Here is a 135,486-nt window from a genome sequence, read left to right as displayed (position 1 = left end):
GGCAGAAGAGGGTTGGGAGCTGAGGCCACTAGGATGATCTGCTGGTACAGTATGTCCCACGCATGGGGGTAGGGGACTGGGCTCTACCCAGGGTCACAGTGGGGTGGGAAGGAGCTGACCAGGTCTCTGAGGAGGGGCCTTGACCTTAGAAGCTGCAACCTGGGAGCACCTGAAGGGAATGGGCATCAAGGAGAAGCTGGGGGTAATTATCGGCTGGTGGCCCAGTGTGTGGTAGCTTCTAGGAAGGTGTGACTCCCTGTGAAGGGTCTCAGCCCTGCTCCTTGCTGGCACTCAGACTTGAAATCAAGTGACCTGTCTGTCCCCTTGGGGCTCTCCTTCCTTTGCCGGGGAATGGTAACATGGCAGGTGCTCAGGAAGCTTTCCTTCTGCCAGGTGTGGCCTGGACTCTGCTCTGGAGGCTTTTGTGTGTCAGTTCACTGGATTTCCACTTCCACCTTAAGGAAGCACTGTTACTATTCCCACTTTTCAGGGGAGGGAACGAACTGAGACAGAGATGTTAAGTCACTTGCCCGAGGTCACCCAGCTGGTAAGCAGAGGAGCTGGGTTTCACACCCAGGCAATCTGGGCTGCCGAGACTGGGCTTCTGTCTGCCACCCTAGAGCACTCAGGTGACAGCACCCAGTGGGAGTTTGACAAGCGGGAGCTGAGGCCCTGGACTTCCTGAGCTCAGGTCCTGGTTCTGCCACTCATGGTAGCTGTGTGTCTTTGTGCAAAGGACTCCCAACCTCCAGCCTCAGCCTGCTCATCTAGAAATGGGCTTGATGCCGCGCCGAGCTGGCATGTGTTTCGTGATTGTTGTGAGGTTGGCTGGAGTCAGGAAATGTCCCGCTGCCCAGTCTGCTACCTGAGCACCTGCACCCAGCCAGGGACGGATGAGAGCATCCTGTGCCCTTGGGGACACAGGACCAACAAGTTGCGAGGGGGCCCCAGGACTCACGCAGGCAGGGGTGGGGGTGCCGGGGCGTGGCAGGCCTCCAGGGCCAGTCTCGGTGGGATGGGCGGCAGCTCTCGCACCCTGGGCCGGTGGTGTGGTGGCGGCAGCGGCAGCGTGGAGGCCGGGCACGGGCAGCACAGCGGGCCGCATGGCCATGGCACTGGCAGCGGCCTCTCACGCCAGCTGCTGCCAGCCCTGCTCGGCCTCCAAACTCCACACGGAGGTGGCTGGCCACCACCCTGGCCTTAGGGCCTGGTGGGGAGCGAAAGATGACCCTCTCAGGACCCCCCAAAGCCCCAGGCCAGGCAGGTCTGCGCCACAGAGGCCTCCAGGGACCCCCTGCAGCCCAGGCCGCAGACAGAACTAGGGCTGGGGGTCCTGGGGTGCAGAAGCGCAGGCTGACAGACGTCAGGAGGAAGGGGCCATCCAAGTCCAGGGTCAGACTGCCATTGCAGGTGGCCCCAGGGCCAGGACTAGTCCCTGGGGAAAGGGTACAGGACTGGGGGCAGGAGGCTGCTATGCCACCTGCCAGCTGGGTCACTGGTGGAAGGCAGAAGCGAGGGCGTCCCCCTGGATCATAGCATGGGTCCGAGGTTGCCCGGCTTAGGAGGAACAAGAGGGCAAAGGTCACAGGCATGATCCCAGTAGAGCCAGCACCTAGGAGGAGAGGTGGCTGGGTGGGACCTCAGCCATCAGCCTCCACCCTGCTCCCCAAGGTGCCCTGGGGAACCCCAGCATTCCACCCCAGCCCTACCCAAATCCCCTCCCCAACTGCTTTGAAGCGAGGAAAATAGTTCCATCTGGGGAGAGTCACTGTTTACATAACCCAGAGGGGAAAGAACGCAAGCAAAATCGAGAATTTTGCCTGAACTAATCCGTAGCTTAACACCCCAGAGTTATCCGTCAGTGTCGAAAGAGCAGGGCCTCTGGGGAGTGGGTGAGGGGTGGACCAGCAGAGGCCACAGATGCGGAAACCCAGAGAGGGACTAAGGAGAGACACAGGGGAACAGGGCTGGGGAAAGCAGAGAGAGAGAGAGAGAGAGACACGAGGACTCAGAGACAAAGAAACAGAGAAAAGACAGAAGCAGAGACAGAGGTGGGTGGAGAGACCTACGGGAAGGTCCAGACGCAGGAGGCAGAGATAGGACAGGGCTGGGCACCCAGAGTTCACAGGAAAGTGGGAGATCCTGGGGGCCAAAGGGGCAAGCAGGTGACACTCTGGGACAGCCATGGACAGCAGACAGCCCACAGGCCTGGGGTGGGGGTGGGCAGAGCTGGAGGTGCCCCACCCCCCTGCAGGGGATCAGAAGCAGCAGGGGTGGGGGGATCTGAAGCCGGCTGAGGCCCCAGCCCACAGGGATCAGAGGGAGGCCCTTTCCCATGTGGGGCCCTAACCTTGTTCTCCACACCCTGGGCACGGAGGGGATTATCACCAAACACAGGCCTCCCTGCCACCCACCCCCAGCTCCTTAACCCTTTCTCAGCCACCCCAGTGCAAAGCCATAGAAGAGCGAAGGGCAGGCTGGTGGCCTAGGGGTGGGTGGCAGCCAGGATCTCTCTGGGGCTGAAGCTTGGGACTGCAGAATCCTGTGGGGCTGGGAAGGCAGATGCTTGAGTTCCCTGGAGTACCTGGAGTGGGATTCTGAGGTTAGATTTCTGGTACTTTCTGATCATCTCATCCCACCAGCCACTCTAGGCCTCAGCGGGGCCCAGGAATCAGAGTCCCCACATTCTCCACCCGTCCTCAGGTCCCTGGAGCAGATGGGGGAGCAGATGTTGGGGGTGGTGGGTAATGAGGGAGCAGAGACAAGCAGGAGGGTGGGAGAGGAGGGTGCCAGATGCCAGATCCCCCTTAGGGAGCAGAAATCCAGACAGACCCCAGGGCAAGGCAGGAGCTGGGAAGGACTCAGCCCTCAACTGGCCCTTCCCTTCTCTCGCAAACACCAGCGCCCGGGGAGCAGCCCACTCGGAGTAGGGATCTTTCTTGGGTTCCTGCCTGGCTCTGAATCCACACCCAAGCTGGCACCCGGGCTGGGGTCTCTGGGGCACCCTTGGTGGGAAGCTGCGTAGTCCACACTGCTGTTGCCATGCGGACCTGCCTCCCCTGCCCCGGACTACCGACACTGTCCCCATTGAGCCTGGTGCCATTTTGCTCTTGTGGCAGTTCACTGGGCCCCTGGGCCCCAGCCTTGTTAAGGAACCCTCACCCCCTTCTCACCCCGTGTGAGAACATCCCCTTTGCTGGGTGGTTCAGGGAGTCCTGCCTTCTGGCCCTTAGCACCTGGGGAACCAGGGTGTGGGTACCCTGGTGCTCCTGGGACACAGAAACCAGCCCCTGCCCGCGTGGTGCCTGCTATCACATCCCCACATTTACCCCTCGGGGCCTGTAGCCCACCCCCACCCTTCAGGAGCAGGTAGGTCCAATGGGATCCCAGAAGACCAGCAGTTGCCTGGCTTGGGTAGTGGGGTCTATGAGGACCCAGGCTTCCCTCCCTTGGTGTGCACCCCATCCCAGCCTCAAGCCCTGTAGTCAGCCAAACCTGCAACAAGAAGAGCGTCCTGTAGTCGGTCCCCACTGCGCTGCCTTTGCAGGAGCTCGGCTGGCCGCGGTGGGCTCTCAGGAAGGAGTGACGAGTAGCTGTGCTCAGGCCAGGCTCGTGGGGGTTCTGGGCGGGAGCTTTGAGCAGAGCCCGCAGAATCCTACACCACCGCTCCCACCCCCGCCGCCCTAGTCCCCTCGCCAACCACAGCCACACTCTCCCCACAGGGACCCCTGCCAGCCACACCACCGGAGACCATGTGGGACCAGAGAACCGCTGCCCCTGGTGGGCCCACAGCTGGGCGGCCCCAGGCAGGTGGGTGGAGGAGCCTCCAGGCAGGTAGGATGGGTGGCTGGGGTCCTGGGTCCACTCCCACTTGCCCCAGCCTACCAACTCCCCAGGGCGTGGCTCAGCTGTGTGGTGCCACGGCTGCAATTTGGGAGGGCTGACCTATGGGCTGTTCATGCTGAGGTGGGGCATTGGCCATGGGGAGTTCTGCTGACCCCAGCCACCCCCTCCTCATCCTCGCAGGAACCTGGTGTCGGCTGTGGGCTAACAAAGCGTTGAGGTCAGTTGCTTTCAAGTCCTAAAAATCTGTTCTTGGAAGGATCAGGTCAGCTGCAGGGAAACTCAGAGAACTCAATGCCTGGGGTGGGAGGGCGGGGAGAGCAGTGGAGAAGCAGAGCACCTCAGGCCTGTGGGTTCTGGGGCCTGGGAGAAAGTGGGGAGCACCGGGGGCAGGGCTCAAAGGCACCCCAGCAACAGGGGGCCTTGATCCCCAGCCGCTTTTGTTTTTAGATTCTTGTGCAAATGTTGAATCACCCATGTGAATGGTGGTGACTAGAAAAATAAAGTTTTCTAGCTTCCCTCTGGGGAAAGCAGAGGCCTCCAGTCCCAGGATGGTGCTCAGCATTGGCTGCTCCTTGGCCTTGAGGACCCTGGCATTTGTTGTGGCTCAGCGGGGCTGTGCCTGACAGGGATCAGGGTACTCCCTGCACCATGCTGATCTGGGGTGGGGTGCAACCATGATTCTGGTTCTGGGTGACCCTCAGGTACATATTCCAGGAGGAGCAAGGGCAGGGACATCAGATTTAAAAGATGGGTGTTAATTCCTAAAGCTATGAGGAGGGGTTAGCTTCAAGAAAAATCCATATCCTATTGGGGCCAAGAGACCCTGTCAGAGGGGGACTTGTGGAACCTGGGCAAGGGATGCGTGAGTGACAGAGTGGCATATTGCAAGAGTCATGACTAGCTGATCAAGGAGTCCTGATCACGCTCCTCCTGCTGCCCACAGCAGGACCGGCAGTGAACAGTACCTCTGGGAGCTGGCCCTGGAGAGGCCACCTAGAGACAAAAGGCACTTTCTTTTGAGCACTTTCTTCCTATAAACTCCTAGAGGGTATCAAGTGCTTCAGAGCAAAGGCAGGCCAGGGGACCGGGCCTAGCAAGGCCACCTGTGATCCCAGCGACTCCGGAAGCTGAGGCAAGAGAGGGAGTATTGGAGGCCGGTCTGGGCAACCTAATGAGACCCTGTTTCAAAATAAAAAGGGCTGGGTATGTGGCTCAGTGGTAGAGTCCCCCAGCCTCTGGGTTCCATCAAGGAAGAGGGGTGGGGTGAGAGGAGAAGCCAGCAAGCAGGGGGTGGTTGCTGGGGTGGTGGGGGTTCTATAGGTTTCAGTGGGACAACAAGGGGACATTTGGGTTGAGGTCTGAAGGAGCCCTGCAGCCCGGCAGTGCTGGTGCAGAGGGAGTCCTGCTGCTAGAGAGGACTCCGGAGGCTCAGGCCACCTTAGTTTTCCTTGTAGGACAAAAGGTCCCTAAGCTCTCCTCCCGGTGAGTCTCCTCCTTCCTCCTTTGTTCTTAATAGCCGCAGTGCCCCAGGCCATTAGAAGCCCTGAAGGCTCCTGCAAGGCAGGAGGAGGAGGGGGTGGTCTAGAAGCCTCCAGAGCCCAGGAAACATCCCCCAGCTGAAAGACTGGGGTGCTCCCTTTGGGACCTTCACCCCTTTGGCCCTACTGCGAGTGTCCAGACCACGCCCTGTGTGACACCCACAGTGGATCTGGGTTGTCTTGTTATCAGACATGGTATTAGTGTTGAGCTCAGAAGAGGGTCGTCTGCAAATAGGTGCAGTCAGTTCAGGGCAGGTGTTGACACCAGATGGCTCAGGTGGTTCTCTGCCACCCTCCACTGACATAGGGAGCAGGACAGCAGGCTAATGTGTGTGGGGGGGTGTCCTGGTTGTTGAGACTGACAAACAGCCATGAGGGGGAGCGTAGGAGATCCCAGTAGATGGTGCTCAGAGGGCCCCCTCAGGGCAAGCAACGGGGTTGGAGGGCCCCAGCAGCATGTTGTCCACTTGGCGCCTGACCAGCATTTACAAAGAACTTCAAGATGCAGCAGCAGGATGTCAGACTCCACCAGGGAGCCTTTCTGAGCACGAGGCCATGGGGCTACTCTGGCCACACACCATGAGGTGGCCCTGGAGGATGCACACTGGTCCTGAGTCAGTGTCTCCTCCCGATTGGCCCAGGCTCTGGTCCCCTCTCTGCTGGTGCCAGCCTGGGACTCACCTGGGGCCTGGCTGCAGCAGCATTAGCTTCTCTCAGTGGCAGAACCTTGAGTTGGGCGGGTGGTATAGAAACAGATGGGACGTGGGCTGGGGATGTGGCTCAAGCGGTAGTGTGCTCACCTGGCATGCGTGCGGCCTGGGTTCGATCCTTAGCACCACATACAAACAAAGATGTTGTGTCTGCCGAAAACTAAAAAATAAATATTAAAATTTTCTCTCTCTCTCTAAAAATAAATAAATAAGATAAGGATCCTATTAAAAAAAGAAAGAAAGAAAGAAACAGATGTGACGGAATTTTCACCAGCTCAGAGAAAAGGGGCTCAGATTTAATTTGCTTTTTGGAAACTGAAGCAGCCAACAAAGCATTTCTTGTGCATCTCTCTCTCTCTCTCTCTCTCTCTCTCTCTCTCTCTCTCTGTGTGTGTGTGTGTGTGTGTAGAGGGAAGAAGGGGTCATGTCTCTTGTAAGAGCTTACTGACCTCTTTGGGGAGCCATATTAAACGTGAGGCATTCAAAGAGGGCCAGCAATGTTCAGATTTCCCAAAGGGGTCAGACTAATAAAGGAAGGCACCCTTGCATATAGGAGGTTGAGAACGGAGGCAGCCTGAGGAACTCCAGAGCTGGTCAGAAGAGTGAATGAGGGGAGAGAATAAGTGGAGCTGGGAGTGAAGACTGTGGTGGGAGCCCTGGAGAGAGGTAGCACAGCCCCTGAGGAGGGGTCATTTATCCCTTCAGAGGGACAGGGAGCCACGGTCACAGAGCCCAGTCAAGCCTAGTGGAGCCAGGGCAGGACCTGAAGGCCAAATGACTGACCACAGTGACTCGGTAGCCCAGCAGTGCCACTGCCAGGCAGATACCTGAGGGACATGAAGACCACACACGCAGAGCTCACACAGGAGCCTCATGGACATACGGGACAGCGACCGGAGTGCCCACCAGCTGAGAATGAGCAGGCGAGACAGGGCCCTCAGAGCCGGCACGTTCTTAGCCATCACAGAGTAGTGAAGCACTGACACATGCCACCTAGGTGGGCCTGCAGAGCTCGAGGGCACCAAGTGGAGGACTCCAGACACAGACCATGCGTGGCCTACGCTTTCGTTACGTGAAGCCCAGAATTGGCAAATCCACAGAGACAGGAAAAGAGAAAATCCAAAGCACCTTAGTTGGAGGGGAAGGCAGGAAGGAGGGTGGAAGTGAGGTGGTTAAAGGTGTAGGGTTTCTTTTGGGGATGATGTAGATATTTTTTTTCAACAAAGTTTTATTGATTTGCTAGTGATTTTAGTTTTTCGATGGACACAACATCTTTATTTTATTTTTATGTGGTGCTGAGGATGGAACCCAGCGCTCCGAGCATGCCAGGCAAGCACGCTACCACTTGAGCCACATCCCCAGCCCCTGATGTAGGTATTTTAAAAATTAGCAAATATACTGAAAGCTGTGAAATTGTGCACTTTTTTTTGGGGGGGGGTAGTACTGGGGATTGAACCCAGGATGCTCTACCCCAGCCTTTTAAATTTTTTACTGTGAGATGGGTCTTGCTAAGTTGCTGAGGCTGGTCTCTAACTTGCAATCCTCCTGCCTCAGCCTTCAGAAAAGCTGGGATTATAGGCATGCACTACTGTATAAAGCAAAATTATACACTTTATTTTATTATTATTCTAATTGTGCATGACAGCAGAATGCATTTCAACTCATTTTATACAAATGGAGCACAACTTCGTTTCTCTGGTTGTACATGATGCAGAGTCATACCATTTGTATATAGAGTAATGGGTAATAATGTTCATTTCATTCTACCATCTTCCCCCCCATACCCCCTCCCCTCCCCTCACTCCCTCTGCCCAATCCAAAGTTTCTCCATTCTTCATTTGCCCCACCCTCCAATTATGGATCAACATTCACATCTCACATGTTGGCAACATTATGGATCAACATTCACATTGGCCTTTGGTTCTTTGGGATTGGCTTATTCCCTTAGCAAGATACTCTCCAGGGGCTGGGATTGTGGCTCAATGGTGGAGCGCTCGCCTAGCATGGGCGGGACCCGGGTTCGATCAGCACCACGTAAAAATAAAGGCATTGTGTTGTGTCCATCTATACGTAAAAAAATAAATAAATATTTTTAAAAAGATACTCTCCAGCTCTATCCATTTACCTGCAAATGCCATTATTTCATTCTTCATTAAGGCTGAGTAATATTCCATTGTGTATATGTACCACAGTTTCTTTATTCATTTATCTATTGAAGGGCACCTAAGTTGGTTCCACAATTTAGCTACTGTGAATTGAGCTGCTGTAAACAAAATTATACACTTTATTTATTTATTTTTTTTTCCATATTTATTTATTTATTTTTAGTTTTCGGCCGACACAACATCTTTGTTTGTATGTGGTGCTGAGGATTGAACCCGGGCCGCACGCATGCCAGGCGAGCGCGCTACCGCTTGAGCCACATCCCCAGCCCCGAAAATTATACACTTTAAATGGGTGAATTGTGTGGTATGTGATTACATCTCAGTAAAGTGATTACCAAAAAAAGAAGAGTGTTGCTTACTGCAAATCTACATTTATTTTTTTTTTTTTTAAGAGAGAGAGAATTTTAATATTTATTTAGTTAGTTAGTTTTTCGGCAGACACAACATCTTTGTATGTGGTGCTGAGGATCGAACCCGGACCACATGCATTTCAGGCGAGCGCGCTACCGCTTGAGCCACATCCCCAGCCCTGCAAATCTACATTTAAAAGCTAACTATATTCTGGAGGAAGGAGGTGGCAGTTGCTAGTCCCTCAGGTCCTGGGCCAGAAACCAGCACTGTGGTACTTTTGCCATATTTCACTGGGTGAGGCAGGCAAGAGCTATCCAGATCCAATGGGAATCAGGACTGTTCAGGCAGCTCAAAACCCTCACACCTGCTAATAGCAACAGGAAACACTTGGCACTTAGCACTGTGGGTGCCTTGGCTAGTCCCATGTTATATAAGGAGAAGACTGAGGCCCAGGAGGTCAGAACCTAGCTGCACTCAGGGCTGCTGGCTAGCAGGGGGCTGAGCCTGCCAGTGAACTGCCTGTGCTCAACCACTGGGGCACACTGCGCTAAGATGGTGGAGCAAGGATTCGTCTCCTTGGTTCTGTTTGCTTCTCTGCCTCTAGCACGGTGCCTGGCATGTAGTAGGTTGTCTGGAAGTATTTATTTTACAACATGTACGAGTTTTTCTGTGTGCTGGGCACTGAAGTACATTACAAAGGCACAGAAGTCCTCTGGCTGGCTGGACCAGGGAGCGGGCTACATTCCCAGTTCCCCAGTGGATGCCGAAACCACAGGTGTGCCCAACCCTAAATGTACTGTTTTTTTTGCGTGTACATAGATGCCTGTGAGGAAGCTTGAGTTTTCTAAATTTGGCACAGTAAGAGATGAGCAGCCATAGCTAACAAGTAGGACAGTTATAACAGTACACGGACACAAGAGGAGAATGTGACCTGTCTCTCCCTATTAGCTGCCTTATTGTACTTACTTACACTTGTTCCTTTAAAGGAAGCCTTCTGTGGCTTCTCTTTGGTGTATCTGAACTGTCGGCACCACTGTTCTTGCACTTCGGAGCCATTATGTAGTGAAATAAGTGTGACTTGAACACAGGTGCTGGGATGCTGACAGGCAGTTCCTGGTGACTGACAGGTGGGGAGCCTCTCAGTGTGAACACGCAGGACAGAGGGAACAACTTGGCAGAGTGGGACGGTGAAAGGTTCATCATGAAATCTAAAGTTTATAAATTGATTTTTTTTTTTTTTTATGCTAGGGACTGAACCCAGGGGTGCTTATCCATGGAGCCACATCCCCATCCCTTCTTATTTTTTATTTTGAGACAGGACCTTGCAAAGTTGCCGAGTCCAGCTTTGAACTTGAGATCCTCCTGCCTCAGCCTTCCAAGTTGCAGGGATTAGCAGTGTGTTCCACCTTGTCCAGCTGAATTGCTTATTTCTGGAATTTCCCTTTCAATATTTTCAGACCACATTTGACCTTGAGTAGTCAAATCTGTGTAAAATGAGAGAACCACTGTATCACATTCAATTCTCATGCAACTCCATGAGGTTGTGCCATCAGGTTGGACCATAGAACTAGCTGCAACTGCAGGTAAAATACGGCTGGATATAAGTATTTCCAAATGGTGGACCTACTCACCCTAATAGGTGAGAAAAGCTTAAGAGGTACAGGAACTTGGCCAGTCAGGTGTGATGCTGGTAAGGGCCTGGGCGGGGCCTGCGCTTGCGGGAGGATGCCCTATTTGTGCTGTCAGGCCTGCGCATGGCGCTTCAGACTGCCGATGCCTGGGGATCCTGAACTGGAAGCAGTGAGCGTGGCTTGCACCCCATCTGCCCCTTCTGATTCTTGTCCTCTCTCTCCCTGCAGCCAAGGGGTTTGGAGCCACCTGCCCATCCCTCTCCACCTTCTACTTCCTTTTTGTTGTCTTTGTGGTGTCCACCATCTTCCACTGCCACCGGCGCCTGGCTCTGGTACCTGCCCCCTGGGCATATTCAGCCCAGGTGGTTGTGGTCCCCAGACACCACCCCCAGGAGGGCATGTTCACTATCAACTCCAAAGGCCGCCTGGGGAACCAGATGGGCCAGTACGCCACACTGTATGCCCTCGCCAAGCTCAATGGGCGGCCCGCCTACGTCCCCGCGCAGATGCACAGCATGCTGGCCCCCATCTTCAGGATCACGCTGCCCGTCCTGCACAGTGTCACGGCCCAGAGCGTCCTGTGGCAGAACTACCACCTCAATGACTGGATGGAGGAGCAGTACCGCCACATCCCAGGGCGCTACGTCCGCCTCATGGGCTACCCCTGCTCCTGGACCTTCTACCACCACCTGCGCCAGGAGATCCTGCAGGAGTTCAGCCTGCACGAGCACCTGCGCGAGGAGGCCCAGCAGTTCCTCCAGGCCCTGCAGGCCTCGCAGGCCTGGCGGATGACCTTTGTGGGGGTGCACGTGCGCAGGGGGGACTACATTCGTGTCATGCCGCAGGTGTGGAAGGGCGTGCTGGCCGACAGAGGCTACCTGCAGCAGGCCCTGGACTGGTTCCGAGCCCGCTACCGTTCCCCACTCTTCGTGGTCACCAGTGACGACATGGCCTGGTGCCGGCAGAGCATCGACAGCTCTCGTGGAGACGTGGTGTTTGCTGGCAATGGCCTTCAAGGCTCCCCCGCTAAGGACTTTGCGCTGCTCACACAGTGCAACCACAGCATCATCACCGTGGGCACCTTCGGGATCTGGGCTGCCTATCTTACAGGTGGGGACACTGTCTACTTGGCCAACTTCACCCTGCCCAACTCCCCCTTCCATATGGTCTTTAAGCCACAGGCAGCTTTCCTGCCAGAATGGGTGGGCATTGCTGCCGACCTCAGACAGGCCCAGCAGAGCAGCCTCTAGGCCTGCTTACCCCTCCCTGCCTGGGCCTCTGGGGTGAGTTGTGGGGGAGATTGCAATTCAGAATGTTGGAGTCCACGTGGTATTTGAATTTGCCTTTTCTACTTCATAGCTGAGTGACCTTGGACAAATGTCTTCATCTTTCTGTGCCTTAGTGTGGCACCTTGAAGATGAACGCAGGCAGAACTTAGCAGTAACACATGAGAATCCACAAGTTCATGTAGGGCTCTTGCTTATGAATCGTGGGATGTGTGGGTATGGGAAGGTCCTGGTTGCTGAGGGCCAGTGGATCACACCCACTCACCAGGTATGTGCCTGACTAGTGCCTGGAGCGCTCTCACACGGAACCTTACTTTGTTGCAGCACTGGTAGCATGGAGTCCCCATGTTCCATATCAGATCCTAGGGCGTTCCGTGGAGGCCATTCCTGCCCTGGAGCTCCAGGAACTCAAGGCTTTGCATCCGTGGGCCTTCCCATGATGGAATGCAAGGGATGGCAGGATGCAGTACTGGGTCTTGGAGGTGTCCTCAGTGGGGAGGCTGTTCCCTTGCAGGGCGGCCGATCCAGGGCGAGAATGCCTCACCTTGGCAGCCCCGGCCACAAAGACACGGGGTGCACATTGCCATGGGTGACAGCCTGACCCCAAAGGGCTATGGAGACTAGACCACGGCCATCTCAGCAGCTGCCTACAGACACGGTGACTGGCAACAGATGCCTCACCCCTGCTCTGCCTAAGCCCCTGGGACCTCACTGCCACTCTGAGCAATCCCAGCGTGGCCTGCCCAGGCCTGTCTTCCATTGCTGTAACTGAGGGTCATAGACTGGGAAGATTATAAAGAAGGCAGGTTCTCGAGGCCCGAAGGCCTATAATATAGTGCTGGCAACTGCTTGCAGCTGGGTCATGACATGGCAGGACTGAAGGTCCTGGCTCAGGTCTGCCCTTTTGTGAAGCCACGGTCCCCTGGGATTGGCCCTTTGTCCTGTGACCTCTTACCTCGATTGCCTTCCAAAGGTCCCACCCCCAGGCTCATAGCAAGCTTGAATTCCCCACTCTCCTCCCTCACAATAAGGAGTAACTTGCCACCCAGAGTCTTGGTGGGGACATTCCAACCATAGCACAGACAGAAGTGGGGTTAGGTGACTACACAGCTGGTTTTCCTGTATTCAGTGTTGTTGTTTTTTAATAGGAATTTTATTTTTACTTTTTTCCCATACTTATATTGGTGCATTATAGTTGTACATAAGTTCAGTGTATTTTAAAACATGGAGATGCCAGAATGTTATTGGTGTAATGCTCCTTTATGGGTATTTTAAAAATCATAACAAAATCATTTGCATTCACTTAAAATTCCTACCAGGTGTAGGTGCCCTGGTTTAGGGACCCTCTCTGTCACTCTCTTTCCTGCATGACACTGTCTCCAGGGCTCCTGCTGTTTGACTCACCATTCTTGGGCTCACTTCCAGAGCCCAACCCCTCGTCCCCATGGAGTGCTAATGTGCCTTCTCGGAGTCATCTTGGGCCTGGCTCCTTCCTTCCGTCCTTGACAGGGCGGTCAAGGTGTGGCGTTGGCTATAAAGTGGCTTGGGCACGGCAGGTCTCTGCCAGCTCTCCCCTGCCATGTGGCAAAACACCCGGAGACCTGGTGCTTAAGACACGGACAACACTTGCTCTCTCGCAGTCTCGGGGGCCGAGCTGTGCGGCTGTGTCAGGCAGCCAGGAGATGGCCCTCCAGTGTTAGCTGGGCCAGGGATCTGCTCCCGTGGCTGGAGGGTTGGTGCTGGTCCTGGACATGACCTCTGCCAGCCACTTGAGTGTCCTTGCAATGTGCAGCCAGTTCCTCCAGAGCCAGGAAGCTACAGAGGCCTTGGTGACCTAGCCTCAGAGGATGTACTGTCACCCCTGCCCCATCTATCACTCTAGACAGCAGCTCCGCCTCCACATGGGAGGGGACTGCACCAGGGCCTGTATCCCCCAAGTGGAGGTGGGGTCCTGGAGCTTGGTGACTCAGCACACCCCAGCTCAAGCCACAGATACCGATTGTCTTATAGTCATGGCGGACAGAAGTCCAGGTGGAGGGCGAGCAGGGCAGCTCCTCCCAGGCCCAAGGCAGGATCTGTTCAGGCCTCCCTCCTCGCCTGTGTTGTCTTCACATGTCTCCTGCTGTGTCTTCACATGATCTGCCCTGTGGGTGTGTGTCCTCATCTGGTTTCTTATGGGGACACCAGGCTGGATCAGAGCCCACCATAGCAACCTCATTTAATTACATCCCATGACCCCATGCTAAGGTTCTAGGGGCTGGGGCTTGAGATTTTGTGGGGATACAATCCAGCCATATGGTGGTCTTCTGTGATTCCTAGCTGGTTCCCTAGGGTCCCCTTCCCTTTTCCCTTCATCCTCTCAGGACTGGCCCTCAGCAACCAGGATCTTCCTCACATCACCCTTGTGGAGAGACTCCAGCAGGAGGGAACAGGAATCTGGGGTCTTGACCCCTGGGTGAGGGCTGTGCCCAGATTCCCCCCCCCAAGTAGACGCCCATGTGCCACCCCCTGCTGACTCCTCCACTTCCTCCACCTTGCCGCATTCCTAGAGCCCAATCGATGGCACCTGTGGCCCTATGGCCACCTGTTGTGTTGGGTCAGCAGAGTCCTGTCCAGAAGTGGGGCAAGGAGGGACAACAGGGTTAGGTTATTTGGTCTCCCAGGGATGGTCACCACTTCCCGCGGTCACTGGCCCTCTGGAGCTGTGCTACCTCGCTGGCCCGCGATCCAACCCATGCTGTTGACACCATACTGTGGGGAGCTCAGCCCAGGTGGCCCAGTCTGAGTGTTCCTTCTACGTGGATCCTTATCTCACAAAATTCCCACGTTGACATTTTTACTGGGACACTGAAATCACTGGGATGATCTGTGTCGGCTCACTGAGAGTGATGCAGACACATGGCATTTCTTGCAGACTCACCTTGACACAAATGGAGCTGGGGACGTTCTGGGGCAGGGAGTCAGGTGCCACTTCCCTGCTCTGGTCTTTCCTCGGCATCCTGGGGGTGATGTGGGTGAAGATCTGGGAGCCCCGTCGTGCAGCCTCCTTGTCTTGGGCCCTTTCTGAGGGCCTCTGCCAGGAGGGAGTGGGACAGAGCAGGTCCCATGCTGGCTACTGTGGGCTGGGCATGTCACTTGTCACGTGGCACTCAGCTCTGTGTGATCTGGACACGAAGGGCCCCACTCTGTTCCCCGCATGTTGGGTGTTGCTCAGATGAGGACGGCCACAGCTTCTCTTTTATAAAAGCCCATAGAAGTTGGCAAGCTGCCAATCATAAGTTGCATTTCTTCATTTGACAAATATTTACTGAGCTCCTCACCTCATTTGCAAGTTCCAAAGCAGAAGCTGGCCAGCGCCAAGAAACCACTCCTGTCCCTCGGCAGAGGGGCAGGAAGGAAGCCAGCAGGATAGGTGCCACGTAGGTTCCCCAAGCCACCACGCCCAGCTCCTCAGATGGCACTGAACCCACAATACGTGCGGGTCACGGGCTGAACTGTGCACCCCACCCCGACATTCCTGTGTTGGAGTCCTAACCTCTACTACCTCAGACAGTGTGACCTAAATTGGAAATAGGGTCATGGCCAATGTAGTAGTCGAGACAAGGTCATGCTGGAGTAAAGGGGCCTTGGTCCATTAGGACCAGGGGCCACCCAGACACACAAAGGGGCAAATGCCACAGGTTGACAGGGGCAGGGGTGGACTTCTGGCATCAAGAACTGTATGAGGAATGCTTCCTGCTGTTCCCAGGCACCCAGTTTGTGTCGCCCTGTTGTACAGGAGCCCTGGGGAGTGGATAGAGTGTCATGTCTGGCAGCTGAACGTTGAGACCCCCCCCAGAGGGCTGGTGCAGTGTGAGGCCCGGGCTCCATCCTCAGCTCCGCACATAGAGACACAGGTGAGAGACTAAATTTTCCCTTGGCCTTGGCCCCAGGCCTGGGTTCTGTCAGGGAGTCAAGCAGAGAGTGGACCCGGGAAGCTGCCAGGAGCTACGTGGCTGTGGCCCCGGAGTGACCTAGCAACAGAACCCCTGCTTCTGAAGTCTGAGTAGCTGAGAATCTCAGAGCCCACTAAGGTGGCAGAGAACTGAACCACCCCAGCAGGAGTCTGAGGGCCACGGCTCATTCCAGGGGTTGAGCCCAACCGGAAGTGGACGGTGGTGTACATCTCCCTCTGGCCCCCTTCACCCTGATGTTGAGTTCAGCTGGAACTGGAACTGGAAGAGCTGGGGAGGCGGGGTTCACTGGCTGCGTTTCCTCCCCAAACTCAGCAGGACGCTCACGAGATTTTCAGACTTATCACAAGAATTTTTTCCTCCTTTTTCTTTTCCTCGGTGCTGGGGTGGAGCCCAGGGCCTTGGTGCATGCCGGGCACACGCTCACCACAGGCCTCATGACCCTTGAGGCCCCTCCTCATCACCTGGAGGGTAAATCTCCTTAGTCCACTCCGCCCCGGCGGCGGTGGCTGGTGTGCCAGGCCGTGGTTAATCCTCCTGGCCGCCTCAGGCTCCTACGCTCATCAGCCCGTGATTTGGGGCAGGGACGGTGCCTCCCTAAGCATTAGAACAGTGCCTGGCCAGATGTGTCCGGCAGGGCAAATCCGCAGAGACTGCAAGAGGTTTGGTCTGGTGTTATGGTTTAGATATGAGGTGTCCCCCAAAAGCTCATGTGGGAGGCAATGCAAGAAAGTTCAGAGGTGAGATGATAAAGTTGAGACGCCTAACCCGTCCAGTGCATCTGTCCACTTGAGTGGACTCACTGGGTGGTGGCCGCAGGCAGGTGGGGTGTGGCTGGAGGAGGTGGGTCTCTAGGGGCACACTCTCCCTTTCTCTTCTCACCCCTTCCTGGTGGCCTTGTCCTGAGCTGCCTCCCTTCACTACACTCGTCTGCCATGACGTCCTGCCTCACTGTGGGCTCAGAGCAATGGAGCCAGCCATCCACTCAGACCTCTGACGCCAGGAGCCCCAAAGAAACTCTTCCTCCTAAAAACCATTCTTGTCAGGCCTTTTAGTCACAGCGACGGAAAATCTGACTGAAACTCTTGGCTTCGTCCACTTGTCACGTTTTCGGGGTTCATCCACATGGGACACGGGTCAGCACTTCATTCCTCTCAGGCCAGGTGGCAGGTGGACTTCTGCAAAGTCACGAAAGGCCATATGAATTGCACAAATTTAACTGACGGAATTCCTTCAGGGCCGCAAGTTCTAAAGCAGACGGTGACAAGCCCCCACCTGCTCTCTCCCTGTCCCCCACCCCTCCCCTCCCTCCCTCTCAACAGAAGGGACAACAGGAAGCAGAACAGGATGGGAACTACTTCCTTGAAGTCAGAGGTGCCCTACCCCTGTCCCCAACGGAAAGCAGCACGTAGCTTGATTAAACACCCACTGAATGCATGAAACGTGTCATGGCGGCACATCTGAGGACACAGTGAACTGGGAAGTGACAGAAATGCTCTTTTTCTCCAGAGAGCTGGCTGGACTACCAGCACACCCTTCACCAGGCCAGCAAGGGTAGGGACAGCATCCTCATTCTGGAGGCAGAGGGTGCTGTCCCCAGGGCATTTTGGGAAACGGAGGGAGGCTTTCAGTCGTCCCATTGGTTGTCAGGTGATACCAAAGCATCAGGTGACATTAATGAAGAATCGCCTAAACCCCACAGCAGACGTGCAGAGGGGACAGTCGCGGGGGAGTGTCCCTGTCCACTCCGCGCGGCTGCCTGTTTCTTTTCCCGTGGCAGCAGCTCCCTGGGAGCCCAGGACATTTGCCCTGTGGCGGCCCCCGTTCTGGACGTGGCGACTCATCCTCGTGGTGTCCATTGTCACTTGATTCTCTTGTTTTCTGAAACTCGATGGATGCAGCAGGAAGCTTGATTTGATTTCAGCTTTTCCCCCCTTTTTCCTTTAAGGAGATTCATAGCTGATCCATGAACCTCCTGCTTCACTTAGGGGCCTAGAGTGGCCACGGTCCCTCATTCGGTGTTAGGACGGTGGGGGCCTCTGGCAGAGCCTCACCCCTCCCCAGTAACCGTCCTCATTAATCTTGCACCTGACTTTGGCAGCCGTAGACAGTGATACCGCAGTTCCTGTTTCTTGGTGTCACTGTGGATGCTGAATGGTGATTTCCCAGGAGTAGTTTTTAAAATCAGGGAGACTGAGAAGAGTCTCTAGTTGCCAGGGATTTTCCAAGACCTAGCCCCGTAGTTTCAAATCCCAGCTTCTACTGTGTGACCTTGGGCAAGTTACTTTAGGTCTCTGTGCTTTGGTTTCCCCATGGAATTGTCAGGAAGATTGAACGGGTTGGTGCTGTGTGTGTGGCGTTGCTCTCTTCAGTTCTCGGAGAGCACTGGGCTGGAAGAGCGTGACCTGGACTCCTCCACTCCTCCACGCCTTCCTGGCCCGCACCCCGAAGACTCAGGCTCCTGGGCTCACCTCCCTCCCGCAACCAGCCACACCTGCTCTTGGAGCCAGGTGCACCCTGGGTGGGGCTTTCTGGCCACTAGTGCAGGAAGGCTCCGGAAGGTTATTTGGCCTGAATGAAGAGGCGACCTGGAGGACTACTGAGCTGCCACAGAGCCGGCTACAGAGGCACCTGTCACCCGCTCCCTGCAGCCAGACCAGGTGAGAGCAGGTGAGGAGAGCGCCTCCCACCCGCAGACCACATGCACACACCAGGGCAGAGAGCCCAGAGCAGACTTGAACCCGGGCCTTGGGGAAACAGAGACCCGGCCTCCCAGGTTCATGCCATGGCCTCTGATCCCCTTTGGGATGCACCCAGCCCGACCTCCAGGAGAGGAGTCCACCCCTTGGCAGTCAAGCCCCCCTCCCAGTCCCCAGCCCCGGGCCTTTGGCCTCCAGGCCCTCGCTGCCTGCCTCCCAGGCCAGCTGCTCCCTCCCCTGTCCCTTCCCGTCCTGTCCCAGTTTCCAGGAACTGAACTAGGGATGAGTGTGCAGGCAGGAGGCCAGGACACGGCTCAGGGTAACCAGATTTTCCTGTCCCAGCTCTGAGGGGATGGCAGGACCTTGGCACAAGACCTGGGGTCCTCAGAGACCCCACAGTTGCCACCCCACTCCCCTGACCTGCCACTGCCCAGGGAGGGGCTTGGGCCTTCGCTCAGTCCCTAATCCCACCTGGAGGCGCCCGTTCTGTTCAAGGCTGGAGACAAAGTTGGGGATATCAAAGTGACAGTTCCACTCAGCTCCAGTCTCCTCCTGGAGTCATGACTTGGGGCCCAATAGGTCCAGGCCCTGGGAGCAGGACAGAGAGGGGGAGCCGCAGCTGGGAGGGACGAGCTCACCTGGGGATGACGGTGACAAGGCCCAGGGGCCAGGGCCAGATCAGAGGCTGGGATTTTGCTCTTGAGGGGGACAGGGAGCCACGGAAGGGCTGCTAGCTGGGGAGAGGCAGGCCAGCTCTGCATGGGTGGGACAGAGTGGAGTCCAGGGAAGGGGAGAGAAGGCCGAGTCCAAAAGGGAGAGGGTGAGGCCAGGCCTGGGACAGAAAGAAGTGGAGGAGACTGAATTCAAAAGAAAGTCTTGGCAGATACTGGTGGCTCCACTTCTCTGAGGGGCCCGTTTCTGGCATCCTACTGCAGCCCCTAAAGGAAGGCCCCGGAGACCCAGATGGAGGAAGGGACAGACCTGACCTCTATTCTCTCCTTTACACCTACAGCCCGGACTGACGTGTGGGATACAGCTGTAGGAACTGAGGGTGGATAGCAGGATGAACTTCCTGACCTCAGAGAACTAGCTAGGGGAAAACCCAAACTCCTCCCATTTGTCAGCAGCAGCCCAGCTGCTGACTCTAGCTGTTGGCTAGAATCTAGCATCCAGGATTTCCCCACTGGTGACAAACTGCTGCTTTTCCCATCTCCTGTCATCTGAACACCCTCCCCAATGCCCCTCTACAGATTTAGGCCTTCTGCCATGCTCCCCCAAGATCCTCCCTTAGCCACGGGGCCCTGGGCTAGGTTTTCTTTGCCGTAAAGTGGGCCTGGTAACATAGAGTTGTTAAAACTCAGTAAGGAAAGTCGGGGGCTGTGGCACACTCCCGTAATCCCAGCAATTGGGAGGCTGAGGCAGAAGATCCAAGTTCAAGGCCAGCCTCAGCAACTTAACGAGACCCTGTCTCAAAAATAAAATAAAATAAAAAGGGCTGGGGATGTGGTCAGGGGTAAAGTGCCATTGGGTTAAATCCCAGTACAAAAAAAACAAAAACAAAAACTCAGTAAGATACACAGCCGGACACGGGGTCCAAGGCCAACGTAAGTGTGGGTTTGGGGTGTCAACCCTGCCCCCCATGCCAGGAGCACCCGTGCAATAGGACATTTCGCTGCAGTGCTCATCAATACTGATCCACGCAGCCCTGGAGGAATTATTATGGACCAGGACCCTGAAGCCAGGTAAAGGCCCTCGGTCAAGGTCACTCAGCCAATCACGTCAAGCCGGCTGCCACTCTAAGACCCTGGGTTTGCTCTGGGACACTCACCCCTCCTCCCGTGTGAGGACCTGAGCCTCCCTGTCCTTCTGCTGGCGGCAGCGGGGCTGCAGGTTCTCAGTCCAGGAGCCCAGACGCTGGCACGACTGGGAAGCAAAGCATCCTCCCTACTCGGTGCCTAGAAATGGAGACCAAAAGGGAAAAGAGAACAGAAAGAAAGACAAGAATGCAGACAGACAGACAGATGGGATGGGGAGATGGGGGTATGTCACTGAGACCCAGGCAGAGAGGGAGAAACCAGGTGGGGCCAGACAGACACCGGCTGGGGGCACTTCCTTCCTTCAGGGGGTGTGTTTGCAGGGAGCTGCCACCTGGGGAGGTCGAAAGGCCTGGCCTGGGGAGGGGACCTGGAGGTGGAGCAGGGCACGCAGCAGGGCCTGAAGTGGTGTCACCAGAGGGAATGGCTTGCCATTCACCCCTCGCTCCACTAAAACCTTGAAAGACACACGGGCAGGAAAATGGCTTTGAGGAGACAGAGGAGAACTTCCTGCCTCAAATCTCCATCTTGTGGCAAGGCTCGGGCCTGAGAGGAGAGAAGGCGGAAACAGGTCTGTAGGTTTAGCTGGGCTGTGTTCACCAGAAACGCCTCAGGGCCCGGGTGCTGCCAGCCAGGGGCCAGCCTTGGCCTCCACTGTCCCTATGTGGAAATGTGGCTGCAGGAGACCATTATCAGGCCCTCCCCTTCAAAGGGGCCGGCGGGACAGTGGGACAGACTGGCTGCCTGCGGCTCATCCCCCCTTCCCTTTCCTCTCTCCTCTACCGTCCACAGCATTTCCTGGGTCCCGGGGTGACCCTGGGTGACCTGTGCCCTGTACTTGGCAAACCTAGAGCCACATCTGCTCCCTGACCTTGGAGCACACACTGTCCACTTAAAAAAAACAGAGACAGAAACACCCAGAAGAAGGGACATGGCAGGAGGCTGCTGCCCTGGGCTCCTTCCTGTCCTCCCGCTTCCTCGGCTCCTCTGGTGCCCAGAGGGTCTCTCCACCCAGCCAGGGGCAGGGCCTCTGGTCCCCTGAGGGTCTGGACAGGAGCAGCCCAGCTCGGGGAATGGGAGCCAGGGCTCCACCAGGGGCCAGCAACCTGCCCGTCTCTCTTTTTGGGAAGGCCAAACTACTCTCAGGGACAAATTGCTCTGTCCATTCCAACTTTAGTTTGAATATGGCTTACGGTGGCTGCAGTAGCTGGGCCCTAATGGACCCGGGCCCACCATCCACTGGCCACTCTGTGTTTCTAATTCCAAATTCCCAAGGGAGACGCTCTACCTGGTCCTCACTCTCGGAGCCAGCTCCCACTCCCACACATCACGGACAGGCAATGGATGGGCCACCCTTGGGCCAATGTCATATAGGCTATACGTTATTTTTTTCCAAGGACACCAGTTGAACTGGTGACCTCATTTTTAACTTGGTCATTTCTGTCAATGCCCTATCTCCAAATAAAGTCACATCCTGAGGTACAGGGGTTAACACTGCAGCATATCCTTTTTGGAGGGACACAATCCAACCCATAACAGACTGCAACAAGGTTTGGGGTTGGGTGGCAAACATGTCCCGTCTTCCTACAGCCCACCCCTTGATTGCCCGTTGCACATATGTTCTATTCCATTTCTTCAGTGCCATGAAGAAAAGCAAGGAAAATCCAACATCAACCATGGTGGGTACAATCACAAACATATCGTCTACTTCCCACTTTCCAGAGGGAGGCCCCAAAGTTAGCTCCACCCACCAAATCTGTATTCAAAGGTATGGGGCCGGGGTTGTGGCTCACTGGTAGAGCGCTTGCCTAGCAGGCATGAGGCACTGGGTTCAATCCCTGGCACCACATAAAAATGAACAAATAAAAGAAAAGTATTGTATTCAAAGGTATGAGGTACCTTAGCTGGTCTCCGAATTCCCAATCTCCAAATAAGACTGACCCCTTCTCTGGGTGTTTCCATCTCACTCATGTGTGACTCCTCCCACTGTGATCTGTGTCTAAATGCTGAAAACTCGACCACCCTCAGTATGTCCCATACGCAGAGTGGGAACCCCTGGTCTTAACCTAGAGCCTGCACATAACAGCACCTGTTGCTCTGGGGGCAATAATAGCATGTCTATGCTACACACCGTTTTAACCCTCAGAGAAGTAATGTCACCTTCCCTGAGTCACACAGCTCATGAGGGTGAGAGCCTGAAATCAGCAGCCCACATCCACTGTGGTATGTGGTCTCTGAGTTACCACGTGAGACGCATTCTGTTTGGGCAAGTGGAGGGAGGATTGGTTCTGTAGCAATGAGGAAGGAAACTTATCCTTATCACTTGCGGGTGATGAGGTTTATAATAAGATTGAGGATCTCGGGTGCATGAGCTGAGTTAGAAATGGACGTGGCCTCCCCAGTTCCTTTCATTCAAGCCAAAGGGAGTTGGAGAGAACTGTACCACCCAAGGGTCTGGTTGGGCCCAACACTTGGGAATGACCCCAAGGGCCCAGACTGAGCTGGACTCAGTTCAAATCTAGGTAGCTGGTTGACAAGGCCGAGGGCGATTCTGGGTTCACTTATGTGACCTTAATGGGCTCTGAGGTTTTGAGTAACTTGTAAATCAGAAGCAGGGATACAGCAATGTTAGCTTCTCTGCCGACTTTTATTAGCTAGACTAAGCCTAAAGACCACATCTGTGTCCATCCAGCAGCTTGGCGGTTTCAATCAGGTCACAACCTGCTTGTGTTGGCTCTGGAGTCCTCTCATGGCCCTGTGGCTTAGTGCTCTGATCAGGAAGGCAGGCCATGGCCAAGTCCGCAGGAGCCTTCTGTCTCCACCTACCTCTGTGCGAGTCTCCAGGAAATGCTGCCATTAAAGCTTGCTGGTGAGGAAGAGTCTTAGGAGGGACTGGGACCCCCATGTACTGGGGAGGAGCCAGAGGTGAGAGGAGGTGGCAAGGCCCCTGGAGTACTCGGAGCCGGGAGACCCTGGCGCCACTGACTCCTCCCAGATGTCTCCGTTCCCATTACTCAAAACCTAATAATCTTCACCAATTAGTGACCACACCTGACTTTGCGACTACACAGCACCAAGGGTGTTTCCGCTGACTGCAGAAGCCCATCAATCATTCATAGGCGGAACCATGAGCTATACAAATGTGTCAACAGTGACGGTGCTTTTTGACCAGCTGCTTTTGTCAACTGGCTTCTAGTCACATAATGGGACCAGAATCGTCGCGTTTCTTACAGCCGCTCTAACTCCTGCTCCGAAACCACGTCGGCAAAGCCTCATCCTCTGGGGGGCTGTAACTTATCTCAGGGCATCTCAGGCAACAGCTTCATAACTGCTTCACTCTACAGACACTGGCTCGAGTTTTCCACCCCAGAATAGGAGCCCTCACTGCTTTCCACCTCCGATGATACTACAGTGGGTCCCAGTGACAGAAGTCACTCCTATGGAACCACCCCACTCCTGGAAGTCACTTCTGTTGCAACCAGAGCTGAAAAGAACAGGCGAGCCTCACACTGTGGTGCAGGCCTGTGATCCCAGAGCTTTGGGAGGCTGAGACAGAAGGACTGCAAGTTCAAGGCCAGCGTAAGCAACTTAGCAAGATCTTGTCTCAAAAATTGAAAAATAAGAAGGACTGGGGCTGTGGCTCAGTGGAAGAGTGCCCCTAGGTTCAATCCCCAATACGACAGAAAGAAAGAGAGAGAAGAATGAAAGAAAGGTTTAAAAAAAGAGAAAAGAATAGAAATGAAAAGAAAAAAAACAAAAAACATATCTGTACTCAAATACAAGGCGGTGTTCGGGCATTTCTTGGCTGCACTGAGGTTTTGCTGTTCAGGCATCTTGCAGTTCCTGGTGCCCCCTTGGAGCCTGTAACTTCCCCAACTCAGCCACTCCGCACCCTATTCCTTCTCTCAATATCATTGGCCAACTGTCTTCAGGGTATTTTAGTAAAAATACCCAAGAGAGAGAATTTGATTGGCTCAACTCATCTTTTAAAGAAAGCCAGCCTACAATTCGTAGCCAGGGCCAATGAGTGGAGAGGCCAGCGTGGGGCCACGTGTCCACCTCCAGTTCAACTGGCTGTGACAGGGATAGAGGGGCCGTCAAGAAGTTCAATCTCCTGAGTTGGACACAGGAAGAGCGTGCAAAAGATGGACATCTCTAGAAACTGGATCCCCAGTAAACTGTAGGCACGTATACCTGTGCTCACCATTTACAGACGCCGACCACACACACACAGTCTATCAGCACCCACCTTCAAACATACAAATAGACACACACAGTGCACAGACGACTTACATCTGTTTCACTTAAAATTTTTAAAGATATTTTTTTTAGTTGTCAATGGACCTTTATTTTATTTATTGATAAGTGGTGCTGAGAATTGAACCCAGTGCCTCACACATGCTAGGCAAGCTCTCTACCACTGAGCCCCAGCCCCAGCCCACACTTAAAATTTTTGACTTTACAAAGGTGCAAGAGTCAGACATATTCAGCAGAAGCCATACTTGAATTTTGCTCTTTTCCCAGGCAGATATCTTGATCCTAGGCAGCAGCAGTGAGCCACAGCTCCAGCCAGCCACGCCATCATGGTGGTGATCAGCCAGTACTCCAGAATGTACTGTGCTGCTCAGCCGTGATGTGTGGTGGGTTAGGGGTATTCTGTGCTTTTTTTTTTTTTGTACTGGGGATTGAACCCAGGGTAATTTATCACTAAACCACAGCCCCAGTCTTTTCAATTTTTTATTTTGAGAAACAGTCTTGTTAAGTTGCTGAGGCTGGCCTCTAACTGGCAATCCTCCCACCTCGACCTCCTGAGCCACTGGGATTAGAGGTGTGTGCCATCACGTCCAACTTTCACTGTGTTTTTGTATTATGATATTTTTAACTTAGAGTGGGCTTATTGGGATGTGACCCCATGGTAAGTGGAGCACCACTGTATACCCATACATACACACCCTCATCCACTTGTGCCATGTTCACGACCACCTATACATTACACACACCTGTATGCACACTCGCCCACGTACATACACAGTAGATGTACATCTATGCCCTGCAATGTACTTGCGTTTCTTCATATGCACAGAATTTCACACACACCTGTATGTGTACACAATGTACAGATACCCATAAGCACATACATGCAATGCATGATATCCAACTGTATACACACATCCATGGATAAATGCATGTATACACACACCTGCCCAAACACATTATGTTAGGTTTTCATCACCAAAATACCTGAAAAGGAGAACTTAGAAGAGGAAAGGTTTGCCGGGCACAGTGGCACACACCTGTAATCCCAGCTCAGGAGGCTCAGGAGGCTCAGGAGGCTGAGGCAGGGAGATCATGAGTCAAAGCCAGCCTCAGCAAAAGTGAGGTGCTAAGCAACTCAGTGGGACCCTGATTCTAAATAAAATACAAAATAGGGCTGGGGATATGACTCTGCGGTCGTGTGCCCCTGAGTTCACTCCCTAGTACACCCCCCCCCAAAAAAAAAAGATGAGGAAAAGTTAATTTGGCTTATGGTTTCAGAGGTTCAGTTTGTGGTCAGGCGACTCCATCATTCTGGGCCTGAGGGAGTCAGAGCATCATGGCAGAGGGGCCTAGCGAAGAAAGCTGGTAGGAAGCAGAGAGGGACAGGAGGCTGAGTCAGGGCCAAAATATATAATCCCAAGTCATGTCCCCAGTGACCCACTTCCTTTAGTCGTGCTCCATCTGCCTACAGTCACCACGCAGTGATCCAGTCCAGTTATTAACCCATCCCTAGATTAATCCACTGATTAGGCTGCAGCTCTGGTAATTAGTCCTTTCACTTCCTTCATCGACACAGGAGCCTTGTGGGGACCCCTCATATCCAAACCACAACACGCATGCGCCGGACAGACACACCTGCCTGCACTTGCCCCGCTGTGCACTCGGGAAGCACACACAGCCCCGCCCCCCCCCGCCCCCCCATAGTGCCTGGCTGCGCAGCCACATTCTCGCGCCTGCATCAGGAGCTAACGTGCCGCTTTCCCTTCCCTACAGCTATGGCCAGCACCCCAGGGCCCTTCTCCTTTCCCATGGCACACGTTGTCCTCTTTGTCTTCGTGGCTTCTGCCATCTTTCACCTCCAGCAGCGACTGGCGAGGCTTCAACCCCCAGGGGAGGTGCAGACACCAGCGCTGCAATCCGCAAGAGAGAGGCCCACAGCCCAGCAGCTCCAGGGCATGTGGACCATCAACGCAGTAGGCCGCCTGGGGAACCAGATGGGTCAGTACGCCACGCTGTACGCCCTCGCCAAGCTCAATGGGCGGCCCGCCTACGTCCCTGCACAGATGCACAGCACGCTGGCCCCCATCTTCAGGATCACGCTGCCCGTCCTGCCCAGCACCTTCGTGGGGGTGCACGTGCGCCGGGGGGACTACGTGCGTGTCATGCCGCAGGTGTGGAAGGGCGTGCTGGCCGACAGGGGCTACCTGGAACAGGCCATGCAGCGGTTCCGAGAGCGCTTCAGGTCCCCCGTCTTCGTGGTCACCAGCAACGGCATGGCCTGGTGCCGGCAGAACATCAATGCCTCCCGTGGCGACGTGGTGTTTGCCGGCAACGGCATTGAGGGCTCCCCCGCCAAGGACTTTGCGCTGCTCACACAGTGCAACCACACCATCATGACCATCGGGACCTTCGGGATCTGGGCCGCCTACCTGGCCGGTGGAGAGACCATCTACCTGGCCAACTACACCCTCCCAGACTCGCCCTTCCTCAAAGTCTTCAAGCCAGAGGCAGCCTTCCTGCCAGAGTGGACGGGGATCGCTGCAGACCTGTCCCCGTTACTCAAGCACTAAGGCTAGCCCTTCTCCTCTTCTGGCTCCCCCAAGATCAGTTCCAAGGCAAAAGGAACACAATGTTACAAGCACAGGACCCTTTCCCCTTGTGTGAAGATGCCTTGGGCTGCAAGGGATTTCCCAACGAATGTGTCCAAAGAACGTATCTGTACCTCTGGCAAAATTGTCCAGAGGGACACAGGCCAGTGCTGGTTAACTGTCAGCTCAACTGCACTGTCAGTGACCTCAGCTGTCACTGTCTCTTCTTAGCCCAGTTGCCTCATGCTACACCTCCCCCCCCCACCCCAGAAAAGCTGCCATATATATGGGTGTCACACAAACAACCTCATCCAGAGACAGCAAAAAGAGATCATGCTGGGCATAGTGGGGCACGCCTGTAATACCAGCAGCTTGCGAGGCTGAGGCAGGAGGATCATGAGCTCAAAGCCAGCCTCAGCATAAAGGAGGCACTAAGCAACTCAGTGAGACCCTGTCTCTAAATAAAATGCAAAATAGGGCTGGGGTGTGGTTCAGTGGCCCTGAGTTCAATCCCTGGTACTGCACCCCCCCAAATAAAAGAGCTCACCATGGGTCCCTTTTGAAGAGGGAGGGGGCTGGGGATGTGGCTCAAGCGGTAGCGCGCTCGCCTGGCATGCGTGCGGCCCGGGTTCAATTCTCAGCACCACATACAAACAAAGATGTTGTGTCCACCGAAAACTAAAAAATAAAAAAATTAAAAAAAATAAAAAAAAGAGGGAGGGAACTCTCTCTGAGTTCATTTTCCACTACCATAAAGAAATACCTGAGGCTGGATAACTTAATAAAGGTCTAGTGAAGACCTGATGGCAGATGGCACCACAGGGACAGAGGGGCAGGTGAGAAGCAGCAATCATATGGCCAGACAGGAAGCCAGAGCAGGGGGAGTGCCATATTGTTCTCTCTGTAATAACCTTTTTTTTGCAAGAACTCACTCCAGGTCCCCTAAGAACTACATCAATCCCTTGAGAGGTCAGTGCTTCTAATGACCTAAGGACCTCCCACTAGGCTCCACCTCTTAAAGGTGCACCACCTCCCACATCATCATACTGAGGACCAACCTCCCAAGACATGAAAACTTGGGGGACAACCTCAAAATCATGTTAAAACCATAGTATGTTCCTAAGCCTGCCAGCAACTTACTCCTCAATCTTTTGGGCAAGATTTGTGTCACATGCATATGTGGCCCATTATGAGGCCAATCAAATGGTAACAGAATAGTGTGTTCAGCCTCAGATCCTGCAGGTGAGGAGCTAACAAGCTCTTGAGAAGGACATGGCAGTCTGCAGAGAGCTGGGGTGTCATTGCCAAGAAATGGGGAATGGCTACAGAATAAACAACAGGGATGCTTGAGCTGTCACGCAGGTTGTTTACTCCACAAAACATCTGGTCAAAGGGGCAAGTGGGACTTAAGTAGTGCCTATGGTCTACTCACCAGGCTGAGTCCCTGGGACTGTATGCTCCCAAACAGCTCCCTTTATTCCTAGCCATCCAGAAGAGGAGCCTTCTCAGTTTGTACAAAAGCACGATACCAGCGAGCGGCTGGTGTGCATCAAGAGCAGAAACCCCACCTCTGCAACTCTGACTCTCTACGACCAAGGATGAGCGAGGCTGAGATCCTGGAGACCAGCATGGCTGAGTGAACTGGAGGGATTCCACTCGTTTTTACAGTAAGTGTGTTACACACCCGGCCATGAAGACCCCATAACACTCTTCTTTCTTGGATACATCTGTAATGACCACATATACGATCAAAGAGTAACATTTACTTATTAAAATAAAAATTATTTAGCCACATTATGAACACAGCCATGGCAATTCTGAGGGGGTAGGGTCCTCAAAGAGTTATTATTTGGATATAGTAGGAGCTTCTAAATACATCCTAGGGGTAGACTAAACCCCATTTCAAGCCCGGGTCAAAGGGCAAATTTTGCAACGATTTTATAAATCTTAAGGTATTTCTTCCAGACCACCCACAGATAGGTAGGGAACACTTATTGTGTAAGGAAAAGTGGCCTAGAGGCAGGGGTGCAGTGGAGCTGAACTGCCAGCTGTGTGGAGAAAGGGCACAAGGGACAAGATGGCAGAGAGACCAGTGAGAATAGTGTGATATTCCCACTGTGATGCGATAGGGAACCAGGCTGGTAATGAGGGGGAGCAAAGGGTTCTTTCAGGGGCCCCCAGAGTCCTTAGTATCTGCCACAAGTTCACCTTCCTGAAAGAGACAACCAATGAATGACCTCAGTTGGAGTCAAACATCCACCATGGGCCATTTACCTAAGGTCTCAGAGGCGTCACCTAATAGAAGCACGGGGCTAAATGTGGGCGAGGGACTTCGTTCCAAGAGAAGGTGATGAAGGCGAACAGATGCTCCTTGACTAACAACAGGCTTACTCCTGTTAAAACAAACTGGGTTTGGGGTACCTCAGCCTAGCATGTGTGAGGATCTGGGGAGGGAGGGAGAGAGGGAGGGGGCTTATATAGTGGTCAAGACATAAGCGACTCATCAAGCCAGAATGGAGCTGGTTTATTCCAAGCTAATGTGAAGGATGTCAAGTAAATTCCTGGTGNGAGAGAGGGAGGGAGGGAGGGAAAGCAAGCCAGGAACCCGCCTGTAATTCCAGCAGCTCAGGAGGCTGATGCAGGGGATCACGAGTTCAAAGCCAGCCTTAGCAGAAGTGAGGAGCTAAGCAACCCAGTGAGACCTGCCTCTAAATACAAACTACAGTATAGGGCTGGGGACGCGGCTCAGTGGTCGAGTGCTCCTTTGGTTCAATTCCCAGTACCGCACCCCCTCCCCTACCAAAAAAAAAAAAAAAAAAAGAAGAAGAAGAAGAAAAGAAAACCCAAACTGGGACCAGTTAAACTTTAAAAAGTTTGCTTGGGCAAGAAAAAAGTTCTGGAATGGAGCAGAATTCTATGCTCCCCCCAACCCACCGGTACAGATTACCTGTCCAGCCAGAGAAGAGGAAGGGCCAGACAAGAACAACCTGATTGGCTGCAGTCACATTGCCTTATATGGGCATGTTCTGGCAGCTTTCAGCCTCTGATTGGTTGGAGATTCAGCTGCTATGATTGGCTAAGACTCGGTGCTTGGTTACAGGGACATCCTCTTAGGTTAAGTTAGGACAAGGCGGCACCAAAAGTGAGGTGGTACTTCAGGACGTATGGAGACCACTTTGGGCCAAACTTTGTCATACAAGTGTGGAGACAGGTGTTGGCCAAACTTAAAAATTTCATAGTCCTAAGAATTTACCCATCATAAGTTGAAAAATTTTAAAATCCAAAGTGCTTTCAACACACTTAACCTACCTAGCATCCCAGCTTAGCAAGGGGTATCCTGCAGCCTGTCAGTTGTTTACCCTGATAATCGTGGGCTGCAGCTCACCGTTGGTGCCCATCTTGGTTGACAGAATATGGACCACATATCACTAGCTGGACGTTATACAGCTTGAATGGTCACTGAACCAGGTGATCCAGGAAAGTCCAATGTAAAAGAACTGAGGCATGGTGCCATGAGATGGGAGAAAGGCAGGCAGATCCAGCACAGAGCCACATATTGGGGAATTACTGAGAGAAGTATGGTCAAGTGCAGCGGCAAGACCAGTAGATCCCCAAGACTTGGGACAGAGGGAGGGGGCTTATATAGTGGTCAAGACATAAGCGACTCATCAAGCCAGAATGGAGCTGGTTTATTCCAAGCTAATGTGAAGGATGTCAAGTAAATTCCTGGTGCTGACCTATGATTCCATTTATATGAAATCTCCAGAGACAAATCCATAGACAGAAAATAAGATTAATGGCCGCCTGGAGCTGAGTAATGGCTGAAGGTCTTGGGTTTCTTTTTGGGGTGATGACACATTCTAAAATTGATTATGGTGATGGATGAGCAACCCTGAGTATACCCAGAGCAACGGAGTGTACACTTTCAGTGGCTGAATTGTCTACTATGTGATTTAAGTCCCAGAAAAGCTGCTGAGTAAAGATTCACCCACCCCAGTGGCCACTGTGATTTTTGGTAGTTGTGTAACCAGCACCTCAATCAAGATATAGAAACGTTCCATCACCCTGAAGAGTATCAGTGCTCCTAGGCAGTCTCCCAACTCCCAGCCGGAGGCAACCACGGATCTGCTTCTGCTGATGTTTTCAATTCAGGGCTATCGTCAATAATATTATCAACATTTGCATACATTATGTAGACATGTTTTCATTTCTCTTGGGGAAATACCTAGAAGCGGTACCATGAGGTCACAGAGAAGAAGTGATTTGTCTAAGGTCCCCAACTAAGAGCCCAAGATTGGATGGTAACTTTTCTGACCCAGGGAGGAGAGGGGCTGACCCTCTAGGGCATGCAGGGGCATGGCTCCCATTCAGTTCTCCTCCCAGAGGTTCAGCCGCTTGTCCCCTCCCTGCCCTGGCTCCCAGGCCCTTATCCCCAGGCTCCTGGTGGAGTGGGAAGCTGTGGAGGGGTTCCCACTAGGGGAGTGGAGAGAAGAAATAAGGTGGACATAAACACTGAACAGGAGTCTGTGGACAGAAGAAATGGAGAGGCATGTGTTTAGCAAAACAGAGAGGAGAGGGGGAAAAGGAGAGAGAAAGGAAGAGGAAAGGAGAAGGTATTTTTCTCCAGTCTTACAGTCCATGTGGACACGTCCTCTTGGGAAGTTAAGTTGGTAATTCTGGTAATTTGGCAAACATATTCTTGTTCCTTTACAAGCTCCAGATAGAAACACCCACCTTCTGTTGAGATCAGCGGGTGGCAGGAGTGTGGCAGAAGATGTTGCTTGGTGTTTGTGAGGATGGCCTGAGGTCTGAGCCTAAGCATCTCCATTTTAAAACTCCAGCTTGAAACCTGCAGTCTCACCAGGCACACCTAAGGGAGCCCTCCAGTAGGGCCCTGAGGCACAAACAAGTCACCTCTCCCCACCCTGACAAACTTGAGTGAAGACTCTGGCAGGGAAAGGTGAAAAAATCGGGGTGGGGACCACCAGGCCAGATGTTTTAACCCCTGGGTAAATGATATCACTGAGAAATCCGGTGCTAGCTGATGAGGATTGAAAGGGGGGGGGTCAAAAGCCCCCAAATTTAGTATAAATAATAGAGCATATGAACAGACATTAAGTCAGCCAACACTGATGCACACAGCTGGATGCACATCACTCCTGAGGAGGACCTGGACTGACATCCCATCACTTGTCATTGCTTCCCTGATCCTCTGCATGGTCCTCACCACTTTCAAACTCTACAGCCACATCTTGACCTTGGTGAGAGCCACAACTTCTCTCTAGGACCACCTCCCCAGCTGGCCATCAGCTCCACCCAGGAGAAGCCGGCCTTGGTTCCCAACCTGATCACCACGGTCTGAGTGGTGGGCATCTGCTGGACTTAAAGCCTAAGGCCTGGGACTTCTGATCTGATGACACCTGAACTTAGCATTCAGAGGGAATGTCTGTCCTGAGCCTTGTAGGTAGCTGAGGTGCTGTTTGCAGTGCTTAGAACTAATCTAGAACTGATTGCTGTGAATTGACTATGTCTATTGCAGTGCCCAGCATTAAGGATGATCATTTTCTTGTTTAAGAACCTACAGAGTGAAATTGTATTGAGTGATTTGAGTGAGTAAAGCACTGAAAAGGGCAGAACACGTGGACTTTCTTTATTTCTCCCCCTTGACTGCATAAGTCGCACCTTTTGCCCATCGCAACAGGACTCCCCATGGACATCCCACAGGTCCAGCCCTGGCTCTCCTCAGGGCCAGAGGAAGGGATTGAAACGTGGGGTCACAGGTGGTGGCAGGGAGTGCTGGACTCAAGCCCACACTCCCACCCAAGCCCAGTCCGCCTTCTGGAGAATCCCTCGGTCATCCTGGCCCTGAGTCTTTGGGGCTGTGGAGGGCCCCCAGTGTACTCTCAGCGCGAGCCTGCCCTCCTCCAGATGCAGGCGAGATGGGGGCTGTGGGTGGGAAGTGAGAGCTGGCCGAGCTGGGTGCCCTCCACCGTAAGAAGGCAGAGACAGAAGGAGGCCACGGATGGGGCAGGATAAAAGGGCAGGAGGGAGCAACGACAGAGACCACAGCAGGGAACAGGCAGAGGACAGACCAGAGACACAAGAGCTATGGAGAGAATAAGTGTAGGACAGAATGGGACAGTGAGGGACCTCAGCAGTCAGACACAGATGGGGACAGATCGATATGAAAAGGGATACAGTCCGAAGACTCCAGAGAAAGACAGACAGGAAGCCCTGTCATGCCCCTTCCTGGTCCTCCTAGGGCTGCCTGCACCGCTGCCCCTCCCTCCCCGCCCACATCACCAGCTGAGCCAGCCACCCTGATTTCTCCACCTGCCCCCACTGGCCAGAGGCCAGAGGCCCACGCACCTGCAGGACTTGACCCGCTCTCTTCCTTCAGCAAAGATGAAGGAAGAGAGCAAAGACCCAGGTGGTTCCTCCGCCCAACTCCCCATCCTTCAAGGCTCAATAAAAAGGCCTCATCTCTCCAGGCTGTCTTTTCTGGGGGCCACAGCCCCACGGTCCCCTCCACCACGACCACCCGGACAGCACCCTGCGCGTGAGACTGCAGAAGGCTCTCTGCAGGTCCATGAGCTTCGCCATAGGGGAGGCTGACGTGCTCCGTTTCCCACTCTAAAAGCACAGGCTGTGGGCTCTTCAGTCAAATCCCTGGGCAGTTCCTCCCATCTGTGGGCCCAGGGCCCATCTCGCCTCTCCTCTATCTTCAGCAGTCTCTGCAAAGGGAAGATGACGAATGCTATCTGGCTTGGAGACATGGAAAAGTGCCTCTGCCCAGGCCAAGTCCACATGTCTATTCCCTTCCCTTCATCGCAGATCCCTGATGCCCCCAGAGCTGTTGTACATGGAGGGTCTGGAACAGATCAGCAGCTACTAAAGCTGTTTGCTATGGGTTGGCACGTCCCGCACATCAGGTCCCATTTGTGGTAGTCTCAATGAACACTTGTCCACCCTGGGCTGTAGGTACAGACATTAGGGAAGTCGGTGGCTCCAAGCCACATCACATGTCCCTGATCTGCTGTTCTTTCCCCCTGCAGTGGAAAGAACTATTGGTGGCTCGCCCAGGTCCTCTCAGACTCTTACCATCTCTGGATGCCCAACCCCCAGCCCTTAATTGTGCCTTTTTTATTTTCAGCTGCTGTGACTCTGGGGCCTTGGTGACCCTGGAGCAACCATCCCTCCTAGGGCCACCAATTGCTAGATAGTAAAAGACACCCCTGTCAGCACCTTCCTTAAGCAACCAGCCAACCCAGAATCCATGTCCCCCCACCTCCTTTAAGGGACTCTTACACCACCTGCCCACCACCCCAGGGCTAGGTCCCTGGCAACTCAAGACAGCCTCTGAAGGATATTGAGAATAGGCCCGGGGGCAAGTCCCCTACCTGCAGCTGTCTCCTCACCCGCCTTCCTCACCCATCACAGAGAGATGGCTGTGGTAAATTGGAGCTTTTGACATTTAGAAGCCTGAGCCTCAACTGGAGAGAAGGCAGGAAGGGAAAATACAAAAGGACCCCAGGACAATAGGCCCCAGGAACTGCCCTACCTGCCCTCCTGTCCTACTCTAAATGAGCCTGCCAAACCAACTCACCGATGACCTGTGTCTGCTGAACCCTATAAAACTCAGAACCCTGTTGTAGCATGCTGCCATTTTTCTCCCCCAAAAATGCATTCCTCTGTGGCTTAATAAAAGCATCATTAATCCATCGAGGTCTGTCCCCAGTTGGTTATTTTTGCTTACAGCCTTTATGCCCGAAAGTCCACTGAAATGATTCAAACTGGCCAATCCTAAGCCTGAGTACCTTGCCCTTCCTTTGCTCCCAGGGACTCCACAGTGAAGGCTCTTGTCTGTTGTCCCCTCCTCTTCTGCTCTCTAGACCAGCTCTAGGCATCCCCTGGGGTCCTGCATGGTGTCCAGTGTCCCTTTCTTTGGGGACATGGGACTATAACAAACTGTCTTTTGAATGAATGGTGATGCAGTTTTCGCCTGTTGCCTCACCACCTCTGAAATAATAAACTCTATATTTTAACACACTCCTGCTGGAGGCATACCCCATGGCTCTCTTCCCAGGACTGCCTTTGGGCTGAAAGTACCTGGAAGTTTATGTCTTCCCTTCCTTACTCCCTCCTGTGACCCCTGACCCATGACTACTGGAGATGGTGCAGTGGCAGGTCTCCAAATGTGGCTCCCTATGGGCATACCCCTGATATCCCTGTCTAGCCCCCCACCATATTCAGCCTGAACTGACCTGACTTCCTTTAAGTAGCAGATGTGAGATTGTACCTGTCATTAATGTAGTAGAGTGAAATTGTACCTGTTTCAAGAGACTGGAATATTCTGCAATCTCCCCTTGGAATGCTTGCTCTTCCAGAGTCCCAAGCTACCCCACGGAAAGGGAGAACGCTGATGCTCCATGGTGAATGAGAGTCCCGAAGTCCCCATGGCCCTTCTGGCTACCTCTGCCAAGGCACCAGAGTGCCATCTTAGGTGCCCCTGCCCAGCTGGGCCCCAAGACGACTGTAGCCCTGGCTATAATCATGCAGAGCTGAAGGAATATCCCATGGAGTCCAGTGAATCCATGAAATCGTGAGTGATTTCAGATGGTTACTGCTTTGTGGCTTTAGCAATAGAGAGCACAGACAGGGAGATTCAAAGGCCTAGTTCCATGCACCCCAAGGTGGAAAAGTCTGTAGCTCAATTTATGCTCCAGAACTCCCCAGGGGAAGAGGCTGAAGCTGAGACTTCACCTGAGGGCACACTCTGGCTCCTTTTCTTCCTCTAGTCTGTCTTTCTCCAGTCCCTCAGTATCTCTCCTGGAAAGCATTTCTTAAACAAATCACTGGTGTGGACATCTTGTCTCTGTGCCTGCAACAGAAGCTGACTTCAGACACAACACTTCTGATCCAACTGGAACCCAGGGGTCTGGCTACCTCTTGTCCCTCCCTACTCTTCCCTGCCCCTTTCCTGCATCCAACAGCATATCCCCCTTCAGCTTTGCCACACAACAGGCATCCATCTGTATGTATCTGTGAGGAAACGGGCATTAAGAACATCCATGAGGTCTCAAAAGGAAGCAGAAAGCAGCTTGTTTGCCTTGGGCAGCAGCAAATGAACCTCCATCCCCAACCACACAACCATAGAGGGGGTAAGGCCCGTAGGAAGGCAAAGTCCAGGCATGTCAGCAGCAGTTAGGGGCCAGATTGGGATTGGGTGTCTGTGGTGGGAGGGGCTCTACTAGTTGTTCCATTTCCCTTCCGGGAGTCTCTTTGCCATCTTCACCCCCACCAGTTCTGGGTCCCTGTAAAACTCCAGAACCCATCACCACGGATCCTCCAGCAGGTCCCAGAGCCGGGTGCCACTGGAGTCAGATAAGTCAGCAGAGAAGATGCTGGGGGCTGGAGGGCCAGAGCCCAGTGGAGGACCCCCACTCAGGGCCTCTAACCAGTCCAAGGAATCCGTGGGGCCTCTGGGAGAGGTGGATGGGGAGTTCGTGGGGGTTGGGAGTGAAGAGGAGAAGACAGATGAGAGGCCTTCAGAGTCCGGTGAGGGGGACAGCACGTCGAAGGAGCCAGGAAAATCCAGAGGAATGGGGGGCAGCGGGTCTGCGGGGGAAGGAATGGAGTGTGAGCTTAGGAAGTCATGGATCTGGTTCTGTTCTTCAGCCCATTCTTTCCTCGGACCCAGGAGTGCAGAACCTCAGGCCCCTTCTCCCCCAAACTCAGGAGTTAGGCTCTTACCATCAGGCTCCATCTGGTCCTCCAGGATGTCATCAATGCCCCGATTCGGAAGCAGCTGTGGACGAACAGACGCGGCGTGAATCTGGCATCCCACCCAGAACCTGAGCGGAGACCCACCATCCCAGACCCACTTGATCCGGCACCCTCTCACCTGCGCCCTCCGGATGGCTTCCTGCAGCTCCTCCTCCAGCGTCAGGGGCGCTGAGGAAGCTGTTAGGGCTGTGGCCAGAGGCGGCGGAGGAGGAGGAGGAGGCGGCGGCGGCGGCGGCGGCGGCGGCGGCGGAGGNAATCCGTGGCTCCACCCCCAGGTCCGGCCCTTCACTCCTGGACCACGCCTTTGGCCTCGCCCCCTGCCCTTTCATTGGCTCCTCCTCCCTGAAGATTCTTCCCCCAGTTGCTCTTAGCCACGCCCCCTTGCGCCGGGCTTTCTCTGCTGGGCCAAGTCTCTCCCCACAACTTCATTGGTTCCTGAGTTTTCGACCCTCCGCCCCATCTGTTTTGTCTTCTCGTCATTGGCCCACACTCTCATAGTGCCGCCCTCACCGTGCCCTGCCGCCGGGAGGTTCCCAGGGCCTTGGGCCTGAGGCGTGGCCAGGGAGCACCCGCCGCGCCGTCCTCCCGCAGCGGCTTTTGCCGCTCGCGGGGCGGGGCACCGCCGCGCATGCGCTCCAGGAGCATCGACTTGGTCCCGGACACCGGGAGGCCCCGCAGGCGCAGCTGCTGCCGGAGCTCTGAGACCTGGGGAGGGGGCGGGGAGAGTCGGTGCTGGGCGTGCTTGGGCAGCAGGCCGGGAATGGGGAGGACATTTGGGAAACGAGATAGGAAAGATCTGGAACCCTCCAAAAGATGAAACTGGGGACCCAGACTCCTGGATTTCCTTGGGGCAGAGGCTGCGGTTAATCCCACCAAAAGAAAGGACACACCTGGAAAGTTGTCCCCCAAACTCACCGTCAGCTCCTCCAGTTTAAGGGTCTGAAGTTCCAACTTGTGTGGAGGGGGAGAAGGGCTGGGGACTCCTGGTTGGAAGGGAGTGAGGGGAGTGGGCTTCATTCTGGCGATGGTCGTGAGGGAGGAACAGTTTAGAAGGGACAGAGAGAGAAAAGGCATATTAAGGTCCTCATAAACAGGGGCTCTAGAAAATGTAGGAAAGTGACAGCCCAGAATTCTGGGTCTCTGAGGAAGCAAGACCATGGGGCTAGATTTCTGTTCGTGGGAGAGGAGGAACTGGGGGTGTGAGTCTGAAAGGAGAAGGACTGGGAGCTGGAGAGTTGGGTCCTGGGGAAGGAGGGGCTCCGGACTGGACCCTGTCATGAGCAGTGGATTTGAGGCAGGATGATGGGATGTGAATTTCTGGGTCCCCAGAGAAGAGAAATGAGGGTCATACCTAGGATGTAGCTGCTGTGAGTTTGTCCCTTCCCACAGAGGTGGCCCCTGGGGACCCAGGGCTGACCTCTCAACTTGGGGGTCTGCCCTGGACCCTTGTCTCGGCTCCGGGGGCATGTACTGGTGGTATGTTAAGTTTCCCCTGGGCTTGGATTCGCTCCAGCGTTGGGAGGTCTTGGAAGACTCCTAAAACAGCAAGTGTGATGTCCCATGCTTCAGCTCAGTTCCTGCCTTCCTGCCCCAGAGCCCACTGCACAGTGGGGTTGGCAGTCACCAAAGAGGAGCAGATGGGGCAGTGGCAAGGAGGACCAAGGCTAGACTCAGAGGGACTTCCTCTCACTCTAGTCAAGACTCACCTTCTTTGGGGACCTCCAAGGACAATATTCCGTCTCAGGGAGCAAGACGCCAGGGCTGAAGAGGAAAGAGGCAGGGACCAAGGGCAAAGCTGGGGCCAGAGCTGGGCCGGAGGCTGAGATCCACGGATCTGAATCTGAGGCTGGAGAGACAGTGAAAGACCTGAGTGGCCTGGAGGCATTTAGCCAGCAAGGAGGAGCAAAGCTGTGGGAAAGGAGGACCCAGCCTCCCTGGGGTGTGGGAGGACAAGCCCTGGCAGCTGGATGCCTGGACTCCTGGATCTAGGGGCCCAGATTTTCACATTCTCAAGAAGGCAGCAAGCTCTGTCACCAAGGGGTGTGTTAGTTGAGGATCACAGATGTCTGGGGTTTTGCTGGGACAGGGGTGGGGGCCTGCACTCCTGGTTCTTGGGGAGACGGAGAAGCTGAGAGCCACAGTCTGACATTCTTATGTGAACGGAATGTGGAGTGGAGTCTGGGAAGCCTGTTTCCTCCAAAGAGCATCTGGAATCATGCATCTGTTGGGGTGGGAAAACTGGAGAGCAGGAAGCAGAGCTCCCAGGGGTGGGATGACCAAGGACCTGGATTCCTGGATCCTTGGGAAAGGACAGGATGGAATTTCAGTGTATCCTGGGTGGGGTATAGGAACCAAGCTACAGGAACCAGTGAGGGACCTTGCATAGCTGTACTCCAGGATGTCCCAGGGAAATGGGGCCACCATCCCCTCCCACTCAGGGCCCACACTTACTGGGGTCCTGATTCCGTCTGTGGATCCGAAGCTGGAGGACTGTGGAAGGAGGAGGGAGGTGGGAGGAGGAAGGCGGGAAGGGAGTGTCCGGGAGCCTGGCTTGGCAGGCCGGTGGGAGTTGCAGTTGTTGGCAGGACACGCGTGCCCAGCCCCCTTACACACCCCTGCAGGCGGGTGGGCAGGCAGCCCGCTCCCTTTCCCGGGCCTCCCGCCTGCTCCCTGCCAGCGCAGTGCCTCGGGCCAGAGCTGCTCTAGGGCTAGGAGCCAGCCAGCCTGCAGGCAGTAGGCAGCCCCACCCCAGCTCCACCTGCCCCTCACGAGTCAGTGCCCACGCCACCCCCAGGAAAATCGCCATCTTGGCAGCCCGGCCCGTTTGCACCTCACCTCCTTTTATCCATGAACCCCACTCTGCAGCGCCAACTTCTTTCTGTGCTCCCCTTTTGCCCTTCCCACAGTCATCCCGTAGTCTGCACACCAACCCTTGAAACGCATCTCTGGGCTCTAGATCTACATATGCCACTTCCGTGTATTTGTAACCTACACACCTCATCCTTGGCTCACTCTGCCTTGGCACCCACCCAGCCACATTGACATTCTTATTTGCACCCTAAGGACATGGCCACTAATTTTGGAGCAAGGCTGTCCCATTGCACAATTCTGCTCTTTGCACATGTGTGTCTTTTTGCACATTTTTGCTCTTCCGTTATTAGTGTCTTTGTACACCCAACCATGTAACCACACTCCCTTGCACTTGGGTGCCCTTTGCCTACTCAGGAATTGACCCCCAGTTCTGCGCATTGCATATCTTGCACTTACCCTGGAATCTAAAACACAACTTTTGACACTTTCAAGGCTCGATAGCTCATTGTCCCCTCACCAAACTCCCACCCTGTCCTCCAAAGTCCCCATTGTGTGCGCATGTCTGCTGAACATACATTTCAGTTGAAGCCTTGTTCTTTGCAGTGCCTGATCTGCACACCCACCCCTAGCTGCCCACTCCTCTTTGCTGACCTAGCCATTTGCACACTTAGTGGCCTACCTCAATTCGACCCCTTTGCTGGACACCTTTATGCTGAGTGACCTTTTGCACAGAAAATACATGCCTCACGGGTCCTCCTACCTTCTCCCACCCCAGAGTAGACCCGTTTCCAGAAGCCCAGGACCCCTTCCCAAACCCATAGGGAAAAGCCTCTCACCAGATCGGAACTTGGAGCGGATGATTTGGGAGCGCTGGGAGGAAGCTGCCAGGGTCATTTCCAAGGCTGGGATGGGGACCTGGACTGGAGAGAGAGCAGGGTCAAAGTGGAGGTCAGGAAGCTGACCCTGTGGGTAGACTTATGAAAAGCTCTGAGGGAGTTAGGGATAGAAGCAGCCTGTAACCCTAACTTCTGGATGTGGAAAGGGCTGGGGCCCCAGACACATAGGTCAGAGGGAGGAGGGCTGGGGCCTGGACTCCTGAGTCTGAGGGAGGAGGGGCTGGGGCCCTAACTCCTAGGTCTGAGGGAGGAGGGGCTGGGAGCCCTGACTCCTAGATCTTGGTAGAGGGAGGACCTGGGTCCTAGGGAGGAGGGCACTGGGAACCTCGACCCCTGGGTCTTTGAAGGAGAAGAAGGGATAGTGGCCTGGACCCCTGAATCTTGAAGGGGAAGGAGGTTAAGGGCTGGCACACAATACTCTTGAGGGGACTAGAATTCAATATCCAGGGGAAAGGGGTCTGGGAAATTGAACAGTGCCTGCAACTTGCACCTGAGAAGGGAATGGGTCGGGATGTCAGCCACCAGGGTCTGTAAGGAAGGGATGGGGACCAGAAAAGTGACAGAAGAGTTAAGGAGAGTCCTTCCCTCCACCCCAGGGGCTTCTCACCAGGTGGGCTCGGAGCAGCTGTGCCCTAAGGCGGGTGGAGTCTGGCGGTCTGGGTTGGAGACTGCAGGCTCCACCCCACCAGCCTGGGAACGCCTTGGAACCCCCTTTCTGGTGCGTGCTGGAAGCCCAAGGAGTGGGCGGAGGAGACGCGAGCTACGCCCGGGACTCTGAGAAAGGGCGGGGACAGGCGCTGACAGAGTCTGGGGCGGGGTTCCTGGGCTCGCTCCTCCTCGTCGTCCTGAGGCTGTGAGGTCGGGCGGGACAGCCGCAGGCAGACAGACGGGAGCAGGTGCCGGGAGAGGGGCGCCGAATGAGCAGCAGTGGCAGGTGGTCGTGTCCCGTCTCTGCCGGCAGGTGCCACCTGTCGCTTTTTTTCCCCCTGACACAGCAGCGGGAGTCAGGTTTAGGGAAGGGGAAAGTTCAAGCCAGAGGGCCGGACCCCTGGTCTAAGGAGTGGGTTGGGGGTCTGCGGGAGGAAGTGCTAGGAACCGAGATAGAGGTGTGGTTCGGTGGTGTGCTTAAAAGTCAGACGGGTTCAGAGCCGGTAAGGGGACCCGGATTCCTAGGTAAGAAAGAGAAGGCAACTTTGGACTTTGGGGGTGAGAGGGAGAGACGGCTGGTTCCCAGTGGCAGGATCAAGGGCCTGATATCCCGCAGAGCACACTTCGGACCGTGTTCTGAGGTGTGTGGGAGGCCCCAGTGCTCCTGGGTTGGATTACATGAAAGAGGGCACGCTGAGGCCGCGGCTATAAATACCTCCTCCGACTAGGCAGGAGCCCAACGCTCCAGGGCAGGGCCCTGAGGCCTTAAAAATCACCATCTCTAAGGCCCCGAATCTTAATAAAAGAGGCACTGCCAAAGTCACAGATACATTTATTGCTCCTTGGCACTAACATCCCAAACCCATCTCTCCCCCCCTCCCCCGTCTCATCCTGTTACTACCCCAAAATTCAAACTCCCAGCTTTCCGCGCGGGGACGGGAACTACAACTCCCAGAAAGCTCTTCGTTCAGGCGGTCTCCAGTGAGTAGAAGCCCAAGAATTTTCAAGGTTCGCGCGCTCCTTTGCTATTGGTCTTCAGGGAGGCGAGGCTACGGGAGGTCCGTGGCGGTGATTGGCTGGCAACTCCTGCTGCTCAAGATCCCACAGGAGGCGACGGAGCCTGCGCAGTTCACGGTGCAGGGCGTCGTCTGTCACTGGGCCCGTGAGGCGCAGGCGTGAGCTCCCCAGGGGCAGGATGAGGGGCGGGTGAGAGGAGAAGCTTTCGAAGATGTCGCCTTTGAGGCCAAAGAAGATAGGTTAGAGTCTGAAAATGGGCGTGAGGCGACTGTGCCAGGAAGAGCCGAGACTGAACTACGCCCGAAGAAAAACTCCCAGCAACTTGCAGGAGCAGGGTCCGCTTAAAGGCGACTCTGGGATCCAGAGCACAATGGGAGTTGTCGTTGAGACTGCAAAGGCCATGGTTGCGTGGGCAACCAGCAGGGGGGTGGCCAGGTTCCTACATCCCCGAGGAAGGCTGGGAATTTAGTCCTAGGGACTCCTGAAGGTTAAGGGGCACAGACTCCGAGGAGAGGTGGGTGAGGGGTTGCAGAGGGAGAAAAGAGGGGCTGGGACCTTGAACTCCTGTGCTGGTGAGAAGGGGACTGGGACCAGCCTCCTGGGTCAGAAGAGCGCTGGGGCTAGGGACCCCCACGCCCAAAAGCTGAAAGCCCCAGTGTTTGTATCCCCATTTTCCTCACCTGTGTCCACAGCATCCTGCTCTGCTGGGGGAGGGTCCCAGGCCGGTGGTGGCCCGCGGCCAGGACCCAGCTGGTAGTGGCTAAGCAGATGGTGGAGCTGAGCAGGTGTCAGGGTGGAGTGGTCAGTTCGTAGGCTGCTCCATGAAGCCTGGTGGGAGGACCAGGTGAGAAGTCTATGGTCATTATGGGGCAGCTGAGAAATGGCACATGGAAGGGCCTCCATAAGTGGAGTGGATGTGCATAGTGGAGTCTATGCCATGTGTCCTGGGCACTGTGAAGACCACTTGTCACTGAAGTGATGGTAGGGAAGGGTGTTGCTCTCAGAAGCTTTAAAAAATATGATTTGTTTCAGAATAAATAAAGATACAGGAAGAAGGTGGGGAACAAGACTGCTATTCACTTGTATCATTAAAGCTGGCAATGTGTACAGAGGGGTTAATTTTTCCATTGTGGCTATTTTTGTATCTGTTTGGCAAATTTTGCACTTGACCTAGCTGGCATTAGAATCATCAGTGTGATTAAAATCAGAGACTCTATCCAGATTGCCTGGGTTCAAAGATCTCAGCTCGATTACTTACTGATCTTCTGACAAATCACTATGCCTCAGTTTCCTTATCTGTCAAACAACCGTGTAGGGTTGTTATGAAGATGCAATGTGACAAACTGGAAAGTGACTTGGAACACTGCCTGGGGCTTATCAAATGCACTGTCAGTGTTTGATAAAAAATAAATACATGAAATCAAGTGACCTGTTCTACATGATTCTCAGTTTCCTCATCTGAAGAATTGTCTAATAATAACCCATTTTCATGCAGATCTATCAGTATTAAACTAGAATTGTGAAACACAGTGACTGGAATTAAGGTTTTGTTCAGTGGATATTTTAACCAGCACATTCCCTGGTCTCATACCAAACTTCCTGACTCAGCATGGCTGAGGAGGGACCCTGCAAACTATTTTTAAAAAGTTCCACTGGGATTCAGACACAGTCAAATGTGGTTATTGTTGGTGCTGGCTGCCAGCTATCTAAGCAGAGTCTTGGAATGAAAAGGGGTCTCCAGGAGCTCTGAGGGTGAGCTGAATATACAGGGTGGCTGAGAGGGGTTGAAGAGTTAGAGGTTAGGGGTCAGGGATTACCTTAAGCAGGGAGGTGCGGGGCACACAGAGCAGGTTCACAGCAATGGAGAGTTTCCGGAAGAACTCAGTGGCAATGTCACCTAGCCCAGCCCCCTGAAGCCAGTCCAAGACAAGATCTAGGTTGGTTCGGATCTGGACAGCTCGGGACCACTGATAGAAAGGTCTGCCTTGACCTAGGAGGGAAGGTTATGGGAGTAAATGTGGGTGGACTGTGGCCTGCTTCCCAGACCATTCCTGTCCTTGAGCTTGGTCTGTGTCTCTGTTCTCCAGAATATCCAGACATGTGGCCTGTGCTGTGTTGTCTAGCTTGATATGGGTCTGGGATAGGAGCCTCCCCATTCCTGGCTCCCAACCCAACTCTCACCTCGTTCCATCAGTGAGTTGAGAAGGGATGCATTGGAGAAGAAAAACAAGTAGCCGAAAGTCTGAGACACAAGATCTGGATGCAGCTCACACTGGCTGGTCAATTCCAAGGCTGCCTGGAACACGCCCAGTGTAGGTCTCAACCCTGGAGGCATGGCCCCCAGCTCTGCACCAGGCCCAGGCAGATCGGCACCAGCTGTGAAGGGGTTGCTATCCAGGAGAGCAGGCAGTGTTGAATAAAGAGTCTGAGGAAACAGGCAAAAAGAAGTGATTGGATCACATTCCCTGGAAGCTTCAGGTTGGTAGAGCATGGAGATAATGGGCAGCTCTAAAGGCTTCTAGGAGTTGTAGCCCACTCTGCATTCAACACCTGAAGGGACTCTATGAACAAATCCCTACTTCACAGATGGGCTTCTAACATTTATTAAACCTGGAACAAGTCAAGTCTTAAGAAAGACTTTCTAGAAGTTTCTTGGTTATTATAACACCACTTCTCATGCATTTTGGGACTTGTAGTTCTCAGTAGATAGCTCACGAAGGACAAAGAATAGTGGACAAAGAAGCCCCCTTCTTTTATCCAGAATTCCTGAAGGAAAGAAAAAGAATGGAGAGTTAGGAAGTAGCAGTCAGGTGGCAATTAACTGGTAGAAAGTGAGACCAGGCCAAGGACCGGAAATGAGGTCAGATACAGAAATAAAACACCCTCTGCAAGAATGTGCAGGAAGTGAAGCCTCAGAGGAAAGGGCTTCATAGTTACGGCTGTTCAAGGAACTGCTACCTATCCCAAAAGACTCCCTTCTCCTTTTACAGACAGGGAATCAGACCCAGCATAAACCAAAATCCCTGAGAAGTCCAAGAAGCAATATTAAGGTCAAAGATATGGCAGGAGGTGGGGGAGGCAGACCCTGCAGGAAGAGCACTCAGAGAGAAAAAGGTCTCCAGATTAGAAATGGAAGTGAGTTCAGAGCTACAGCAAGTGAGATCAACAAACACAGGAAATAAGATCCCGATTAAAGATCTTTGGTTTAAATGACAGGACCTAACACTACTTGAACTATCTTTCTCTCTCCCTGCCAATCTATCTATCTATCTGTCTATAATTTATCAGTAGACCAAAAAAAAAAAAAAAAGAAGGGAGCTTGAGAAGATGTAATAGTTATATAACCAGGTAATGAAGCCAGACTGTCAAGAGGCAATAATTGCAGACAGGAAGGGAAGCCAGAAAGGCAGGAAGTGATGTCACAGCAACAAAGAACTGGAATGAGATGGGAAGTGATGTCATAGGAGAAGGAAATTTTAAGCCAACCAGGAAATGACATCAGAGCAACACAATGAAGTTTTATCAGAAAATGATGCTGTCAAATTGGAAGTAGGGGCAAAGCCAACCTTGGTGAGGTAGTAGACAGACTGCTGGAAGGTACACATGATGACCTCATCCAGGAGGGCCATGGCCTCATCACATAATTCCAAGTCATTGCAGAGCTGTGGGTCTGAGGATAGACCTAAGGGTGAGAGGGAGAACCACAGGCTGGCAGCCAGGAGCCCAGGGCCCCAGATTCAGGAAAAAGGGCTTGGAAAAGCCTAAGCTTGGGTAAGAGCTCACCCTCCTGGTCGGCCTCCTTCTCCATTTCCAGCACCTTCTCCTGCACAAAGCTCAGCAGCTCAGTGGTGTTGGCCATCCACAGCATGAGTGGCCGCAGCTCCACAGATACAGCCTCTGGAGTCAGGGGCACTTCGGGGATCCCCTCAGGGTGGCTGAGGAAAGGGGAAGGAACCTGTGATCCCTGCTCAACCCCCATAATAGTCCAAACCTCAAGATTTGGGCCTAAGTTGAGGACCAAGCCCATGCCCCATTTCACAGCCAGAAATGTTGAGTCCCAAGGAGGAACAGAAACTTGCACTAAGACATGTATGGAATAAATGCAGAACTAGATGCAAATCCCAACTCTTGCATCCCTCTGGATCTTTGTGCTTGGAATTTCTCTTACTTCTCTGGCTGACGGTCTCCAATTTCCTTAATTTTTTCCTGCAGAACAGTGAGATCAGAATTAGGGGAGAGGGTCAGGAGAGAAGGTATCTTGAGTTAATGTCCTGGTTTTTCTAGAAGCCTATTTAGGACAGAGACTCCCCACTTTGCAGATGTACTCTAATCCCTAAGCCTCACAGTTAGGTAAGCATTCTGCCACGGGAGTTACCTCTCCAGCCCTTGGTACTTATTTTTTGAGACAGGGTCTCACTCAGTTGCCCAGGTTGTCCTCTAACTCGTGATCCTCCTCACTGGTCCCTCTTTTTAAAGATAACAAGAGGCAGGGGCTGGGGTTGTGGCTCAGTGGCAGAGCACTTGCCTGGCATGTGTGAGGCACTGGGTTTCATTCTCAGCCCCACATATATATAAATAAAAATAAAGTTCTATCAACAATTTAAAAAAATACATGTTTTTAAAAAAGTAACAAGAGGTGATGGTGGTGATGAATGAGTGGTCTGTTGCCCTTGGGGCCTCTTCTGCTCAAATTCTGTTTCTTCTTAACCCCAAAGAACTCCATAAACCCTCCCTCTAACAAGCCTCTAGTTCAATAGGATGGAACCTTTCTTCTACTCTGACCTATTTCTTTCTGGGGCTCCCATATGTAGGTCCAACCAACCTATCCTCCAATAATGGTCTCTCTTGCAACTGCTGCAAGGTCCCAGCCCAGTGGGTTGCCCACCGAACTTCTTATAATGGTCTCTTCAACTTCTCGGCCCCGCCCTATTTACCAGAATGACTTATTCCAGGATCCCACAGCTCCAAAGGTAGGCACTACCACCTCTTCTATAAATCCAAAACTTCGGTGAGTGGGACCACTTACTACGTCGCCCAAGCCCTTCCTGAGGCATCATGGGAAACATACTTTCTTCTCACCCTTATCCCTAACTGAGTAGACTTGGGCAGCAGGTGGGGCTGGATGGCGGTTGGGGGTGCTCACCCAGACGGCCTCCTTGATGAGCCTGGCGAGGCGGCCCAGCAGGCGCGGTAGGTGGCCCAGCTCCAGCTCTCGGGCCGAGTGCTGCACGCATAGCGCCAGCAGCGTGGCAGGCCCCAGCGGTGGCAGGTCTCCCGCTCCAGAGGCCGCTGTCCGCACGATCTCGCCCAGCAGTGCTTCCTCCTCGCGAGGTCGGAAACGCAGGACCGGCTCCCGGCCGTCCAGGTAAGCGGCCAGCGCCTCCCCACGCTCTTGCAGACCTCGGCCGCACAAACGGCAGGAGAAGGCCCAGCCGGGGCCTGGGGGTGTGGCTCCGGGACGAGCAGGAAGCCAGGGGGGTCTTGCCGGCCCAGAACCCCCAGTGCGGGGGTCCTTGTACATGAACAGGAAGTGCTCGCCCAGCCCTAGCAGGTCACCTGGGTGCAGCTCGGCCTCCCGCAGCAGAAGACACCCGTTGTGCATAACCGGAGCTCCACGGGAAGGGCGCACCATGGCTGGGGGCTCAGGGCCCGCACGAACTGTGCAGTGGCGTGGCAGTATGTCAGGGGCATTGAGGAAAGTGTCCACGTATGGGCCAGGGGACCCGCAGCGGGATGAGGAGGTCCCGCCTCTGCCAAAAACGTGTTGCTCCCTTGTCATGACATACACCACAAAGTCCTAGAGAAAAAGTAAAGACAACACATCCAATTCCCTTCCCAATGGGTGCTTCCAAACAGTCTCTATCCCAACATCAATACTCCCATATCCCACCTACTTTTTAAATGAACACTTCCAAGATCCACCAGGACCCAGAGGACTAACACTCCACTTTCTTTTGAAAGAGCTTTCTATGGGAGATGCTACCATGATGCACATCCCCACAACTCTATACTTACAGAAGAAAGCCCCAACTTTGTCACTCCCTCAAAGAACAGATGATTCAGAGATGATAAATCACCAATGGACTCTCATTTTCCCAACAATTCTGAATGAATTCTTCCCCACCTAAAGTGGACTCTACCAAAACATCCAGCCAAGGAATGAGTGCTTCCAAGGACACCCGTCACCCCTACTAAAATGGACTACCCCCTACCTTCATCCTCAAAGAATGGACCTCTCCAACCTTCCTCCATTTCCATACCCCTGGCCCCACTTGTTCTTAATTCCACTCCAGTGATGGAGCCTTACAGATGTTTCCCCTTCTACTAATAGTCATTTCAATATCCCAAAGGAATGAGATCTTTTAAAAGACCCCCGTAAACCAATGTTCTTCCATTAGCTAGGACTCATGAAGGTGCATTTCCTAGGTGACCCCTTTCTACAGTGCATTCTCTCGATTATTCCCATCCCTTGACAAGGAAACCTGCTCCAACAATGGACTCCTCTATTTGCCCCCATTCACGTGTAGGAGGACTCCAAAGACACACCCACAACATCAACAGAGGTTCTCACTATGCCCCTCCCTTCAGGGGACACCTGCTAGAGATTTCCATACAGTGGCTCTTCTAGTAATCATGTTTTCAAACACCTGCCTCAAGGAGAGAGCTTCCTATTTCATCCACTCCCCAAAAAGATGCATTCCAAAGAACCCTTCTTAAAAAGGTGCTCTTGTCTCCATTCTGTAAAAATGGAAGCAGTGTGTCGCCTTTCTAAAATAAACCTAAGACTGTGTGCATGAATGAATGTGTACTAATCCCACTGATATGTACAATGCACAGATGAAAATACTCTCAAGTTCTCCCATTGTCACCCAAATGTGTAAATGCACAGAAGTGCCAGCACCCCCTGCCTGCATCCACAATGGTCAAACGTCCCAGTGAAAACCATCACCTTTTACAAATGGGTTCATCCACTCCCCCACCAAAGAAATACAGGCTTTTCTACATTAAGTCCCCAGACACTAGTCAAGGACGTCCCTGCCCCAGCACATGCACTCTCCTGTCGTCCTCCCTCAAGAAATGATGTCTACTCGGGGTCTCCTTCCTGCAATGGACTCTCCTTTGAAAAGACACAGCTTGCCCTCCACTTTCAGTGACAGGACCATGCCCTATTTGTGCCTCCAGTGTAATCTTGTCAGCCATCTCCCCTCCGCCTCCTCCACACTCACTCTCTGCAACCTGGCTGTGCTTTTGCCTACCAGAGGACCTGAGGCTACCTCAACCAGAGGAATTCTGAGAACTACAGGTTTATCACTCTCCAATGACAGGGGGGACATAGGGCTCTGGGTGGTTGGGGAGGCGATGCTCACCTGGGCATCCTGATAGCCCTGGAGCAGTAGAAAGTAGGGGCGATTGCTGGGGGCCTGGATGAGGCACTGAGTCAACTGATCAAAATCCCCGGGGTCTGCAGGTACTATTTGGGTATCAGCTGCCCCTGGGGCCATGCTAAGTGCTTGCTGCCTGCGTTCCTGCTGCCGCCTTCTCCGACCCTGCAGGCTCAGCTCTGACACACTGCGCCGTAAGGACAAGTTCTCCGAGCGTTCCTTGCCCCCAGATCCAGCGGGGACCCCAGATCCAGACCCAGGACCAGGACTGGCCAGTGCGGCCCCACCAGAAGCTGCACGGGAGCGATTCTTCTGTGGCCGCCACGAGGGGGCGCCGGTGCCTGCGGGGGGTGGGGAGAGAGTGCCTGAGAGTAGAAAGACCAGGGAGAGACCTGAGATCATCTATCACTCCCTGAGTGCCTTGTCCCTTGGTGCACATGGCAGCACGCATGCCAGGTTGCCTGTGGCATGTGCTATTTCACCTTTGAGGTCGCCTCCTGCTTCAGGATCCATATAACCGTCCTTGGCCTCTCTGAACACCTCTTCCTCTATCCTCTTTCTTTCCCCTGCGCCTACACTTGGCAGTTAAGGGAGCCTAAGGCTAAGGATCCAAGGCCCGCTGCCAGTCTTCACCCCACCTAGAGGCACAGGTCCCTCTCCCTCCTAGGCTCTGCCCACATAGGCCCTGACCCTCAAGATCCGCCTCAGCCTACTTCCCAGAGCTGTCTCCTGCCACACAGACCCACAAGCAGGTGCCACCACGCCTCACCAGGCCCAACGCCTCAGGCTCAGGCCTACTCAGTTCCTCAGACTCCACCCTGGCCCCGCAGGCCCACCCACGGCTCTGCACAGCCCTCCAGGACATTGTCCTGGCCTGTTCCTCATCTCCTAGTTCTCTCCAACTTCGATTTTCCCCTAACACTGGCCGAATCCCTGGGAATTCGCTAGGCTCTGGCGCTTCCCACAAGCTGCTGAGCTGCCAGAACCCACCGACACCCCGCTGGGGAGCTACCACTGCTTTGGCCACCTACACATTCAGCCTCCTGCAAGGCAGCCTGGAATGCCTCCTAAAGGCCCTGACTCCATCCCGAGACACTCTGGGACACCTCCAACCACTGCCACCAGCCGGGCCATGCCCCACGGGAATCCAAGCACCACTCTGTAGGCCCTGGGAAACCAGCAGGTCCCGCCCAGCGCTCAGATGCTGCAGCCCCGCCTTCTCCCAGGCTAGTCCCCCATTGGCTCCCCCCAACCTGCTTTAAGGTGCCCACTCGCCAAAGTTCCAATTGCAGCGTGGGTGAGTCAGTGGCTAGCTGCAGGGTTTCCTCGGGTCTGAAGATGAAGACCGGGGATCCACCTCTGCGAACAGAATCGCAGAGAGTCATCCAGAAAGACAAGCAGACACGGAGATGGGGTCCCCAGGAAGGGGGAAGGACACCAATACCCCAAGAGGAAGAGGGACAGGAGTGAGAAGGGAGCAGAGACAGTAAGGAAAAACAGAGACCCAGGGATGACCAAAATGGGTGGTGGGTAGACATAGCAGGAAAGAGACTCTAAATAAATAAAGGCCAGTCCCACAGAAGCCATTACCAAGAGGTGAGAAGGGAGGGGAGGGAAGGAAGGAAGCAGAATCAAAACCCGCCCTGTGTGGCCCACCCCAGTGCCTAAGCCCACCTCTCCCCCCACTGGGCCCAAGTAAACCAGTATCTGACTTCCTGCTCTCATCACCCAGGCTCCCTTGCCCATTCAGGACTGGAACAGGAGACAGGTCTCTCAGGATCCCTGACAAGAAAGCAATGCATGGGGCTGAGCCCAAACCAGGGACAGATGGAAGGCAGGTGGGCCAGGGGCAGGTGGACCACTTTGTGGCTACTCACATGACAGAGGCAGGATAGGCCTGTGGCCCGGGGCTTGGTGGGGAGGATGGTTCCACAGGCACACAGGGGAGGGAGCTTTCCAAAGGGGATGGGGTGCTTCCACCCTCCTTCAATACACCAGATAGCCTGGCCCTAAGGGAAGGTGGATATACATCCCCAATGGGCTGGGGTTAGGGGAATGAGGCAGAGGGACATCTGGGAGATGGAGGGGCATCTGGGGAGAGGGATGGGCCCTGGACTACAGGCCCAGGAGGACTGATGGCTGCAGTGGGACCCAGGAGTCTTACCTGGCTCTTACCTGTTGCAGGTTGGGCAGCACCCAGAGGGCCTGGCTCTGATGTCCTGGGTTAGTTCCTGATCCCTTTAGAAAAGCCTGTGCCTCTGACCCAGCCCCCAGCACTGTGTGGGGACATTAAAAGGCAAGAGGAAACCCAACAGGAAGAGGTGGGAGGGGGTGTCCTGAGAAGACCAGGCCTGGGGCAGGAGATCTAGGTAGGCCTGGCCCTGGCCTGTTTCTTGGTTCTGGAATTATATCACAGTCTGCTGTCCCCTCCACCAGACCTCAGTGGTGCCATGTTCCTCACCCTCCTCCCTGAGGCAGGAGCCCATCTCTTGATCTGTCCTCTGGGGGAGCCCAAGGTATTATTCAGTCAAGAGGATTGAGTCAAATACTTAGACAACAAGACATGTATTTAATTATTTTTCTCTTTTGAGGCCCTTGTCTTTGACGGCTAAGAAGGTGAATTTTCAAAGGCTGAGCTATGAAGATTGTTTCTCTTTAGATTTTCGCCAGTAAAGCAGGCTGAGGGAAATTGAATGGGTTGAGATTTGCAAATCATGGAACCATGTTAAGTAGAAAGCAGTTGAGAGCCACTCCCCAACTCCCAGCCCCACAGAGCTGACCTATTCAAACAACTCTCAAAGCCTGGCCCTCCTAGGTAAGCCCCCCACGCTGTAACTCCCACCAGATCTCTGGAAACCTCAGTGGCTCTGCCAACTGCTCCAGCATTGGGCAGTAAGAAGCCCCACCTCTCCCTCCAGGTTCCGCCATTCTCTGCAGTGACTCACCAAAGAATAAGGCCTAGTATCAGGAGTAGAGGTAAAGCGATGATCAGCCCAAGGTTGCGGCCTTGCTGCACACCCTTGGCCTGCTCAGGCTGTTGGTTCGTGGTCGAAGACTCCAATTCTCCTGGATTCGGGCGTACTGAGGTCTCCTCAAGTGGAGCCATGTCACCTAGAAGTGGGGCCGTCTCTCCCAGGAATGGGGCTGTCTCATCTTGGACTAGGGCTGCCTCATTCTGGAGTTGGGCCATCCAGGCCTGGATTGGTGAGGCAGTCTCACCCTGAGCTGCAGATGTCTCACCGTGGACTGGTGTGGCCATCTCACCTTGGAATTGGGCAGTTTCAGCCTGGCCTGGGGGAGTCATCTCACCCTGTAGTGGGGCAGTATCCACCTGTTCTGGGGGAGTCATCTCACCCTGTCCTGGGGCCATCTCATTCTGGAGTGGTTGGCCCATTTCAATTTCGCCTGGTTCTGTCTCCTCTTCGAATGGTGCCATTTCAACCTGGTTTGGTGGAGCTGCCTCACCCTGGACCTCGGAGGCCGTCTCACCTTCACCTGGAGCCATCTCACCCTGAAGTGGGGCAGTCTCCTCCTCGAGTAGTGCTGTTTCAACCTGGTTTGTCTCACCCTGGAACTGGGAGGCCGTCTCACCTTCACCTGGAGCCATCTCACCCTGCAGTGGGGCAGTCTCCACCTGGAATGGCTGGGTCGTCTCACCCTGGGCTGACTGGGTTGTCTCACCCTGGGCCGGCAGAGTTGTCTCACCCTGAAGTGGGGCTGTCTCAGCCTCAAGTGGGGCTGTCTCAGCTTCAAGTGGAGCTGTCTCAGCCTGAACTGGAGCCGTCTCAACCAGGTCTGGAGATGTCATCTCACCCTGGACAGGTGGGCCCTTCTCACCCTGGACAGGTGGACCTGTCTCACCCTGGACAGGTGGGCCCGTCTCACCCTGGACTTGAGGGGCCATCTCACCTTGGGCCAGTGACCCCATACCATCCTGGAGTGGGGCAGTCTCACCCTGTTCTGTTGAGCCCGTATCTTCCTGGAATGGGCCCATCTCACCCTGTTCTGTTGGGCCCGTCTCACCCTGGAGTGGGGCTGTCTCACTCTGAACCCCTGGGCCCGTCTCACCCTGAACCCCTGGGCCCGTCTCACCCTGGACCGTTGGGGAAGCTGGGCCTGTCCCACCAGGGACGGCTGGACTGGTCTCACCAGTGACATTTGCACCCTGTGTCCCTGACTCTGTCTCACTCCCAAAGAGGATGCTTGTTGTTGGTGTCTCCTCTGTAGCATTTGGGGGCAAAACTGACAAAGGAGGGCAATGAGCTGTCCTGGCAGGAAGTGAAAGCAAGCCCTCCCCAACACCCAAACTGTCTAGAGAAACACCCTAGGGAACCTAGCCCCAGGTGACAGAATCCATAACCCAGGCAATAAGCCACACCTCCATGGCATGAAACCTCAACCCAACCTGAAGGGAAGCCTCCACAGCTGCCCCGCAATGCCCTGGGCCCTGAATGCTCCACTTCTCTAACACCCAAGACTGACCTGTGACGAGAAAATGAAAGATCGTGGCTGGGCCAGAGCTCACCGAACCCAGTTCACAGCGGTAGGAACCAGAATTATCTGGATTCACTGAAGGAATGGTCAGCATGGGGTTCTTTCCCTTATACAGCAACTTCTCAGAACCATCCTCTGTAATCTACAAGCAAGATCAAGGGCATCACAGGGTCCTGGGGAATGTCAGGAATTGGGGGAATAGAGGGCTGAGGAGAACTTAGGACTTCAGTGCAGGGAGACAGGAGTGCAGAGCATCAGTGAGCAGGGTTTGGGGTGCCTGGGAGTCAACAGTGACCTCACCTAATAGGCCATGAGGATTGGGTGCAGGCCAGGGCATCCAGGGGCCAAGGGCTCATACCCACCTGAGGGACTTGGGGTTTAAGGGTTAAAGGAGTTGGAAGGGGCTCACCCTGTAAAACTGGTAGTCTGTGAGGCCTACAGAAAGAGGATGCCACTCGAATAGACAGTTCAAGGTCAGGTTTTCCTTTTCATGGATCTTCACCAGGCGCTCTGATGATGGGGAATGACTGTGAGATGCTTCCTCTGGGGTCACTGCCCTCCCCAAACAGTCTCATATTGGTTGGGACCAGGCCCTTCCCTGTCTCCTGTCTGCATTCTGAGCTCTCTGGACTGTCTCTCTTCTGGCCCCATCCCTCTCCCACCAACCCCTCCAGTCAGGTCCCATACTCACGCCCACAGTCCAGGGACTTCCAGCAAATATAAACCCCCAAGTTACAATCTGGACACCATAATAGATGCTGCATCATCATGCCTGAAGGGGCAAGGTCAAGGCTGTATTCACCCACTAAGGTAGGTCTGAAAGAGAGGGCAAGGCAAAGGACTGAAGGGCTTGGGGGCTATTGGGCCAAATCCCTAGGAGGTCATCCCTCCAAGGTTAGTAAAGGGTCCAAACGGAATACACCTGCTAATCCAAGTCAGAGAATGGTGGCCGGAGACCCAGGAACCTCTCAGATGCTGCGAATGTGCATCCAAAAGGGGGAGGGAGAGTAGTGGGTATCATGGGCCATGATGAGGGTAGAAGAATAGCTTCTGCTGTCTGCACTCACCACATTTGTTGGGACAATAATCTGCCTCAGAAAGAAAAGAGAGGGAGAAAAGAATCAGACTTTTAAATGAAGAAGGGTGGGAGAGGGGCTGGGGAAGAGCTGAGGCGTGGGTTCTTGTGTTCCCAGGGGAAGGGCCTGAGAAGTCCCCCCCCCCGCCCCCACCAGGGGTCAACAGGAGGAGGGGACTGAGGAAGCCTGGAGATGCAGGGGGCTGGAGAGAGGGGCTCAAGTGGGAAGGGGAATGGAGTAGGCCAGGCCAGGGCTCCCATCTTCCCTCACCTTTCTTCTGGAACTGAGCAGCATACTGGGCAAATTTGCCCTTTTCCTTCTCCAACATCTGGTATAGCTGCTTCACAAATTGGTCCCCTGGGAGGAAGCAGGGTGGTGCTGAGTGCTCTCCTTGCCCCAGGCAGCAGGTGCAGAATCAGACACAGTCTACCTAGGCAGGCATTTCACTACTGGGTTGTTGCTGGGGTGGGACAGACTCTTCTGGATTCAAGGGATCCTCCTTCTTCAGAGCACCGTGGACTATGGGGCTCGAGCTACCTGGAGGGCTGGCATTCCCCTTTCTGCCTTCTCAGGAAGGGGCACAGAAATCAAGCCCTTCACACAGTGCCAGTCACTGGGCTAAGCAATGCACAGGTATCAACCCATCTAATCCTCCCAGGAGCTGAGGGAGGAGGGCACTGTGATGCTGTCCAGTGTAGAGCTGAAGAAACTGCCCAGTTCCTTGCTCAGGGCCACATGAGTAGGAAGTGGCAGAGCCAGAATTGGAACCTAGGAAATCCTGCATCACACCTGTAGAGAGGCAACACTGATAGTAATAGATTCAGGACCCCCCTCCCAGCTCTTCAGTGCATTAACCTTTTACATTACTGTCTGTGATGCGTTTCAGCTCCTTCAGCAAACTCCAAGATGCCTTTTCCAGTGTGCTGTTATCTGTGAGTGGATATAGAACCCCATGTTCCACCTTTGCTGTCTTAGATTTTCTTTGTACAAAATAGAATAGTCATGAGTCCGCCAAACAAGCCTAGAACTAGTTAAGGAACCAACTGCACCCTTACTTTCAAAGAGTTGTTTTATTACACAAAATTGCTAGATAAGGGGCAGAAAAATAATATTTGCTAGCTGCCAGGAGGTCTGGAATCTGCATCCCAGCCTTTTCATTCCCAAGTTCAGGACTCAGCCCCTTCACTCCCCACCCCCTGTCACCTGCAATCCTGGACCCTGTCCATATAATCCCTAGGACTTCAACTCTGTCTTGCCCTCACCTATGGCCCCCAAAAAGGAACCATCCTTCATCGGAAGATCCTTGAATTCCACTATGATCTGCTCTGCTCTTTCCATCACTGTTTTGTGACTCTTGATATCCAGGTGTTCAGGTAGGTAATTCTCTTTCAAGGACTTTAGTGCTGTCAAGACTGCCTGGTCACATATTACACAACAGTCTGCAGGAAGCAGGCAGCTGGCCAGTGCAGCCAATGGGAGGGCAAAACACAGCCCCATTGAGCCAGAGCACTCAGTTGAGGAAACACCAGGAGGGTCCTCTCACCCAGGTCAAGAGCAGGTGGTGCTAAATGGAGAGAAATCAAAGCCTGTCTTAGAGATGCTCCCCAGGACCTCACATCCTCAGTCTCCCCCATGGGAAAGGAGGATGTTCAGGAAATCTCCAAACCAAGAAGACATGTGTCCTTCATCAAATAACTTGAGTGTGAAATTAATCCTCAATCCACAAAGCCCCAGATTGGGGGTCTTCATTGCATCCTCAGACATCAGAACACTCTCAACCGTTCCCCACATCAGGACCCAAGATCCCCAACCCGTGCAGACTCTCCAAGCTCCCAATCCATGGGATCCACAGCTCCTGCCCCCGCCCAAATTAACGTGATCCTCAACTCCAAACCTTAAGTGTATCAACCCTCACATACACAAAGTCCCCAAACCCTGTTGTACCTCAAGCTGAAAAGTCCTTGTCCAGCTCAAATGAACTCTCCCGCAGGTTCTCAAAACTCCCTCAAGACCAAAGTACACTCCAGATCCCTTACCCTGGGGACCCCACGAATGTATGCAAGACTCCCAGCCACCCTCCTGTCCCTCCTGTCCCTCCTGTCCACCCTTGCCCAAGGCTACGACCTCTTATTTTCAGGGTGCACCTTCTCAGGAAACGGAGCCCCAAAGTGCCCTAAACACGAGGCACCCTAACTAACTAGCCCCTCTCCGACCTTGATCCTTGACTTGTGCCCTCAAACCCAGGATTCGCTCAGGATCCCATTCAGACTGTGAGGAACCCGGTGCCGCGTCCTTCTGCCTTAATATTTCCCACGACTGTAACTCAGGTTTTGTGAGGGACAGTTTGGCTGCGTGAAGTCGACAGCTTTTCCAAGGGGATATGTGTCACGGAAGGTCCCGTTTCCACCAGGAACTCCTGGCAAGTCCCCTTTGGAGATCGCAACTCCAAAAAAGTACTTCCTAGGGCTTTCTTTGGCCCCGCCCAGAATCTCAACTCTGCTTCTGATTGGGCCGCAACAAAGGGAGACCCGCCTACTTCTCAATGACGTCACAGGGGCGTGACCTTTACCTAGACCTTTATTCCAGCATCCACCCTAGGGAAGTGCATCTGCAGGCTCTGGCTTTCAGAGCCCGGGTCCACGCTTCTGGCCTTCAGTGTCCTCCCTTCCTTGGTCCTGGGGACCCGGATTCCGGCTTGGTGCCGCTGACAGCCTCAGATGTGGGGAGCCGGCCATTTCTAGCCTAGGACTAGCACTGCCTGAAAGTCCTGGGGTCTTTTTGTCTTCTGTGACTGGCGCCCCCAGGTTTATGGGAATTGAAGTCATGATGATACTCTTTGCTCACTCAAATTCCATCTTCTCTGGGGAATGAAAACCCAGATCACAATGGCGTGGAAGATCTGAGGCCCACTTATGAGGGTGCTAGAGTAAAATATGGAAGCTCCTGCCCTTGGGTTCCCCAAAGGCTCTGTCACATGTCTGCATGATTCAGAGCACCAGAAACACAGGAACAACTCACACAATTTCAGTAGCGAACAGATGCTTGTTTTGAGTGAAAATAGGCCAGTGTCACGTTCCTCATGATTAAAATACTCAGGGACTCTACAGGTGAAGTGGGCTCCAGGAAATAACCACACAAGAGACAGAGATACCTTTTTCTTTGGGGTCCTTTGATGGCTCCTCTGACCTTAAGGGTCCACAGAAAGAGAGAGAGAGCAGGTGCGTGCTGAACCCTTTTATTCAGGAGAAGCCATTCAGATGAGGCAAGGGGTCAAGTTTAGAGGGTTGAATCTAGTTTCCTGATGTCTGCTGTCAGCAGGTCGACTGACATCTAGAAGGCCACACCCAAAGGCAGAGCAAGAGAAGGGAACACACAAAGGGCATTTCCATGGAACATTCTATCCCAAACAGGGCAAAGGGATAGTATTACAAAGGTATAGGTGAGTATAGCTCCTGAAGACATGCCTTCTACTTCCTGGGCTGGGACAACGCCCAAGTCACCATAAAACGTAGTGATTGGTCAGAGCCTCTTGCTTCAGGATGGAAGGTGTGGGTCATTCAGAGTGGCTCCCCTCAGAGGAGGTTACCCCTCCCCCACACACATGCACTATAATTGTAACATGTAAGCATCTCCGGGGACCCCCCCCCACACACACACACCCTAATCAAGCTTCCCTTATCAGAAAGGTTTTCACAAAGAGCGTCAATAGGAATTCATAGGAGTTATGTAGTGAGATCAACATAGTTTGAGGCTTCCTCCTCTTATAATAATGGCAGGTTTGCAGACAAAATTTGTGAAACCTCTGTCAAGCCTAAGAATATGGGACAAAGAGTAATTGCTATATGTGTACCCACTGTCACGTAACCACTCCACTGAGGACAAATCTAAAAGAATTTCCAGACTCGTGATCCAAAGATTTTTAGGCATTAGCCCCTCTGGACAGTTGCAGGCTAAACAAACCTCCTTCCCGAAAATTCCTCAGGTGTCTAGCCTCATCTGTCCTACATCATGAGTAGGCAGCATGCCTCAGAATATCCTGAGTATTGAAACTCTCTGAGCTTCCATCTTTTCTCCAGTGTTTTAAACACACACACACATACACGCACATACACACACACACACACACACACATACACTCTGCCAAGAAGCCGCAGAGACAAGGGTTGGGAATGTAGACTTTTAATTCATACCTTCAACTCTATCATCTGTGGCAACTACATGGTAATGGTACCTTGAAAATCCCTGAGAAGGGGGCTGAGGCTGTTGCTCAGCGGTAGGGAACGTGTCTGGAATGTGTGAGGCACTGGGTTCGATCCTCAGTACCACATATAAATAAATAAATAAAGGTCCACTGACAACTAAAAAAATATTAAAAAAGAAAAAAGAAAATCCCTGAGAAGACTAGAGCCTGGACTTTTTGGATGGGGATGTGATTAGATATGGCTGTATCTGAAGAACTCTTTTTGCCATCCAAAAAGCAGCTCCTGAAATCTGATTCGAAAGTCTCATACCCTCTGGCCAGACCCTGTGCTCCTGGTTAGGTTGAACATGAATTCAGGGGTCTCTGTATCTTCAGATCCTTTCATCCCAGACCTACTCGAAGCCAGATTTAGTGCTTCTGTGAGTTCAGGGACACATCATATGGTTCACGAGAAGCACAAAATCTTTGGCTTTCTGAAGACTTGATAGATTCCAGAAATCAGGCCTCAGACACTCAGAATGCAGCTAGAAAAGAGGATACTTCCTTTATCTTAATTCCAGAGACAGTAGATGCAGATCTTGTGTTTGGAAGATTAGAAGTCTCCCTGGATTGCTGGAAGGTTCTGCCACAGAAGTTGCTGCTACATTCTCCAATAGCTATTCCTCTTCTATCTCCCATGTTTTCGTCTCTGCTACAGGGAAAAAAAAATCCTTTGTGACTTTCATTGAGGTCCAAGGTAGTGCACAGATTTGGCTCATAACTGCTCATAACTGCCCCAGCATTTCCAGAGCCTGTAAGCAGAGGAAGAGGCTGGTTCTTACCTAGCACGATCCAACCCTAGGGTTCATCTGAGCTCAATCCCCAGTACATACTCCAAACAGAAGCTTGCTCACTCGAGGCAGTCTCCACACTGTGATCTTTCTGGCAGGGGTTGGTTGCTGAGCTATGACAGTCCCTTCATCATATTCTTTGCTAGAATTAAATAGAATTCTGAAGTGTTGTCCCCTAGTCCCTGCAGGGTTCTTCAAAAGCATTAGATCTGGCCCTCTCTTAGAACAACCCCCAGTAGGAATTAGTCCAGGAACTCTGAAGGAGAGCTAAAGAGGGCCTGCTCTAGATCAGCCATGAGGTCCTTCAGTCTTCTGAACACCAGGGCAGAAGTAACACCTCTGCTAGAAAAGACCAGCAGAGTGGACTCTAGAAGGAAGGGTTCCCTGTTCTCAGGGGCTGCCACGCAGAAATACTATGGAAATGATGATCAGGTGGCACCATGGCTTCTGGAGCCATCACGAGCTTCACTGGGCATTGCCAGCCATCAGAAAAGATGTTCTGCTGGTTGTAGGTGTGCAGGCAGCTCCAGGAAGACCCTCCCCTACTTCTTTCCACCTCTGGCCAACTAGAATCTCTCTGGCCATGGGCACCACCTGCTCTGGGACCACCCCTGATTTCTCCAGAAGCTGCCAAGCCTCTGGAGACATGTCTGTCTGACTCTAGCCTGATGAGACCAGTCCCAAAAGTCTCCCTGGCTTCCAAGGCCCAGCCCCTGTCTACACTGGAGACAAGTCTGCATTAATGCCCACCCCCCCAGGCGGGAAGGCAGCCTCAGGCTTGAAGACCTTCAGGAACTCTGAGTCTGGCAGGGCAAAGTTGATAAAGTAGGCAGTGTCTCCACCAGCCAGGTAGGCAGCCCAGAAGCCAAAGGTGCCAACGGTCATGATAGTGTGGTTGCACTGAGTGAGCAGGGCCAAGTCCTTCCCTGGTGAGCCACATCACCCCGAGAGATGTCAGTGTTTTCCCAGCACCACTTCATGCCATTGCTGCTGACCACAGGGATGGGGCCTTCGTGCTGTGCCCCAAACCAGTCCATAGCCTGCTGGAGGTAGGTGTGATTGCCCACCACACCCTTCCAGCGCAGGGCGATCATCGCAGATAGTCCCTATTGCAGATGACACCCATGAATGTGTGATACCATGCCCCAGAAAGGCTCAGGCATGGCTGACTCCGTAAGTGGAGGTCCTCCTCCTGAAGATAGTCATCAGGGGAATTCCCTGCAGATCTAAGGTTGTGGGAAGAAAATCCAACAGCCAGGGAAACCAGAGTGGTACAGAGTACCTTCTTCCAAATCATCCAGCCCAAGGAATGAGTGCTTCCAAATTTTCCAAAGACATCCCTCCCCATGCTAAATGGACAGTCTTTCTCCCTCGTTCTCATATAATGGACCTCTCCAACTTCCTCCATTTCCATACCCCTGGCCCCACTTGTTCTTTATTCCACTCCAGTGATGGAGCCTTACAGATGTTTCCCCTTCTACTAATAGTCATTTCAATATCCCAAAGGAATGAGATCTTTTAAAAGACCCCCTTAAACCAATGTTCTTCCATTAGCTAGGACTCAAGAAGGTGCATTTCCTAGGTGACCCCTTTCTACAGTGCATTCTCTTGATTATTCCCATCCCTTGACAAGGAAACCTGCTCCAACAATGGACTCCTCTATTTGCCCCCACTCATGTGTAGGAGGACTCCAAAGACACACCCACAACATCAGCAGAGGTTCTTACTATGTCCCTCCCTATAGGGGACACCTCCTAGAGATTTCCATACAGTGGCTCTTCTGGTAATCATGTTTTCAAACACCTGCCTCAAGGAGAGAGCTTCCTACTGCATCCACTCCCCAAAAAGATGCATTCCAAAGAACCCTTCTTAAAAAGGTGCTCTTGTCTCCATTCTATAGAAATGGAAGCAGTGTGTCGCCTTTCTAAAATAAACTTAAGACTGTGTGCATGAATGAATGTGTACTAGTCCCACTGATATGTACAATGCACAGATGAAACTACTCTCAAGTTCTCCCATTGTCACCCAAATGTGTAAATGCACAGAAGTGCCAGCACCCCCTGCCTGCATCCATAGTGGTCAAACATCCCAGTGAAAACCATCACCTTTTACAAATGGGTTCATCCACTCCCCCACCAAAGAAATACAGGCTTTTCTAGATCAAGACCCCAGACACCAGTCAAGGACGTCCCTGCCCCAGCACATGCACTCTCCTGTCGTCCTCCCTCAAGAAATGATGTCTGCACAGGGTCTCCTTCCTGCAATGGACTCTCCTTTGAAAAGACACAGCTTGCCCTCCACTTTCAGTGACAGGACCATGCCCTGTTGTGTCTCCAGTATAATCTTGTCAGCCATCTCCCCTCTGCCTCCTCCACACTCACCACGCTATTTCCTCCTCTGCAACCTGGCTGCGCTCTTGCCTACCAGAGGAATTCTGAGAACTACAGGTTTATCACTCTCCAAAGACAGGGGGGACATAGGGCTCTGGGTGGTTGGGGAGGCGATGCTCACCTGGGCATCTGATAGCGCTGGGGCAGTAGGTAGCAGTGTGATAGGGGCTCTCCCAGAACAAAAAAAGGCAACATGTCACACTTAGTTTTCATGCCAACTCTGCTGTAAATCTGTCGGCGCTATGTAACTCATGCATGATTTATGCATGATTCTGTTCCAGCTTTTTTGCACTGTATAGCATGAGAATACCCAATCAAAATATATGTTCCCTTATCTAGGAGAAAAAGAGTTTGCAACAGGTATATAAGGCAACACCTCCCTGCATTTGGGGCTTGGCTTTTGGATGATAATTTGCCCTGTCTTCGCTGATACAAAATAAACCCTGCTTCCTGTCAAATGCCCCAGTGCTCTGTCTCCCCTGCAAATCAGCATTTCTTGGGGACTAGTCCGGAAATCAGAGGCAGCAATTATACTTCTGGACTGACTCTAATCTGGTCCAAACATGCACTGTGGTCTGTGAAGATGTTCCTCGTGATCTTTACTTGAGTGTTTACAGCCACGCTACCCTTCACTCCGTCTTTTCTGAGCTCAAGATAAGTGAAATTTATGCCCCCTTTTTTCTTTCTTCTGTGTTTATTCAGAGGCCAGTTGTTCAAGGGTCCACTCAAATACACTTTTTCAAAAGGTGANACACTGGAGACAAGTCTGCATTAATGCCCACCCCCCCAGGCGGGAAGGCAGCCTCAGGCTTGAAGACCTTCAGGAACTCTGAGTCTGGCAGGGCAAAGTTGATAAAGTAGGCAGTGTCTCCACCAGCCAGGTAGGCAGCCCAGAAGCCAAAGGTGCCAACGGTCATGATAGTGTGGTTGCACTGAGTGAGCAGGGCCAAGTCCTTCCCTGGTGAGCCACATCACCCCGAGAGATGTCAGTGTTTTCCCAGCACCACTTCATGCCATTGCTGCTGACCACAGGGATGGGGCCTTCATGCTGTGCCCCAAACCAGTCCATAGCCTGCTGGAGGTAGGTGCAGTCACCCACCAAACCCTTTCAACACTGGGCCAGCACCTGAAGATGTCTTCATGGCAGATGACACCCATTAATGTGTGAAGCTGGGCTCCAGTGAGGCGTAGGCAGAGCTGACCCGGAAAGTGCTGTCCCCATACTGGAGGTGGTCATGAGGGGGAATTCCCTGCATATCCATTCCTGCAGATGCTGGAAGAAAATCCAACAGCTAGGGAAACCAGAAATGTGTGGAGTAGCTTCTCCCATAACGCTCAGCTCAAGAAATTGGTGCTTCCAAGAACATTCCTCCCCATACTAAAATATTTACTAAAATATCAATATATACATATTCATCTACATATTTTCATCTACATATTTATATATTCATAAGCAAATTAGTAAATAATACTGCAGTGTCTTTGCTGTGACACAGGACACATCGAGTCTTTGTATATTTGTGGCCATTTATATAAGAGAACAAATATGTAAAGAGGTCAATATTAGTTTAGGAACTTCCTGGCATCAGAAGTAATAAAAGCAGTAGAAGAATACCAGTCACAGATTAGAAAAGGCAGCATTCTTCAATGTCTTCTCCAAGTTCATTCTTTGTAGCTTGAACTGAAATGTTCTGGAATGCGAACTCATCAGATGTAGGATATAGGATTAACTCCTGAGTGCAGGTGGAGTATACATGGTTTTCCTCACCTCACAAAGTCAGATCATGGGGATCTATTCCCCTTGTGGGGTTAAAGTATTGCCATCTGGGGCTGGGGATGTGGCTCAAGCGGTAGCGCGCTCGCCTGGCATGCGTGCGGCCCGGGGTTCGATCCCCAGCACCACATACAAACAAAGATGTTGTGTCCGCCGATAACTAAAAAAAAAAAATAAAAAAGTATTAAAAAAAAAAAAAAAGTATTGCCATCTATCCTAGCTGGCAACCTAGTGCTGGGTTCACAAAATCTGACTATTCCAATAACTTAAGAAAACGACAAAGAAAGCACAAAAACACACAGAAGTACCTTTTCAATAATCCAGGGACAGCTCTGCAAAGTTAAGGGTCCATTGGAAAGAGAGCAAGCTACTGGAATTCTTTATTCTTATATAGGCGACACACAAGGGGAGGTTCCATGGAATATTCTATCCCAAAAAGGACAAAGGGGTAGGATTACAAAGGAACAGGTGAGTGTAGCTCAACCTCACCGGGTGACGCCTACTCCTGGAGCCAGCCTCATATCCGAGTGGAGGTAAAGCCCAAGTTACTGCGGGAGTACAATAATTGATCAGTGCCTTGGAGCATCAAGACTTAAAGGCATGTTCATCCAGAGCAGCTCCCGACAGTGAAGGAATCAGGGACCTACTCCCCTCACGGGATGGAAGATACAGGTTCTAATTCCCTTGTTGGGTGCAGGATACACTGCCTACAAAATGAAGTGTTTCTTCCATATCCCTGAGAGCTGGATCCAGGACAGCTTCCATGGGGAGAACCACCTTCCCTAATCCACACTAAAGGAGAGCTGTTGTGAAATTCCAAGTCTTTCATCCATATGTACCAATGCCATTTGCTCATCTGACGTTATAACAGATGACTCAGCTGTAACTAGGTAACAGATCACCTGAAGCTAGCTAATGCTGAAAGATATCTTTAGGATAAATACAACTAATCTACTACTATTAAATTAAAGCTATGATATTTTGATAGACTCTTTACTGAATACAAAGTGTTGATTATTACACTTTCATTAATACAAAGCCCAAATGTGAAACATACTTGATTAAATACAGAGGCTTCTGCTTATCTGTGTTTTCTCTTTTTTTAAAAAAAAATATTTTTCAAGTTGTTGATGAACTTTTAGTTTATTTATTCATTTATATTGGTGCTGAGAATTGAACTCAGTGCGTCACACATGCCAGTCAAATGCTCTACCACTAAGCCACAACCCCAACCCTTATCTGTGTTTTCTAAATGCTAAAGTGGGAACAGCTTTAAGCTGTTCATGTATATATTCATCTACATTAATATTAATACTCAAAAATAATGCAGACAGTCCCTGCAGTAATGGATTGTCCCCTTACCCATATCCTCAATGAATGAACCTCTCAAAGGAAATTACCATTTCCATATCTTGGACCCTTGTTCATTATTCTAATAATAATGGAATATTCCAATAATAATGGAATATTATTAAGTGATGAAGCCTTAAATATGTTTCCCTTCAACTAATATTCTCTTATCCCAAAGGAATGTGATCTTTTAAAAAAACCCTTAAACAAAGGTTCTGCCATTATCTAGGCCCCATAAAGGTGCACTTCCTAGGTGACCCCTTTCTACAACATATTCTCTTGGTTATTCCCATCCCTTGACAAGGAAACCTACTCCAACAATGGACTCCTCTATTGCCCCCACTCACATATAGTAGGACTCCAAAGACCCACCCAGAACATCAACAGAGACCTTCTTAAAAATGTCCTTTCATCTCCATTCTGTAAAAGTGCAAGCAGTGTGCCCCTTTCTAAAATAAACCTAAGACTGTATGCATGTATGAATATGTAACAACGAATCCCATCCATATGTACAACTATAATGGACCAATGAAAACTGAAAATAAAGTAAAATAAAAAAATACATCAATAAGGGGGTTCAGGTTATGGCTCAGTGGTAGACTAGCATGTGTGATCCTCAGCACCAAATAAAAATAAACAAATAGGGCTGGGGATGTGGCTCAAGTGGTAGCGTGCTCGCCTGGCATGCACGGAGCACTGGGTTCAATCCTCAGCACCACATAAAAATAAAATAAAGATGTTGTGTCCACTGAAAACTAAAAAATAAATATTAAAAAATTCTCACTCTATCTCTTTAAAAAAATAAATTTATTGTGTCCATGTAGAACTAAAAAAAATTAAAAATACATATAAAATAAGCCTAACACTCAAGTTCTCCCATTGTCACCCAAATGTGTAAATGCACAGAAGTGCCAGCACCCCCTGCCTGCATCCACAATGGTCAAACGTCCCAGTGAAAACCATCACCTTTTACAAATGGGTTCATCCACTCCCCCACCAAAGAAATACAGGCTTTTCTACATTAAGTCCCCAGACACTAGTCAAGGACGTCCCTGCCCCAGCACATGCACTCTCCTGTCGTCCTCCCTCAAGAAATGATGTCTGCATGGGGTCTCCTTCCTGCAATGGACTCTCCTTTGAAAAGACACAGCTTGCCCTCCACTTTCAGTGACAGGACCATGCCCTATTTGTGCCTCCAGTGTAATCTTGTCAGCCATCTCCCCTCCGCCTCCTCCACACTCACTCTCTACAACCTGGCTGCACTCTTGCCTACCAGAGGACCTGAGGCTACCTCAACCAGAGGAATTCTGAGAACTACAGGTTTATCACTCTCCAATGACAAGGGGGGACATAGGGCTCTGGGTGGTTGGGGAGGCGATGCTCACCTGGGCATCCTGATAGCGCTGGGGCAGCAGAAAGTAGGGGTGATTGCTGGGGGCCTGGATGAGGCACTGAGTCAACTAATCTAATCCCTTGGGACTGCAGGTACTATTTGGGCATCAGCTGCCACTGGGGGCACGGTAAGGTCCTGCTGCTGGGGCTGGGGTTATAGCTCAGTGGTAGAGCTCTTGCCCCTCATGCATGAGGCACTGGGTTCAATCCTCAGCACCACATAAAAATAAAGAAATAGAACAAAGACATTGTGTCCATCTACAAATTAAGGAAAAAAAAAAAAAAGCCTTCATGTTTCAGGTCCTGCTGCTTGTGTACCTGCTGCCGCCTCCTCCAACCCTGAAGGCTCAGCTCCAACAAGCTGCACCATAAGGAAAAGTTTTCCTAACTCTCCTTAAAGGAGACACAATAGGGGCCCCTGATCCTGACCCAGGACTAGTAGAACTGCCCAGCACTGCCCCTGGGCCCGGTTCTTCTGTGGTCACCATTAGGAGGGAGGGAGGTAGGGGAGGGAGAGTCTGAGACTACAAGACCTGAGCATCCTGTCCCTCAGTGAACATGGCTGCACGCCTGCCAGGATCCCTATGGCACATGCTATTTTACCCTTGAGGTTGTCTGCTGCTTCAGGCCCCATGTAACAAAGCCTTCCTTGACCTCTACCTCTAGTCCCTTCCTTTCCCCTGTGCCCATACTGGCAGCCAACCCAGCCTAAGGCCACCTAATCCAAGGCCCGCCCCCCAAAACACAGGTCCCTCTCCCTCCTAGGCTCTGCCCACATAGGCCCTGACCCTCAAGAACCGCCTCAGCCTACTTCCCAGAGCTGTCTCCTGCCACACAGACCCACAAGCAGGTGCCACCACGCCTCACCAGGCCCAACACCTCAGGCTCAGGCCTACTCAGTTCCTCAGACTCCACCCTGGCCCCGCAGGCCCACCCACGGCTCTGCACAGCCTCCAGGACATTGTCCTGGCCTGTTCCTCATCTCCCAGTTCTCTCCAACTTCGATTTTCCCCTAACACTGGCCGAATCCCTGGGAATTCGCTAGGCTCTGGCGCTTCCCACAGGCTGCAGAGCTGCCAGAACCCACCGACACCCCGCTGGGGAGCTACCACTGCTTTGGCCACCTACACATTCAGCCTCCTGCAAGGCAGCCTGGAATGCCTCCTAAAGGCCCTGACTCCATCCCGAGACACTCTGGGACACCTCCAACCACTGCCACCAGCCGGCCCACGCCCCACACGAATCCAAGAACCACTCCGTAGGTCCTGGGAAACCAGCAGGTCCCGCCCAGCGCTCAGATGCTGCAGCCCCGCCTTCTCCCAGTCTAAGTCCCCGCCCCGGCCGGATCCTCCACCAATCACCTCACAGCTCGCTCCTCGCTTGGCCCGCCCACGCCCTCAGAGCTGCCCCAGAGCCACGCCCACAGCCCGCGCCAATCCGGCCTTTACTGGCTGCTCCTNTGGTCCAGACCTGAAAAGGTTGGAATCACAAGGAATTATTTGAAGGATGGTTTTCAATTTGGGGGGATTCAAAACTCTTACAAGTGTTGTGGGTTTAATGCTGGGAGCCTGCCGACTCCTACCCTGCCATATTACCCCTGGTTATGAACTCTATCTCCAGTCTCATGGAGGTATGGTTGGGCAGCACGTGTTATGATGTCACAGAGATATAAGCCTTTAAATCAGAATGATGCCCTTTGACCCTAAAGGGATCTGAGCATCAAAGGGGAGAATGGGGTAAGGGCCCTCCCAGAACAAAGAAAAGGCAACATGTCACATTTACTGTGCATGCCAACTCTGCTGTAAATCTGGGGTGACTCTATTGTAACTCAGTTATGTGTGATGCTGTCTCAACTTTGTTGCAACTCTATAGCATAAAAATACCCAATCAGAATGTGTATTACCTTATATGGGAGACAAAGAGCTTGCCAGAGGTATATAAGGCCAGCATCCCTGCATACTCAGCCTTTGGATAACAATCCTCTGTGTCTCTGCAGGCACAAATAAATAAATTCCTTCCTGTTGAATGTCTTGGTGCCCTGTCTGTGTTCAAATCCCACAATAGCAGGGGTGATTGCTGGGGGCCTGGATGAGTCAACTGATCAACATCCCGGGGTCTGCAGGATCTACTGGGGAATCAGCTGCCCCTGGGGCCATGCTCAGTGCCTCCTGCCTGCATTCCGTCCGTGCAGGCTCAGCTCTGACATGCTGTGCCAGAAGGGCAAGTTTTCCCAGCTCTCCTCGCCCTTGGAACCAGCTGAACCAGGACTGGTCAGCATCTCCCCACCAGGAGCAACTCTGGAACGGTTCTTCTCTGGCTGCCACAAAGGGGCACAGGTACCTACAGATAGAGTTAAAAAACAGGGTGAGATTGGAAAGATCAGGGGTGGGTGGAGCTGAGATCATCCAAACAGAACTGGCCACCTAGAGCTGATGTTGCCCACCACACCTGGGCTTTTGAAGAGGCTGTCCACTGTGCCTGGAACTACCCTTGTTCTTTTACCCACTGCAGTTTTGAAAATCCATTCCTTTAATGTTATTTCATTTAGCACCCACTATCTGCTAGGAACTATTGTAGATAATGAATTACAGAGAAGACTCTATCCTCTGGGACATGGAAACAATCTCCCAACAAACGCCCTTTATTGACAGTCCAGATTGAAGGAAGGAACTGTACCGTGGGACATGGCTTTTCCAGGCCCTGACAAAGGCTCTGGCACATACTCGGTGTCCAAGGGAAGTGAACTAATGAATAATTGATGTGAACAAAGGCCTTGGGCTCAATCCCCAGCACCAAAAATAAATAAATAAATAAATGTCATATTTGGGAAGGTGGAAAACTCACCTGGCAATGGCCCTGTTATATTCCCAGGGCCCTAACAAATGTGTGCCCCTCAACAGGTAATCAATGAACTCCTTAATGACATAATTAGAATCGCCATTCATAATTAAGCACAAATTGTATAACAACTCCTGTGTTAAGCCTTTTACATACATGATAGATCTGAAAAGTCACCTATGTCTGAGACCCCTCCTTGGCCACGCCCACCCCTCAGAGCCTGCCCCTCCAGAGCCACGCCCTCAGCCCTTCCCAGTAGGGACCCACTGGCTGCGCCTTTTGGCTCGGGAGGCCCAGAGTCCCTAAGCACTAGCTCACCTTCACTGACCGCAGCCCCCAAGGCTTCCTGCTCCAAGCAGCGCGCCACAGCTCCTGCACCAGCGGTGGGCGCTCCGAGTCGCCCAGCACGCGCAGGTGCTCCGCCTGCCACTCGCCGCTGCCCATGCCGGCCGTGGCCGGTCGGCCCAGCGCGTCGCACAGCGCGAAGGCGTCCACGCCGCTGCCCATAGCGCTCCAGCGCTTCAGCCACCAGCTCCCGCGCTGTGAAACGCGCCGTGGCCAGCACCCTCTTGTAGTTGGCACCCGACGTCAAACCCGCGCCAAAGATCTTTAGGACTCCCGGGGGCGCAGTGGCGCAGGATGCCCGTGGGGGCTCCGGGGCCACGCCCATTACAGCTCCAGGAGCTTCACTCTGGCCCAGCGCTGCCCCCACCCCAGTCCCTGTTGTCCTAGTCCCTGAGTACTGTTAGATCTGAGAGATGTGCTTGGCGCTGTTCCCTGAAGCTCCCCACACTGCCTTCACGGCGCCCACTCGCCACAGCTCCACGTGCAGCGGGGGTAGTGGCAGTGCCTCGCTGATGCAGTTCCCAGTGTTGGAAGAAGATCTGAGAGCCACCTATGAACAGATACACAGGAGAGTCATCCAGAGGGGCAAGCAGACTCCAGAATTTGGACCGAGGAGGTGAGAAGCACAAAAAGACCCCAAGAGAGAGACACACAGCAAAGATAGAGATCCAGGGATGACCAAGATGGGTGGTGGGTAAAGGTCGAAGGAAAGAGAGTTCATTAAATAAACAAAGGCCAATCCCACAAAAGCCATTTCCAAGAGATGAGCAAGGAGGGGAGGAAGGAAGGCGAATCACAACCGGCACTGTGTGGCCCACCCCAGTGCCTAAGCCCACCTCTCCCCCCACTGGGCCCAAGTAAACCAGTATCTGACTTCCTGCTCTCATCACCCAGGCTCCCTTGCCCATTCAGGACTGGAACAGGAGACAGGTCTCTCAGGATCCCTGACAAGAAAGCAATGCATGGGGCTGAGCCCAAACCAGGGACAGATGGAAGGCAGGTGGGCCAGGGGCAGGTGGACCACTTTGTGGCTACTCACATGACAGAGGCAGGATAGGCCTGTGGCCCGGGGCTTGGTGGGGAGGATGGTTCCACAGGCACACAGGAGAGGGAGCTTTCCAAAGTGGATGGGGTGCTTCCACCCTCCTTCAATACACCAGATAGCCTGGCCCTAAGGGAAGGTGGATATACATCCCCAATGGGCTGGGGTTAGGGGAATGAGGCAGAGGGACATCTGGGAGATGGAGGGGCATCTGGGGAGAGGGATGGGCCCTGGACTACAGGCCCAGGAGGACTGATGGCTGCAGTGGGACCCAGGAGTCTTACCTGGCTCTTACCTGTTGCAGGTTGGGCAGCACCCAGAGGGCCTGGCTCTGATGTCCTGGGTTAGTTCCTGATCCCTTTAGAAAAGCCTGTGCCTCTGACCCAGCCCCCAGCACTGTGTGGGGACATTAAAAGGCAAGAGGAAACCCAACAGGAAGAGGTGGGAGGGGGTGTCCTGAGAAACCAGGCCTGGGGCAGGAGATCTAGGTAGGCCTGGCCCTGGCCTGTTTCTTGGTTCTGGAATTATATCACAGTCTGCTGTCCCCTCCACCAGACCTCAGTGGTGCCATGTTCCTCACCCTCCTCCCTGAGGCAGGAGCCCATCTCTTGATCTGTCCTCTGGGGGAGCCCAAGGTATTATTCAGTCAAGAGGATTGAGTCAAATACTTAGACAACAAGACATGTATTTAATTATTTTTCTCTTTTGAGGCCCTTGTCTTTGACGGCTAAGAAGGTGAATTTTCAAAGGCTGAGCTATGAAGATTGTTTCTCTTTAGATTTTCGCCAGTAAAGCAGGCTGAGGGAAATTGAATGGGTTGAGATTTGCAAATCATGGAACCATGTTAAGTAGAAAGCAGTTGAGAGCCACTCCCCAACTCCCAGCCCCACAGAGCTGACCTATTCAAACAACTCTCAAAGCCTGGCCCTCCTAGGTAAGCCCCCCACGCTGTAACTCCCACCAGATCTCTGGAAACCTCAGTGGCTCTGCCAACTGCTCCAGCATTGGGCAGTAAGAAGCCCCACCTCTCCCTCCAGGTTCCGCCATTCTCTGCAGTGACTCACCAAAGAATAAGGCCTAGTATCAGGAGTAGAGGTAAAGCGATGATCAGCCCAAGGTTGCGGCCTTGCTGCACACCCTTGGCCTGCTCAGGCTGTTGGTTCGTGGTCGAAGACTCCAATTCTCCTGGATTCGGGCGTACTGAGGTCTCCTCAAGTGGAGCCATGTCACCTAGAAGTGGGGCCGTCTCTCCCAGGAATGGGGCTGTCTCATCTTGGACTAGGGCTGCCTCATTCTGGAGTTGGGCCATCCAGGCCTGGATTGGTGAGGCAGTCTCACCCTGAGCTGCAGATGTCTCACCGTGGACTGGTGTGGCCATCTCACCTTGGAATTGGGCAGTTTCAGCCTGGCCTGGGGGAGTCATCTCACCCTGTAGTGGGGCAGTATCCACCTGTTCTGGGGGAGTCATCTCACCCTGTCCTGGGGCCATCTCATTCTGGAGTGGTTGGCCCATTTCAATTTCGCCTGGTTCTGTCTCCTCTTCGAATGGTGCCATTTCAACCTGGTTTGGTGGAGCTGCCTCACCCTGGACCTCGGAGGCCGTCTCACCTTCACCTGGAGCCATCTCACCCTGAAGTGGGGCAGTCTCCTCCTCGAGTAGTGCTGTTTCAACCTGGTTTGTCTCACCCTGGAACTGGGAGGCCGTCTCACCTTCACCTGGAGCCATCTCACCCTGCAGTGGGGCAGTCTCCACCTGGAATGGCTGGGTCGTCTCACCCTGGGCTGACTGGGTTGTCTCACCCTGGGCCGGCAGAGTTGTCTCACCCTGAAGTGGGGCTGTCTCAGCCTCAAGTGGGGCTGTCTCAGCTTCAAGTGGAGCTGTCTCAGCCTGAACTGGAGCCGTCTCAACCAGGTCTGGAGATGTCATCTCACCCTGGACAGGTGGGCCCTTCTCACCCTGGACAGGTGGACCTGTCTCACCCTGGACAGGTGGGCCCGTCTCACCCTGGACTTGAGGGGCCATCTCACCTTGGGCCAGTGACCCCATACCATCCTGGAGTGGGGCAGTCTCACCCTGTTCTGTTGAGCCCGTATCTTCCTGGAATGGGCCCATCTCACCCTGTTCTGTTGGGCCCGTCTCACCCTGGAGTGGGGCTGTCTCACTCTGAACCCCTGGGCCCGTCTCACCCTGAACCCCTGGGCCCGTCTCACCCTGGACCGTTGGGGAAGCTGGGCCTGTCCCACCAGGGACGGCTGGACTGGTCTCACCAGTGACATTTGCACCCTGTGTCCCTGACTCTGTCTCACTCCCAAAGAGGATGCTTGTTGTTGGTGTCTCCTCTGTAGCATTTGGGGGCAAAACTGACAAAGGAGGGCAATGAGCTGTCCTGGCAGGAAGTGAAAGCAAGCCCTCCCCAACACCCAAACTGTCTAGAGAAACACCCTAGGGAACCTAGCCCCAGGTGACAGAATCCATAACCCAGGCAATAAGCCACACCTCCATGGCATGAAACCTCAACCCAACCTGAAGGGAAGCCTCCACAGCTGCCCCGCAACGCCCTGGGCCCTGAATGCTCCACTTCTCTAACACCCAAGACTGACCTGTGACGAGAAAATGAATGATCGTGGATGGGCCAGAGGTCTCTGTACCCAGTTCACAGCGGTAGGTGCCAGTATTCTTTTGAGTTAATGAGGTAATGGTCAGCATGGGGTTCTTTCCCTTGTACAGCAAGGTCTCAGAACCATCCTCCCAAATCTACAAGCAAAATTAAGGGCATCACAGGGTCCTGGGGAATGTCAGGAATTGGGGGAATAGAGGGCTGAGGAGAACTTGGGACCTCAGTGCAGGGAGACAGGAGTGCAGAGCATCAGTGAGCAGGGATTGGGGTGCCTGGGAGTCAGCAGTGACCTCACCTAATAGGCCATGAGGATTGGGTGCAGGCCAGGGCATCCAGGGGCCAAGGGTTCATACCCACCTGAGGGACTTGGGGCTTAAGGGTTAAAAGAGTTGGAAGGGCCTCACCCTTTCGAATTTGTAGTCTGTGAGTTCTTGAGCAATAAGGTGCCACTTGAATAGACAGTTCAAGGTCAGGTTTTCCTTTTCATGGATCTTCACCAGGCGCTCTGATGATGGGGAATGACTGTGAGATGCTTCCTCTGGGGTCACTGCCCTCCCCAAACAGTCTCAGCTCTATTTGGGCCAGGCCCTTCCCTGTCTCCTGTCTGCATTCTGAGCTCTTTAAACTGTCCCTCCTCTGGCCCCATCCCTCTCCCACCAACCCCTCCAGTCAGGTCCCATACTCACCCCCACAGTCCAGGGACTTCCAACAACGGTAATTTCCTATCCTACATTCTGGGCACCATAACAGACGCTGCATCATCATGCCTGAAGGGGCAAGGTCAAGGCTGTATTCACCCACTAAGGTAGGTCTGAAAGAGAGGGCAAGGCAAAGGACTGAAGGGCTGGGGGGCTATTGGGCCAAATCCCCTAGGAGGTCATCCCTCCAAGGTTAGTAAAGGGTCCAAACGGAATACACCTGCTACCTGCAAATCCAAGCCAGAGAAAGGTGGCTGGAGACCTAGGAACTTCTCAGATGCTGCGAATGTGCATCCAAAAAGGGGAGGGCAGGGAGGGGTGGGTATCATGGGCCATGGATGAGGGTAGAAGAATAGCTTCTGCTGTCTGCACTCACCACATTTGTTGGGACAATAATCTGCCTCAGAAAGAAAAGAGAGGGAGAAAAGAATCAGACTTTTAAATGAAGAAGGGTGGGAGAGGGGCTGGGGAAGAGCTGGGTGCAGGTTCTTGTGTTCCCAGGGCAAGGGCCTGAGAAGTCCCCCCCCCCTCGCCCCCGCCAGGGGTCAACAGGAGGAGGGGACTGAGGAAGCCAAGGGCCAGGATATGGAGATGCAGGGGGCTGGAGAGACGGGCTCAAGGGGTGGAAGGAGGATGAAGTGGGCCATCTTCCCTCACCATTATTTTGAAAGTCAGCAGCATACTGGGTAAATTTGGCCTTTTCCTTGTGCAACATCCGGTATAGCTCCCTCACAAATTGGTCCCCTGGGAGGAAGCAGGGTGGTGCTGAGTGCTCTCCTTGCCCCAGGCAGCAGGTGCAGAATCAGACACAGTCTACCTAGGCAGGCATTTCACTACTGGGTTGTTGCTGGGGTGGGACAGACTCTTCTGGATTCAAGGGATCCTCCTTCCTCAGAGCACCGTGGACTCTGGGGCTCGAGCTACCTGGAGGGCTGGCATTACCCTTTCTGCCTTCTCAGGAAGGGGCACAGAAATCAAGCCCTTCACACAGTGCCAGTCACTGGGCTAAGCAATGCACAGGTATCAACCCATCTAATCCTCCCAGGAGCTGAGGGAGGAGGGCACTGTGATGCTGTCCAGTGTAGAGCTGAGGAAACTGCCCAGTTCCTTGCTCAGGGCCACATGAGTAGGAAGTGGCAGAGCCAGAATTTGAACCTAGGAAATCCTGCATCACACCAGTAGAGAGGCATCTCTGATAGTAATGGCTGCCCTGAGAGATTCAGGACCCCCCTCCCAGCTCTTCAATGCATTAACCTTTTACATTACTGTCTGTGATGCGTTTCATCTCCTTCACCACACTCTGAGATGCCTTTTTCAGTGTCTTCTCATCTGTGAGTGGATATAGAACCCCATGTTCCACCTTTGCTGTCTTAGATTTTCTTTGTACAAAGTAGAATAGCCATGAGTCCGCCAAGCAAGCCTAGAACTAGTTAAGGAACCAACTGCACCCTTACTTTCAAAGAGTTGTTTTATTACATAAAATTGCTAGATAAGGGGCAGAAAAACAATATTTGCTAGCTGCCAGGAGGTCTGGAATCTGCATCCCAGCCTATCCATTCCCAAGTTCAAGACTCAGCCCCTTCACCCCCCACCCCCTGTCACCTACAATCCTGGACCCTGCCCATCTAATCCCTAGGACTGCAACTCTGTCTTGCCCTCACCTATGGTCCCCAAAAAGGTAGCATTCTTAAATTTTATCTCCTTGAATTCCTGTGCGATCACATCTACTCTCTCGATCACTTTTTTTTGATTCTTGACATCCAGGTGTCCAGGTATGTAATTCTCCTTCAAGAACCTTAATGATCCCATAACTGCCTGGTCACATGTGATACAACAGTCTGCAGGAAGCAGGCAGCTGGCCAGTGCAGCCAATGGGAGGGCAAAACATAGCCCCATTGAGCCAGAGCACTCAGTAGAGGAAAATGCAGAGAGGGTCCTCTCACCCAGGTCAAGAGCAGGTGGTGCTAAATGGAGAGAAATCAAACCTGTCTTAGAGATGCCCCCCAGGACCTCACATCCTCAGTCTCCCCCATGGGAAAGGAGGATGTTCAGGAAATCTCCAAACCAGGAAGACATGTGTCCTTCATCAAATGACTCAGAGTGTGAAACTAATCCCCAATCCACAAAGCCCCAAATTGGGGGTCTTCATTGCATCCTCAGACATCAGAACACTCTCAACCGTTCCCCACATCAGGAACCAAGATCCCCAACCCGTGCAGACTCTCCAAGCTCCCAATCCATGGGATCCACAGCTCCCGCCCCCGCCCAAATTAATGTGATTCTCAACTCCAAACCTTAAGTGTATCAACCCTCACATACACAAAGTCCCCAAACCCTGTTGCACCTCAAGCTGAAAAGTCCTTGTCCAGCTCAAATGAACTCTCCCGCAGGTTCTCAAAACTCCCTCAAGACCAAAGTACACTCCAGATCCCTTACCCTGGGGACCCCACGAATGTATGCAAGACTCCCAGCCACCCTCCTGTCCCTCCTGTCCCTCCTGTCCACCCTTGCCCAAGGCTACGACCTCTTATTTTCAGGGTGCACCTTCTCAGGAAACGGAGCCCCAAAGTGCCCTAAACACGAGGCACCCTAACTAACTAGCCCCTCTCCGACCTTGATCCTTGACTTGTGCCCTCAAACCCAGGATTCGCTCAGGATCCCATTCAGACTGTGAGGAACCCGGTGCCGCGTCCTTCTGCCTTAATATTTCCCACGACTGTAACTCAGGTTTTGTGAGGGACAGTTTGGCTGCGTGAAGTCGACAGCTTTTCCAAGGGGATATGTGTCACGGGAGGTCCCGTTTCCACCAGGAACTCCNCCACGCTACCCTTCACTCCGTCTTTTCTGAGCTCAAGATAAGTGAAATTTATGCCCCCTTTTTTCTTTCTTCTGTGTTTATTCAGAGGCCAGTTGTTCAAGGGTCCACTCAAATACACTTTTTCAAAAGGTGAGGGGAGATCTTCTCCTTTAAAAAGTCCTAAACAGGGAAAATGAACAGTGGGAATGGTGTGGATAAATCTGCCTCCATGAAGGAGGAGTGTCCAGTTGAACTTTATATTTATATATATATAATATATTATATATAATATATATTATATATTATATATATTATATATATTTTTTTTTAGTTGAAGGTGGACAAAACACCTTTATTTATTTTCATGTGGTGCTGAGGATCGAACCCAGTGCCTCGTACGTGTTAGGTAAGCACTGTACCACTAAGCTACAACCCAGCCCCTCCAGATGAACTTTGAACTTCAGCATAATTTCTTCAGCATAATTGTCTCCTACATGTGGAATCATAACTGCCAAAAAGCCAGAAAATCTTTGTTTTCTGTTGATTTTATGTAAATGTGTGCACATCTGTGATTGTATGTTTTACCAACATACGTTTGTACAACATTTACATGATTCCAAAATTGACATATTGATAAATAAGCACTCACTAAAAAAAGAAATGGGTCCAAATGCCTTTTTTTTTTTAAAAAAAGAGAATTTTAAAATATTTTTTAGTTTTCGGCAGACACAATATCTTTGTATGTGGTGCTGAGGATCGAACCTGGGTCGCATGCATGCCAGGTGAGCACGCTACCACTTGAGCCACATCCCCAGCCCCTCCAAATGCCTTTTAGTTTATATGACTTAAACACTTATGAAAAATTCAATTTAAATTGGTTAAATGAATAAAAGGAAATATATGTCTTTCCTGACCCACCTGTTTTTCTATGTGGTAAGGCAATTAATAGAATGTTGGTCTCTATATGATGTTTAAAATATGGTCTATTGTTTCTAGGATTTTTCTTTAGCAGGAAAAATATGGCTTTTACTGTTACACTTGTCTGATATCTTGGTTGTTGTGGATAACCTGAAGTTAACATTTAAAAATAAGTTTATTAGATTGAACCTAAATGGGACTAGTCTTCTTTATAAAAGAGTTTGTTAGAGACGACATTTAATTCACAATGTTAAAATGCTAAAACATCACCTGCTAAATATAAATTCAAGTACCCTTGACTTCTTAAATTCCATAAGAAAAAGATATATATATTATTATTGTGTCCTTATAAACTGGTAAAGGGAAAAAAGAGTTTAGGATTGGTTTGTTTCTGGGTCTTCCCTAAATCATGGTTACTAAGAGTTAATACTCTAAAAGATATATTTCTGTATACAAAGAGTACAAAAAGTCTCAAATGCATTTCAATTAAAGTACTGTAAAAAGACAAACATAAGGCATTTCACATTATTAAAATAGAATAATTTGTCTAAAATCAAAAATTTCATAAGGATTGTTTCAGAGTATAATGTAAAGGGTCAACAAGTAGGAAAGAGACATAAAAATTATAGGAATTGACTGATAATTGGTGCAACCACTATGGAAAGCAGTATGGAGAAAACTTAGAATGGAACCTCCATTTGACCCAGTCATCCCACTCCTAGATTTATATCCAAACGACTTAAAATCAGCATACTATAGTGATGCAGCCACATCAATGTTTATTGCAGCTCAATTCACAATAGCTATGGGACCAACCTAGGTGCCCTTCAATAGATAAGTGGATAAAGAAACTGTAGTGTAAAAATACAATGGAATATTACTCAGCCTTAAAGAAGAATGAAATTATGGCATTTGCTGGTAAATGAGTAGAACTGGAGAATATTATGCTAAGTGAAATAAGTCAGTCCCAAAGAACCAAATGCTGAATGTTTTCTCCAATATGTGGATGCCAATTCACAATGGGGGTGGATTGATGGAGAATAGTAATATTTTGGACTAAACAGAGGAGAGTGAAAGGAGAGGAGGGGGCATGGGGGTATAAATGATAGTAGAATAAATTGGACATTATTACCCAATGTGAATATGATTACACGACTCGTGTAACTCAACATCATGTACAATCAGGGGAATGAAAAGTTATATTCCATTTATGTATGATGTGTCAAAATGCATTATTCTGCCATGTATAACTAGAATGAATAAAAAAGGAAAAAATTATAGGTGTAGAAATATATTTTAATATCAAAATTTTTAAATGTTTCTGGATAAAAATGTGTAAATAGGTTATAGTGTGTCTAAGTAAGTTGCACAGGTTAGAGAATGAATTTCAAGAAGCTTGTGATTAACTTGGCTATAATGAGTACCATCAGTTGGAGTTATTTAAGGGTTTTTCCTAAGGTCAAATATTAATGTACTGATATAAACTAGAATTGAATTCTCTGTTAAAATAACAAGGGTTTCTTAAGCCATTTATTTGCTCTTATTTTTCAAGATTATTGTGTCTCTTAGGTTTTATTATTTAGGGGAACTAGTTTCAAAGAAATTAAGGTTTGTACAGTCAAATCATATTTTGGGTCATTACACAAAGGGTTCTACATTTTCTTTAGAAGTTATACTTGGTTAATATAAGGATATCAATGCAGTTGTGATGTTACCGACTTCTTTGTATATTAGATGTATTCATATCTTCCAACTATACAAGTCTTTTTTAGAGAAATTTACCAAGCTGGTATTCTCCAAACTAAAGTTGTCTGTAGTGGCAGTCCCTTTCAGTCTCATGTGGAAATAACAAATTAGCTGGGGACTTATTTATGTCATTAATATTTTGTAATTGGATAAAAATAACCTGTCATCCAAAAAGTGATATGTATAAAATTTTGTTACTCTCCACACTGGGATGGAAATTTACATGTATTTTTGGAAGGAAACAAGGAATGCCTAATTTGTTTAAAGGTTAGCAATATGGAATATGGAAGCATTTTGCCACTTTATTATTTTCCACACAAAAAATGGCTAATAGATCTCAAGTTTTGATTCATGTTTCAGATGATGATGTAGTAGTGTGTTATTTGTCAAGCGCCCCATCTTACCTGAGATATCTCTGCCTCTCAGCCTACTCTTTGTTAGGATGGAGCCAAAGTAGGGTAGACTTAAGCTCATTTAAAGTTTTGTTCAAAGGAAATTTTTTTTTAAATTGTAGTTGAACACATCTTTATTTTCTGTATTTTTTTATGTGGTGCTGAGGATCAAACCCAGGGTCTCGCATGTGCGAGGCAAGTGCTCTACTGCTGAGCCCCAACCCCAGCCCCTCAAAGGATAGATTTTTGTTATGAAGATTACTGTGATCTCAAAATCTCCAAGGGACAGAACACAAGTAAAGGTTTGGGAAATTATAAAAGACATGTAACATTATAAGAGAGTTTTTAAAGAAAGTAAAATTTGTAACAGGTCTCATATGTGATTGAGTTGGCATATTTTTGGTTCTTTGTGAAGGCAAACTAGACACCAAAGATATATTATTAGATATATTATAGAAATTATGTTTCTTGGTTCAAAGCTATTATACAAACTAAATGTTTTTGGTCTTGTTAATGACACTTTGTATGTTCCTATGGAACTTTATAAATTTTGCCTGTGTTTTGAAATAATATTCCTTCTAACAGGACCTGAGTTAATTCTGAAATAAGCCATTACCATGGGACAGACAAAATAATAAGGTTGGCTCTTCCAGTACTAATGCTGACCCCAATTAAATGAAAGGGATAAATAACTGTAAAGTTATAGACATTAAAGTTAAAATCTAGTACTCCCACTTCAAGACTCATGAAACTTGCCTGCTGGATGTTTAAAGCCAAAACAAAGTTAAGGAAGTTAAAGGGCTAAAGGAAAACAGCCAATAAATTTGGTTCTTGCCCTCTGAGGGCATCTATGGCCCAGGGAATAATGGGAGTTTTTCCCTAAGGGCTTTACAACTCTGGGTCACATGATCTCCTGATGTGGGGGGCGGGGGGATCAAAGGGATCCTTGAGAACAGGAAGCCAACCAGTGCACATTCTGCAAAGAGGATGGTTACTGAAAAAGGAAATATCCCCAATACTTCCAAGGGAAGTCACATTTGGTCAGGAAGATGGTGATCCATCCTGGCAGATGGAACAACTGTAGAGGAAACTGGAGGAGCTATGAGGCTTCTCACTAGTTCCCAAGAGTGAATCCCTGAGGAATCTCAGCTGACCCTTGAGAATAAATAGGAACAAGGTCAATTTAGGCCAACTTGATCTTGAATATCTGGGAGGAGATTTATAAACAAAACAGCCATTCATGGGCCAGCATTCATGACTAAGGTGGTGTAATTGATGACAGAGGAATTAAAGATCACCTGGAAGTTACACACTGCGTGGTGTCCACAGAGCTCCAGGAAGGTGGAGTGAATGAACCAAACTCTAAAGGTACTACTAGGCAAACTGTGTCAGGAAACCCAGCTGCACTGGGACCAGGTATTACTAATTGTTTGCTAAGGATTAAGTCTACCCTGCTAGACAGACAGGGTCCTCTTCTTATGCCATTCATTTTGTGTGTGTGGAGGGGGGAGTACCAGGGACTGAATTCAGGGCACTCAACCACTGAGCCACACCCCCAGCCATGTTTTGTATTTTATTTGGAGACAGGGTCTCACTGAGTTGCTTAGCACCTTGCTTTTGCTGAGGCTGGATTTGAACCCATGATCTTCCTGTCTCCTTCTCGAGCTGCTGGGATTACAGGTGTGTGCCACAGTGCCCAGCCTTATGCCATTCTTTATGAATGCCCTCCTCCCATTATAAAGGGGATACAAAATCTAAAAAGTGTGCAACTTTACTCTGATGCAGACTGTAGGCTCTACCCTGATCCCTAGACACCATTGGATTAGGGAATGGCTACCCATGTGCCGGACCACAGATGTCCACCCCTTTAAACTTGGAGATGCTGTATGGGTAAAGAAATAAAATGTCCAATCCCTAAAGCCTCTTTTGAGAGGTCCATTCACTGTAATTTTACCCACCCCTACTACAATCAAGGTGGCCAAGGTGGTCCCCTGGATTCAGCACAGCGGAGTGAAACCAGCTTTATGTAACTGGGCATGCATCCCCAGGCCACCCCCATGCAAGTTTACCTTCTAAAATAAGCAAGCTGCACCCTCAAGAGACCCCAAAGACAACATCCCTGCTTTAGTCACTCTGGAAGCTGACTAATCTGTGCACGACAGAAGCTTGAGGGATAGAGCACCTGCCAGGATAAACGGACTTTTATCTCCTATATTAGTTTCTCACTGTAATGCTTGGGCACCGTCACCCCTTACCCCTCTCTGTTGTCATAGTCCTAGCCTTAATTTTTGCTGTAGGATTAGCAGAGACTGCGCCAACTGACTGACACTGGATTGAAAAGTTTCTATTAGCAGTTTCTTCACCCCACCCTTTTAAAATTCTTTTTAAAATTTTGATGTTACATATGATAACAGAATGCATTACAATTCATATTACACATATAGAGCACAATTTTTCATATCTCTGGTTGTGCACTCTTCACCCCCTTTTGATAGGGCATTTTGTTGCCATTGGAAGCATCTGATCTGGGTCCCATTTTTAGATTTAAGCTCTTCATCCTGTGACCCAGGCCTTCACATGATTCAATCAGGCCAAGGTGTTGCCACAACCTACTTTATCATTTTTCCTGCCAGGGAACAGTCTCGGGGACCTGCAGGTATAACAAGACCACATATTCTATCTGCCAACAGGAGGATCAATATACTTGTTTCAATCCACAGTATTACCCAGCTGGGGATTGGCTGGAAGTCCAAAGCTTACCAGAAGGCGACGTGAAACAGGTCCATTAATTTACACAGTTGACTAATCTAAAGCAACCAGTGTCAGTATCCTTGATGCATGGGAGGTCATGAGTGAGACCTGAGCACTGGATGTTACCTGCCCTATGGTCTCAGTAAGTCCACCACATCACATGGAGACATATCTGGGGAAATGAGGTACAGGTTCAATGTCAAGTATATGTGTCAACAGCCTGAAAATGGTGTGTGGGGTCCATGGGTACTGATTATGCTGAGTTTTTTGGTCCCTCTTACAGTTGTGTTGCATGGGTCACCTGGCAGAGTGGTAACAGTAAAACTCCCAAACTTCAAAAGGGTGTTGCTACACCAGCTATAAATTGCAAGCCTATAATTTTGTTAATTTCACTATTGTTGACCCTGAAGCCTCAGGATGGAGAACAGGCCATCCAACTGGCCTATGTATAGTTTGGAGGAGGTGCTGCCCTGGAACCAGATGGTACTTCAAAGGGGTTACAACTTCACTGAAGTCTTCCTCCTACCAGATCTTTCATTCCTTTTATGAGGAAATGGAGAAAAGCCTGTCTCCTATCTTCGCCATAAACAGAAACCCATTCCTAACCTTGGCAGAGGCTCTGGTTCAATCTCTAAACATGTCTTCTTGCCATGTGTGTAGAGAAACCAATACAGGGTATCAGTGGCCATGGGAGGCTAAAGAGCTAGACCCCCATGAGCCCTATAGTGGAATCATTCTCTCCCCCCTTCAACCACTGGTGTCTGGTTCCTCAAAACCTCAATTGTTAGAAAATATTGTCTTACCTGAGAGGAAAAACTGTTTAACATCTCAGTTGGGACTCTACCATGTCTGGGCCAAAAATTCTGTAATATAACTACCCGGATAACTACACTGGCTACGTGGAAGGGCCACCTATGCTAAACTGCCCCAATTCTGGTCCAGATCTGGTGTACTGGGGACAATTTGCCCCTCTTTTTTCCCTCCTTCCATTAGCAAGATGGGAGTAGTTGGGAGCCCCAGTATATGAAGACCAAGGGGCCCAAAGAGAGTGGCAAGCCCTGGCAACTGGCAACTGGAAAGATGACGAGTGGCCCCCTGAGTGGATAATTCACTATTTTGGTCCAGCCACCTGGGCAGAAGAGGGGTCCTGCGGGTACTGGACTCCCATGTATATGTTAAATCACATCATTAGGCTAACAGCTGTTGTTGAAATTATAACTAATGAGACGACACAAGCCCTCAATTTACTGGCTAAGCAAGGTATTCAAGTGCACAATGCTATTTATCAGAATTGTTTAGCATCAAACACTACTTGCTTGCTTCTGAAGGTGAGATGAGTGGGAAATTTAACCTGGGCAACTGTTACCTACAAATAGATGATGAGGGCAAGGTCAGAGTAGAAATCAGATTAAAAAACAAAAAAAAAGGTCATTTATGTCTTGGTCCAGACCTGAAAAGGTTGGAATCACAAGGAATTATTTGAAGGATGGTTTTCAATTTGGGGGGATTCAAAACTCTTACAAGTGTTGTGGGTTTAATGCTGGGAGCCTGCCGACTCCTACCCTGCCATATTACCCCTGGTTATGAACTCTATCTCCAGTCTCATGGAGGTATGGTTGGGCAGCACGTGTTATGATGTCACAGAGATATAAGCCTTTAAATCAGAATGATGCCCTTTGACCCTAAAGGGATCTGAGCATCAAAGGGGAGAATGGGGTAAGGGCCCTCCCAGAACAAAGAAAAGGCAACATGTCACATTTACTGTGCATGCCAACTCTGCTGTAAATCTGGGGTGACTCTATTGTAACTCAGTTATGTGTGATGCTGTCTCAACTTTGTTGCAACTCTATAGCATAAAAATACCCAATCAGAATGTGTATTACCTTATATGGGAGACAAAGAGCTTGCCAGAGGTATATAAGGCCAGCATCCCTGCATACTCAGCCTTTGGATAACAATCCTCTGTGTCTCTGCAGGCACAAATAAATAAATTCCTTCCTGTTGAATGTCTTGGTGCCCTGTCTGTGTTCAAATCCCACAATAGCAGGGGTGATTGCTGGGGGCCTGGATGAGTCAACTGATCAACATCCCGGGGTCTGCAGGATCTACTGGGGAATCAGCTGCCCCTGGGGCCATGCTCAGTGCCTCCTGCCTGCATTCCGTCCGTGCAGGCTCAGCTCTGACATGCTGTGCCAGAAGGGCAAGTTTTCCCAGCTCTCCTCGCCCTTGGAACCAGCTGAACCAGGACTGGTCAGCATCTCCCCACCAGGAGCAACTCTGGAACGGTTCTTCTCTGGCTGCCACAAAGGGGCACAGGTACCTACAGATAGAGTTAAAAAACAGGGTGAGATTGGAAAGATCAGGGGTGGGTGGAGCTGAGATCATCCAAACAGAACTGGCCACCTAGAGCTGATGTTGCCCACCACACCTGGGCTTTTGAAGAGGCTGTCCACTGTGCCTGGAACTACCCTTGTTCTTTTACCCACTGCAGTTTTGAAAATCCATTCCTTTAATGTTATTTCATTTAGCACCCACTATCTGCTAGGAACTATTGTAGATAATGAATTACAGAGAAGACTCTATCCTCTGGGACATGGAAACAATCTCCCAACAAACGCCCTTTATTGACAGTCCAGATTGAAGGAAGGAACTGTACCGTGGGACATGGCTTTTCCAGGCCCTGACAAAGGCTCTGGCACATACTCGGTGTCCAAGGGAAGTGAACTAATGAATAATTGATGTGAACAAAGGCCTTGGGCTCAATCCCCAGCACCAAAAATAAATAAATAAATAAATGTCATATTTGGGAAGGTGGAAAACTCACCTGGCAATGGCCCTGTTATATTCCCAGGGCCCTAACAAATGTGTGCCCCTCAACAGGTAATCAATGAACTCCTTAATGACATAATTAGAATCGCCATTCATAATTAAGCACAAATTGTATAACAACTCCTGTGTTAAGCCTTTTACATACATGATAGATCTGAAAAGTCACCTATGTCTGAGACCCCTCCTTGGCCACGCCCACCCCTCAGAGCCTGCCCCTCCAGAGCCACGCCCTCAGCCCTTCCCAGTAGGGACCCACTGGCTGCGCCTTTTGGCTCGGGAGGCCCAGAGTCCCTAAGCACTAGCTCACCTTCACTGACCGCAGCCCCCAAGGCTTCCTGCTCCAAGCAGCGCGCCACAGCTCCTGCACCAGCAGTGGGCGCTCCGAGTCGCCCAGCACGCGCAGGTGCTCTGGCCGCCACTCGCCGCTGCCCACTCTGGCCTTGGCTAGTTGGTCCAGCACGTCGCACAGCATGAAGACGTCCACGCCGCTGCTCTTGCATGGGCTGCTGGCCAACCCATAGTGCTCCAGCGCTTCAGCCACCAGCTCCCGCGCCGTGGCCAGCACGCGCTTGTGGTTGGCACCCGATGCCAGGCCCCTGCCAATGATCTTGAGGATCCCCGGGGATGCAGTGGTGCTAGACTCAATGGAGGCTCCAGGGCCACGCCCATTTGCAGCTCCAGCAGTTCTATCTCGCTGGCCCAGCGCTGCGCGTCCCTGGGACTCATCAGTCCTCCAGCGCCCCCAGATTCGGTGGTCCCGGTCCCCGAACCACGAAAGAGCTGAGAGATGGGCTTGGTGTGGTTCCTCGAGGGTCTCCATACAGCATTCACTACACCCACACGCCCACCACCTGCACATTGGGGACAACTGATCCTACAGCTGCAGCTCGAGGTGTCACAGGAAGAATACCTGGGAGCCACCAGTGAAGCAAGACACAAGAGAGTCACCCAGAAAGGCAAGCAGACACCGAGATGGGGTCCCAGGAAGAGGGAAGCACACAAAGGCTGAAGAGAGAGACAGGGACCAAGAGAGAAGGGAGCAGAGAAGAAAGAATAGACAATGACCCAGGGTCTACCAAGATAGGTGGTGGGTAGAAGTCACAGAAAAGAGAGATTCAAATAAACAAAAGCCAATCCCCCATTCCCAAGAGGTGAGCAAGGAGGAGAGGAAGGAAGGCCAATCACAGCCGGCTCATCCCATCACCTCTCCCCCCATGGGCCCAGGTAAACCAGTATCTGACTTCCTGCTCTCATCGCCCAGACTCCCTTGCCCATTCAGGACTGGAACAGGAGACAGGTCTCTCAGGGTCCCTAACAAGAAGCAATACATAGGACTGAGACCAAACCAGGGACAGATGGAAGGCAGGTGGGCCAGGGGCAGGTGGACCACTTTGTGGCTACTCACATGACAGAGGCAGGATGGGCCTGTGGCCCGGGGCTTGGTGGGGAGGATGGTTCCACAGGCACACAGGGGAGGGAGCTTTCCAAAGGGGGTGGGGTGCTTCCACCCTCCTTCAATACACCAGATAGCCTGGCCCTAAGGGAAGGTGGATATACATCCCCAATGGGCTGGGGTTAGGGGAATGAGGCAGAGGGACATCTGGGAGATGGAGGGGCATCTGGGGAGAGGGATGGGCCCTGGACTACAGGCCCAGGAGGACTGATGGCTGCAGTGGGACTCAGGAGTCTTACCTGGCTCTTACCTGTTGCAGGTCGGGCAGCACCCAGAGGGCCTGGCTCTGATGTCCTGGGTTGGTTCCTGATCCCTTTAGAAAAGCCTGTGCCTCTGACCCAGCCCCAGCACTGTGTGGGGACATTAAAAGGCAAGAGGAAACCCAACAGGAAGAGGTGGGAGGGGGTGTCCTGAGAAGACCAGGCCTGGGGCAGGAGATCTAGGTAGGCCTGGCCCTGGCCTGTTTCTTGGTTCTGGAATTATATCACAGTCTGCTGTCCCCTCCACCAGACCTCAGTGGTGCCATGTTCCTCACCCTCCTCCCTGAGGCAGGAGCCCATCTCCTGATCTGTCCTCTGAGGGAACGTAAGGTATTATTCAGTCAAGAGGATTGAGTCAAATACTTAGACCACAAGACATGTATTTAATTATTGTTCTCTTTTGAGGCCCTTGTCTTTTGACGGCTAAGAAGCTGTATTTTCAAGGCTCTCATCTGAGGTCTTTGGTTTCTCTTTTGATTTTCGCCAGTAAATAAGCCTGAGGGAGATTGAATGGGTTGAGATTTGCAAATCATGGAACCATGTTAAGTAGAAAGCAGTTGAGAGCCACTCCCCAACTCCCAGCCCCACAGAGCTGACCTATTCAAACAACTATCAACGCCTGGCCCTCGTAGGTAAGCCCCCCACGCTGTAACTCCCACCAGCTCTCTGGAAACGTCAATGGCTCTGCCAACTGCTCCAGCACTGGGCAGTAGGAAGCCCCGCCATTCTCTGCAGTGACTCGCCTGAGAATAAGTGCTACTATCAGGAATATAGAGAAGGAGATCAGCAGCCAGAAGAGGATGTTTTGCAGCCTACTCTCAGTGTCGGAGGAATGGGTGGTCGTGGTCGTGATGATGGTCTCCGGCTGGTCTGGGATAACTGGAATATTCGCCCCCTCCTCCTCCGTTTCAATGTGTGATCCTGGTTTCTCTTCACGGGCATTTGGGGGTATCACTGACAGAGAAGGGACACAGTCAATGGTCAGGGCAGGGATAATGGCCAGCCCATCCCAGTACCCAGGCCAACCAGTAGAAACTTCCCAGGGAACCTTGTCCCTGCCATGAGATGAGGCAGAACCCCATCTGAAGTTAAGCTTCCAAAGCTAAGTATACCTCCTTCTAACAACACCCAGGACCCCAGTTCTCTATCACCCCAGTACTGACCTTTGACACGATATGAAATGATGGTGGCTGGGCCCGACTTCACCGTGTCCAGCTGGCAGCGATATTTGCCTTCATCTGCTTCACTCACCCTTGGCTTTGTCAGGGTTGATTCCTTCCCCTTGTACAGCAAGGTCTCAGAATTGTTCTCCCAAACCTGGATACAAGCTCAAGAGTATCACAGAGGCATGGGGATTCCAGGAATTGGGGAAATACAGGGCTGAGAAACTCCCGGGGCCTCAGGAAGACAGGAATCCAGGGGATCATCAAGCAGGACTTGGGGTGCCTGAGAGTCAGGAGTGACCTCACCTACTAGGCCATGAGGGTTGGGTGTAGGCCGGGGGCTCATACCAGCTTGAGTGACTTGGGGTTTAAGGGTTACAGGAGTTGGAGGGCCCCACCCTGTAAAATTTGTAGTCTGTGAGGCCTTCAGAAATATGGTGCCAAGTGAGCAGACAGTCCAAGATCATGTCTTCCATTTCATGGACCTCCACATGGCGCTCTGAGGATGGGGCATGACTGTGAGATGGTTCTTCTGGGGTCACTGCCCTCCCCAAACAGTCTCAGCTTGGTTTGGGCCAGGCCCTTCCCTGCCTCCTGTCTGCATTCTGAGCTCTCTGGACTGTCTCTCCTGTGGTTCCATCCCTCTCCCACCAACCCCTCCAGCAGGGTCCCATGCTCACCCCCGCAGGTCTTGGACTTCAGGCATGTATGAACCTCCTTCTCACAGTTCCGGCACCATATCAGAGTCTGCAACATAACGCCTGGAGGGGCAAGGTCAAGGCTGTATTCACCCACTAAGGTAGGTCTGAAAGAGAGGGCAAGGCAAAGGACTGAAGGGCTGGGGGGCTATTGGGCCAAATCCCTAGGAGGTCATCCCTCCAAGGTTAGTAAAGGGTCCAAACGGAATACACCTGCTAATCCAAGTCAGAGAATGGTGGCCGGAGACCCAGGAACCTCTCAGATGCTGCGAATGTGCATCCAAAAGGGGGAGGGGGAGGGGTGGGTATCATGGGCCACGATGAGGGTAGAATAGCTTCTGCTGTCTGCACTCACCACATTTGTTGGGACAAAAAGCTGCCTCAGAAAGAAAAAGAGAGGGAGAAAAGAATCAGACTTTTAAATGAAGAAGGGTGGGAGAGGGGCTGGGGAAGAGCTGAGGCGTGGGTTCTTGCTTTCCTAGGGAAAGGGCCTGAGGGAAGTTCCCCCTGAGGGGCAGGCAGGAGGAGGGGACTGAGGAAGCCAAGGCCTGGATGTGGAGATGCAGGGGGCTGCAAAGAGGGATTCAGATGGTGGAAGGGAGATAGGGTAGGCCGGGCCCAGGGTTCCCATCTTCCCTCACCCTCCTTCAGGAACTGAGCAGATTCGTGCATAAAATCCCCCTTTTCCTTATCCAACATCCAGTACAACTGCCTCACGAATTCCTCCCCTGGAAAAGAGTGGGGCGTAGCTCAGCTATTCCTCTCTTGATGGTGCAGGTCCTCATGGGGGCCTCTGTCTAGCATTGTTATTGTTATTTTTTGAAACAGCCTCTAGCTGTCGTTCAGGCTGATCTGTCTGGACTTCTGATCCCAACTGATCCTCCTATCTCAGCCCTCCTGAGCCCACGGACTGTGGGGCTTGTTCTACCTGAGGGGGCTGGCATCCCCCTTTCTGCCTTCTCAGGAAGGGGCACAGAAATCAAGCCCTTCACACAGTGCCAGTCACTGGGCTAAGCAATGCACAGGTATCAACCCATCTAATCCTCCCAGGAGCTGAGGGAGGAGGGCACTGTGATGCTGTCCAGTGTAGAGCTGAGGAAACTGCCCAGTTCCTTGCTCAGGGCCACATGGATAGAAAGTAGCAGTGCCAGAACTGGAACCTAGGAAATCTGGCTCCAGATCATACCAGCCAAGAGTCGTCACTGACAGCTATGGCTGCCCCGAGATTCAGGACCCCCCAGCCCTTGAGTACACTAACCTTCTACATCACTGTCTGTGATGACTTTCAGCTCCCTCAAGAAATTCGAGGCTGCTTGTTTTATTGTTTTTTCATCTATGGGCAGACATAGAACACCATGTTACAACTTTACTGCCTCCTGTAATTTCTACCATGCCCATGGGAACACACTGCAAGGATAGACCTAATTATGGAACTCACTATTCTGTTTCCCTCTGGGAATTGTTTTCTTACAGATAATTGCTAGAAAGGAAGTAGAAAAACAGTGTTTGCTAGCTCTGGGAGAGCCTGGAATCTGTATCACAGACTTCTGTAGATCAGGAGAACCTGACCCAGCCCCTTTCATCTCTGGCCCTAGAAATCCTGACCAAAACCCTCTTATGGGAAGCACCAAACATGCCCTGCCCTCACCTACGGCTCCCATATAGGAACCCTCTTTAATCGGCAGTTCCTTGAATTCGTTCATAGTTTTGTGTACAATATCCATCAGTTTTTTGTGACCTTTGGCATCCAAGTGCCCAGGCAGGTAGTCTGTCTCCAAGGACTTTACTGCTGCTATGACTGTCGGGTCACATGTGATACAACAGTCCGCAGGAAGCAGGCAGCTGGCCAGTGCAGCCAATGGGAGGGCAAAACACAGCCCCATTGAGCCAAAGCACTCAGTAGAAAACACCAGGAGGGTCCTCTCACCCAGGTCAAGAGCAGGTGGTGCTAAATGGAGAGAAATCAAACCTGTCTTAGAGATGCCCCCCAGGACCTCACATCCTCAGTCTCCCCCATGGGAAAGGAGGATGTTCAGGAAATCTCCAAACCAGGAAGACATGTGTCCTTCATCAAATGACTCAGAGTGTGAAACTAATCCCCAATCCACAAAGCCCCAAATTGGGGGTCTTCATTGCATCCTCAGACATCAGAACACTCTCAACCGTTCCCCACATCAGGAACCAAGATCCCCAACCTGTGCAGACCCTCCAAGCTCCCAGTCCATGGGATCCACAGCTCCCGCCCCCGCCCAAATTAACGTGATCCTCAACTCCAAACCTTAAGTGTGTCAACCCTCACATACACAAAGCCCCCAAACCCTGTTGCACCTCAAGCTGAAAAGTCCTTGTCCAGCTCAAATGAACTCTCCCGCAGGTTCTCAAAACTCCCTCAAGACCAAAGTACACTCCAGATCCCTTACCCTGGGGACCCCACGAATGTATGCAAGACTCCCAGCCACCCTCCTGTCCCTCCTGTCCACCCTTGCCCAAGGCTACGACCTCTTATTTTCAGGGTGCACCTTCTCAGGAAACGGAGCCCCAAAGTGCCCTAAACACGAGGCACCCTAACTAACTAGCCCCTCTCCGACCTTGATCCTTGACTTGTGCCCTCAAACCCAGGATTCGCTCAGGATCCCATTCATACTGTGAGGAACCCGGTGCCGCGTCCTTCTGCCTTAATATTTCCCACGACTGTAACTCAGGTTTTGTGAGGGACAGTTTGGCTGCGTGAAGTCACCAGCTTTTGAAAGGGGATATGTGTCACGGGAGGTCCCGTTTCCACCAGGAACTCCTGTCAAGTCCCCATTGGAGATCCCAATTCTGAGAAAGTACTTCCTAGGGCTTTCTTTGGCCACGCCCAGAATCTCAACTCTGCTTCTGATTGGACCACAACAAAGGGAGACCCGCCTACCTCTCCATGACGTCACAGGGACGGTGACCTTTACGGACACCTTCATTCCAGCATCCACTCTAGCGAAGTGCATCCGTAGGCTCTGGCTTTCAGAGCCCAGGACCGGGCTTCTGGCCCTCAGCCTCCTCCCTTCCTGGGCCCTGGGGACCTGGATTCTGGCTTGGTGCCCCTGCCAGCCTCAAAGTTAGGGAAGGGGCAATTTCCAGCCTAAGATTAGCACTGCCAGAGGCGCTGGGGTCTTTTTCTCTACTGTGACTGGCGCCCCAAGCTTTATGGCGATTGATGTTCAGTAATGATTCTCTCTCCTCATTTCAATTCCACATTCTCCTCCCAGGTTAAGGAACGAACGCCCAGATCTCAGTGGGATGGGAGTTCTTGAGGCCATTAATGGGGGGTGCTAGAGAAAGGTATGGAGCGCTCCCACCCTTGGAATCCCGAAAGCGCTCTCCTTGCTTTCCTTCCTGCTTCAGGGAAACTCACAGGGTTTCAGCAGCAAAAGGGCTGCCAGATCTGAGTAGGAAGCAAAACCTAAAATATGAATAAAGACAATCTGGGAGCTCCCATCTTCCCTTCAGTGTTTTATCTTACACAGAGGGAGGGGAGGGGATGGGAGGGAGGGGAGGGGATGGGAGGGAGGACAGCTGCAGAGACAAGGGTTGGGAATGTAGAATTTTAATTCCTACCTCCCACTCTCCTCCCTTTGGTAGCTGCTTGGGTTGGTACCCTGAAATCCTGAGAAGATCAGAGGCCTAGATTCCTGGAGGGGGAATGATTAGATTTGGCTGTGTCTGTTGAACCCTTTTCAAGGCACAAAAAACCAGCAAGGGCTCCTGAAATGAATCTAAGAGACTCGTGCTCTCTGGCCAGAACTTGTGCTCCTGGTGGGGTCTGACATGGGTTCAGAGGTCTTGGTATCTTCAGATCCTTTCATCTCAGACCTACCAGATTTAGTCCTTGAGTTCAGGGAACCACAGAGGTTGACAAGGAACAAATACCCTCTACAGAGACTTGCTGGTTGCCAGACATTAAAATCCAGATTCTCAGCATCCCAGCTAGAAAACAGGACACTTCCTTGATCCTAATCCCAGAGATAACAGATGCACATCCTGTGTTGGGAATTTTTGAGCTTACAAATTAGAAGTCACCCTGACTCACCAGAAGATTCTGCTGCAGAATTTGTTGTACTTCCCCAATAGGTATTCCTCTCCCAAGTCCCATGTTTTATAATGTTTGTTTGAGGGAGAAAAAAAAATAAAAGAATCTTGACTTTCCTCAGGAAATAACAGACATGGCTGTGGTGACAACTGCTCCAGCATTTCCACAGCACGTGAGCAGAGGAGGTTACTCAATGACACCTAGCATCACCCAGGGTTCAACAGGATTCAATCCCCAGTACATACTCAAAACAGACGATGGTTCACTAGAGGTCGTTTCCCAAATCTCGGTCATTCTGGCAGTGCGGGGAGTGTTGAGTATGGCAGTAGTCCCTTCATCAGATTCTTTGCAGAACAATGTAGAATTCTGGATCTTTATTCCCCAGTCTCTGCAGGGATATTCAAGAACAGTAGAGCTGGTTCTCCATAGAACAAACCCCAATGGGAATTAGTCCAGGAACCCTGAAGGAGAGCTAATGAGGGCCTGCTCTAGATCAGCCATGAGGTCCTTCAGTCTTCTGAACACCAGGGCAGAAGTAACACCTCTGCTAGGAAAGACCAGCAGAGTGGACTCTAGAAGGCAGGGTTCCCTGTTCTCAGGGGCAGCCATGCAGAAATACTATGGAAATGATGATCAGGTGGGCACCGTGGCTTCTGGAGCCACCATGAGCTTCACTGGGCATTGCCAGCCATCAGAAAAAATGTTCTGCTGGTTGTAGGTGTTCAGGCAGCTCCAGGAAGCCCCTACTTTTTTCCACCTCTGGCCAACTAGAATCTCTCTGGCCATGGGCACTACCTGCTCTGGGACCACCCCTGATTTCTCCAGAAGCTGCCAAGCCTCTGGAGACATGTCTGTCTGACTCTAGCCTGATGAGACCAGTCCCAAAAGTCTCCCTGGCTTCCAAGGCCCAGCCCCTGTCTGCACTGGAGACAAGTTTGCATTAATGCCCACCCCCTCAGGCAGGAAGGTAGCTTCAGGCTTGAAGACCTTCAGGAACTCTGAGTCTGGCAGGGTGAGGTTGGCAAGGTAGACAGTGTCTCCACCAGCCAGGTAGGCAGCCCAGAAGCCAAAGGTACCAGTGGTCCTGACAGTGTGGTTATACTGAATGACAAGGACCAAGGCTATCCCCCGTGAGCCACATCACCATGGGAGCATGAATATTTTCCCAGCACCTTCATGCCATAGATGGTGAACACAAAGATGGGGGCTTCATGCCAGGCCCAGAACCAGTCCATAGCCTGCTGAATATAAGCGCTGTCACTCACCACACCCTTCTAGCACTGGGCCAGCACCTGCAGATGTCTTCATGGTAGACAACGACAACCACAAATGTGTGAGGTCGGGTTCCAGTGAGCCTTAGGCAGAGCTGACCCAATAAATGCTGGGCCTCCTCCTGGAGGTTGTCATGAGGGGGAACTTCCTGCAGATGCTGGAAGAAAATCCAACAGCCAGGGAAACCAGAGAGCCACAGAGTAGCTTCTCCCATAACATCCAGCACAGGAAATTGGTGCTGCCAAGATCAACCCACCACCCCACTAAAATGGACTCTCCCCTACCATCATCCTCAAAGAATGAAGCTCTCCAAGGAAACATTCCTCCATTTCCACAATGCTGGCCCCGATTACTCATTATTCTACCTTTAAGATGGAGCCTTACAGATATTTCCCAATTCACTAAGATATTTCCCCTCTCTCAATATCCCAAAGGAAACAGATGTTTTAAAAGTCACTCTGGAAGAGAGTTAATGAGTGCTTGCTCTAGATAAACCAAGGGTTCCTTCAATATTCTGAACACTAGGGCAGAAGTAACATCTCTTGGAGAAAAGACTATCAGAGTGGACTCTAGAGGGAGGGTTCCCTCTCCTGAGGGGCAGCCATTCAGAAGACTTAAACAAAGGTAACAACCCAAACAAAGGGTGTTCCATTGCCTAGACCGGTGAAGGTGCATTTCTAAGATGAGCCCTTTCCACAGTGCATTCTCTCAATTATTCCCATCCCTTACAAGGAAGCCTGCTCCAACAATGGACTCCTCTATTTGCCCTCACTCCCTTGTAGGAGGACTCCAAAGACACGCCCACAACATCAACAGAGGTTCTCACTATGCCCCTCCTTATAGGGGACACCTCCTAGAGATTTCCATAGAGTGGCTCTTCTAGTAATCATGCTTTCAAACACCTGCCTCAAGGAGAGAGCTTCCTACTTCATCCACTCCCCGAAAAGATGCATTCCAAAGAATCTTTCTTAAAAAGGTGCTCTTGTCTCCATTCTGTAAAAATGGAAGCAGTGTGTCGCCTTTACAAAATAAACCGAAGACTGTGTGCATGTATGAATGTGTACCAACTAATTCCATCAATATATAAAACTATAATGTAACAAAGTAAAATAAAAATACATAAGTAAAATAAATCTAAAGTTCAAGTTCTCCCATTGTCACCCAAATGTGTAAATGCATAGAAGTGCCAGCACCCGCTGCCTGCATCCACAGTGGTCAAACGTCCCAGTGAAAACCATCACCTTTTACAAATGGGTTCATCCACTCCCCCACCAAAGAAATACAGGCTTTTCTAGATCAAGACCCCAGACACCAGTCAAGGATGTCCCTGCCCCAGCACATGCACTCTCCTGTCGTCCTCCCTCAAGAAATGATGTCTGCACAGGGTCTCCTTCCTGCAATGGACTCTCCTTTGAAAAGACACAGCTTGCCCTCCACTTTCAGTGACAGGACCATGCCCTGTTTATGCCTCCAGTGTAATCTTGTCAGCCATCTCCCTTCTGCCTCCTCCACACTCACACTCTGCAACCTGGCTGTGCTTTTGCCTACCAGAGGACCTGAGGCTACCTCAACCAGAGGAATTCTGAGAACTACAGGTTTATCACTCTCCAAAGACAGGGGGGACATAGGGCTCTGGGTGGTTGGGGAGGCGATGCTCACCTGGGCATCCTGATAGCCCTGGAGCAGTAGAAAGTAGGGGCGATTGCTGGGGGCCTGGATGAGGCACTGAGTCAACTGATCAAAATCCCCAGGGTCTGCAGGTACTATTTGGGTATCAGCTGCCCCTGGGGCCATGCTAAGTGCTTGCTGCCTATGTTCCTGCTGCCGCCTTCTCCGACCCTGCAGGCTCAGCTCTGATACGCTGCGCCGTAAAGACAGCGTTCCTTGCCCCCAGATCCAGAGGGGACCCCAGATCCAGACCCAGGACCAGGACTGGCCAGTGCGGCCCCACCAGAAGCTGCCCAGGAACGGTTCTTCTGTGGTCGCCATGAGGTGGCGCCCTTGCCTACGGAGAGAATTAAAATGCCTGAGAGTAGAAAGACCAGGGAGAGAGAGAGAACTGAGATCATCCATCACAAGCTGAGTGCCCTGTCCCTCAGTGCACAGGGCTGCGCGCCTCCAGTCTCCCTGTGGCATGTGCAACCCTTGCCTCCTGCTTCAGGTCCCATGTAACAAAACTTCCTTGGCCTCTACGAACACCTCTTCCTCTAGCCCTTTGCTTTACCCTGTGCCCACACTTGGCAGCCAACCCAGCCTAAGGCCACCTAATCCAAGGCCTGCCACCAGAAACACAAGTTCCTCTCCCTCCTAGGCTCTGCCCACATAGGCCCTGACCCTCAAGATCCGCCTCAGCCTAGTTCCCTGAGCTGTCTCCTGCCACACAGACCCACAAGCAGGTGCCACCACACCTCACCAGGGCCAACACCTCAGGCTCAGGCCTACTCAGTTCCTCAGACTCCACCCTGGCCCCGCAGGCCCACCCACGGCTCTGCACAGCCCTCCAGGACATTGTCCTGGCCTGTTCCTCATCTCCCAGTTCTCTCCAACTTCGATTTTCCCCTAACACTCGCCGAATCCCTGGGAATTCGCTAGGCTCTGGCGCTTCCCACAGGCTGCTGAGCTGCCAGAACCCACCGACACCCCGCTGGGGAGCTACCACTGCTTTGGCCACCTACACATTCAGCCTCCTGCAAGGCAGCCTGGAATGCCTCCTAAAGGCCCTGACTCCATCCCGAGACACTCTGGGACACCTCCAACCACTGCCACCAGCCGGGCCATGCCCCACGGGAATCCAAGCACCACTCTGTAGGCCCTGGGAAACCAGCAGGTCCCGCCCAGCGCTCAGATGCTGCAGCCCCGCCTTCTCCCAGGCTAGTCCCCCATTGGCTCCCCCCAACCTGCTTTAAGGTGCCCACTCGCCAAAGTTCCAATTGCAGCGTGGGTGAGTCAGTGGCTAGCTGCAGGGTTTCCTCGGGTCTGAAGATGAAGACCGGGGATCCACCTCTGCGAACAGAATCGCAGAGAGTCATCCAGAAAGACAAGCAGACACGGAGATGGGGTCCCCAGGAAGGGGGAAGGACACCAATACCCCAAGAGGAAGAGGGACAGGAGTGAGAAGGGAGCAGAGACAGTAAGGAAAAACAGAGACCCAGGGATGACCAAAATGGGTGGTGGGTAGACATAGCAGGAAAGAGACTCTAAATAAATAAAGGCCAGTCCCACAGAAGCCATTACCAAGAGGTGAGAAGGGAGGGGAGGGAAGGAAGGAAGCAGAATCAAAACCCGCCCTGTGTGGCCCACCCCAGTGCCTAAGCCCACCTCTCCCCCCACTGGGCCCAAGTAAACCAGTATCTGACTTCCTGCTCTCATCACCCAGGCTCCCTTGCCCATTCAGGACTGGAACAGGAGACAGGTCTCTCAGGATCCCTGACAAGAAAGCAATGAGCCCAAACCAGGGACAGATGGAAGGCAGGTGGGCCAGGGGCAGGTGGACCACTTTGTGGCTACTCACATGACAGAGGCAGGATGGGCCTGTGGCCCGGGGCTTGGTGGGGAGGATGGTTCCACAGGCACACAGGGGAGGGAGCTTTCCAAAGTAGATGGGGTGCTTCCACCCTCCTTCAATACACCAGATAGCCTGGCCCTAAGGGAAGGTGGATATACATCCCCAATGGGCTGGGGTTAGGGGAATGAGGCAGAGGGGCATCTGGGGAGAGGGATGGGCCCTGGACTACAGGCCCAGGAGGACTGATGGCTGCAGTGGGACTCAGGAGTCTTACCTGGTTCTTACCTGTTGCAGGTTGGGCAGCACCCAGAGGGCCTGGCTCTGATGTCCTGGGTTAGTTCCTGATCCCTTTAGAAAAGCCTGTGCCTCTGACCCAGCCCCAGCACTGTGTGGGGACATTAAAAGGCAAGAGGAAACCCAACAGGAAGAGGTGGGAGGGGGTGTCCTGAGAAGACCAGGCCTGGGGCAGGAGATCTAGGTAGGCCTGGCCCTGGCCTGTTTCTTGGTTCTGGAATTATATCACAGTCTGCTGTCCCCTCCACCAGACCTCAGTGGTGCCATGTTCCTCACCCTCCTCCCTGAGGCAGGAGCCCATCTCCTGATCTGTCCTCTGGGGGAACGTAAGGTATTAATTAGTCCAGAGGAGTGAGTCAAATACTTAGACAACAAGACACGTATTTAATTATTTTTTCACTTTGAGGTCGTTGTCCTTGATGTCTTAGATGATGTATTTTCAACTCCCTTCGAGGTCGCTGACTTTGTTGTCTTAACAGATGACATCTTAAGAAGCTGTATTTGCAAGGCTGGATTGTGAGCACTGTTTCTGTCTGGATCTTCGCCAGTAAATTAGCCTAGGGGAGATTGAACGAGGTTGAGAGGTGCAAATCAGGGAGTCATGTTAGGTAGGAAGCAGTTGGGACCCACTCCCTAACTCCCAGCCCCACAGAGCTGACCTATTCAAACAACTATCAACGCCTGGCCCTCGTAGGTAAGCCCCCCAAGCTGTAACTCCCACCAGCTCTCTGGAAACCTCAGTGGCTCTGCCAACTGCTCCAGCATTGGGCAGTAGGAAGCCCCCCCTCTCCCTCCAGGTCCCACCTTCCTCCCTAGACTCACCTGAGAAGAAGGGCAGCTACCAGAAGTATGAAGAAGGAGATCAGCAGCGCAAAGAGGCAGCCTTGCAGCATACTCTGGGCCTGCGAACGCTGGAGGGATGTGATGGGCTCTAGGTGTGCTGACGCTGCTGTACTTTCTGTGGGCCTTTCTGAGTTCACATCTAACGGGCTCCCCTCAGTGTCTTCAAGCTTTTCTTTATGTTTCTCATGGCGGATTTTAGGGGGCAGCACTGATAATAGGAGGGCCAATAGCAGTCAGAGAAGGATTGAGGCACACCAGCCCCAAGACCCAGGCCCTCCAGTAGAAACCTCCTAGGGAACACCATCCCTGCCACCAGAGGCCACGACAGAGGCAAGTCCTCCATGGCCTGAAGGCAGAACCCCATCTGAAGTTAAGCTTCCAAAGCTGAGAATACTTCCTGTACCTCCTTCTAACAATACCCAGGGCCCCAGTTCTCTATCACCCCAGTACTGACCTGTGACATGATATGAAATGATGGTAGATGGGCCTGACATCACCGTGTCCAGCTCGCAGCGATATTTGCCTTCATCCGCTTCACTCACCCTTGGCTTTGTCAGGGTTGATTCCTTCCCCTTGTACAGCAAGGTCTCAGAATTGTTCTCCCAAACCTAGACACAAGCTCCAGAGTATCACAGAGGCATGGGGATTCCAGGAATTGGGGAAATACAGGGCTGAGAAACTCCCGGGGCCTCAGGAAGACAGGAATCCAGGGGATCATGCAGCAGGACTTGGGGTGCCTGAGAGTCAGGAGTGACCTCACCTACTAGGCCATGAGGGTTGGGTGTAGGCCAGGGGCTCATACCAGCTTGAGTGACTTGGGGTTTAAGGGTTACAGGAGTTGGAGGGCCCCACCCTGTAAAATTTGTAGTCTGTGAGGCCTTCAGAAATATGGTGCCAAGTGAGCAGACAGTCCAAGTTCAGTTCTTCCGATTGATGGACCTCCACATGTTGCTCTGAGGATGGAGCATGACTGTGAGATGGTTCTTCTGGGGTCACTGCCCTCCCCAAACAGTCTCAGCTTGGTTTGGGCCAGGCCCTTCCCTGCCTCCTGTCTGCATCCTGAGCTCTCTGGACTGTCCCTCCTGTGGCCCCATCCCTCTCCCACCAACCCCTCCAGCAGGGTCCCATGCTCACCCCCGCAGTTTATGGGCTTCCGGCAAGCGTGAACCTTTTGCTCACAGTGCTGGCACCATATCAGAGTCTGAAACATGATGCCTGGAGGGGCAAGGTCAAGGCTGTGTTCACCCATTAAGAGGTGGGTTTGAAAAAGGTCAAGGGGAAGGGCTAAAGGGCTGGGGGCCTGCTGGGCCAAATCCCTAGGAGGTCATCCCTCCAAGGTCAGTAAAGAGTCCAAATAGGGGCCAGGGTTGTGGGTCAGTGGTAGAGTACTTGCCTAGCACGCGTGAGGCACTGGGTTCGATCCCCGGCACCACATACAAAATAAATAAATAAAATCAAGGTATTGTGTCCATCTATAACTAAAATAAATAAATAAGAGTTCACATAGGATACACCTGCTACCTGCAAATCCAAGCCAGAAAAAGGTGGCTGGAGACCCAGGAACCTCTCAGATGCTGCAAATGTGCATCCAGAAGGGGGGAAGGGGAGGGGTGGGTATCATGGGCCACGATGAGGGTAGAAGAATAGCTTCTGCTGTCTGCACTCACCACATTTGTTGGGACATAAAGCTGCCTCAGAAGGGAGAAAAGAAGGAGAAAAGAATCAGACTTTTAAATGAAGAAGGGTGGGAGAGGGGCTGGGGAGGAGTAGAGGTATGGGGAAGGGCCTGAGGGAGGTGACCCCTGAGGGGTCAGCAGGAGGAGGGGACTGAGGAAGCCAAGGGCCTGGATGTGGAGATGCAGGGGGCTGGAGAAAGGGACTCAGGTGGTAGAAAGGGGAAGGAGTTGGACGGGTCCAGGGTTCCCATCTTTCCTCACCCTCCTTCTGGAAATGAAGAGCTTGCAGGTTAAAATCATCCTTTTCCTTGATCAGTGTGTGGTTGAGCTCTCTGATAAAGTCCTCTCCTGGGAGAAAGCAGTAGTGCTTAGTTCTCTCCTCCCCCAGGTGTGTGTGGGTTCTGAATAGGGTCTTCATCTTTGGAGACAGGCATTCTTTTTTTTTTTTTTCCCCAATTGAAACAGCCTCTAGCTGTTGCTCAGGCTCTCTGGACTCCTGATCCCTCGGATCCTCCTGCCTCAGCCCTCCTGAGCACCAGGGGCTACAGGGAATGTGCCACCTGGAGGGGCTGACATTCCATCTTCTGCCTTCTCAGGAAGGGGCACAGAAATCAAGCCCTTCACACAGTGCCAGTCACTGGGCTAAGCAATGCACAGGTATCAACCCATCTAATCCTCCCAGGAGCTGAGGGAGGAGGGCACTGTGATGCTGTCCAGTGTAGAGCTGAGGAAACTGCCCAGTTCCTCGCTCAGGGCCACATGAGTAGGAAGTGGCAGAGCCAGAATTTGAACTAGGCAGTTAGTCCCAGAGCCATGCATCACATCCCCAGGGTAGATATCACTAGCAATGGCTCTCCTGCAAAATCCAGGACCCTCCTCCCAGCCCTTCAGTCATTAACCTTTTACATTACTGTCTGTGATGCGTTTCAGCTCCTTCAGCAAAGTCCGGGACACCTCTTCCAATGAGTTCTTATCTGTGGGTTGATACAGAACCCCAGATTCCACCTTTACTCCACTCTAAGGCTACTACCTCATAATATCTACCATGCCCATGGGAACACAGTGCAAGGATAGACCTAATTATGGAACTCACTATTCTGTTTCCCTCTGGGAATTGTTTTCTTACAGACAATTGCTAGAAAGGAAGTGGAAAAACAGTGTTTGCTAGCTCTGGGAGGGCCTGGAACCTGCAACTTGCCTACTCCATTCCCAAGACCAGGGGAACCTGGCCCATCCCCTTTCATCACTGGCCCTGGAAATCCTGGACCCAATCCTTCTTAGAAGCACCAAAGATGAATGGGCCCTCTCTGCCCTGCCCCTCACCTATGATTCCTGCATAGGAACCCTCGATGAACGGCCGGTCCTGAAAACCTTTCAAAATATTGTATACCATATCCATCACTTTTTCATGGTCTTTGGCTTCCAGGTGTCCAGGCAAGTAATCCTTCTCCAAGGACTTTACTGCTTCCATGACTGACGGCTCACATGTGACACAACAGCTTGCTGGAATCAGGCAGCAGGCCAGTGCAGCCAACAGGAGCACAAAACACAGCCCCATTGAGGCCTGAGCACTCGGTAGAGAAAACACCAGGAGGGTCCTCTCACGCTCGACAGAGTAGATGAATCTAAACAGAGAGAAGCCAAAGCCCATCTTAAGGTCCCATGAACCCCACATGTGCAATCTCCCCCATGGGAACAGGTCTTCAGGAAATCTCCATAGGATGAAGACTTGTATGCTTCATCAGATGCTTCAGAATTTTGTGACTTATGCCCCATCCAGAGGACCCCAAACTGAGGGTCTTCATTCATCCTCAGAGATCACCAATTTTTTTTTTTTTTAGGTACCAGAGATTGAACCCAGGGACACTTAACCACTGAGCCACACCCAAGCCCTTTTCATTGTTTTTACTTTGGAGACAGGGTTTTGCTATGTTTCTTAAGCCCTCACTAAATTGTTGAGGCTGGCTTTAAACTACCAATCCGCCGGCCTCATCCTCCGAGGTCGTTCAGATTACAGAGGTATACCACCATGCCCAGTGAGATCAGCAGACATTTAAAACATTCCCCACATAAGGACCCAAGTCCGCCCTAACCATTCAGACTCTCCAAGCTGCCAATCCATGGGACCCACAGCTCCCCCACAATTAATGTGGTCCTGAACTTCCAACCTCAAGCCAATCAACACTCAGACACACCCAAGCCCCCAAACCCTGTTGCACCTCAAGCTGAAAAGTCCATGTCCAGCTTCAATATATCAGACTCTCCCGCATGTTCTCAAAACTCCCTCAAGACCAAAGTACACTCCAGATCCCTTACCCTGGGGACCCCACGAATGTATGCAAGACTCCCAGCCACCCTCCTATCCCTCCTGTCCACCCTTGCCCAAGGCTACGACCTCTTATTTTCAGGGTGCACCTTCTCAGGAAACGGAGCCCCAAAGTGCCCTAAACACGAGGCACCCTAACTAACTAGCCCCTCTCCGACCTTGATCCTTGACTTGTGCCCTCAAACCCAGGATTCGCTCAGGATCCCATTCAGACTGTGAGGAACCCGGTGCCGCGTCCTTCTGCCTTAATATTTCCCACGACTGTAACTCAGGTTTTGTGAGGGACAGTTTGGCTGCGTGAAGTCACCAGCTTTTGAAAGGGGATATGTGTCACGGGAGGTCCCGTTTCCACCAGGAACTCCAGTCACGTCTCCTTCGGAGGGCCAAATCCGAAAAAGTACTTCCTAGGGCTATCTTTGGCCACGCCCAGAATCTCAACTCTGCTTCTGATTGGCCTCCACATGGGAGACCCGCCTACCTCTCCATGACATCACAGGGACGGTGACCTTTACAGACACCTTCATTCCAGCATCCACCCTAGCAAAGTCCATCCTCACGATGTGGCTTTCAGAGTCCAGGACCGGGCTTCTGGCCCTCAGCCTCCTCCCTTCCTTGGCCCTGGGGACCTGGATTCTGGCTTGGTACCTCTGCCAGCCTCAAAGATAAGGAAGGGGCCATTTCTAGCCTAGGACTAGCACTGCCAGAGGCGCTGGGGTCTTTTTCTCTACTGTGACTGGCGCCCCAAGCTTTATGGCGATTGATGTTCAGTAATGATTCTCTCTCCTCATTTCAATTCCACATTCTCCTCCCAGGTTAAGGAACGAACGCCCAGATCTCAGTGGGATGGGAGTTCTTGAGGCCATTAATGGGGGGTGCTAGAGAAAGGTATGGAGCGCTCCCACCCTTGGAATCCCGAAAGCGCTCTCCTTGCTTTCCTTCCTGCTTCAGGGAAACTCACAGGGTTTCAGCAGCGAAAGGGCTGCCAGATCTGAGTAGGAAGCAAAACCTAAAATATAACGAGTAATGACAAACTCAAGATCCCATCTTCCCTCCATTGTTTTATGCACACACACTGCCAGGAAAGCTGTAGATACAAGCATTGGGAATGTAGAATTTTATACCTCCCACTCTCCTCCCTGTCTTACCTTCGCTGGGAATGGTACCCTGAAACTGTAATTAGACCAGAGGCGTGGATTCTTGGAGGGGAATGATTAGATTTGGCTGTGTTTGAGGAAGCTTTTTTATCACCCCCAAAGCAGCAAAAGCTCTCTGGAAATGAGTCGAGTTTTATACTCTCTGGCCAGACCCTGTGCTCCTGCTTGGGTCTTGGTATCTCTAAATCCTTTCATCCCAGGCCTACACAAAGACAGATTTAGTGCTTCTGTGATTTTCAGGGACAGACAATGGTTAATAAGGAACACAGTATCTCCTGGCTTTCTGCAGACTTGTTGGATTCCAGATATCAAACCCCAGATACTCAGAACCCAACTAAAGGAGAAGACACTTGCTTGACCTAATCCCAGAGATAATAGATCCAGGTCTTGAGTTTGGAAGTTTTGACCTTCCAAATTAGAAGTCTCCCTGGATTGCTAGAAAGTTCTGCTGCAGAAGTTGCCACACTTCCCCAATGGCTATTCCTCCCACCTCTCCCATGTTTTAGACTGTCTTCTCTAGGAGGAAGGAAAAGAAAGAATGAATGAAAATAATATTTCAAAACTTTCCTCTAGGCATAAGGGGTTGGAGAGTTTTAGTCCTGCTCACAACTGCCCCAGCATTTCCAGAACCTGGGAGCAGAGGAAGAGGCTAATTCACACTGAATGAGCTTCCCCTGGGTACTGTGTTCAATCCCCAGTACACACTCAAAAAAGTTGCTGGCTCTGGAGGCAGTCTCCAAAATCCTGATCTTTCTGGCAGTGGAGGAGTATTGAGCTTCTGGTAGCTTGTTCATCATATTCTTTGCCATAACTATGCAGAATTCTGGATCCTACCTTCCAGTCCCTGCAGGGTTCTTCAAAAACATTAAACATGGACCTCCCTAGAGCAAACCCCCAACAAGAATTTCTCCAGAAACTCTGAAGGAAAGTTAATGAGTGCTTGCTCTAGATGAAGCATGAGTTCCTTCAGTGTTCTGAACACCCAGGGCAGAAGTAACACCTCTTCTAGAAAGACCAGGAGAGTGGACTCTAGAAGAGAGGGTTCCCTGTTGTGAAGGGCAGAAGCCTTAAACAAAGGTAATAAACCTTAAACAACGGGTCTTCCATTGCCTAGACTGAAGGTGCATTTCCAAGGTGACCCCTTTCTACAGTGCATTCTCTTGATTATTCCCATCCCTTGACAAGGAAACAGACTCCAACAATTTGTATTTCCCCCACTCACATGTAGGAGAACTCCGAAGACACGCCCACAACATAAACAGAGGTTCTCACTATGCCCCTCCCTACAGGGGACACCTAGAGATTTCCGTAGGTGGCTCTTGTAATAATCATACTTTCAAACACCTGCCTCCAGGAGCTCTGCCTCAGAGAAAGCTTCCTGCTTCATCCACTCCCTGAAGAGATGCATTCCCAAGAACCCTCCATTCTGTAAAATGGAAGCAGTGTGCTCCCTTTCTAAAATAAACCTAACACTCAACTTTTCCTATTGTCACCCAAATAGAAGTGTTCTTCCACCTGCCTGCATCAACAATGGTCAAATTGCTCCATTGTAATTCATCACCTTTTGTGTGTGTGTGTGGTTGGGAGCTTGAACCCAGAGACACTGTAACACTGAGCCACATCCCTTGCCCTTTTTCATTTAAAAAATACATTTTTTTAGTTGTTAGTGGACCTTTATTTTATTCATTTATTTATATGTGGTGCTGAGGATTCAACCAAGTAAGTGCCTCACACATGATACGCAAGTGCCCTACCACTAAGCCACAACCCCAGCCCCTCATTTTTTATTTTTGATAGGGTCTTGATAAATTGCTTAAGGCCTTGTTAATTTGGGGAGGCTGGCCTCAAACTTGTGATCCTCTTTCCTCAGACTCCCAAGCTAATGGGATTACAGGTGTGCACCCCCATGCCCCCACTATACCATCACCCTTTACAAATGGGTTCATCCACTCCCCCACCAAGGAAATTCAGGCTTCTCCAGATCAAGACCCCAGACACCAGTCAAGGACATCCCTGCCCCAGCACATACACTCTCCTGTCACTCTCCCTCTAGAAATGGATGCTTGAACAGGGTCTCCTTCCTGCAGTGGACTCTCCTTTGAAAAGACACAGCTTGCCCTCCACTTTCAGTGACAGGACCATGCCCTGTTTGTGCCTCCAGTGTAATCTTGTCAGCCATCTCCCCTCCACCTCCTCCACACTCACCGCGCTATTTCCTCCTGTGCAACCTGGCTGCGCTCTTGCCTACCAGAGGACCTGAGGCTACCTCAACCAGAGGAATTCTGAGAACTACAGGTTTATCACTCTCCAATGACAGGGGGGACATAGGGCTCTCAGATGGCAATAACCTAGGCATCCTGATAGCCCTGGAACAGCAGGAAGTAAAGGAGATTGCTGGGGGCCTGAATGAGGCACTGAGTCAACTGATCAAAATCCCCGGGGGGATGTGCAGGTACTATTTGGCCATCAGTTCCCCCTGGGATCAGCCAAGTGCCTGCTGCCTGTATTCATGTTCCTGCTCCACAGACCCTGCAGTCTCAGCTCCTACATGCTGTGCTCCAGGGACAAGTTTTCTTAGTGTTCCTTGTCCTTGGACACAGGAGGATTCCTGGGATGCATACTCAGGATGAGTATTGGCCACTTTGGCATCTTGCAGACGCTGACCAGATATGGTTCTCCTGTTGCTGCCACCAGGGGGCGACTGTGCCTGTGGAGTTAGAAACAGGAGAAGACTGGAAAGCCAGTGAGCTGAGATCCTCCAAGAAAGAATTGTCCACTGAAGGGGTAAGGTGGGATCCTACACTGAGCTTTTGGCACATGCTGTTTCCTGTTCCTAAGACAGTCTTCCCACTTATCTCCTACTGATGTTGCCTTTTTCAGCTCAGAACTACTAGGCCATGCATAACAGAGATGACCTTGTCCTCATGGAGACAGAAAAAAAATATCTTGAACAGTCTTCCATAACAGCCCAGGTTGAAGTAGATAAATGAATACAAGAGATAACTGGGCTTTTTCTAGATCCGGAATAGGCAATGACACATAGTAAGTGTCCAATGGAATTGAATTTAATGAGTTAAACCAATGTGTTTCCCACTAAAGATTGTGAGACCTGATGAGGTGGGACTCTCAACTGTTAATAACCCTGCTGTATTTCCCACAATATGTGCTCATTGAACACTTTTGGAGACACAGAGATGATGATTATAATCATATTCATTAATAAGTCCATTATGTGCCAGGTCCTGAAACTTCATCTACAGTTTTGCTTAAATTGACAGGTAAAGTGGGTTGGGTTGGAGCCCAGGTAATCCCAGCGGCTCAGAAGGCTGAGGAAGAAGAATCACAAGTTCAAAGCAAGCCTCTGCAACTTAGCAAAGCTGTAAGCAACTCAGCAGGAACCTGTCTCTCAATAAATTATTTAAAAAGGGCTGAGAATGTGGCTCAGTGGTTAAGCACCCCCAGGGTTCAATGCACAGTAACAACAACAAAAAAAAAAAATCGGGGGTGGGAGTGTTTGAAATCCAAGCCTGAATATGAAGCCAATCAGTTTCATTGCTAGAACACTTTCCCTGTCCACAGCTGACTTAGGAACAGAACAGCAGTTAGAGGACTCCCAGTGCCCTGTCCTGCAGTGCCCATGGCTCCGCCACTCTATGTGGCATGTGCTGTTCCACCCTTGAGGTCACCTCCTGCTTCAGGCCCCATGTAACAAAACCTTCCTTGACCTCTACAAACGCCTCTTCCTCTAGTCCCTTCCTTTCCCCTAAGGCCACCTAATCCAAAGCCTGCTGCCAGAAACACAAGTTCCTCTCCCTCCTAGGCTCTGCCCACATAGGCCCTGACCCTCAAGAAGCGCCTCAGCCTAGTTCCCTGAGCTGTCTCCTGCCACACAGACCCACAAGCAGGTGCCACCACACCTCACCAGGCCCAACGCCTCAGGCTCAGGCCTACTCAGTTCCTCAGACTCCACCCTGGCCCCGCAGGCCCACCCACGGCTCTGCACAGCCTCCAGGACATTGTCCTGGCCTGTTCCTCATCTCCCAGTTCTCTCCAACTTCGATTTTCCCCTAACACTCGCCGAATCCCTGGGAATTCGCTAGGCTCTGGCGCTTCCCACAGGCTGCTGAGCTGCCAGAACCCACCGACACCCCGCTGGGGAGCTACCACTGCTTTGGCCACCTACACATTCAGCCTCCTGCAAGGCAGCCTGGAATGCCTCCTAAAGGCCCTGACTCCATCCCGAGACACTCTGGGACACCTCCAACCACTGCCACCAGCCGGGCCATGCCCCACGGGAATCCAAGCACCACTCTGTAGGCCCTGGGAAACCAGCAGGTCCCGCCCAGCGCTCAGATGCTGCAGCCCCGCCTTCTCTTGTAGTTGGCACCTGACGCCAGGCCAGAGCCAAAGATCTTGAGGATCCCTGGGGGCGCTGTGGCGCCGGACATCAATGGGGGCTGCCAGTTCTGGCATCTTCTCGCTGACCCATTGCTGCTCGCCCTCCGGAGTCCCTGTCCCAGAGCCCCCGAAGAGCTGGGAGATGCGTTGGGCGCGGCTCCCCGAGGCTCCCCCCACCGCCTTAGTGGGCCCACTTGCCACAATTCCACTTCCGGCGGGGTGGGGGCAGCGGCTCGCTGTTGCGGCTCCCTGTGTCAGAAGACAAGACCTGGGAGTCACCCATGAACAGAGACGCAGGAGAGTCACCCATGAACAGAGACGCAGGAGAGTCACCCAGAAAGGCAAGCAGACACTGAGATGGGGGCCAAGGAGGAGGGAAGCAGAGACAGAAAAGATAGACCCAGGGAGGACCCAGATGGGTGTGGGTAGAGGTCCAAGAAAAGAGTGAGTTCAAATAAATAAAGGCCAGTTCCATGGAAGCCATTTCCAAAAGGTGAGAAGGGAGAGGAGGAAGGAAGCCAGATCAAAGCCTGCTCTGTGTGGCCCGTCCCAGTGCCTGGGCCCACCTCTCCCACCCTGGGCCCAGGTAAGCTTGCCCCAGGCTCCCTTGCCCATTCAGGACTAAAACCAGAGTCAGGTATCTTGGGGTCCCTCACAAGAAGCAATGCATGGGGCTGGGCCCAAAACAGGAGCAGATGGAAGGCAGGTGGGGCAGGGACAGGTGTCCCACTTGGGTGGCTATGCACTTGACAGGCAGCTCTGGGCCAGAGCAGACCTCACTGGGCAGCTGCTTCCAGGGAGTGAACTGATCCACAGGCCCGCAGGTAGCAGAGCTTCCCAAAGCAGCATTTCTACTCTCCTCTCTTGTTCACCAGATAGCATGGCCATGGATGGGGAAGGCCAAATGCCAGCGCTGGGTGGCTGGGGATGGGGAAGAGGTAAATCTGGAGAGAGAGGTAGGCCCTGGATTCACAGGACTTCGAGTACAGATGTCTGCGACCACTCTGAGTCCCTGGCTCTGAACAAGTTGCCTGTCTGGCGGCACCCAGGGAGCCTGGCTCTGTTGGCCTCTGTTAGCTCCTGCTTTTGTAAAGCCTTTGCCTCTGTCCCAGCTCCCAGCTCTGGGTTCCGGGACAGGAAAAGGTGAGAGGAAACCTGGCAGGAAGAACGGGGAGGAGATGACCTACCACAAGACTAGGCTGGGGGTTGGGGAGGATCTTGGAAGGGCAGGTCCTGCCCTGTTTCTTGACTGGGGGCTGCCAGTTCTGGCAACTTCTTCTATCACAGTCTGTTGGCCCCTCCAGCGGGACTAAGGGACCCAGGTTCCAGACCCTCCTCCCTGAGGCAAGACCAATTCTCCAGACCTCTCAGGGAACCCAAAGTGTGGATCTGTCCAGAGGAGTGAAACAGATACTTAGATAAGACAAATCTTTATTTCTTCTGCAATTTTGAAGACATTTTCCTTGATATCTTAGAACTTTTACTATCAATGCTGGCCTGTGAGGACTTTGGTTTACTTTTCTTCCTTTTCCGAGTGACTAGCCTGATAGAGGGTGGGGATTGCAAATAATGGAGTCCTGTTAGATAGGTAGTGGTTGAGAGACACCTGCATTAGCGTCCCCCACCAAATCTGACAGTCATCAAAGTCTGGCTCACCTAAGTAAGCCCCACCAAATTGTAATTCCCCCTACCTTCAAGAAGTCACTCAATGGCTCTGCAAGCTGAGTTTGGACAATATGAAGCCTCACCTCTCCCTCTAAGCTCTGCCTTCCTTCCAGGGTGACTCACCAGAAGATAATGGCTGCTATCAGGATTATAAGTAAGCAGATAAGCAGGCCATAGATGCGCCCTTTCAGCGTACTCTTAACCTCCAGGTGCTTGGCAGTCGTGGTCTCCGGTTCTGGGCTCGGGGTTACTTCTTTCTTCCCTTCCTCCGTCTTAGCCGGGGCGAATTCACCCGTTGGCTTCCAGCCCTGCAGGTCACGGGGAAGCACTGACAGAAGAGTGGCAATGAGTGGTCAGGGCAGCGAGTCAGGGCAAGCCTGCCCCAGGATCCAGGCCCTCCAGCAGAAACAAAAGCCAAGGGACCCTGTCCCTGCAGCCAGAAGCCACAGCACAGCTGAGAAGCCATACCTCCATGGCCTGAGGCACACCCTAACCGAAATTTACACCCCCCATACATGGGACCCAGGGCCAGGAGCTGCACCCCAATACTTACCTGTGACAAGAAAATGAATGATCGTGGAAGGCCTGTTGTAAACAGTGCCCAGCTCACAGCGGTACCTGCCACTGTCGTTCACAGACGCGGAGGGCCTATTAAAGACTGGATCCTTCCCTCTGTACAGCTCGGTCTCAGAGTCGTTCTCCCAAACCTAGACCCAAGCTCAAGAATATTACAGAGGCCTGGGGAATTTAGGGGTTGGGGGACTCAATGCCGGGAGCAGGAATCCAGGGCATAGATGAAAAGGGCTTGGGGTGCCTGGGAGTCAGGAGGGACCTCACCTAATAGGCCATGAGGGTTGGGTGCAGGCCAGGGCATCCAGGGACCAGGGGGTCATACCCACCTGAGGGACTTGGGGTTTAAGGGTTACAGGAGTTGGAGGGCCCCACCCTGTAAAAGACGTAGTTCGTGAGGCCAACAGCTTCTTTGTGCCAATCGAGAAAACAGTTCAAGTTTAAAGCTTCGTGTTCATGGATCTCCTCAACACGATCTGAGGACAGGGCATGACTGTGAGATGCTTCCTCTGAGGTCATAACCCTCCCCAAACAGTCTCCACTCTGTTTGGGCCAGGCCCTTCCCTGTCTGCTGTCTGCATCCTGAGCTCTCTGGACTGTCCCTCCTGTGGCCCCATCCCTCTCCCACCAACCCGCCCAGCGGGTCCAGCTCTCACCCCCACATTCTTCGGTCTTCTTCTTACAAAGTTGAATCTGCTTACTGCAGTAGTCGCACCATATCAAAGACTGAAACATGACGCCTGGAGGGGCAAGGTCAAGGCTGTATTCACCCACTAAGAGGTGGGTCTGAAAGAGAGGGCAAGGCAAAGGGCTGAAGGGCTGGGGCCCTACTGGGCCAGGTTCCTAGGAGATCAACCCTCCAAGGTCAGTTAAGAGTCCAAATGGAGTACACCTGCTACCCGCAAAATCCAAGCTGCAGAAAGATGACTGGAAACCAAGGAACCTCTCAGATGTTTCGAATGCACATCCAAAAAGGGGAGGGGGGAAGATGGGTATCATGGGCCATGGATGAGGGTAGAAGAATAGCTTCTGCTGTCTGCACTCACCACATTTGTTGGAACAATAATCTGCCTCAGAAGGGAGAAGAAAGAGGAAGGAACAAATCAGACTTTTAAATGGAGGGGAGAGGGAGTTAGGGGACAGCTGAATTGAGGGTTCTTATTTCCCAGAGAAGGACCTGAAAGAAGTCCCCCTGAGGGTTCAGCAGGAGGAGAGGATGGGGAAGAGGGACACTCGGTTTTGGGAAATGGGGGGTAGGGAGGCTAGGGTCCAGGAGCCCTGATTTCTCTCACCTTCTTTTTGAAACATAGAAGCGTGGAATGCAAAGTTTATCTTTTCGAGGCGCAACATCTCTTTCAGGTTCTCAACGCTCTGCTTCCCTGTGGAAAAGGCAGGTTTGGGGAGACTAGGCAGTGGGTTTCTGGTCATGAAGCATGGCACTCCCTCCCCTTTTTTCTTTTGTCAGGGAGTCTCTCTGTGTTGCTCAGACTAGTCTGGAACTCCTGAATTCAAATGATCCTCCTACCTTAATCCTCCTGAGCACCAGGGGCTACAGGGAATGTGCCACCTGGAGGGGCATTCCCCTTTTTTACAGAAATCAAGCCCTTCACACAGTGCCAGTCACTGGGCTAAGCAATGCACAGGTATCAACCCATCTAATCCTCCCAGGAGCTGAGGGAGGAGGGCACTGTGATGCTGTCCAGTGTAGAGCTGAGGAAACTGCCCAGTTCCTTGCTCAGGGCCACAAGGATGGGAAGTGGCAGAGCCAGAATTTGAACTAGGCAGTTAGCCCCAGAGCCACGCATCACATCCCCAGGGTAGGTATCACTAGCAATGGCTTCCCTGCAAAATCCAGGACCCCCCTTCCCAGCCTTTCAGTCATTAACCTTTTGTTTTACTTTCTGTGATGTTTTTCAGATTCTCCAGGAAACTCGTGATCACCATTTCATATCTTTTCTCACCTATGGGTGGATATAAAACCCGATTCCAGTTTTACTGTCTCATAGTCTTGTCTCCTAGTACAAGCTACAGTACCTATGAGGCTACTGGGCAAGAATAGGACTGATTAAAAGACCATGGACACAGTTGCCTTCAGGGAGTTGTGGTTTCTTTACATAAAATTGCTAGATAAGGGGGAGAGAAACAATATTGGCTAGCTCTGGGAGACCCCTGGAATCTGCATGCAAGCCTTCTGCATTCCTGAACTCAGGATACCCTGACTCAGGCCCTTCACCCCTAGCCCTAGAAATCCTGGACCCAGCCCCTCCTAAGCCAGGGCCCAGGACCCAGGAGTTCAGCTCCACCTTGCCCTCACCAATGGCCCCCATATAGGTTTGCTTAGTATATGGTAGATCCGAGAATCCCTTCACGGTCCGCACTATCATAGCATACGTGCGATTCACTTCATCAGGACCCATGAGTTTAGGCAGGTAATCCGTCTCCAGGGACTTTAGAGCCGCAAGAATACGAGTGTCACATATGACACAGCAGCCCGCTGGAAGCAGGAAGCAGGCCAGTGCAGCCAATGGGAGGGCAAAACACGGCCCCATTGAAGCCAGAGCACTCAGTAGAGAAAATTCCAGGAGGGTCCTCTCACCCCAAACCGCAGCTGACGCTAAATGGAGAGAAACCAAAGCCTATCTTAGGGGACCCACTGAACTCCATGTCTACAGTCTCCCCAATGGGAAAGGAGAAGCTTCAGGAAATCTCCAGATGAAGTTTTATATCCTTCATCCAAAGACTTAAGAAGTGTGAAATTTAGTCCCAATTCAGAAAAGCTCAAATTTAGGGGCTCTGCATCCTGAGAGATCTTTAGATAACCAAACTAGAACACTGGACCCCCAACCCATACAGACTCTCCAAGCTGCCAATCCATCGGATCCACAGCTCCCCCACAGTTAATGTGGTCCTGAACTCCTAACCTCAAGCCAATCAACACTCAGACACACCCAAGCCCCCAAACCCTGTTGCACCTCAAGCTGAAAAGTCCATGTCCAGCTTCAATATATCAGACTCTCCCACATGTTCTCAAAACTCCCTCAAGACCAAAGTACACTCCAGATCCCTTACCCTGGAGACCCCAAGAATGTATGCAAGACTCCCAGCCACCCTCCTGTCCCTCCTGTCCCTCCTGTCCACCCTTGCCCAAGGCTAAGACCTCTTATTTTCAGGGTGCACCTTCTCAGGAAACGGAGCCCCAAAGCGCCCTAAACGCGAGGCACCCTAACTAACTAGCCCCTCTGAGACCTTGATCCTTGACTTGTGCCCTCAAACCCAGGATTCGCTCAGGATCCCATTCAGACTGTGAGGAACCCGGTGCCGCGTCCTTCTGCCTTAATATTTCCCACGACTGTAACTCAGGTTTTGTGAGGGACAGTTTGGCTGCGTGAAGTCGACAGCTTTCGAAAGGGGTATGTGTCACGGGAGCTCCCGGTTCCACCAGGAACTCCTGCCACGTCCTCTTCCGAGATCCTAATTCCAAAAAAATATTTCCGAGGACTTGGGCCTCCGCGGAGAATCTCAACTCTGCTTCTGATTGGGCTGCAACAAAGGGAGACCCGCCTACTTCTCCATGACGTCACAGGGTGCTCGCCTTACGGAGAACTTCATTCCAGCATCCCCGGAAGAAAAGTCTGGGGTCCTCTGGCTTTCAGAGCCCAGGACCAGGCTTCTGGCCCTCAGCGTCCTCCCTTCCTTGACCTTGGGGACCAGGATTCTGGCTTGGTGCCTCTGCCAGCCTCGCAGATGCGTTTCTAGCCTAGGACTACCACTCCCAGAAGGCTCTGGGGTCTTTTTCTCTACTGTGACTGGCGCCCCAAGCTTTATGGGAATTGTAGTTCAATAATGATACTCAGCTCACTGGATTTCCACCTTCTTTCCCCAGGTTATGGGGGATGAACGCCCTAATGGGATGGAGGATGGAGGATGGGAGTTCTGGGGGCCACTAACGAGGGTGCTAGAGAAAGGTACGGAGCGCTCAGATACTTGGAATCCCGAAAAGCTTACTCTCCTTCATGATGTAGGGCACTAGGAACACTCACACAATTTCAGTAGCAAAGGGCTGCTAGATCTGAGAAGGTAGCATAACCTAAGATATAATGAATAGTGACAATCTCTGAGCTTCCACTTTCTCTCCAGTGTTTTATACACACACACACACACACACACACAGAGAGAGAGAGAGAGAGAGAGAGCCACGAAAGCTGCAGAGACAAGGGCTGTGAATGTGAACTTTTAATTCATACCTCCCACTCTCCTTGTGGCAGCTATGCTGGGAATGGTACCCTGAAGCCCTAAGAAGACCAGAGGCTGGGATTCTTGGAGCGGGATGACAAGATATGGGTGTATATGAGGAACCACTTTCATCACCCAAAAAGCAGCAAGGGCTCCTGAAATAGGTCAAAAGTCTTATACTCTCTGGCTCTTGCTTGGGTTTGACTTGGGACTGGGGTCTACTTATCTCCAGTTCTTTTCATGCTAGACCTACAAAGACAGATTTAGTCGGGCATGGACACAGCAGCTCAGGAGGTTGAGGCAGGAGGATTGCAAGTTCAAAGCAGGCCTCAGCAACTTATTGAGGTCCTAAACAACTCAGTGAGATCCTGTGTCTAAATAAATGTAAAAAAAAAAAAAAAAAGGGCTGAGATATGGCCCTCTGAGTTCAATCCCTGGTATCAAAAACAAAAAACAAACAAAAAAGTAATTTAGTGCTTCTGTGATTTCAGGGACAGACAGGGTTAACAAAGAACACAGTATCCCCTGGCTTTCTGCAGACTTGTTGGATTTCAAATATCAAATCCCAGATACTCAGAACCCAGCTAAAGAAGAAGACACTTCCTTGACCTAATCCCAGAGATAATAGATCCAGATCTTGTGTTTGGAAGTTTTGACCTTCCAAATTAGAAGTCTTCCTGGATTGCTAGAAAGTTCTGCTGCAGAAGTTGCCTCACCTCCCCAATGGCTATTCCTCTCCACTCTCCCATATCTACTCTAAGAAAAAAAAAAAAGGATGAAAAAAATAATCCTTTGAGACTTTCCTCAGGGGCCAATGGTTTGGACAGACTTTGGTCTGGTCACCACGGCCCCAGCATGGGCCACACCTTGGTTCAACTGGGTTCAATCCTCAGTACACACACAAGAAGACACTGGCTCACTAGAGGCAGTCTCCCAGGTCTTGATCTTTCTGGCAGTGGCGGGGTGTTGAGTTTCTGGTAGTTCCTTCATCATATTCTTTGCCATACTTATGTAGAATTCTGGAACCTGTACCCCAGTCCCCACATTGTTCTTCAAAAGCATTAAACCTGGCCCTCCCTAGGAAAACTCCCTTCTGAATCACTCCAGAAACTCTGAAGGAGAGTTAACGAGGGCTTGCTCTAGATCAACCACGAGTTTGTTCCTTCACTGTTTTGAACACCCAGGGCAGAAGTAACACCTCTGCTAGAAAAGACCAGCAGAGTGGACTCTAGAAGGCAGGGTTCCCTGTTCTCAGGGGCAGCCATGCAGAAATACTATAGAAATGATGATCAGGTGGGCACTGTGGCTTCTGGAGCCACCATGAGCTTCACTGGGCATTGCCAGCCATCAGAAAAGATGTTCTGCTGGTTGTAGGTGTTCAGGCAGCTCCAGGAAGACCCTACTTCATTCCACCTCTGGCCAACTAGAATCTCTCTGGCCATGGGCACCACCTGCTCTGGGACCACCCCTGACTTCTCCAGAAGCTGCCAGGCCTCTGGAGACATGTCTGTCTGACTCTAGCCTGATGAGACCAGGCCCAAAAGTCTCCCTGGCTTCCAAGGCCCAGCCCCTGTCTGCACTGGAGACAAGTCTGCATTAATGCCCACCCACTCAGGCAGGAAGGCAGCCTCAGGCTTGAAGACCTTCAGGAACTCTGAGTCTGGCAGGGGTGAAGTTGGCAAGGTAGACAGTGTCTCCACCAGCCAGGTAGGCAGCCCAGAAGCCAAAGGTGCCAATGGTCATGATAGTGTGGTTGCACTGAGTGAGCAGGGCAAAGTCCTTCCCTGGTGAGCCCTCCTGCCCATCACCAGCAAAGACCACATCACCCCGAGAGATGTCAATATTTTCCCAGCACCACTTCATGCCATTGCTGGTGACCACAAAGATGGGGGCTTCATGCCGGGCCCGGAACCAGTCCATAGCCTGCTGGAGATAGACACGGTCACCCACCACACCCTTCCAGCGCTGGGGCATCACCTGCAGATAGTCCCCACGGCGCACATGGACACCCACAAAGGTTCGAGGCCGGGCCCCAGTGTGGCCCAGGCGAAACTGACTCAGCAAGTGCTGGGCCTCATCACGAAGATGGTCATGAACGGTGAATTCCCTGCGGATTTGTTCCCGAAGGTGATGGAAAAATGTCCAAGAGCAGGGAAAACCAGACAGCTTCAGAAATGGATTCTTCAAGCAGAAATACTCCTCTGACATCCAGTCATGCAGCTGCAACTTCTGCCAGGGTGTCCGACTGTCTACCTCGGATGTCAGCACGGGTAGCGTGATGCGGAACACTGGGGCCAGGGTGGCATGCATGGCTGGCAAGATGAAGGCACGGCGGCCATTGAGCTGGGCCAGGGCAAGCAGTGTCGCATACTGCCCCATCTGGTTACCCAACCGGCCATCTGGGTGGATAGTCCAGGTTCCTGAGACAGGGTCAGCATTCTGAAGACAAGAGGAGGAGGTGTTTTGGGTGAGCTGTTTATCAGCCAGGCAGATGATGGCCACTGGGGCTCTCAGCACATGGCTGTCTGGACAAAGGACAGACAGGCGGAGGCCATATTGAAAGAGGTCTTGGTGGAAGTGGAGAAAGGTTATTGCTGAAAGGACACAGACAAGCAGGAAGGCCAGGCAGAGCTGGTGGCGGCTGGGGGCCCACATGGCTGCAGAGGAGGAAAGGTGAATTTAGGTGAATTCCAGGAAGGTCAGGGAGGAGAGGCCTGGGGTGAGGGACTCCTGGTCCCAGACAAGGAGGAAGCTAAAAATGTGGGCTTCTGGGTCTTAGGAAGTGGCTGGGCGCTGATCCTAGGTTGGAGTGATGAGAAGCTTGGAATCTCCAGGGGGGATGGTGGGCTCAGCGGTGCACATCTGTAATTCCTGTGCTGGTGGCTTGGGAGGCTGAAGCAGGAGGATGCCAATTACCAGGCCAGCCTCAGCAACTTAGGGAGACCCTGCTTCAAAAATAAATAAATAAATACAATACAATACAATAAAAAGGGGCTGGGGATCACAAACTCCCTTCTCAGATGTAGCAGTCTTTGAAGGGTCCACTCCACCTCTGAGGTGATGGGAAGCGACAGTTGGAATGGAACACGAGTGGCTGGAGGTGTGGACTGAGAGAGAGAGAGATCTTAGTGCCTGTAGAAGCAGGTGAGGAGGAGACTCCTGGGATCTCGGTGGTGAGATGTCGGGGATGGCCTCCCGATCCGAAGGAGGAGCGGCTTGAAGGCCGGGGTTTCTGGGGCTCCCGCATCCGCCCTGTCCACTAACCTGAGGTCCTCGCAGTGGCCGGTCTACCGATGGCTCCGCGTGGCCGCAGCGCGCAGTCCAAAAAATGCAGCCCTCATTCCACCTCCCCGCGACCCTCCCCTCCAAGCCGCCTCCCGGGACAGGCCGCGAGGCTGGGGTGGGGAGAAAGGAGAGGAGCGAGTTTCTAAGGCTCGAAGCCTCCGCCCTCCCTAAGGGATGGAGAACCTGTTTGCCCAGCAGCCGCTGGAGCGCAAGAGAATGCAAAGCCTCTGCCCGCCCTTCCAGCCCTGGAGTGAGGGCCTCCCGCCAGAAGCTGACTCGAGCCTTCCACGGTTCTCCATTCCGATTCACCCCCCGCCCCCGCCCCAGTTCCTCCTTTGGAGGAGTTCAGGGCCTGGCGATCAACTGCTGCTTTCTAGACGGGTTTTCCGCGAAGGCAACCTTTCCTGCAAACTGAAAATCCAGGGAAAAGAGGGCTCGTCTCCCTGGCCTCCAACCCAGGGTCTGCACCTGGCGCCAGGGACAAAGGCTCTGAGCTCCTGCCCACCAGAACCCGTTTCTTGTTTCTGTTGTCCAAGGTCGATCCAAGGCCCCACTGCCCTGGCCCTGAGCACCCAGACCCTTGTCATTACACATAAAGCCTGTTCAAAGACACAGGCGTTTGACTTGACTCACCAGAGATTTGACTATTATTTCTTAAAACTGAAGACTCCCAGGCCCTCCTCCCTCCAACCCAGGAATCCAGCCCCTGAACTTTAGGGGTCCCAGGAAGTTACTCAACCCCTCTGGATCTCACTTCTCCCTCCAGGGCCTGGTTACCAGGGTCGGATTCTCACCATCCCCTCCCCCAGTCTATTTTGGTAGCACCTGTCTGGGCCCAGAGTAGCTGCTCTGGTGAAAGAAACACCAGGATTGCATCAGGACAGGCCACTGAGCAGGGGTTGAAGAGGGTGAAATTGATCCATGGCCTGGAGTGAGGTTTCCAAGCCAGGACACCTGCTAGGGACACTTCTTTCACGTGGTCTCAGCTTCCTGATGGTTAAGGAAAGGGTCAGACCCCTCAATACCCAGAAACCTAGAAATTGGAAAGGGATATAAATTTCATGCGTGCACCACCACCAACAACAAAAGTCTACATTGAAAGTCAGGAAAGCAGTTTCCAGGATCTTTATCCCACTTCCCTCAGACCCAGGGTCCGGACCCCAGGCCTCCTCCCTCAGACCCAAGGGTCCAGGCTCCAGTCCTCCACCCTCAGACCCAGAGGTCAAGGCCCCAGAACTCACCCTTCAGATCCAGGGGACCTGGCCTCAAGCCTCCTCCCTTGCACAGGGGTCCAATTCCCAGACCTCCTCCCTCAGACCCAGAAGTTTGAGCACAAGGATCCTCCTTCCCAAAAACCAGGAATCTTAGCCCTTGGCTCCTTTCAACTAGTCCCAGTTGATCAGGTCTTCATCTTCCTCAGCCCCCAGACCCAGGGGTCCAGGCCCCCAGCTCAAAGGACCCCCCCCCCTCATTGCATCATCCATCCAGACTGCCCTGGCCACGGTGGAATTCTGGCTTCTGCCAAATGGGTCAAATATCATGTGTCGGAGTGCGGAGGGCAAGAGGGCGGGTCTGTCTGGGTATAAATTCTGGAGCTTCTGCATCCATCCCAAGAGTCCTGGGTGTCCTGTCAGCTGGGGATCCACAGGTAGGAGGACTCAAGCTCCTGGATGATCTGAGCCACAGTCGATCTGCTGTCCCGGACAAGCACAGCTGGAATTGATTCAGGACTGCTCACCTCCTCGGACCCCATACTCCAGACCCCGCACTCTGGACCCCGCCTGAGGACAAAGACACGTTGATGGACTGGGACAAGGCCAAGTTTGAGCCCCTGGGACTGTGGGTCCTTGTGCTGGCTGCCCTTGTGCTGGGAGCCTGCCAGGCATACCCCATCCCTGACTCAAGCCCCCTCCTCCAATTTGGGGGCCAAGTCCGGCAGCGGTACCTGTACACAGATGATGCCCAGGAGACTGAGGCCCACCTGGAGATCAGGGCTGATGGCACCGTGGTGGGGGCTGCCCATCAAAGCCCGGAAAGTGAGTGTGGGGTGGATGATTCCTAAGGGAGGAGGCTGTGGGGCCTGGGAGAGGCAGTTCCAAATGTCTAACCACTTTGTCCCCCAGGTCTCTTGGAGCTGAAAGCCTTGAAGCCTGGGGTCATTCAAATCTTGGGGGTCAAAACATCCAGGTTCCTGTGCCAGAGGCCAGATGGAGTTCTGTATGGATCGGTGAGTTTCCCAGTTTTGGGGTACCAACCTTCATGGTATCATCTTCACAATCTGGGTATCCTTTCTTGCACACTTGACCCAAGCTGGCCTCCGTCCCATGCTGTCTACAATGACAACCTGACTGCAACCCCTGCAGGCTGAGACAGTTGTTACCAATGTTTGTAAAATGAGGCGCAGGCAGTCACCACTGGCCTTATGTCATGTGTGAATGGCAGAATGGCTTGAGAGGCTGAGTCTCAGAACTATAACCCCTGCTCCTGGCCATGCGGCTCCTGCATGCCTCGCTCATCCTGAACATGGGGAGGGACATTCCAGGAATCCGTGGCTCACACTGAACATGAGCCACATCCGTGGCTCACACTGAATATTAGGCAGTACCCAGACCCCCTACCTGGCCTTAGAAAGCCATGACTGGTACCAGGCTAGAATGTTCTCTGTGAAGTAAGAACAGGGAGGTGATCTCTGCAACTGCCCTGGGGTAAAGGAGGAATTTGCTTGTAGTGTTCTGTTTCCTAAGGGAGACTGGGGACCTGGACCCCTGGGTCCCTGGGTCTGAGGCGGGACACCTGGGGCCTGAGCTTCTGGGTCTGGGAAGAGGGCTGTGTCTGGACCCTGGGTCTGAGGGAAGAGGGCTGGGGCCTGGACTCCTGAGTTCTAGCAGACTTAGGTCTCTGAACCCTGTTCTCTGTCCCTCAGCTCCACTTTGACCCTGAGGCCTGCAGCTTCCGGGAGCAGCTTCTGGAGGACGGGTACAATGTTTACCAGTCAGAATCCCACGGCCTCCCCGTGCGCCTGCCCCCTAACTCACCATACCGGGACCCAGTGCAGCGAGGACCAGCCCGCTTCCTCCCACTGCCAGGCCTGCCCCCAGCAGCCCTGGAGCCACCAGGGATCCTGGTCCCTGAGCCCCCTGATGTGGGCTCCTCCGACCCACTCAGCATGGTGGGGCCTTTGCAGGGCCGAAGCCCCAGTTACGCTTCCTGAAGCCATGGGCCCTTCATTTTGGGGTCTCCTCTTATTTATTGGGGTATTTATCTTATTTATTTTTTTATTTTTTTTCCTATCTTGGGATAATAAAGAGTCTGAGAGAGGAGTATCTAATGAGTATGTGTGTTTGAGAGAGGAAATGGGATCTGTGTCTTGTCTCTGTTGACCCTGAGATCAGTCCACATGTCTGTCCCCATTGCCTTAAGGCCCCAGTCTACCATTGGTCCTTATTTTTCTGTTCTGGCAAGGTATCCCAAGGGTCCCCAGGACTATTCCTACTCTCTGACAGGACAGGAATTCTTATCCACCCCTGCCCCCATCCTTGTTAACATTATGGAACTAATTCTCTGAGGTAACATAATAATGGGGGACTTCAAAAAAAAATCCACACTGTAGCCCCACAGCCTCATGGGAAATGTAGTTCCTTGGAAGTAGGAATGGGGAGATTCTTTGTCCTCAGAGCTGAGTGGGGCAGGGGCTCCTGGATCTTGGGGAGGGGGATACGTTTGCTGCTAGGATAACACTGGAGTCCTGAAGGATTACCGAGCTGGACATCTAGATACCTGGGTCCCAGAGGGACAGGGGAATAGGAACCTAGACACAGTGGTGTGAGGGAGGAGGGGCTGGAGACTGGGAGTCCAAGGTCTCAGGAAAAGGGTCAGAAACTGTCCACCCAGACACTTGAGGACTTTGGAGAATATCCAATCCCGAAAATGCTTGTCTAGTCTCCTCCCCTCCTACAATGTAGATCTTCATGTTCTTCGTCATTTCCAGGCCAGGGAGGATGTGAGGCAAGGGTGTTAGACTACAGCTCTCAGGATCAAGCTCGTCCCTGCCTGTCCCAGGTGTCGGACAGACCAGCCTCATAGAAGTTGCAGTCTGAGGCTCTTGACCCTAACTCCAAGGTTCAGTCGACAGAAATATTGCTGTCAGGTGACAAATAGTCCCTGAGGGTTTCAGGTGGGGCCTGATACCCAGAAGAAAGTCAACGTCCGGTAGAAAAGGCAGTTTTCCCCTCTGATGGAACAAGGCCGGCTCCATCAAGGAAAGAGAACCGTGAAGGCAACATTGCTCCCGGGAAGGAGTGACTCAGATCCCAAGGTGCCTCACCTGAGGGGCGGGCTCCTCGCCAGAAGAGACCCCTTATCTTGACAAGAAAAGGAAAGTCACCCTGGAGTGGTGAGGAGCTGGAAGAAGCACTAGCCATCACCCAGCCACCTTCCCACCCACACACCATGTCTGGGTGGAGGCTCGGAGAACAGAGGTCAGAGGCCAGAAGCCAAGGAGGAGGGACTGGAGGAAGGGACTGTGTGATGGAGACCCACAGAGGCCCAGAGAGAGAGAGCTGGAGACCCAGAGAGGGAAGAACAGAGACTGCAAGATGGGAGAAGACAGAGTCCAGGAGAGGGCAGTTAGGAGGGTATTTGGGCACGGGGCTCCATATCCAAGGACCCTGGACTCTTGGGCCTCCTTTCCAGAAGGAGGAGTCCCCTTCTCTCATCTGGACACATTATTCCCCCCTTGCCTGGAGAGCTCAGCTTGCACCTCTCACCACTTCCAGACCCATACCCCTGTCAACTCCCAGCAGGTTTCACAGGATGAGACGACACAGTGATAGGTGAGAGACACAGCAAGCAGCGAACACGCTGCAAGATCTCGCGTGTTGATACTGACAGGAAATGGCCTGGGAAGGCTGGGATCCCGGGGTGGGTCATTGTCACCTGGAAATGTCTTAGAAATGCAGGTGCTGGGCCTACTGGATCAAAAATTCTGAGCCAGGCACCATGGTGCACGCTTGAGATTCCAGCAGCTCGGAGAGGTTGAGGCAGGAGGATCATGTTTCAGAGCCAGCCTCAGCAATTTAGGAAGGCCCTAAGCAACTCAGAGAGACCCTGTCTCTAAATAAAATATAAAAAAGGGCTGGGGATGTGCCTCAGTGGTAGAGCACTCCTGGGTTCAATCTCCAAACCAAAAAAAAATTTAAAAATTAAATAATAATAATAATAATAATAACAACAACAACAACAATTCTGGGAATAGAGAACTCAGAGATGGAAGTTGCAGTTGCAGTGGGACAGTGGAAAGGGTAATGTCCACTCCTAGAGAAGCCACACAGCACTGCAAGCTTAAACCACACAGACCTGTTCTTCCATGGTTCTGGATATTAGAAACCCCCAGTCAAGGTGTCTGCCAGGCAGTGCCTTCTCAGGAGTCTCCAGGGGAAGATCCTTCTTTGCCTCTTGCAGCTTCTGGTAGGACCTGCAAGCCTGGGCATTCCTTGGCGTGTAGATGAACCACGCCTCCATGTCATGTGGCTTCCCTCCATGTGCGCACCTGTGCCTGCATGAAAATTTCTTCTTCCTTTATTTTTTGCAGTACTGGGAGGTGGAACCCAGGGCCCTGTGCATGCTTGGCAAGCACTCTCCTGATGAGTTGTATCCCCAGCCCCTTTTATTTTATTTTGAGACAATGCTTCACTAAGTTGCTGAGGCTGACCTTGAACTTGCAATCCTCCTGTCTCAGCCTCTCAAGTTACTGGGATTACAGGTGAGCCCCACTATGCCCAGCAAAATTTCCCTTTTCTAGTGAGGATGCCACTCATTGGGTTAGAGCTCAACCTAAACCAGAGTGCCTTGCTGTCACTTGATGACATCTCCAGTGTTCCTATTTCCACAGAAGATCACATACTCAGGTACGTTGGGTAAGGACTTAAATATATTGTTTGGGGGACACAATTCAATGCAGTACAGGGAGTGACTGCCTAATGGCTATGAGGTTTCCTTTTAGGGGGATGAAAGTGTTCTAGAACTAGAGAAGATGGTTGACAACCTGGTGAGTGTACCAAATGCCACTACACTGTACATGATAAATGGTTAAAATGGCTGGGTGCTGTGGTGCCCACATGTAATTCCTGCGGCTCAGGAGACCGAGGCAGTAGGATCACGAGTTCAAAGCCAGCCTTAGTAACTTAGCGAGGCAGCTCAGAAAGACCCAATCACTAAATACATTTTTTTAAAAAAGGGCAGAGGAGGGGCTGGGGCTGGGGCTCAGTGGTAGTGCACTTTCCTGGCATGTGTGAGGCCCTGGGTTTGATTCCCAGCACCACATATAAATAAATAAAATAAAGGTCTATTGTGGGAGACCAGCCTTGCACATGACTGAGTCACACTGCCCGGCTGGGTGCTGAGATGCTCAGTCACAGAAATGTGGCAGAGCTTTCCCCCACCTTCTTGGGTTCGAGGGTCGGTGTCTCATGCATGGATGTGTCTTGCTACAGGCCCATGGGTGAAGCTATGCTCACCTGTTCCTTTGTAATGTAACCCCTTGTCCTGTTTAGGATAGAATCTTCCATGGAAGTGCCTTGTGTGTGTCCCCTCCTCTTACTGTGCCCTTGGGTGTGGCCTACCCAGGTGTCAGTCAACCTGCTGACAGTGGACATCATGAAGATAGACTCAGCCCCTGAAACCTGACCCCTGGCCTCATTTGAATAGCTTCTCCTCAATAAAAGGGGTCAGCGTGTGCTCTCGCTCTCTCTCTTTCTGTGGACCCTTAAAGTCAGAGGAGCCATCACAGTGACCCCAAAGAAAAAGGTATTTGTGTCTCTTATGTGGTTTTTTGTGCAGCCCAGTTAGCCCAGTTTGACTGGAGTGACCCCTGAGCCTTTTAGTCGCGAGAACAGAAACCCGGCAGTATATCAACAAGTAAAAAATAATATTTTTAAAAAGGGGGGCTGGGGATGTCGCTCAGTGGTTAAGTGCCCCAGGCTTCAATCGTCAGTATCAAAAATTAAAAAAGAAATTTTAAGTTAAAATGTTAAATTTTATGTACTATTATTTATGTATATTATGCAATTTTCCCATAGTAAAAAAATAATCAGTTAACTGAAAAATCCCAAACCTCTTGGTTGCTGGGCTCAGGCACCTGTTGTGTTAGAAACCCTCTGGGTTCTGACACATTGTCCATTTGAGAACCTCTGCCTGCAAAGATGTTCATGGCACGAGCTCAGAATGGGCTCATGGGAAAGAACACCAGAACTTCTGAGCCTCCAACGGTCAGTGTCTCAGCTGTAGGCTCTGCCTGTCCTTCCTCCTATCTGCCTGTTAGTCTCAGCCCCGTGCTTTGTCTGTCTTGTCAGACTCCATCTCTGCCTGCCTCCCTCAGCCTCCCTGTCCTTCCATCCCCGCTGTCCTGCTCCTGGTCTCTAAGGGGCCCTCCCCCTCAGCAGGCTGGCTATCCCCACAATTCCCCAGTGAATTCCAGACCCTCTCCTAATTATTAGGCTGCCCATGAAAGCCCCATCCCTGCAGCTCCCCCAGCCTCTGGGTCTGGGGGCAGAGATAGGTGATCCCACAGCTGGCCGATGAAGGGTCTGAGCAGGCTCCTGAGGGCCATCATGGAGGTGGGCAAATGGGTCCAGTTACTTAAACTGGGAGGGTCATGTGTCTTGGTGCCGGAGGAGAGAGGCAGGAGAGGAAGCAGATTGCCATTTTACTTCTGGAGAGACCTGAGCTGGGAACCCCAGAGAAGCGCCACACACCTGCCTGGGAAGGACCATAGTGGGTGCTGTTATAGCCAAGCTTAGCTGGTCAGCACTCTCTAGGATACAAATCAATAATACAAGGCAGAGGGCTGGGATGTGGCTCAAGCAGTAGCGCGCTGGCATGCATGCGGCCCGAGTTCGATCCTCAGCACCACATACAAACAAAGATGTTGTGTCCGCCGAAAACTAAAAAATAAATATTAAAATTCTCTCTCTCTCTCTCTCTTTAAAAAAAGATAATAATACAAGGTAGAATTATAGGACAAGTAACGTTAAGCTAGCATAGTCATAGGTTAGAAGCAGAATCTGAAGAACTTAGCCTAAGTTACTCCATTTTATTTATTTTTTTATTGTGCTGAGGATCAAACCCAGGGCCTTATGCATGCAAGGCAAGCACTCTTCCAACTGAGCTATATCACCAGCCCACATGAATCCCTTTTAAAAGAAATCATGTTGATTAGAGTTGGCAGTTAGCCCAATTAAGAAACTTTAATTGTTGCAACCCCTGCACAACCACAAATGTCAACCCTTCCCCTAAGGAAAAGGTCCCCAGTGCTTGCAATAGACACTTGCTACACTGTAGCAGTTCACCAATCACTAATTTTAGCTTCTGTAAGAACCTGCTTTGTGCAATTGCAGACCCCCCATGCCAGGGGAAGTGTCTTTTTCTTTAAAGGCTTGTAAGCACCAAGGTGGGTGCTGCTCCCTGAAGGTGCCTTGCTGAGGGGCAGTGCCAGATGGCTAATAAAGACTCTCCAATTTGGACAAAATTTGGACTGAGAGTGTTCTATGAGCGATGGGCCCAAACAGATGCCCCTTGCTGGAACTGATTATGTGCCAGGATTCTGTGCACTTTAACCCTATTCAGTCTTTTAACTCCACAACTGCCCTATGAAGCAAGTTCTCCTTAGATACCCATTTTCCAGATGAGAAACTGAGGCACAGAGAGGTTACCTGACTGCCCCAGATTCAACAGCTGGTTGGGGCCAGAGATAAGTGATACCACACACGATTCTGGGTGCATCTGTTTGTATCTGACTCTATCTTTACACAGCCTTCTCTGCTGTGGGTGCGTGCCTCTGTGTTTAAACTACTCTCTTTTTATAAAGACACTCGTCATACAGGATTTAGGGCTAGCCTAACTCCAGGATGACCTCATCTAACTTCACTGCATCTGCAAAGAACCTCTTTCCAAATAAGGTTACATTCTTAGGCTCCAGGGGAGCATGAGGTTTGGGGGGACATTACCTAACCCAGAATACACCAGTGTGAGTAGAGAGTACTAGATGCCCCACCCTGCTCCCACTCAGCGGGCTATCTGACCAGGAGACACCTTCAGCAGGGAGGGGGCGGCCATGACTGCCTTACAGCAATTACCGTTCATAAAGGTCCCTCTTCACTGCTTCTCTCTGGTCCCACAACCTCTCAGCACAGACACATTTCTAACATTGGCTGCTGAGGTCCATCTCCTCTGTGCCCTTCACCCCGAGTTCCTGTCAAGATCTGTTTGGGTTTTGCTTCTGTTCATTTCCACAAGTGCTTCAGCAAGTGTTTCGAGATCCCTGAGGACCCAGATCACACCTGCATCTTCCAGCCTGGCCAAGGCCCCTGGCTCTTAACTGCCGATCAGAGTTCTGCAAGTTGTGAAGGCTGTTGTTAGTACTGTGCCTGAGGGCGGCCTCTGTCTGGGCAGGAGGACTTGTGAGAACCTTCAGTGTCCACAGCCCTGTTGCTCATTCTCTTTTCTTTCTACACAGCTGTTGTGCCTTTAACTGCCAGTGGTTTGGCCCTACCCACTTAATTGCAGGGTTTGTAGGTGCCTTAGTCCATTTTGTGTTGCTAGAACAATATACCTAAAGCTGGATAGTTTGTAAGGAAAAGAGGTTTATTGAGCTCACAGTTTTGGAGGCTGAAAATCCAAAATGGAGCTGCCGCATCTGTTCAGCCTCTGGTGAGGGCCCTTCTGGCTCATTACAACATGGCGAAGACGTGGAAAGAAGTGTGTGCACAAAGGGGCAAGCCTGTAGATTGGCCTTGCTTTATAGCAATCTGCTCTCAGGAGGGCAAACCTAGTCCTACAAGAATGCATGAACCCCTTCCAAGGGTGGTGACCCATGACCCTTTCGCCTTCTACTGAGCCTCACTTGTAAAGATCCAGCACCCCCCCCAACTCTGTCACACTGGGACCAAGCTTCCAGCACATGGATCTTTGGGATGGTCAACCCATAGCCAAACCCTAGGGGTAGGTTTTGTACATGTGGTTTGTGAGCTTTTGCTTTTGCTATCCCATGGCTTCACCTGGGTTTTGGGAGTGGCAGCAGGATTAGGAAGATCAAAAAACCATGCTGCCTAACTGGAATTGAGTAACAAGGAAACATCAAACAAATTACAATTGAGGACCTTTTGCAAAAATAACTGGCCTGGACTCTTCAAAAATGCCAATGTTTCCAGGCATGGTAGCCCACACCTCTAATCCCAGCAGCTCGGGAGGCTGAGGCAGGAAGACACAAGTTCAAAGCTACCCTCAGCAACTTAGGGAGGCCCTAAGCAACATAGCGAGACCCTGTCTGTAAATAAAATATAAAAAGGCCTGGGGATGTGGGCAGTGGTTAAGTGCCCCCGGGTTCAATCCCTAGTACAAAAAAAAAAAAAAAAAAGCTTTGGTTTGAGATGAAAATAATTTTCTGCCCATGGATGGTGGAGATGGTTGCACAATACTCACGGATTTGAGGCCACTGAACTCTACAGTTAAAATGGCAAATGTTGTGTTATGAAAATTTTACCAAAATAATAGTGTCATGGGCCAGGCTATATGGCCAATGACCAAACAGACTCCATTTTGCCCTGAGACTCCAGGTCATGCAAGAAATGCTTCTCCCATAGAAAGCCCCACCTCTGTGCCCATCAACAGTTGCTTAGCCTAACATGTTTGGCAACACAAAATGGCAATTCTTATACAATGTAAAATTGTTCTCTCTTTGGTTTCCATTTTTCTTGGACAATGAACCCTGTCAGAGATTAGTCTAGATGTTAGTAACCATTCTTTTTTTGGGGGGAGGGGGCACCAGGGATTGAACTCAGGGGCACTCGACCACTGAGCCACATCCCAGCCCTATTTTGTATTTTATTTAGAGACAGGGTCTCACTGAGTTGCTTAGCGCCTCGCCATTGCTGAGGCTGGCTTTGAACTCCTGAGCCTCCACATTCCAAGCCGCTGGAATCACAGGCGTGCACCACCTCACTCGGCCAGTTACCATTCTTTAACTTGTACCCAACTAGGGACATTTTGACCCACTCCCTTTTCTGCTTCTGATTTTAGATCTCATGACATTTGTTTATGGTTTCAATCATAGCAACAGCCTCTTATGCTCTACCATGGTTTTGGACTATATAAAGTGGATTCAAACCCCGGGAAGGGGGTCGAAGGGTGTAGACTTGCAGCCTGCCCCTCGGCCCGCCAGCTGGTGGATGCAGACCGCCAACTGGTGAATCAGGTTTCCTGCTTTAAGACGGACTCAGTAATTTATTGCGATCTCGCCGTAACAACAGGAAACCAACCCACATGAAGAAAAACACTGAGGGGGTTTTGCTGTTTCTGTTTGGGCTCTAGATAAAAGAAAAACAATTCTCCATAGAAGACCGGCCTTCTGTGGAACTGGGGTCTGAAATCAGATGGGTCGGTGGACCCCAAACTGGGAAAGAAATGGAATAACAACTGGGATTGTCACATCCCCAGGCCTCTGCCCAAAGCAAAGGCAAGACATCTCTCACTTGTGGTTCCACAGATGACTTGAATGAGCTCATAACCCAGTGTCCTGAAATATCCCAGGAGCTCAGGTACATGGCACATGACCACAGACTCACTGATCAACAAGGCCACACAGTCTCAGCCCCATCTGTCCCTAATAACTTTAGATGTTAGAACTGTCAAAGAAAAACAATATGGCAACATTTTTTAACTTATGACAGATATTCATAACCCAAAGTTTACTATCATGACCATATCTCCCTACCCCCTTGGTACTGGGGGTTGAACCCAGGGGTTATTTACCGCTGAGCCACATCCCCAGCCCTTTTTATTTTATTTTGAGAGAGGGTCTCACTAAATTTGTTAGGGCTTCATTCACTAGTTTGCTGAGGCTGGCCTCCCTTGTGATCCTCCTGCACCAGCCTTCAGAGTTGCTGGGATTTCAGGCATCTATCTGGTCCATATTAACCATTTCTGACTGTACCGTTCCATAGTGTTAAGGCTATCCATACTGCTGTGTGACCCATCTCCAGAATTTTTTCATCTTGCCAAACAGAAACTCTGTCCCCATTAAACACCAGCTCCAAATTCCCCTTCCCCTCAGCCCGGAGCAGGTTTTCCTAACATCATTTATTGAAAAGATTATGATGCAATCTTCTGGTGTCTGCTGAGCTTTTGTTTATGTATAAAAAAATTCACAACTATTTGCATTCTTGTTAATGATCAATTAATCTTTAAACAATTAACTTTCCTTTAAACATTTACTGCCAAACTTCTACAGCTAAAAATAGCCAAGTCACTGATTTCACAATTTTAGATTTTTCCAAACATTTGAACATTGATTGCAAGTTTAATCAGTGGAATTTTTACATGTCTGGTATGAGATTCGCTTAAACATCTTGAATAGAAGGAGAACACCAATCCCGTCTCAACACCATATCTCTAGTCTGATAAGGAATATTCCCACTGGTGCCGAAATGACCAGTTGATCTGTTTCCTTCCATTAAACTGGTGATAAATGGACAGGTGTCATGACTGATAGGCTGCATTCCTTCCACCAGGTAAGACTGGACTAAGTCTGGAGGTTGGAAATCCAGACCTGGAACATGAGCCCTGAGGTTCTGTCATGAAGGTCTGTGTCCCCTGCAGATTCATATGTTGAAATCCTGACCCTCAGTGGGATGACATTAGGAGGGGGAGCCTTGGAGAGGGGGGTCAGTCATGAGGGTGGAGTCCCCACCGATGGGATGAGTGACCTTAGCACCCCCAGCCCCTTCCACCACATAAGAACACCATAAGAAGCTGTCATCTATGTGAACTCAGAAGCGTCCCTTATCAGGCAATGAATCTCCCACTACCTTGATCTTGGATTCCCCAGCCTCCAGCCTCCAAAACTGTGAGGGATGAACGTTTGTGGAGTCACGCTGTCTGTAGTGGGTTGGCTGGTTGGTTTGCTGGTCCTAGGGATTGAACTCAGGGGCACTCTGCCACTGAGCTATATCCCCAGCCCTTTTTATTTTTCATTTAGAGACACAGGGTACCCTAAATTGCTCAGGGCCTCACTAAGTTGCTGAGGCTGGCTTTGAACTTGCAGTCCTCCCAAGCTGCTGGGATTAGGTGTGCGCCTGTCAGAGTGCCTTATATTTATAGTTCAGCCTGGAAAACCTGTTTGAGAGTCATGACATTTTAATAGGCTGGGATATGGGATCACTCAGCAACTGTTTGTTCTGAGATCTAGTCTGATAAACAATCGAGAAATTTCCTATCATACATGGGAAGAAGCCAGATTTCCCAATTTTCCTCTTGTTCTGGTGACGCTGTGTGGTTGTGGGTTTTTTCAGTTTTGTTTTGTTTCGTGTTTCTTACTGGGGGTTCAACCCAGGGGCACTCTGTCACTCAGCTACACCCCATCCCTTTTTATTTTTCATTTTTGAGACAGGGTCTCACTAAGTTGCCCAGGCTGGACTTGAATTTGCCATCCTCCTGAGTGGCTGGGATTATAGGTGTGCACCTGGTGGGTTGTCTTTTCAACATGAAAGTCACCCTCCAGGTCTGAAGCTGGTGGGGGTGGGGGTGGGGACACTTCGCATCTCTCAGCAGCCACTGGCTGCACGCTCCAACTTCTAGTGTCTTTAGCACCAGCCACTCCCCAGTCACCTCAGACAGAAGTGACATTCTCCCAGTAGGTTCTGCTTTCTTGCAAGTGGGAGCACCTGCTGTCTGCAGCCCCTCTGGGAGGGCTGCGTGGTTTACACATGCTGCCATGTTTCCATAAGAGAACTTTATGTGTGTGCATGGGGTGGAGGGGACGGGGTCCTGGGGGTGGAAACCAGGGCCTCTCACATGCTCAGTGTTGCTCCTCCCTGAGCCACATCCCAGCCCCAAAGCACTCAAAAAATGTCGAAATCGATAATAACCTGTACAACAGGTGGCAGATAATCTTAATTTAAAATGCCCTGAAATCTCAGGAGACTAAAGAGAGGTGATCCCAAGTTTGAGGCCAGCCCAAGCAATTTAGCTAGACCCTGTCTCAAAATGAAAAAAAATTAAAAGATTAAAAGGGCTGGGGATGTGGCTCAGTGGCAGAGCACCTGCCTAGCATGTGTGAGGCCCTGGGTTCTGTCCCCAGCACTGCAAAAAAAAAAGAAAAAAAGAAAGAAAACACACACACGCACGCACACGCACACGTACACGCACATACATAGAACTTTTCAAATAAAAGGAAAAGGCTACCCGGAGGGGAACGTAGATACAGAATGAGCAATACCAAGTCGCATCCTATTCAAGGCAACAGACTGTTAAGATAAAGAAAACACCCTTTGGCATCCTGGCAACGTGCAGGTCCTCTTCCAGGAGAAATGAAAGCCCTGTAGCCTCAGATCTCACACAGGACGGGCCCCTTCGAGAAGGCAGTGGACAGACGTTGTCACCACCAAAAAGAAACAAAGGGCGAGCCTAGAGCTTCACAGCAGCCTGCAGACAATCTAACGAAAAGGAAAAGTATGTTTGGGCCTCTCCAAATGCGGGAATGCAGCTCGCGGGGGCCCTCCCTCGGAACAGGTTTGAATTACAGGAGGACTGGAGACTACAGCCAAGAAGAGAGGATGTAGGAAATGTTGTCTAAAGAAGTAAAAGAGGCTTGGTCCAAGTTTCCCCCAAAGTAAATAATTATTTCCCTACTTGATTTTATAATTCCCTTAACATATCTTTGCTTTGAACATCCTATCACAATAATGTTCTTTAAGGTGCCATTAATATTTCCCGTATTAATTCTATCTTGTTCATATTGGAAAGAGCTGCCTATTTTCCTGTGATGCTTTTAAACAAGCCTGGAGGCTAAAATGTAATTGGTGGTTTCAGAAAAAGGCTTCAATGTTGTTGAGTTGCATTTCAACAGCGAAGAAAAAAAAAAGAAAAAGAAGAAGTAGTAAGAGATTTTTTTTTTTTTTGGCAGTATTGGGGTTGAACCCAGGGCCAGTTTACCACAAGCAACACCACCAGTCTTTTTATTTTTAGACAGAGTTCTCACTAAGCTGCCAAGCTGGCCTTGAAGTTGGGATCCTCCTGTCTCAGTTTCCTGAGTCTCTGAAGTCTCAAGTCTAAAAGAGACTTGATTTGAAAATGACGGTGGTGATTTCCTCTCGTAAATCATTCCAAACATCAGAAAGAACACCTTTTTGCCCTTGTTTATTTCTATGCTGGGGCTCTTTCCGTATGAGTACCTAGAGGGGGCGTGGAGGGGAGCAAGGGGGAAGTGCTTGGGGGGAGACTGGCCAAATGATGTTGAATGTTGTGTGCAAGTACTAATATGTAACAGGGAATCCCACCATTTATGTCATCACAATGTACCAACAAAAACATGGGAAAAAAGCCAGCCTGAATGAACTAAGGCATATCCTTTCTTGATTCAAATTACTTGTACCATATTTTAAGAAAATGATGATAATATCTTTATTTATACATTATCATAATTAAAATCAATAAGCATAGTAGTGTTCGAAACCAAGCAGTTGATCGAAATACATTGATTGAATATGAAACTTTTGATCAAACACATGATCTGTTTTTCTTATTTCTTCTCATAAACATTAAAATTTCAAAGTGTCTTCTCAGCTAACATGAAGACTTTAATGATTTTTTTTTAAAAAATAAACAAAAAAAAACCCAGTATTTTTTCTTAACTTTAAAGTAATCACATTTTATTTGAAAAATTCAGAAATTTTGCTTCTCAGCTGGGCACAGTGACACACACTTGTAATCCCAGCAACTTGGGAAGCTGAGGCAGGAGGATCACAAGTTCAAGGCCAGCCTCAGCAATTTAGCAAGACCCTATCTCAAAACAAAAAAAATAAAAATAAAAAGGGCTGGTGGTGTGCCTCAGTGGTTAAGCACCGCTGGGTTCAACCCCCAGTACAAAAAAGAAAAAGAAGAAAGAGATCGGATTTCCCAGAACTGCTGGGGAGTAAGGACGTGGGCACACTAAAGCGTACATGACCATGTGCTTCCTACAAACAGGGGCGTCCTCCTACAAAACCACAGCTGATCACCCTCAGGAAGGGGACCCCACCCGTCACTACCTGGAATCGTAGGACTGCGACCAGGTTTTGCTGTGGGTCCAAGTGAGGCTCTGAGTGGTGGATGCTGGCCAGATGGTACTCGGGTTGGGTCCCTTGGAAGGTCAGGAAGGGGCAGTTCCTCTCTTTCAGTTTCAATCTCCCTTGTCTTCCATGACCTTGACACCTGGGGCTCCAAGGCTCTCTGTCCTCTGCGTGTGTGAGCTGCCTCGTGACCGGGTCCTTTGGCAGCAGAAGCACTGACGTGACGTGGTATTTTCCTCACTGCCAGTGAGTTGTCCATTTCTTTGATTACTCATGTTTGCTTTGGTCACAGGATTTGGTGGCATCTGCCAGTCTTTCCCACAGCCAAGTTACTCTTTTCCCTCTGTAAATAGTAGGACTTCTGTGAGGGGAGACTTTGAAACTGTGTGGGTATCCCACTTCTCGCCTTAGATCTCCAAGTGACTTATGGATCCATTCACACAGCCATGTCACCGGCCACCAGGGCTGGGTTCTGAAGGTTTTGTCCCTAGGTCAACACCACGGGCTGTGCCTATACAAATGCAGGTGGCTCTGCTGTCACGAGGCCGCATGCTCCTACAGGACCACGGGGCTGTGTGGGCGGCACTCGGGGACTCCTGCTTCACCGAGGGTTCTGATCAACTCTCCATTCTTGCTTTCTGGTGCAGCAAAGTGGCTGGTCTGCTC

General features: G+C 51.5%; 13 protein-coding genes and 2 long non-coding RNA genes across 30 annotated transcripts in view; 3 read left to right on the top strand and 12 right to left on the bottom strand.

The window, feature by feature from the left end:
- Ntn5 (netrin 5) overlaps positions 1-1,879 on the bottom strand; it is a 7,989-nt gene extending 6,110 nt beyond the window's left edge. Inside the window, exon 1 of the mRNA XM_015497098.2 lies at positions 959-1,879. Coding sequence (XP_015352584.1) covers positions 959-1,592 — 634 coding nt within the window. The 5' untranslated portion in view covers positions 1,593-1,879. The remainder of the gene's footprint in view (positions 1-958) is intronic.
- Positions 1-16,540, top strand: part of LOC107151718 (galactoside 2-alpha-L-fucosyltransferase SEC1-like) — a 35,694-nt gene extending 19,154 nt beyond the window's left edge. For both annotated transcript variants that reach the window (XM_048790603.1, XM_048790601.1), the window contains exons 3-4: positions 3,723-3,834; positions 10,470-16,540. In XM_048790603.1, coding sequence (XP_048646560.1) covers positions 3,753-3,834; positions 10,470-11,491 — 1,104 coding nt within the window. In that variant the 5' untranslated portion in view covers positions 3,723-3,752 and the 3' untranslated portion in view covers positions 11,492-16,540. The remainder of the gene's footprint in view (positions 1-3,722; positions 3,835-10,469) is intronic.
- An 8,936-nt stretch (positions 16,541-25,476) lies between these two features.
- Positions 25,477-27,401, top strand: LOC107151717 (galactoside alpha-(1,2)-fucosyltransferase 2-like). The gene has a single exon (XM_015497096.2). It carries the CDS (start codon positions 26,026-26,028, stop codon positions 26,818-26,820), a length of 795 nt encoding a protein of 264 aa, XP_015352582.1. The 5' UTR covers positions 25,477-26,025; the 3' UTR covers positions 26,821-27,401.
- Positions 27,402-36,920: 9,519 nt separating this feature from the next.
- Mamstr (MEF2 activating motif and SAP domain containing transcriptional regulator) lies at positions 36,921-41,659 on the bottom strand. 7 transcript variants are annotated; one of them, XM_048790596.1, is made up of 7 exons: positions 40,939-41,659; positions 39,460-40,355; positions 39,076-39,114; positions 38,331-38,470; positions 37,976-38,160; positions 37,540-37,642; positions 36,921-37,329 (listed from the first exon to the last, which is right to left on the bottom strand). In XM_048790596.1, the coding sequence occupies exons 2-7, from the start codon at positions 39,623-39,625 to the stop codon at positions 37,117-37,119; spliced, it is 846 nt and encodes a 281-aa protein (XP_048646553.1). In that variant the 5' UTR covers positions 39,626-40,355; positions 40,939-41,659; the 3' UTR covers positions 36,921-37,116. The 7 variants fall into 7 exon arrangements, with proteins under 7 accessions (XP_048646553.1, XP_015352082.2, XP_048646550.1 ...); XM_015496596.2 differs by having other exon boundaries at positions 40,272-40,355; XM_048790593.1 differs by having other exon boundaries at positions 37,540-38,160.
- Positions 41,660-41,794: 135 nt separating this feature from the next.
- LOC107151279 (ras-interacting protein 1) lies at positions 41,795-86,426 on the bottom strand. Of its 4 annotated transcripts, XM_048790585.1 has the most exons (12): positions 86,344-86,426; positions 70,959-70,963; positions 70,042-70,234; positions 49,364-49,719; positions 47,140-47,793; positions 46,165-46,202; positions 45,780-45,931; positions 45,563-45,678; positions 44,178-44,421; positions 43,814-43,986; positions 42,677-42,824; positions 41,795-42,214 (listed from the first exon to the last, which is right to left on the bottom strand). In XM_048790585.1, exons 1-12 carry the CDS (start codon positions 86,357-86,359, stop codon positions 42,015-42,017), a joined length of 2,295 nt encoding a protein of 764 aa, XP_048646542.1. In that variant the 5' UTR covers positions 86,360-86,426; the 3' UTR covers positions 41,795-42,014. The 4 variants fall into 4 exon arrangements, with proteins under 4 accessions (XP_048646542.1, XP_048646541.1, XP_015352080.2 ...); XM_048790584.1 differs by lacking the exons at positions 70,959-70,963; positions 86,344-86,426 and having other exon boundaries at positions 70,042-70,591; XM_015496594.2 differs by lacking the exons at positions 70,959-70,963; positions 86,344-86,426 and having other exon boundaries at positions 45,563-45,666; positions 70,042-70,553.
- LOC107151280 (izumo sperm-egg fusion protein 1-like) lies at positions 53,703-57,372 on the bottom strand. Of its 2 annotated transcripts, XM_048790605.1 has the most exons (8): positions 57,162-57,337; positions 56,211-56,512; positions 55,804-55,878; positions 55,219-55,305; positions 54,940-54,960; positions 54,564-54,644; positions 54,282-54,382; positions 53,703-54,014 (listed from the first exon to the last, which is right to left on the bottom strand). In XM_048790605.1, the coding sequence occupies exons 2-8, from the start codon at positions 56,443-56,445 to the stop codon at positions 53,712-53,714; spliced, it is 903 nt and encodes a 300-aa protein (XP_048646562.1). In that variant the 5' UTR covers positions 56,446-56,512; positions 57,162-57,337; the 3' UTR covers positions 53,703-53,711. The 2 variants fall into 2 exon arrangements, with proteins under 2 accessions (XP_048646562.1, XP_015352081.2); XM_015496595.2 differs by lacking the exons at positions 53,703-54,014; positions 54,282-54,382 and having other exon boundaries at positions 54,577-54,688; positions 57,162-57,372.
- LOC125612568 lies at positions 59,095-65,259 on the bottom strand. The gene is made up of 3 exons (XR_007342994.1): positions 64,452-65,259; positions 63,496-63,642; positions 59,095-59,840 (listed from the first exon to the last, which is right to left on the bottom strand). It is a non-coding gene; the product is annotated as an uncharacterized LOC125612568 (long non-coding RNA).
- On the bottom strand, positions 70,959-77,237 carry LOC107151714 (glutenin, high molecular weight subunit PW212-like). Its single transcript, XM_048790587.1, has 10 exons — positions 77,040-77,237; positions 76,088-76,390; positions 75,681-75,755; positions 75,084-75,170; positions 74,803-74,823; positions 74,415-74,495; positions 74,133-74,233; positions 73,712-73,865; positions 71,108-73,471; positions 70,959-71,012 (listed from the first exon to the last, which is right to left on the bottom strand). Exons 2-9 carry the CDS (start codon positions 76,320-76,322, stop codon positions 72,171-72,173), a joined length of 2,055 nt encoding a protein of 684 aa, XP_048646544.1. The 5' UTR covers positions 76,323-76,390; positions 77,040-77,237; the 3' UTR covers positions 70,959-71,012; positions 71,108-72,170.
- On the bottom strand, positions 82,603-93,725 carry LOC107151570 (izumo sperm-egg fusion protein 1-like). Of its 4 annotated transcripts, none has more exons than XM_048790598.1 (12): positions 92,345-93,725; positions 91,082-91,381; positions 90,692-90,766; positions 90,075-90,161; positions 89,789-89,809; positions 89,416-89,496; positions 89,134-89,234; positions 88,736-88,889; positions 86,167-88,526; positions 84,914-85,350; positions 83,040-83,202; positions 82,603-82,929 (listed from the first exon to the last, which is right to left on the bottom strand). In XM_048790598.1, exons 1-9 carry the CDS (start codon positions 92,415-92,417, stop codon positions 88,174-88,176), a joined length of 1,245 nt encoding a protein of 414 aa, XP_048646555.1. In that variant the 5' UTR covers positions 92,418-93,725; the 3' UTR covers positions 82,603-82,929; positions 83,040-83,202; positions 84,914-85,350; positions 86,167-88,173. The 4 variants fall into 4 exon arrangements, with proteins under 4 accessions (XP_048646555.1, XP_048646556.1, XP_048646554.1 ...); XM_048790599.1 differs by having other exon boundaries at positions 83,040-85,350; positions 86,167-88,068; positions 88,389-88,526; XM_048790597.1 differs by having other exon boundaries at positions 83,040-85,350.
- Positions 93,726-93,764: 39 nt separating this feature from the next.
- On the bottom strand, positions 93,765-96,775 carry LOC125612660. The gene is made up of 4 exons (XM_048791225.1): positions 96,431-96,775; positions 94,765-94,928; positions 94,451-94,583; positions 93,765-93,794 (listed from the first exon to the last, which is right to left on the bottom strand). The coding sequence occupies exons 1-4, from the start codon at positions 96,758-96,760 to the stop codon at positions 93,765-93,767; spliced, it is 657 nt and encodes a 218-aa protein (XP_048647182.1). The 5' UTR covers positions 96,761-96,775.
- A 1,304-nt stretch (positions 96,776-98,079) lies between these two features.
- On the bottom strand, positions 98,080-99,108 carry LOC125612569. 2 transcript variants are annotated; one of them, XR_007342996.1, is made up of 3 exons: positions 98,551-99,108; positions 98,283-98,414; positions 98,080-98,197 (listed from the first exon to the last, which is right to left on the bottom strand). It is a non-coding gene; the product is annotated as an uncharacterized LOC125612569 (long non-coding RNA). The 2 variants fall into 2 exon arrangements; XR_007342995.1 differs by having other exon boundaries at positions 98,562-99,108.
- Positions 99,109-99,388: 280 nt separating this feature from the next.
- LOC125612659 (izumo sperm-egg fusion protein 1-like) lies at positions 99,389-102,679 on the bottom strand. The gene is made up of 8 exons (XM_048791224.1): positions 102,413-102,679; positions 101,989-102,063; positions 101,351-101,437; positions 101,081-101,101; positions 100,548-100,628; positions 100,266-100,366; positions 99,868-100,021; positions 99,389-99,621 (listed from the first exon to the last, which is right to left on the bottom strand). The coding sequence occupies exons 1-8, from the start codon at positions 102,645-102,647 to the stop codon at positions 99,389-99,391; spliced, it is 987 nt and encodes a 328-aa protein (XP_048647181.1). The 5' UTR covers positions 102,648-102,679.
- Positions 102,680-110,398: 7,719 nt separating this feature from the next.
- LOC107151278 (izumo sperm-egg fusion protein 1-like) lies at positions 110,399-115,329 on the bottom strand. The gene is made up of 10 exons (XM_048791223.1): positions 114,449-115,329; positions 113,517-113,816; positions 113,089-113,163; positions 112,495-112,581; positions 112,249-112,269; positions 111,859-111,942; positions 111,578-111,678; positions 111,186-111,339; positions 110,756-110,960; positions 110,399-110,510 (listed from the first exon to the last, which is right to left on the bottom strand). Exons 2-10 carry the CDS (start codon positions 113,749-113,751, stop codon positions 110,399-110,401), a joined length of 1,074 nt encoding a protein of 357 aa, XP_048647180.1. The 5' UTR covers positions 113,752-113,816; positions 114,449-115,329.
- Positions 115,330-115,417: 88 nt separating this feature from the next.
- Fut1 (fucosyltransferase 1 (H blood group)) lies at positions 115,418-118,840 on the bottom strand. Its single transcript, XM_015496591.2, is given in 3 exon segments — positions 115,418-117,102; positions 117,104-118,380; positions 118,700-118,840. Coding segments are annotated over 2 exon segments (1,137 nt in total). The 5' UTR covers positions 118,091-118,380; positions 118,700-118,840; the 3' UTR covers positions 115,418-116,952.
- Positions 118,841-120,325: 1,485 nt separating this feature from the next.
- Fgf21 (fibroblast growth factor 21) lies at positions 120,326-122,043 on the top strand. Its single transcript, XM_015496590.2, has 3 exons — positions 120,326-120,756; positions 120,844-120,947; positions 121,644-122,043. The coding sequence occupies exons 1-3, from the start codon at positions 120,522-120,524 to the stop codon at positions 121,929-121,931; spliced, it is 627 nt and encodes a 208-aa protein (XP_015352076.1). The 5' UTR covers positions 120,326-120,521; the 3' UTR covers positions 121,932-122,043.
- The last annotated feature ends 13,443 nt before the right edge of the window (positions 122,044-135,486 follow it).

The sequence above is a fragment of the Marmota marmota genome, unplaced genomic scaffold, assembly GCF_001458135.2.
Source record: "Marmota marmota marmota unplaced genomic scaffold, marMar, whole genome shotgun sequence".
NCBI classification, from domain to species: Eukaryota; Metazoa; Chordata; class Mammalia; order Rodentia; family Sciuridae; genus Marmota; species Marmota marmota.
Note: the sequence above shows the minus strand (reverse complement) of the source record. Positions and strands in the feature narration are given on the sequence as shown.

Bases quoted from the DNA above. Each gene is read 5' to 3' on its own strand.
- LOC107151717 (XM_015497096.2), top strand. From the start codon at position 26,026: ATGGCCAGCACCCCAGGGCCCTTCTCCTTTCCCATGGCACACGTTGTC.
- Mamstr (XM_048790590.1), bottom strand. From the start codon at position 39,625: ATGAGGTGTGTAGGTTACAAATACACGGAAGTGGCATATGTAGATCTA. The intron at 39,115-39,459 runs GTGAGGTGCAAA...CTCCTTCCACAG, and splicing joins GGGTTCATGGATAAAAGGAG to TCCTCCAGCTTCGGATCCAC. The intron at 38,471-39,075 runs GTAAGTGTGGGC...CTGTCTCTCCAG, and splicing joins CAGACGGAATCAGGACCCCA to CCTCAGATTCAGATCCGTGG.
- LOC107151280 (XM_048790605.1), bottom strand. From the start codon at position 56,445: ATGGGGCTGTGTTTTGCCCTCCCATTGGCTGCACTGGCCAGCTGCCTG. The intron at 55,879-56,210 runs GTGAGGGCAAGA...ATCCACTCACAG, and splicing joins TTCCTTTTTGGGGGCCATAG to ATAACAGCACACTGGAAAAG. The intron at 54,383-54,563 runs GTGAGTATGGGA...CCCCATCATCAG, and splicing joins GAAGTCCCTGGACTGTGGGC to AGCGCCTGGTGAAGATCCAT.
- LOC107151279 (XM_048790584.1), bottom strand. From the start codon at position 70,393: ATGGGCGTGGCCCCGGAGCCCCCACGGGCATCCTGCGCCACTGCGCCC. The intron at 46,203-47,139 runs GTGAGCACCCCC...ACTGTTCTGCAG, and splicing joins TCATCAAGGAGGCCGTCTGG to GAAAAAATTAAGGAAATTGG. The intron at 45,932-46,164 runs GTAAGAGAAATT...CCCTTTCCTCAG, and splicing joins GGAGACCGTCAGCCAGAGAA to CCACCCTGAGGGGATCCCCG.
- LOC107151714 (XM_048790587.1), bottom strand. From the start codon at position 76,322: ATGGGGCTATGTTTTGCCCTCCCATTGGCTGCACTGGCCAGCTGCCTG. The intron at 75,756-76,087 runs GTGAGGGCAAGA...ATCCACTCACAG, and splicing joins TACCTTTTTGGGGACCATAG to ATGAGAAGACACTGAAAAAG. The intron at 74,234-74,414 runs GTGAGTATGGGA...CCCCATCATCAG, and splicing joins GAAGTCCCTGGACTGTGGGG to AGCGCCTGGTGAAGATCCAT.
- LOC107151570 (XM_048790597.1), bottom strand. From the start codon at position 92,417: ATGCACTTCGCTAGAGTGGATGCTGGAATGAAGGTGTCCGTAAAGGTC. The intron at 91,382-92,344 runs GTAGGCGGGTCT...CTCTCCATTTAG, and splicing joins CCCTGTGACGTCATGGAGAG to CACCACCTGCTCTTGACCTG. The intron at 90,767-91,081 runs GTGAGGGCAGGG...GTCTGCCCATAG, and splicing joins TTCCTATATGGGAGCCGTAG to ATGAAAAAACAATAAAACAA.
- LOC125612660 (XM_048791225.1), bottom strand. From the start codon at position 96,760: ATGGCGACCACAGAAGAACCGTTCCTGGGCAGCTTCTGGTGGGGCCGC. The intron at 94,929-96,430 runs GTGAGCATCGCC...ATTTTCTTCCAG, and splicing joins AGGGCTATCAGGATGCCCAG to CATCTGCAGGAAGTTCCCCC. The intron at 94,584-94,764 runs GTGAGTGACAGC...CCACACTGTCAG, and splicing joins CCCAGTGCTAGAAGGGTGTG to GACCACTGGTACCTTTGGCT.
- LOC125612659 (XM_048791224.1), bottom strand. From the start codon at position 102,647: ATGGGGCTGTGTTTTGTGCTCCTGTTGGCTGCACTGGCCTGCTGCCTG. The intron at 101,438-101,988 runs GTTAATGACTGA...GCTTTCTCCCAG, and splicing joins CACAGACAGTAATGTAAAAG to GAGAGGACTTTATCAGAGAG. The intron at 100,367-100,547 runs GTGAGCATGGGA...CTCCATCCTCAG, and splicing joins GAAGCCCATAAACTGCGGGG to AGCAACATGTGGAGGTCCAT.
- LOC107151278 (XM_048791223.1), bottom strand. From the start codon at position 113,751: ATGGGGCCGTGTTTTGCCCTCCCATTGGCTGCACTGGCCTGCTTCCTG. The intron at 111,943-112,248 runs GTGAGTGCAGAC...TTGCCCCTCCAG, and splicing joins TTATTGTTCCAACAAATGTG to GCGTCATGTTTCAGTCTTTG. The intron at 110,511-110,755 runs GTGAGTCACCCT...ACCCTCTATCAG, and splicing joins ATAGCAGCCATTATCTTCTG to GCTAGTCACTCGGAAAAGGA.
- Fgf21 (XM_015496590.2), top strand. From the start codon at position 120,522: ATGGACTGGGACAAGGCCAAGTTTGAGCCCCTGGGACTGTGGGTCCTT. The intron at 120,757-120,843 runs GTGAGTGTGGGG...TTTGTCCCCCAG, and splicing joins TGCCCATCAAAGCCCGGAAA to GTCTCTTGGAGCTGAAAGCC. The intron at 120,948-121,643 runs GTGAGTTTCCCA...TCTGTCCCTCAG, and splicing joins ATGGAGTTCTGTATGGATCG to CTCCACTTTGACCCTGAGGC.